The 144,179-nt window shown below is 45.6% G+C and overlaps 1 protein-coding gene across 1 annotated transcript; it reads left to right on the top strand.

The window, feature by feature from the left end:
- Positions 1 to 113,895: 113,895 nt before the first annotated feature.
- LOC123049105 (uncharacterized) lies at positions 113,896 to 115,674 on the top strand. Its single transcript, XM_044472096.1, has 2 exons — positions 113,896 to 114,283; positions 114,382 to 115,674. The coding sequence occupies exon 2, from the start codon at positions 114,593 to 114,595 to the stop codon at positions 115,442 to 115,444; it is 852 nt and encodes a 283-aa protein (XP_044328031.1). The 5' UTR covers positions 113,896 to 114,283; positions 114,382 to 114,592; the 3' UTR covers positions 115,445 to 115,674.
- The last annotated feature ends 28,505 nt before the right edge of the window (positions 115,675 to 144,179 follow it).

Here is a 144,179-nt window from a genome sequence, read left to right as displayed (position 1 = left end):
AACACCGGCACGTTTTCTCGGCCGTGGTGTGGCATATGCCATGGTACTAGTTCTTTTTCTACTGCTGTGTACGTGCAAAAACTGGCACCGTCGGATACATATCTTACGCTTGGCGTTCGACAGGAATAGCCTCGTGGCGAGCTATAGACTAGTCTTTTTTTCAGACGCATTACACCTATCTCTCGGGACTTCTCGCACGCACCATCACTGCTCCCTAGATTGATGCCACCCACATACACTTGTACTCTGAGAAGAGGTGCACGCACGCACTCGTCCTCTCTCACACACGCATCTGTAGCTACGAATTGTAGTGTTCTCAACCATCCAATTGGCTCTATCATAGGTTTCACGTTGCTCCTTGGCCTTGAGATTGAGAAGTTTAAAACGCGGTGGCTAAGATGGAGGCGCGAGGTTTTGGTTAATGTGCGGGCCGCACACGGCACCAACACGACACGAGCTTCGTCTGCCTGGTGCGCATGCAGTCGGGTGAGTTATCCAAGTATAGACACAACCAGGCCCTTGTTGGTATCCGCGCCTCGACTTTGGCTGGTCATAGTGGAGAGTAACATAGACTAGTTACTAGTCTATGTTACTAGTACCTTCATAGCGGGTAGTGTCATATAGTATATGCATAATTTGGTGACGAGCGCTCTCTATATGTACCACCTTTTTTCTTTAATTTCATCTTGTTAGTTTTGCTCCATGGCGCAATCCATCGATACTACTACTGTACAAATGTATACATTTTTTAAAACGCTAGAGGGCGGGGCAGTCTAGCTTGGTCCTTTTCACGAGAGGCGAGGGCCTTTGTGATTTGACGGCTCATTACTGCTGGAAGGTGGGGCCTTGTGATTTGACTGCTCGTATAAATGTACCGATGACCTGAGGAGGAGCAAAGAACTATGCGATATACTCAAGTTTTCCACTGGAGTAGTACTACGACAGAGGAGCACGAAACACAGCAGCCCAGTGCCATGTGGCGATAAAAAATGATCTAATTTGCTAGTCATCTCATTGTTAGAATTGTTCTATTCAAGCCTCGCAGAGAACGTGACACGTGCGGCGAAACACCTGAAGCAAAAGAAGAAACACATGAGCAAAAGAAGAAGGAAGATTATCACCCCAAATGATCTAATTCGCCGCAGTGTCGTAACTGCTTCTTCATCGCCTCCACGACCTCCATCTCCTTACGCGTCTCCTCCGCCATCTTCTTCATTCTGTCCATGATGCGGGATTTCTCGACGCGAGCCTTCATCATCTGTTCCACGGCCGCATTACGTACCTTGACAGCAGCGGGGTGCTCGATTTGGAGCTTCGCCAACTCATCCTTCTGTTCCATGACGAGGGCCTGCAGCATCTTCATCAAGGAACTACTACTCTCATGCAGCTTCTTCCAGCCGGTGTTCTTCTCCTTCAGCAGGTCGAGCTCGTGACAGAGCTTCGCCTTGTCCTCCTGAAGTTGCAGGATTTTGCCGGTCGCCTTCTTCTTCGAGGCAATGCTCTTCTTTAGCAGCATCACCAAGCCGGCGGTCAACTCCCCCTGCTTATTGAGCTCAGCGGGCATGTCGTCGAGGCTCTTCTTCAGCAGCTCCACCAAGTCATGGATGAACTCCTTCTGCTTATTGAGGTGCTTATTGAGCTGATCGGGCATGCCGTCGAGGGACAACGACTCCAGCGCCGCCAGCTTAGAATGTTCGCCTCCGCGGCTAGGGCGCTCCTGGGAGCCATTGCCAGCCCGTGAGAGATCTTTCGAGGTCTCTACGTGGCAGCGAGCCCTCTCTCTTTTTCCGTAGCCTTGGTTGCCGCTCCCTTGTTACGAGTAGTTCTCGACCTAGAGCTCTGCGCACCGGACATGGCAAGGACGGACGAAGAAGAAGCACTTATGAGGAGGAAAGGTAGAGTAATTTTTGGTTAGGTAGTTCCCCTTTCTATAACCTAAGTACTAGCACTAGTACTAATACCTGCATAGTGGGAACCCTTTCAGGTTTGGTACGTACTAGTAGGTGTGAGAAGGTTTGCACTTAATTGTAGCACTAGTACTTTCGAATGTGATGGGAACAAGGTAAAGATAAATTGATGGGTTTTGGTTTCGAGGCCCGAAACGGCTCCCGATGAGTTTAGTGGAACATAAATTTCAAGTAGACTACACTGCTCAGATGCGTAAATATTATGTTACTGTGAAAAATTGGCACAAAATACGAAGGAGACCAATGGAAGTACTACTAGCAACCCATGATTTAACTACTCGCATGCGCGCAGTGGAGTAGTAATGTCTTTCTTCCGCCCTCACGTCCACTCAATTTGCATGCGCTGTATTAATTGACCATCAATGAAGTGAAGGACTTTACACGCGTCAAATTATCACATGGGGTGGATCTTGGTACAAAATTGCGTCCGCCCGTGTACCCGCGTGTGCGTGCGAGGGAATGAGTGCGTGCGTGGCATGTGTGCACATCTTCGCTTCATGCATGTACCGCCAGTGTGGCTCAGGGAGGACGAGTACATTCTTCTGGAACCAGCAGCACGTCTCTGTGATCAATCCACACAAGGATGTCGCGACAACGCCTCCACATGTGCCACGTGGCTTCATGAACTGTAAGAGAGACACTGTGTAGGGTGCCATTGTGTTTTGCACATACTCGAAGTACTAGTAAGGTACACGTGCATTGCACGCGTCAGATTTTGCAACCAAATTATGAATAAATACCACACTATAGGATGTAAGCTCTGAGTCATATATGCCTGTTGTAGACCTTCGTTTAATTCTTATAGTTCATCTCATTCAAAATCAATTAGTTTTTATAAAAAGACCTAGGGCCTCTTTGATTCATAGAAAGAACATGGGATTAGAGTGGAATGTTGTCTTGAATCCTACAGGATTGTACGAGTGTTTGATTGTGCATAGAAAAAACGCAGAATGCTTTCAAAGAGGTTTGAGTGGATGGGATGTTTCCTATGAAATCTAGTGCAAATGAATCATATGGAAAAATTCCTATGGTTTACAATCCTATGAATCAAACAACCAAGATAGGAAAAATTCCTAAGGATTAGAATCCTCCAAAATTCCTTTGAGAATCCTTTGAATCAAAGAAGCCCTTAATCTATTTTATGATTCATGGAATTGTGCGTTGTAAAGCATAAAGTAAAAACAAATAATGGCAATTCAACTAGAAAAAAAGTTTGGGCAGTTATGATACGGAAGATTCTAGAACAAAGCAGAACCACTGTTGTTCTGAGATTTGTGCATTATGCTTAAGTTCAACGATGGAGTCTCCTAGATTGTACATGTGGCAAAATCTGGTGGGGGCTAGAAGATGGTGCGAGGGGCCGAGTGGAGGGAGACTATGAAGGAGTGCACAACTGCGAGATCGATAGTTAGAGAGAGGGGGCGAGAACGTGCGCTGTTGCGCGCAGTGGCGGAGCCATGAAAAATGTCCCATGAGCTAGGGGGCAAGCATTGCTAATCCTTTACAAGGAGGGACAATTCGTCAACTTAAACCATTTTTACCAGCAATTGTCTAATGATCACATTCATATTAGCCTCGATATATAGTGATGTTATGGGGGGCAGGGCCCTTGCTGCCCCCGTCTTTGCCATTGTGCGCGCGTCTGAGAGATGAAGCGGAAGGCATGGATGATGAGAGGGGGGCGTTGGATATATAATTAATGTGGGTGTATTAGCTATATATGTAATCCTATATAGAGAGGTATAGATTGATCGATGTGGACGTGGGAAAGAGGGTGAGACCTCACAAGATATATAGATTGATCGGTTTATGGGGAAAACTATGAAAGACCTAGCTATACACACACACACATAGAGGAACATCGATCGTTGCGCATGCACGTGAGAGATAAAGAATGCTCGATATGATGGAGAGGGGGATGTGCGTGTGTGTGTGCCTTCATGGGAGACCGACCTGGAGAAAAAGATTGCATGTGTGCGATGGATAATGCCGACTGGTAGTGTGTGTGCATGCATGCACGAGAGAAAGTTAGTGGTACAATTATAGAGAAGACCAATGTGTGGGTGTAAAAGACTAGGTGAGGTCATAATCAATGTAAAGTTGAATTCAAATATTTGAATAAGAGATCATGATGTTTGAAACCCATGCATGCATGAATATAACGGAGATCTGCGTGGTGTGGTTTGGAAACGAGCATGTTGTAATGTATACACATTGAACAAGGTCAGACTGGTTTGAATTTGAGATACCGATGGCAGACATCGTTTGGCCACATTGCATCCATGCATGGACTCACTATTCTAATTGGAGATGATGGGTGGCTTTCGCATCACATATCTATATCTATACCCCTATATATATTATATTTTTTATATAGTGTGCGGATAACTTTAACTTTGAAAGACGGTCGTTGGATGAGGCCAATCTGATGGTGCAGAGCTGGCAAATTTGAGCACTACTGGCCGTTGGATATCATCTAGATTCCACCAGATTTTGCAACATGTACAATCTAGAAGACTCTATGGTTGAACTTAAGCATAATGCACAAACCTCAAAACACAAGCACTTCTTCGTTGTTCTAGAATCTTCCGTATCAGAATTGCCCAAATGTTTTTATACATGATTTGTTTTTACTTTATGCCTTACAACGCACAATTCCATGAATCTTAAAATAGATTAGCTTTCTTATAAAAACTAGATGATTTTGAATGAAATGAACTATAAGAATTAAACGAACATCTACATCATGCATATATGACTCAAAGCTTACATGCTATAATGTGGTATTTATTCATAATTTGGTTGCCAAATCTCATGCGTGCAATGCACGTGTACCTTACTAGTCTAAATGGTGTCTGTGTGTGTGTTGTGCGTGTTAAACACATTGTACGTAGTATATCATACTAGTCTAAATTGTCTTTTTTCTGGGTACACGTTAAGCTTGTTCTCCCGAAATTTCAAGTCGCGCCTTGTTATGCCGAAATTTCAAGCTAGCGTCTTTGTCTATCATGCAGCGAAACTCCCGCCTCTTCAGCCCGCGCCTTGTTACCCCGAAATATTTAAGATAAATCTTTGTCTCGTTGTGCTCCGACAACTCCCTCCATCTCATCCCGCGCCTTGCTATTCCAAAATTACAACGCGCGCGAAAACTCCCACCTCCTGTGAAATCCGGACACGCGAAATGCCCGTGATACCCCTGAACCGAAAGAACCGCCTCAAATTGGTGGGGTTACTTTCGTAACTTACCCTACATTTCGGACAAGCGCGTCCATAAGCCATGGTTCCCCACTCCCATCCCATACGCCCACCCATTCGTACACTGAGGCCGGGAAAACCCACGAAGCCCCACACCCTCCTCCGTCTGCCACCTAGCCGGAGCCTCTTCCCCGACGACGTCGTCCACAGCAACACCTCGACGTCCCTCATCCACCATACCAGATGAGGATCCTTCGTTGATCAGGTCGTCCCGCCGGTTCAGCCACCCCGCCCTCCACCTCCAAGGGCTGCCCCGACGTTCCCCTCGTCTTTCGCGCCACCTCCATTCCCACACCGCCGTCTTCACCTGCACCACTGGAAGAGCATCATCATCACCGTTTCCTCGGATGAAGTTGCGGCCTAATCGGCGCCACCAAAGAGGTTGTACACTAACCGTCGCATTTTCTTCTTGATTCGATCTCACAGTGCTGCCGGCGCTCGGTCCCGAGCCGACACGGCGCGGCTCCATCCACGGCGGCATCGCCGGCCACTTCCTCCACGGCGTCGCTCCCTCGGCGGCGACGTCCACATCAGTAGGAGTTGTTGCTGCTTTAGCTCTCGCTCGCGCTGCTGCTCTGCTCTTGCTCTCGGTCCCTGCCTTGTCTGCTCTTGCTCTTTCTCGCGCTCGCGCTGCTGCTCTCGCTCTTGCTCTTGCTTGCGATGCTGCTCTGATTTAGCTACACTTCAGTCGACTGAATTGACTTTTGGGTCAGCCGATTTTCAGGGGTGGGGGGCTCACCGGAGTTAAGGAAGAACCAGCCGCAGCGGGGAGGGGGGCTCGCCGGAGAGGTACCCCACTATCTATCTTAGGGTTCAAGGTGGGGGCGGTGATCGCCGACGGTGGTGGGGCGGTGGCGTGGGGATCGCCGGAGAAAAAGCTCGGAATGGGGGGCCTAGAGGGATGGCCGGGGCGGCGGCGGACCGGCGATGGGGACTGTTTTCGGGGCGGGCGGGGCGGCGCACCGCCGGCCGCAGGCGGCTGTTTGGCCGGTGGTGGCTGGCGGCTTAGGGGGTGGAGGTTGACGATGAACTGCAGGCCCTTGACTTCGTATCCAACGGCTGCAAAATCGACTGACCAGAGATGAAAAAGTCAGTCAACTGACGTGTAGCCTCACCTCTAGTGCGTTCAGTTTCGACAGTAAAATTCAGTTTCGACAGCAAAATTCAGTTTCGACAGTCAAGTTCAGTTTCGACAGTTAAATTCAGTTTTGACAGTTAAGTTCAGAGATGAGCGGCTGATGTATTTTACATCTAACACTTTGTGGTGGTTATGTATTTTATGTCATATATTGGAGATGCTATTAGAATTCCACTCAGGTTAATGTTGTCTCTCTTATCCTGCTTCAGCCTCGGTGTCGTACAACTCATCGGAGCTGCTCCAACGACGAAACCCTCCATCACAGCGGAGCAGTACCTCGGGCTCCATCTCCAGACGCCTAAGATCTTCTTCCCCTCCTCCAACAGCTAAGTCAGCCGGAGCATCCTCATCGGCCAACCCAATCACGCTGAGATCGACATGGCTTCGCCAAAGAGGTTGTACACTTGTTGCATATCTTTTTTACTCTACATGTTATATATATTGTCCACTGAGCACACGGAGTAACGGGAAATATGTTTATTTTATCCTACTATATGACAAGCAGTGAGGTACCAGGCAACTTAGCTATCCGTGATGGACTCTCTTGAACGCCATCATTATTCATCTCTGCGCGTTTGAGCTGTGCATTTGTCGATGGCCCTGGGAGTTGAGCTAGTAGGGCAGTGGCCTGGGTCCAAAGTAATAGAAGTAGCACAAAAACATTTTTTTAGTTTAGGCTTTTCCTTGCTCAAGCCTGCCTACTAGAATCGCCAGTGCTTGAAAGGAAAAATGAATGAAAAACATCGGAATTGGAAAGTTTCCTATGGTACTACTTTTCATGAATTTGGTGCAAAGGAATGGAGCAAAGGAAAACTGTAGGATTTGTTCCTTTAGTGTCTCCTTGAAAGAAAAAACGTAGGAATTTTAATTTCCACTTTTCCTCCTTTTCAAATTCCTACTCATGAAGCACAAGACTAAGAGATAGTAGCATAATAACATTATAACCGTACATTTTCTTGTGGTTTGACTTAATCTCACCATGCTTCTTTGCATCCTGTGATCTTCCAATTCTTGTGAACCAAACACCCAGATTGGCAGAAATCCTGTGTTTTTAAATTCTCTGTTTTTCACGTGCATTCCTATACTATTCCTGTCTATTTCCTATCCCTGCATTATTAGAATCCTCAAATTCAAACAAGTCCTTACACAATTACTATTGTTACAGATATGTGTCAAAGAAAACCATGTGTGGTTTGTCCTGCTCCTGCGGTGTTGTGTTCCACCCCAGCTCAGCTGCTCGAATGACGGAAGGGTTCACCATAGCAGGGATCCGCTCTCCAGACTGTCTTTCGCCACCTCAGATCTTCTTCCCCGCCACCGGCAGCCACGACAACTGCATTACCATCATCAACTGAGCAGATGACCTTGAGGACTACATGGGTCTGCAAGAGAGGTCGCACTCTTCCGTGTCTGCTTACGTTATGCATCGCTTAATATGATGACATGCTACTTTATCATCGTGTTCACCTATTAGACTCCGAGTCAGGTCCAAACATATGCTGAAACTTGAGTTTTTAAATGGTTGTGGGGTACATATTGGGGCAGCAATCAGTACTATCTGTCTACTATCTGGTTAATCTCGGGTGTCTACTATGAGTTTCACGTTGGGTGCAAACAAACATTAAAGGAGCCATTATCTGTATTTTTTAACTAAAGCTATTATCTGCCTGCTATCATTGGTTTTGGGTCTATCCACAGTTTGCTACCATCACTCTGGATTTGTGCATGCACTCCTTACATAATCTCACTATGTTTTATTCCTATGCATCACTACAAAAAAAAGACACATCCGTGACATTTTGGGCCGAACGAATTTTTTCTGTCATACTTATGACACTTCTGTGACGATAATTGTGACAAAACCCAGTATCATCATAGATGTCGTGGGCTCCTACTTCTATGACAAAAAATCATGACAGAAAATGGGCTTTTCGTCCTGGGCGGGCCGGAGACGTAGCTGCATGACATTCCTTGGGCCGTCCATGACGGAAAAAACCGTGGTAGAAGCGAGGGCGAGGAAAATATCAGGGTGTTCCCGGTTACGGTGGGTGGTCGGGGCCAAGCGATGCGCGTTTCTCTCGTACACGCACGCGCGTGGGTGAGGCGTTGGGCTCTAACTGAACCCGAGCGATTGCACTGCAGTCTACGCATTACTGAACCCGAGCGATCGATCGATGACTGTTAACTGAACCTGATCGAGTGATTCCTTCGCTACTGCTGCTAACTGAAGCCGATCGATGCTGCCTCTGGATGAACAGTAAGCGTTGCTGGGGGGTTTGGATGAACAGTTCCCGGTGGGGGTGGATGAACAGGACCCCGTGGTGTTGCCTCTTGATGAACAGCACCCCGATCAATCGAGCCGGTTGGGGCTGGATGAACAGGACCCCGTGGAGGGCTGGATTAGGGATGGCAATGGGGACAATCCCCTATGTGGATACCTACAACATCCCCATCCCCATCTATTCCCTATCATCCCATCCCCATCCCCGTTTACATGACTGGGGATGAAATTTCCCCATACCCATGCCCCACTGGGGAACGGGGGCCCATTAGGGTCCCCATCCCCATAAACAAATACTCATATACATAATATGACACCTTATAATCGACATACATAAATGGTGTTGTCATTGTCCTGCTAATGCCTATCTAGGTCGTACTTACTTCTTGGTCATGGTGGCAGCTGAGGTGAGGACGTGAGATAGGTGTAAGGTTTTTTTTTCCAGAGCTTTTTTTGTTTTCACAAGTTTGTTTGTGAATATTTTAAGGTTGACCGCTCTGTCACAGTTACTAACCGAGTCCCCGATGGGTATTGGGTCTGGGGAATAGGATATCGTCCCCATCCCCGTTGTACCCTATGGGAAATAAATTAGTTATGTAAATATCCCCATGGGGATCTTTTTCTTCCATCCCCACCCCCTAATAGATGAAATCCCCATGGGTTTGGCTGGTATGGGGCCCCATTGCCATCCCTAGGCTGGATGAATAGGACCAACCCGTGGAGGGCTGGAGGTACAGTAGACGGTGGAGGGCTGGATGAACAGTAGCCCGTGGAGGGGTGGTTGAACAGGAGCCCGTGGAGAGGGTGGTTGAACAGTAGCCGGTGGAGTAGCGCGCGGTGGAGGCTACATGAACAGGAGCCCATGATGAACAGTCGTAGGTGGAGGCTGGAGGAGGTCGACGGTGATGAACAGTAGCCCGTGGAGGCTGGAGGGGGTTGACGGTGGAGATGAACAGTATCCCGTGGAGTCCCGTTTTGCGGTACGCCACACCCCTCCCGATGAATAGGACCCCCGTTTCGACCGTAGCGCTCCAACACAAGTCTGTTTCCTCCGTTTTGCGGTACGCCACACCCCTCCCGATCAACAGGACCCCTGTTTCGACCGTAGGAGGTCCGTTTCCTCCGTTTTGCGGTAAGCCTGACCCCTCCAGATGAACAGGATCCCGTTTCGAACATGGTCGGTCAAACACAAGGCCGTTTCCTCTGTTCTGTGGTACGCCAGGCCTCATTTCCATCGGCTGTTCCGTCCAAGCCGGTTGGCTCCCACGCGTTACGTTGCCTCCCGATGAACACGACGCATTCCGTTGCCTCCCCATGAACACGACGACAACGCAGTTTCTCTGTTCCGACCTAGCCATGTCCACGAGCCCTGGCCGTAGGTACGCGTGACTAGGCGTTCGAGACCCCGCCCGTATGTATGTCTGTGGCCGTATTTACTTTCTTGCACCCTGGCCGTTGTACATACGTGTACATGCTACGTGTGCGCCTCTAGTACGACACGTGCGCGCCTCTACATCGACCAGTATGTACGTACAAGTTCGCGACCAAAATGACAACGCTACGTATGCTTCGACCAGGTGGGTCCCGAGTGTCAGGCACTTCATTCCATGCGAAGATGTAGCTAGTGGGTCCCAGCAGTCAGGGGGCAAATCGTTTTTTTTTGCCCGGACGCACTTCCTTGCGTGCGAAGATGTAGCTGGTGGGCCCCAACAGTCAGGGGGGAAAGATTTTTTTCGCGAAATACGGTGGCCCGTCCGGTGGGTCCCTGCTGTCAGGTGGAGGAATAATTATTTTGCGCGTAATAAGGAGGCACTTCCTTGCGGCCGCCGTGGACCCAGCTGTCAGCCTCTCTACGTACAGTACTCTTCCGATGGAAGTCGTTCCTTGACCACGTTGACCACGCCGCGCCGAGAGCACCAGGGCGGTGGACGACGGCGAGGCGTAGGAAGGGGACAACACGGAGCCGGGGAAGATGCGGCAGTGGAAGCCCGCGCGGAGAGGAGTACGAGGGTTCACTGGTTCGGCTGTGGTGTGAGGCTGCCGTCGCCACAGAATAATAGGGGGTGTGGGTGAGTAGAGGGATGGCCTGGCCAGCGGTGGGAGTAGTAGGGGGTGGTGAGGCCTCTGCGGCATCATAGCCGGCCACGGGAGGCAGGAGCATGCGGCACGACCGGCGCTGGTTTGGGCAGCTGGAGCAAGAAGACCAGAGGTTGAAGAAGCACTACGGCCGTTGGATGGACATCGTACAGTCACTGGAGCTAGAATCGTTCATATTGACTAAGTTGACAAAGCCCTCCGTCCCTGTCAACTTAGTAGGCCCACAAGTCAGCCTCCCACCAAGGTGGGTCCCAGCTAGCAGGGGGAGTATTCATTTTTTCTGCGTAATAAGGAGGCACTTCCGGTGGGTCTGAGCTGACAGCGGGGGGAACGTTTTTTTCGCGAAATACGGTGGCCCGTCCGGTGGGTCCCAGCAGTCAGGGGGAAAGGTTTTTTCGCAAAATACGGTGGCCCGTCCGGTGGGTCCCTGCTGTTAGGTGGAGGAATCATTATTTTCCGCGTAATAAGGAGGCACTTCCTTGCTGCGGCTGTGGACTCAGCTGTCAGCCTCTCCACGTACAGTACACGTCCGATGGAAGTCATTCCTTGACCACGTTGACCACGCCGCGTTCCGTTGCATGCATGTGTCCATGGGCGTGGTGCGTCCCCACTATCAGCCTCTCATGTACAGTCATCTTCCGATGAATCTCGGTTGTTGACCACGTTGACCACACCGTGCCGAGTGCACCAAGGCCGGTGGACGACGGCGAGGCCCCAGACTAGAACGGCCCGGAGATGGGAAAGACGGGGCAGTGGAGTCACAGATGGAGAGGAGTGGGAAACTTGACTAGTTCGGGTGCGCGGCAGCACAGCCGCGGTGCCGCCCACGGGAGACAGGAGCAAGAACAGAGGTTGAAGAAGGAGCACGGCTGTTGGATTAACATCCAACGGTCCAGCTGCTAGAATCATTTGTTGATTAAGTTGACAAAGCCCTGCGTACACGTCCGCTTAGTAGGCCCACAAGTCAGCCACCAAACCTGATGAGTCTCAGCTGTCAACGGGAGGAATAATTTTTTTCGCATAACAAGGAGGCACTTCCTTCCGTGCGAAGATACAGCCGGTGGGTCCCAACTGTCAGGTGCAGGAATTTTTTTTCAGCTTAATAAGGAGAAACTTTCCTTGCGTGCGACCATGGAGCTCGTGGGTCGAGCCGTCAGGCTCTCCACGTACAGTCCACTTCCGATGACACTTGTTTGTTGACCACGCCGCACCGAGCGCAGCGAGGCGATGGATGATGCTACCTCTTGAGCACTCGGTTGGTTTTTCCCTTGAAGAGGAAATGGTGATGCAGTAAAGTAGCATAAGTATTTCCCTCAGTTTTGAGAACCAAGGTATCAATCCAGTAGGAGACCACGCTCAAGTCCCTCGCACCTACACAAACAAATAAGAACCTCGCAACCAACGCGATAAAGGGGTTGTCAATCCCTTCACGGTCACTTACGAGAGTGAGATCTGGTAGATATGATAAGATAATATTTTTGGTATTTTTATGATAAAGAGAAATAAAGATGCAAAGTAAAATAAAAGGCAATGGAAATAGCTAAGTGTTGGAAGATTAATATGATGGAGAATAGACCCGGGGGCCATAGGTTTCACTAGTGGCTTCTCTCAAGAGCATAAGTATTATGGTGGGTGAACAAATTACTGTCGAGCAATTGATAGAATTGACCATAGTTATGAGAATATCTAGGTACGATCATGTATATAGGCATCACGTCCGTGACAAGTAGACCGACTCCTGCCTGCATCTACTACTATTACTCCACACATCGACCGCTATCCAGCATGCATCTAGAGTATTAAGTTCATAAGAATAGAGTAACGCTTTAAGCAAGATGACATGATGTAGAGGGATAAACTCATGCAATATGATATAAACCCCATCTTGTTATCCTCGATGGCAACAATACAATACGTGTCGTTTCCCTTACTGTCACTGGGATCGAGCACCGCAAGATTGAACCCAAAGCTAAGCACTTCTCCATTGCAAGAAAGATCAATCTAGTAGGCCAAAACAAACTGATAATTCGAAGAGACTTGCAAAGATAACCAATCATACATAAAAGAATTCAGAGAAGATTCAAATATTGTTCATAGATAAACTTGATCATAAACCCACAATTCATCGGTCCCGACAAACACACCGCAAAATAAGATTACATCGAATAGATCTCCACGAGAATCATGGAGAACTTTGTATTGAGATCCAAAGAGAGAGAAGAAGCCATCTAGCTAATAACTATGGACCCAAAGGTCTGAGGTAAACTACTCACACATCATCGGAGAGCTATGGTGTTGATGTAGAAGCCCTCCGTAATCAATGCCCCCTCCGGCAGGATGTCGGAAAAGGCCCCAAGATGGGATCTCACGGGTACAGAAGGTTGCGGCGGTGGAATTAGGTTTTCGTGGATGCCTCTGATGGTTTGGGGGTACGTAGGTATATATAGGAGGAAGAAGTACGTCGGTGGAGCAACGTGGGCGCCACGAGGGTGGAGGGCGCGCCTGGGGGGGCTAGGCGCGCCCCCTGCCTCGTGCTCTCCTCGTTGTTTTCTTGATGTAGACTCCAAGTCCTCTGGATCATGTTTGTTCCGAAAATCACGTTCCCGAAGGTTTCATTCCGTTTGGACTCCGTTTGATATTCTTTTTCTGCGAAACACTGAAATTGGCAAAAAACAGCAATTTGGTTTGGGCCTCCGGTTAATAGGTTAGTCCCAAAAATAATATAAAAGTGTATAATAAAGCCCATTAAACATCCAAAACAGAATATAATATAGCATGGAACAATAAAAAATTATAGATACGTTGGAGACGTATCAAGCATCCCCAAGCTTAATTCCTGCTCCTCCTTGAGTAAGTAAATGATAAAAATAGAATTTTTGATGTGGAATGCTACTTGGCATAATTTTCAATGTAATTCTCTTAATTGTGGTATGAATGTTCAGATCCGAAAGATTCAAGACAAAAGTTTAATATTGACATAATAATACTTCAAGCATACTAACTAAGCAATTATGTCTTCTCAAAATAACATGGCCAAAGAAAGTTATCCCTACAAAATCATATAGTCTGGCTATGCTCTATCTTCATCACATAAAGTATTTAATCATGCACAACCCCGATGACAAGCCAAGCAATTGTTTCATACTTTTTGTGTTCTCAAAATTTTTCAATCTTCACGCAATACATGAGCGTGAGCCATGGACATAGCACTATATGTGGAATAGAATGGTGGTTGTGGAGAAGACAAAAAGGGAGAAGATAGTCTCACATCAACTAGGCGTATCAATGGGCTATGGAGATGCCCATCAATAGATATCAATGTGAGTGAGTAGGGATTGCCATGCAACGGATGCACTAGAGCTATAAGTATATGAAAGCTCAACAAAAGAAACTAAGTGGGTGTGCATCCAACTCGCTTGCTCACGAAGACCTAGGGCATTTTGAGGAAGCCCATCATTGGAATATACAAGCAAAGTTCTATAATGAAAATTTCCCACTAGTATATGAAAGTGACAACATAAGAGACTCTCTATCATGAAGATCATGGTGCTACTTTGAAGCACAAGTGTGGTAAAAGGATATTAGCATTGTCCCTTCTCTCTTTTTCTCTCATTTTTTTTTCTTTGGCCTTTCTCCCTTTTTATGGCCTTTCTCCCCTTTTTTTATTTAGTCCGGAGTCTCATCCCGACGTATGGGGGAATCATAGTCTCCATCATCCTTTCCTCACTTGGGACAATGCTCTAATAATGATGATCATCACACTTTTATTTTCTTACAACTCAATACTTAGAACAACAATATGACTCTATGTGAATGCCTCCGGCGGAATACCGGGATATGCAATGAATCAAGAGTGACATGTATGAAAGAATTATGAACGGTGGCTTTGCCACAAATACAATGTCAACTACATGATCATGCAAAGCAATATGACAATGATGGAGCGTGCCATAGCAAACGGAACGGTGGTAAGTTGCATGGAAATATATCTCGAAATGGCTATGGAAATACCATGATAGGTAGGTATGGTGGATGTTTTGAGGAAGGTATATGGTGGGTTTATGATACCGGCGAAAAGTGCGTGGTATTAGAGAGGCTAGCAATGGTGGAAGGATAAGAGTGCGTATATTCCATGGACTCAACATTAGTCATAAAGAACTCATATACTTGTTGCAAAAATCTATTAGTTATTGAAACAAAGTATTACGTGCATGCTCCTAGGTGGATAGATTGGTAGGAAAAGACCATCACTCTTCCCCGACCGCCACTCATAAGGAAGACAATCAATAAATAAATCATGCTCCGACTTCATCACATAACGGTTCACCATACGTGCATGCTACGGGAATCACAAACTTTAACACAAGTATTTCTCAAATTCAAAACTACTCAACTAGCATGACTCTAATATTACCATCTTCATATCTCAAAACAATTATCAAGTATCAAACTTCTCATAGTATTCAACACACTCATAAGAAATTTTTTACTAACCTTGAATGCCTATCACAATTAAAGCAAATTACCACGCTGTTTTGTAGGAGTCTCAAAATAATATTAGTGAAGCATGAGAGAACAATAGTTTCTATAAAACAAATCCACCACCGTGCTCTAAAAGATATAAGTGAAGCACTAGAGCAAAAACTATATAGCTCAAAAGATATAAGTGAAGCACATAGAGTATTCTAACAAATTCTGAATCAAGTGTGTCTCTCAAAAGGTGTGTACAGCAAGGATGATTGTGGCAAACTAACAAATAAAGACTCAAATCATACAAGACGCTCCAAGCAAAACACATATGATGTGGTGAATAAAAATATAGCTCCAACTAAATTTACCGATGGATGAGGACGAAAGAGGGGATGCCTTCCGGGGCATCCCCAAGCTTTGGCTTTTAGGTGTCCTTAGATTATCTTGGGGTTCCATGGGCATCCCCAAGCTTAGGCTCTTGCCACTACTTGTTCCATACTCCATCAAATCTTTACCCAAAACTTGAAAACTTCACAACACAAAACTTAACAGAAAATCTCGTGAGCTCTGTTAGCGAAAGAAAAGAAAACACCACTTCAAGGTACTGTAATAAACTCATTCTTTATTTATATTGGTGTTAAACCTACTGTATTCCAACTTCTCTATGGTTTGTAAACTATTTTACTAGCCATAGATTCATCAAAATGAGCAAACAACACACAAAAAACAGAATCTGTCAAAAACAGAACAGTCTGTAGTAATCTGTAACTAACGCAAACTTCTGGAACTCAAAAACTTATACCAAAATAGGACGACCTAGAAAATTTGTTTATTGATCTGCTGCAATTGGAATCAATATTTTATCACGTTCTGGTTATTTTTAACAATTGTTTTTGTGAACAGAAAGTTTCTGGAATTTTAAGCAAGATCAAATAACTATCATCCAAGAAGATCCTATAGGTTTAACTTGGCACAAACACTAATTAAACATAAAAAAATCTAACCAGAGGCTAGATCAAATATTTATTCCTAAACAGAAGCAAAAAGCAAAAAACTAAAAATAAAATTGGGTTGCCTCCCAACAAGCGCTATCGTTTAACGCCCCTAGCTGGGCATAAAAGCAAGGATAGATCTAGGTATTGCCATCTTTGGTAGGCAATTCTTCAATAAGACACCTATAACCCTTAGGAGTTTCTTTCTTTCTATTAATTATCAAACTTCTAGGCACGAAATCGAAAAAATCATTTGTAGCAAATGGTTCCTTAATGATAGCAAAAAGATTGGGATGAACACTTATTGATTTGAGATCCGCAGTTTCCTTATTAGAGGATTCACCTTTATTTTTAGGAACATACATAAGCTTGGCAATTTTGGTAGGAGGATTTGAAGTGTTCTTAATGGAAGAAAAGGCGGTCCCCAAGTTGGTAATGATACCCTCAAGTTTATCGATTATAGTAGAGTCTTGATTTATTCTTTCATTAACCATGGGTTCCTTTTCTTTAAAAAAATTCAAAGTGGCTCCTACCTTAGATACATATTGGGTAATTTGGTTGTGGATCTTTTTAACCAAATTTTCGATTAACTCTACGGTAGCAACTTTATTTTCAATAATTTCAAGTCTTTGCATCACATGCTCCAAAGTTAACATAGTTCCATTAACCAAAAGAGGTGGTGGGCCAAACAAATCTATCATAGCATTATAAGAATCAAAAGTAAGACTACCCAAGAAATTTCCTCCGGTAATGGTATCAAGAATGTATCTATTCCAAGGAGTGATGCCTACATAAAAATTGCAAAGAAGAACGGAAGTAGATTGCTTCCAAGTAGATCTATTTTGCGCATTGCAAATTCTGTACCAAGCATCTTTTACATTTTCTCCCTCCCTTTGTTTAAAATTAAGAACTTCATTCTTGGGAGATAAGGGAGTAGATAAAGGACTAGCCATAACGACGAAGCAAACGAAAAAGAGGCAAACGGAAAAGAGAGGGCGAATAAAACGGCAAGGATGAAGTGGGGGAGAGGAAAACGAGAGGCAAATGGCAAATAATGTAATGCGAGGGATAAGGGTTTGTGATGGGTACTTGGTATGTTGAATTTTGCGTAGACTCCCCGGCAACGACGCCAGAAATCCTTCTTGCTACCTCTTGAGCACTGCGTTGGTTTTTCCCTTGAAGAGGAAAGGCTGATGCCGTAAAGTAGCGTAAGTATTTCCCCCCCAGTTTTGAGAACCAAGGTATCAATCCAGTAGGAGACCACGCTCAAGTCCCTCGCACCTACACAAACAAATAAGAACCTCGCAACCAATGCGATAAAGGGGTTGTCAATCCCTTCACAGTCACTTACGAGAGTGAGATCTGATAGATATGATAAGATAATATTTTTCGTATTTTTGTGATAAAGAGAAATAAAGATGCAAAGTGAAATAAAAGGCAATGGAAATAGCTAAGTGTTGGAAGATTAATATGATGGAGAATAGAACCGGGGGCCATAGGTTTCACTAGTGGCTTCTCTCAAGAGCATAAGTATTACGGTGGGTGAACAAATTACTGTCGAGCAATTGATAGAATTGAGCATAGTTATGAGAATATCTAGGTATGATCATGTATATAGGCATCACGTCCGTGACAAGTAGACCGACTCCTGCCTGCATCTACTACTATTACTCCACACATCGACCGCTATCCAGCATGCATCTAGAGTATTAAGTTCATAAGAACAGAGTAATGCTTTAAGCAAGATGACATGATGTAGAGGGATAAACTCATGCAATATGATATAAACCCCATCTTGTTATCCTCGATGGCAACAATACAATACGTGTCGTTTCCCTTACTGTCACTGGGATCGAGCACCGCAAGATTGAACCCAAAGCTAAGCACTTCTCCCATTGCAAGAAAGATCAATCTAGTAGGCCAAACCAAACTGATAATTCGAAGAGACTTGCAAAGATAACCTATCATACATAAAAGAATTCAGAGAAGATTCAAGTATTGTTCATAGATAAACTTGATCATAAACCCACAATTCATCGGTCCCGACAAACACACCGCAAAATAAGATTACATCGAATAGATCTCCACGAGAATAGTGGAGAACTTTGTATTGAGATCCAAAGAGAGAGAAGAAGCCATCTAGCTAATAACTATGGACCCGAAGGTCTGAGGTAAACTACTCACACATCATCGGAGAGGCTATGGTATTGATGTAGAAGCCCTCCGTGATCAATGCCCCCTCCGGCAGGACGCCGGAAAAGGCCCCAAGATGGGATCTCACGGGTATAGAAGGTTGCGGCGGTGGAATTAGGTTTTCGTGGATGCCTCTGATGGTTTGGGGGTACGTAGGTATATATAGGAGGAAGAAGTACGTCGGTGGAGCAACATGGGCCCCACGAGGGTGGAGGGCGCGCCTGGGGGGAGGCACGCCCCCTTGCCTCGTGCTCTTCTCGTTGCTTTCTTGACGTAGACTCCAAGTCCTCTGGATCACATTTGTTCCGAAAATCACGTTCCCGAAGGTTTCATTCCGTTTGGACTCCGTTTGATATTCTTTTTCTGCGAAACACTGAAATAGGCAAAAAACAGCAATTTGGGCTGGGCCTCCGGTTAATAGGTTAGTCCCAAAAATAATATAAAAGTGTATAATAAAGCCCATTAAAAATCCAAAACAGAATATAATATAGCATGGAACAATCAAAAAATATAGATACGTTGTAGACGTATCAGACGACGGCGAGGCCCCGGACGGGAACGACTCGGAGATGGGAAGACGCGGGAGTGGAGTCGCAGATTGAGTGGAGGAGAAGGGTTATAACTAGTTCTGGTGCGGCGTGGGGCTGCAGTCAGTGGAGAATAACATGAGGTGTGGAGGGGTGGAGGGATAGCTTGGCCGGCGGTGGGGTAGCGCTACGCAGCGATGCGTGCTAAGCAGAGCCGCTAGCCGCTGGAGGCCGGACCAGGCTGTCCCGGCGACGCTGGAGGAAGAATACGAGAGATTGAAGGTGCATGCCGACCAAGTTAACAATGCCCTGTGTAGGCTTCGACCTATTGGCCCACATGTCAACCTGCAAAAATGTGGCAGATATTTAACCCATGTTTTCTAGAATGTACAGTCCATTTGTTGGGCTGCGCGAACAAATAATTTCGCGTCAACGCGGCCCATTTATATTATCTAAGAAATCCCAGCCCATTTGCACTTCCTTCAAATACACGAATTAGCTGGGCTCGTTATATATATAATGTTATGTTAGAAGGAGCAATTAATATCAAAAAATAAACCGGAGAGGCACATTTTTTATATACATAATTAACAAATTAACGAGTTATTGCTCAAAATAAAAATGAGCGCGTTATTATTACATTGGTCCTTAAAATCTTCGCAAGCTTTTGTACGCAATCACCAGGATTTTCCTTGCCTGTGAGTCAAAAACAACCAGGATTTTCCTTGCCAACTTCTATTAAACATTTACTTTTATAAGTTAATAACACGTGGGATGTTTTTATAATGTATATATAAGACTCTATAAAATATACGATAATAGTAATAATATAAATATATATAATGTGGTTAAAAAATACATTGGGTTGCCGATCTTTAAGAAAAAGCCCATAGGCCGGTATGGACCTCAAAAAATAAGTTGAAACCACTGTCACCGTATGTCGTGGGCTACGCATGTTAAAATACAAAACCTAGGCCTAGCTGATACTTGTTCGCCCTCTGGAAAAAATGATACCAGATCCCCGAGCGAACTGGATTAAAGAGGGGGCCGGCGGCATGACTGAAGAAGCACATCAGGAGCGATTTTTTTTCTTCAGTGGATGGCTCTCGATGGCGTTTTTTTACTTGCCTCTGCACCATACAACTTGTATTTTTAGCCTCCCAGTCCGTGGTGGACCAGTAGCCCATTTGCTGGGCGGGCCAACCTACAGAAACCAGCACTCGATTTTTCATCAAGCCCCAAAAACAACGCAGTACTATGTTTGTTTTGAGGACGAAAACATTACGGAAGTGGTTGAGCGGGGGAGGGGGCAAAACATAGCAAAAAGATTAAAAAGAGCTGATGCGTCGTTGCTACCCTAACAAAGCAGGTGCAATTCTTCTCGGAAGAAGGTGTGCCGTTGACACCCACACGTCACATACCCCACAGTAGGAATACTAACAAGTTCACACACAAGCACAACAGAAAAGGTAAACATTCGTATCAAACTCAGGTTCAAAGGGCATGTTCATATTCATAGCCAACATTCACTATCAACAACTCAAAAGATTCATATATACACAAATTCAGCATGTCTATGGATCCAAATGATTGATAGATCACACAACAATATTCATAGATAATTCACAAAAAGTTTCCGATATACACATGTTCAGTATGTTTATGCATCCAAATGATTGAGATCACAGCCAATATGATCCATGGGCGAACTTCAATTACCTAGGGTACAGACTGGTAAATGGTGTTCAGTCGGAGGTACTTCTTGCTAAAATTAATGCTTGTACGAGTAAACTTTCGAGTACATAAGAGGCAGCACAGACAATCTGAACTTTGCTTGTAGGTTTATCCTCAAATAGTGGCCTCGTGCCGAGGGTGGTTTGAGCAACTTGGCCACTACTTTCATCCAACTAGTTTACTGGCTCATCTTGGTCCTATAGCTCGCCAAAATTCTACATTGCGGACGAGAAAGGAGGCGGTTGAGAAAATGAACCACCCAAATTTTTTGTGCAGTTCAACTGAAATGGAGCATCCCTGGCGTGCAGACTGATTAAGTGCCAGATGAATATACGCGTCAACCAACTTGTCTGGAATCTTTAGACTCCATGCCATACAGTTCGCTACCATATGTGCCGGTAACCAAAAGGCACAAGTTGGGACCAAAGACTGGACTACGTTTTTCTGGGCTATGCACCAAGCAATATTTTTGGCGTTCACTCTCCTAATACTTGGAGTTTGACAATTGGTTGACGCCGGTTGATACTCGAATGAATATAGGCACTTCTTCTTATCAACATTGATGCTTGTCTGAGTGAACTTTGGAGTACATAGCAGCAGCATAAGTACCTGTCCATCTGATCTTTTTGTGCAGTTCTACTGAAATGACCCAATGTAATGATTTGCCTGCGAGTTCAGGCTCCAAGTTACTCCTTTATGAAATCGGCAAACAGTAGCACAATACCAAATTCCAATACATATGAAAAGAACAATAATCGGGATAAAGACCAGTACCAACCTGTGTGAGGTAGCATATCAATTACTATTTCCTTTGACTGGAAGCCGAGATAAGCCAAGCGACTGACAGCAAAGGAAGAATGCAAGCCGAGATTAGCGACTAACAGGAAAGGAAGGAAGCCATCGAGGCAATGAAGCACCCAAAGTTTTTGTGCAGTTCCACCAAAATCAAGCATCCCTGCTGGCACATATATTGAGAGAGTGAGATTACTGTAATAGTGGGACTAGTTGATGAAACATACACTAACAAATAGAAGGACCCTCATTATCTTAATGGGTAAAGTTAGCATTCCCTCCCTGCTCCACCACATGATTCACCTCCATAGACAAACATACACACGTACATGATTCAGCATAGGGTGCTACTAAAGATTTGTTTAACTCCGACAGGAAAATTAGGCAGCAATAAATTAGTGGTACTTAAGTACTCCTAATTAATTAAGTGAGACAGCGGAAGTGGAAGGGCTCCCTGGAGGATCGTCTCACATGTAAGGTAGTCGTTGTCGGAGCCCTTGAATGGCCTCGACTGAGGCCTCTGGCTTCAGCAAGATCGCCTTGGCACTGTTTACTCTTCTTCTTCTCCTCTTCATGCTCTGTTTCTCATTCTCCTCACCAGTTGGTGAAACCAAGTACATGATTGGCCTTCTATTTTCAGATTGGTTTTGTCAGTGAGGGAGTACAAGTGTACTAGTAAAAAATAGCATTATTTTCTCATGGCAGTCGCAAAATAGAGATGAACACATGCATTAAATATCATTCTTACCTAAAGGAAGGTTATGGTGCCAATATGGATGATGAGGATTGGAACACAGATCTCCCTTTGTGCAGTTCCACCGAAATGAACCAACTGTTCCATTCTGACATTCCAGTTAAACAGCACAAAAGTCACTTCTTTAAGAAGAGTTTTGTGCAGTGCACCAAAAGGTCACAACAGCAACCAGGTGAAATGGATATCCCTGTTTGCACAAAAAGCTACAGAGGAAACAGTCGGAGTCTCAAACAATTACAGGCAAAAACATCTGGCTAAAATTGTAATGGCTTATAATAGTGGCATGGCTTTATTTTTACCAGGGGCATTAGATTAAGAACATCTAAATATTTGGTATAAGGGCATGGGACAGTGGGTGCACCAGCAGTCCAGCACCATGTACCTAAACAGGGGCATAAAGTGGTGATTCATAGTTTGTTGCCCCGAGAAACAAACATCCAAGAAACATATCTGGGTTGGTCCCATTTTTGTTCACTCTAGCCACCTACTCCTATGTGTGGATAGCAAATCTAGTCCTGGTCATACCACTGTGTACAACGTTACCCTATATTTCCCTTTTCGACCAAGAGACCGGTTGGATGACCAGTCTGTACGACTTTCACCCCCTTTCCTTCCTGTTTGTACCAAGTCGATGTACTACATACTAAATTCCCCCACCCCCACTTTATTTCTTGTTTGAACCAAGTACAAGATTCGACTCCATGAAGTAGCTTTACCTCTAACAATAGAAGAAAAAAAAGGTGACGTTGACCATCCGATCGAGAGGGGCTGAGAGGTAGAAAATGATGCACATGCAGCGACGTAGCAAGCTGGGGAAGTAGAGCTAAGGCGGTTTCGAAGGAAGATATACCTGAAGGTCGTCGGGATGTGGATAGGTGGGCGGCGGGAGGCCGGATCCGCCCACACTAGGGCAACGACGAAGGGTCGGAGGACCTCCCGCGCCGGTGCTCGGCCAGAGATAACGGTGCGGCCGGCAGTGGGTCTCCTCCCTCGCTGTCGACGACGGCCTAAACGCTGCCCCCTCCCCCTTCACCGGCGGAGGGGGATATGTCCGGATCTGTAACCAGCGGTGAGGATAGAAAGACAGTGTTTTTTGAAGGGAGAAAGACAGTGTTACCACCCCTATCTTGTTAGATCTGGAGAGGATGAGAGTGTGTGAATAGAGCAACCCTAGCAAGCAAGCGCGGAGGCTCGGCCTATATATACGTAGTGGGGTAGTTTTCCTTTTTCACTCCATCAAAACAATCGTTTAAAATTGTGTACTACGTGCCAGGTCGCCGTTTTTTAGTTGTTGATTGTTTTTTTGAGATAGCTACCCGCTTGTTCCAAGTGGTGTTACGGTGTGCCAGGTCGCACTTTGTATCGTTCAAGTCTGGTACAAGTCCCTCCATTAAATGAACAACCACCCCCTCGTAAAAATTGTGAACAAGCCCACGGCTAAAATTATCGAAACGTGGGTTGCCCCAACATGCATTATTATTTATATTTTCTACTCCTCCGTTCCTAAATATAAGTCTTTTTTATTAGCCACACCTAAGACAAGAATTTTTTTATTAGCAGTGAACCCCACATGTCATAGACACAAAAAGTGTGGCAAGATTCCCTTAGGCAAGCCAAAGTGTGTCTAACAATTTGAGCAACTCAAGTTAGGCAAGTGTGGCAAGGGGAAAAATAATGTGGCAACATAAGACAAACATAGTCACAATCCAAACAGCCCCGTAATTTTTTGTGACATGCATGAAAATTTGGTTAGTTAAATTTATAGTCAAAATTTGGCAAGGTGCATCAAATCAACACATGCAAGTATCAAAAGGGAAGTCACGGCATGCATGCATGCGTTGTACTCCCTCCGTTTCCAAATATAAGTCTTTTTAGAGATTGCAACAAGTGACTACATACGAAGCAAAATATGTCTACATACATCCGTATGTAGTAGTCCATTTGAAATGTGTCAAAAGACTTATATCGAGTGCAGTGCTTTGATGTGTCGCGTCAACTCGTACAAGACCGAGAAGTTTGATTACTACAACGCCCTCTCCCTCGCGGACTGAGCTCCGGTGCCTTAACTGCACCTGCCTTTGGCTGCATGACAGGTGGGCCAACCACCTGTTGGGCCCACCTATCATAGACGCAAAGGCAGGAGCAGTAAGTCAATGAAGCTGCGTCCCTCCCTCGCGCATGAGCGTGGTGGCTGGCAGGACTAGTAGGAGCTTTCGCTACACGCTTCTTGACGGCGGCGAACTTGCGGATGGAGTTGACCATCATGTCGTCCATGCGAGAGGCGAAGCCGGCGTCGGCGAGGGCTACGACGCCGGCGGTCGCCAGCACCGTCTGGAAACGCTGCGCGGTGCGGGGCCGCAGGCCGGCGCCTTGGATGATTTGGCACAGCCGACTGCCGCTCGCGACCATCGCCTCCATAGGTGCTTCTGGCTTCTGGTCACTTGGTCTTGGATTGGAGTGAGTAGTGTTGCGCAGAGACTAAGGAGTAGATGGATTGGAGTGGTGGGGCGCCTTTATATGAGAATCCAAACTCTGTTGCATTCACATCGTGCTGGCTCTATTCTGCTTCTCCAATTAATTCCCTCTGCATGTAATTTGAGGATGCATCATTGACCGTTCAACGTCTCGGGAACCGCTACCCTCTCCCTCCTTGGCATTCAAGCACCTATGGAGGCGACTGCCGCTCGCGTCTATCGCGTGTCAGGAGACGTTCCCGTCGACGACGAGGTGCCTATGGTGACTTCGTAAATTTCAAGATGATAGTACTAGTATACTCAATATTGTGCACCGCGACCAAGGCCGAGAGGAAAACGAGAGAACTACGTATTTATTTACGGTGTAGATTCACTCATTTTGCTCCATATGTACTCCGTCTCGGTGTAGTCTAGTCACTTGTTGAAATCTCTAGAAAGGCAAATACTCCTTTCTGGTTTACAGGGCTATACTAGCAAGTACTACAATAGTGGGCTCACATAGCAATTTTGTCTCATGCAAGAGCCTGGCTATATGCGTGCTCCAAGGTTCGCAACTGCCACGTTCGGGTTGCACTTGGCTCTTCGCCTCTTCGAGAAGACGAACAATGATGTTACTACTACTGCTTCTACAGTATCGAATCCACTGCTGCATGTCCGTCCACCGCGAGCGGGAGGGATAGCTTGTTGTAGTACTATAAGCAAAAGCCTGTCCTCGTCTGCGAGCCACCGCGCGCATGGGCGAGGGAGAAGGCGTGTAGTAGTAAAATCAAGCTTCTCCTCGTTGTACGAGTTGAAGCGACACATCATAGCACTGGCCCCACATGGTTTTCTCTAAACTTGGCTGAAAGACCCACAGTGTACAATACTCCATTTGCTGCAACCTCTAACATTTACCCCACCACAAATTAAAATATATATTCCTGTCTTGACCAGATGAGCGTGCAAACTAGAATCACCAGGATGACAGGTAGGGCCAGAAGATTATTTTAATCAAAAAAATATAGCATGGAGCCGACCCTAACGGTTTTAAGCTTACAGGCACGGTACACGCTATCTTAGACTACTCTACATATGAAACCGCCACACGAGCGTCCGGGCTGCGCTTGGCTCTTCGCCTCTTCGGGAAGTCGAACAATGATGGAGTACTACTGCAGTGGAGGAGTACTACAGTATGCTTCTGGCCATCTGACACCGATTGAACTGCTGCATGTCCACCGCGTGCGGGAGGGAGAGCGTGTAGCGAACGAAAGCTTCTCCTAGTCCTGCCAGCCACCACGCTCATGGGCGAGGGAGGGACGCAGCTTCATTGACTTACTGCTCCTGCCTTTGCGTCTATGACAGGTGGGCCCAACAGGTCGGTGGCCCACCTGTCATGCAGCCAAAGGCAGGTGCGGTTAAGGCGAGAGGGCGTTGTAGTAATCAAACTTCTCGGTCATGTACGAGTTGACGCGACACATCAAAGCACTGCACTCGATATATTTCAATAATTTGCGTTTACCAATGCATTAATTACAACGCATGCATGCATGCCGTGACTCTCCTTTTGATACTTGCATGTGTTGATTTAATGCACCTTGAAGTAGTATGAATATGTGACGGTAAAGCTTTGTAATGCCCGGCCCTAATAAAGCGAGAGATGGTTGTGCACGAGGAGGGCGAGATCATGCAGACGGAACAGGACCCGACGATGGAGCTCTCTATGGTCTCGATGGACCTCACCTTGCTCCACTGCCCCTTGTGCCTCCGCCCCTTGAAGCCTCCAGTGTATGAGGTTCGAATACACCTCGTCCGTTCGGCTGATCGAGCAAGGTGCAGGTTTCTTGATTGATGTGTTGTTCGATTGATTTGTGCAGTGCAAGGGAGGGCACCTGGCTTGCGCGGACTGCCGCGTCGAGCGCCCCGGGAACCAGCGGCAGTGCCAGAAGTGCGAGCGCGCGGTGGCTTCGACGTGCGGAACACGGCGGTGGACGCCGTCCTCTCCTCGGTGAGGGTGGAGTGCCCGCACGAAGGCTGTGGGCTCTACGTCACTTACCACAAGCTCGCCGATCACCAGAGCGTGTGTCCGCTCGCGCCCTGCAAATGCCCGTGCCCGTCTGCGGCTACGAAGGCCCGCCGCCGGTGCTCTCCCACCACATCAGCACCGTGCATCCCATGCCCGTGCACAGGATCCAGTACGGCAAGGCGCTCCAGCTGCAAGTGCCACTGTCGGAGCCACGGCTCTTGCTGTTCGCGGAGGAGGACGGCCGCGCGTTTTTCTTGGTCGGCGGCGTGCTCGACATCGGCGCGCCTATCGCCGTGTCGGTCGTCTGCATCAGAGCGGGGGCGTCCCCACTGCCGCACTACGTGGCCAAGCTGTGGGCGAACGGCCCGCCGGGAGAGCCCAAAGGCAGGACCGACGCCGTCAAGGTGGAAATGGAGGTGACAAGCAGCAGGGATCCCGGCGACGTCGCCGTGCAGGAGCTGACCTTCTTCACAGTTCCGCCCAAGCTGCTGGCCGGGGCTAAGCTGGTGTCCCTCCACATTCAGATTGACAAGCTCACGTCCTAAATGATTCTACAGTGCCTTCTGTTTATCTTAGTAATATGCTAATATAGGGGTTAGCTCGGTCTACTTTAGCTTAAGAGATGGTGGGTTTTGGTGGCGATGCAGCAATTACCTCGACATCAGATCAGCAGTGAAAGTAATTTCGAACAGTCGAATGGATATTTTGTGTCTGTTGGATATAAAGATCCTTTGGGTAAGAAGTAACAGCTTATATGCTTTTTTTTTCAAAACGGAACACCGAAGTAATATTTTTTTTGACATGCACTAATATTTTCAAAACGGACGTCGGGCTGTAGCTAGAAGGGCGGTTGGGATGCGGCATCGGCCCATACCGCGGTGACCCCCGATTGGGACGCACCGACTGTGGATTTTCTCCCTCGCCGATGTCGACCGCGTCTACGCAGAACATTGTTCCCTTCCCCCAGCTGCGGGATCAGGCCGGATATGTGACCAGCGGTGTGGCCACCGTCGTTCTATGCTTGTGAAGAGAGCAACCCAAGCAAGCAGGCTTGTAGCTTAGGCTCCTGCTAGTGTATATATAGTGGTTTCTTTTTCTCTCCATATCAACCATTTTATATTGCGTACGTGTCATTGAAGAGTGAAATGATGGTTGCTTCTTCCGACTAACTTACTGTGTGATTTGACTGCTCCTTTAGTGGCCCCTACACGTACTCCCCCTACGTGTATGCAACAGTCACACGTACACATGGACGCAAAAACGCACGCGACGCCCTAATGCATGCATGTCCGAGCACACGACGGAACACACACGGTCACGCTCAAGTGCTCAACCTACACGTGCATGCACACACATACTCAGCCAGGGTGAGCTAGTGACCGTATAAACACCGGAAAATGTATATATTGAGCGCAATGAGCGTATTATGAAGTCCACTGACCGTATTTTTACAAATATACAGTGACAGACAGTGTATTTATCTCGTTTGAAATTAAGCCATATTAACCGGAGAGGAGGCAGTATGGACTAGCATTACTTTGCTGTGTCCCGTCAACTTGCCGAACGAGGAGAAGCTTGCAGGACGGGAGAAGCTTGCGCGCGGTGGCTCGCAGGACAAGGAGAAACTTTTGACTAATGCAAGCTCTCCCTCGCTCAGGCGGTGGACGTGCAACAGTTAATTCGGTGTCAGATTGCCAGAAGCATACACTATACTAGTACTATTATTGTTCGACTTCCCGAAGAGGCGAACAGCCAAGCGCAAAGTTTACTAGTACTAGTACTACTACTATAGTCTATAGAGGTATGTACTATACTAGTACTAGGAACCGGATGGAGGAGCGTCTGCACTCTTATTATATTTTTAAAATGTGATAAAGCAATCTTCAACACATTTGGTTCTCTTCGAGGGTTCTCGCATGTGATAATGGAAGTTGATTGCATGGAACACTCGCCACAATTCTCGCTTAATTCTGGCTCATATCCTGTTACAAATAGGAGCGCTCGGTAATATTTCCTCTTTTTTGTTATTCAGCATGTAAACAGGTCAGCAAACCTTGCGGCGCATCTTTGTGCGAACCGTGCTTGCTGCACTTTGAATGTGGCCGAGAGCTGGCTTGATGAAACACCTCGCTTCCTACTTCTTTTTTGCGGGGTACCTCGCTTCCTAGTGACCAGTGTCTTGGCTGATCGTCCTAAGAATGCTTATATATGAATAAAGCTCTCTCATTTACCCGCAAAAAAGATTAAGCCATATTAACCGGAAAGGAGGGAGTATGGACTAGCACTACTTTTTGGTGTGTCCCGTCAACTCGCAAAACGAGGAGAAGCTTGCAGGACAAGGTGAAGCTCGCTTACGCCTTTTGACTAATGCAACGTACCCTAGCCCAGGCGGTGGACATGCATCAGTTCATTCGGTGTCAGATTGCCAGAGGCATACACTGTAGTACCGAACATGCGGAGTACCATCATTGTTCGACTTCACGAAGAGGCGAAGAGCCAAGCGCAAGGTTTAGTAGTACGAGTAGTACTACTACTAGAACCGCATGGTGGAGCCTCTGTACTCTTATTTTTTTAATCTCTGATAAAGTACACATTTATTCCGGAGAAGGGCGGAAAACGGCAGCCCAACATGTAATGATGATATCGATCAACCATGCTCGAATATATCTTGGCCTCCGTGCGAGCCCGTCTGTGTGTTCTCGCTCCTCGTCTCTCTCAAGGAACGGCGGGTTGGCCATTTTGCCGTCAATTGAGATCGGTTTGCTCACACTCCGGTCCCACATGTCAGTGATATGCCAAGAGGAGGTGCGTTGACCGACTGGCCATACGCGTACTTGGTTTTGCACCTTCATACTACTCCTCCCTCCGTCACAGTTTACAGGGCGCGCTTCATTATGATGCATTTCTCTCAATGCATTTCCACCACCAGAGAGACTTTAGACGCGTTTGGTTTAATGCTCAATTAATTAGGGCTGGTAACCGCAATCAAGTCCACAATTTTCTCTCGATGTACTACGGAGTGGAGTAAGTGCATGCATGTGTGTACCCGGGGTGGAAGCACTGCATGCATGTGTGTACGCATTATTTCCTCTAGTAATAGACGCCGTGCTATAACTACCAATGCTATTTTTCAGGCCGATCGCTAGTCGCCTTGGTCCCAGAGATTTTTTCTTTTTCTGAAGCGCGCTCTATAAACAGTGACGGATGGAGTAGTATGAGCGGATTCAAAGAAGAGCGTATTGATGGTTGCTTCTTCCGAGCAACTTACAGTGGGAAAGGTGGGGCTTATGATTTGACTGCTCATTACTCACTATTAATGCGGCGCAACGACCGGGCTGAGTCTCCCATGCGGCTGTGCACTACCCCCTCGGTTCTTAAATATACTCCGGAGTATTTGTCTTTCTAGAGATTTCAACGAGTGACTACTCAAATATTTGTCTTTTTAGAGATTCAAATGGACTACTACATACGGATGTATATAGACATATTTTAGAGTGTAGATTCACTCATTTTGCTCCGTATGTAGTCACTTGTTGAAATCTCTAGAAAGACAAATATTTAGGAACGGAGGGAGTACACATACGAAGCAAAATGAGTGAATCTACACTCTAAAATATGCCCATTTGAAATTTGTAAAAAGACAAATATTTAGGAACGAAGGAGTATAATTTTGTGCATGGCACATGGACCCGGATGCCGAAGAGGCTTCTGGCAATGCTATCAAGCTTCCAGCATTTGTTTACATAATTGACGTACTATACAAATAATTTTCCAGCGACATGAAATTGTACAATGGTGTGAGCTTTCAGCTTTTGTTTCGTGTGTCTTGCCATCGATGCTCTTTCGGAAACAATAAAAAACTAACTTCCTTGCTAATGCATCTCAATTATTAGCAGATCAGAGCTAATATTTACATCACAACTGAAGACAAAGTTGTGAGAAGGTGTTAAATTAAAATTGATCCATGCTTTCATTGGCAGCAACGTCCCCCAGCTCTGTCTAAATCAACAAGGCATGTTGGGAAAAAAGTAGCTGTCTGGAGCATGCAACATTCCGATCATTTTGTGCAGTTCCACTAAAATAGAGCTGAGCGTCCCTGTTCCAAAGATATTAAGTGTGATTACGATAATAGAGGACTGCTGATGAAACAATAAACACACAAATAGAAGCCGGTCACCTTTGCAGTCTCTCTTAAGACTAACTAGTTGGAGAAGATTAGGCTCGGAGTTGGATGAGGAGGATAGAGCAAAACCAATCTCCCTTTGTGCAGTCGCACTGAAATGTAGAGACGTTGCCCGTGTGACATTTTGGTAGAACTGCACAAAACACTCTTAAGAAAAAAGTGATTTGTGCAGTTCACCAAAAGGTCGCAACAGCAACGAGGTGAAATGGATAGCCCTGTTTGCAAAAAAGAGGTAGAAAGGAAACAATTACTGGCCAATAACAGTTGATGACACATGCGACGACAAAAAAGAAGCACATTCCTTATCCTAAGGGAAGATAACAACACGGTTGTGTTTGTCTAAAACGGTGTGAGGACGAGATTGCAATATGGAAAGTACGTCGGACGAGCTACGTTTTGGGCAAAGAACTATGGAAGATCCGTACATAGAATACTCAGCTAGGGCTGCTCCCGTATAAGCGTTATCGAGGACCTCGTTTAAAAAAAAATACGCCGTCTGGGAGCTTTAACAGGACTCACTAGAAAAACACCTAAATCCGGCCACATGCAGCGATGTGGGAAGACGAGCAGTGGAGCAAGGCCGGAGGGGATACCTGGAGGTCGTCGGGATGCAACTAGGTGAGCGGCGGCGGGCGGAATCTGCCCATACTGCAGCAGCGAGCAGGTGGCGTAGGCCCTACCGCGCCGGAGCTTGGTTAGAGAGAACGGCGTGTACCGCAGATCGGGACGTGCTGCCTCAGTGCCGTCGAACGGAGAAACGATGCAAGTCCTCCCTTTCCGCCGGTGGACGGGATGCGGCCGGATCAGTGACCGACGGTGAGAGAGAGAGGCCACCGCAGCCTTGTGTGAGATACTCTGAAGAGAGACAAACCAGGCAGGCAGGCTCCATTGTATATAGTGGAGCGGACTACCTTTTTCTCCATAAAAATTGTTTTATATTCTGTGTACATGCCATTGAGCGATATAACTTTATTTAAAAATAACGCGCCAACGGATCAAGTCAAACTTTGCTTCGTGCACGCGTGGTACACGACCTCCGTAGGTAAACAACCGCTACACGCGTTCAAATTATCACGTGGGCTGCCATTTCATACAGAAATGAGCTCCACCGTGTACCCGCGCGAGTGTGGCTGGGCACGAAGCGTGAGTACGTGCACGGTGCACCTATTCTCTTCTTGTATATGTACACCACCTACGTGGGGTTGTGTGAGAGAGATACAAACGTAGAGAGATATAGTGTGTGGGTTCGTGAGAGTTTTTTGGGGGGGGGGGTCAATCAAAAACGTAACATATGCAATGTGTGTGAAATAGAGTCCTGGATATATCATATATATAGAGGGGGCGATCCACGAGAAGAGAGTGGAGGTATCATCGTCTTGAGGTGTCCATAGAATCGAAGAGAGGGATGATGTGTGTGTGTGCGCGCGCGATCGATAAAGAGTGCCATCGAATTTGTGTGTGCCCACGTCAAAGATATAGAGTGGCTGGCCTACTGGAACGTGAGAGGGGACAGGTGCAGTTTGTCTCTGTGGCATGGATACCTACCTACAGCGCTCGACTATCGGTGTGTGGTGGGGGGGAGGGAGGCCTAATTAACTATAGAGGTACAATGGCTGGTATATGTGTGGAGGAGGAGAGAGGCCTACCTCATGTATTAAGGGAGATCGATCTACCTCATGTATTAAGGGAGATCGATCGGCATCCATGCATATGTGTAGGAGAGGAATAAGGTTGGGAGAGAGACAGAGCTAGAGTGTTGGAGGGGGTGGTAGTGGAGTTGCTTCTAACAAATGGTGGGATAGGCTTGCTAGACAACCGGAGGGCACGCCTGCAATATCAATAAGAGAGGGGATGGCTGCCTATCTGTGCACGTGTGTGTGAGAGACGGGTCTGGAGGCATGCACGAATGATGAGGGGGGACGATATGGCTGTGGTAAGCAGACATAACTACATAGGAAGATCAATCGTCCTTTGTCAGAGAAAGAGAGAGATAACTTGTGAGGTACGTCGATCGATGGGGGGGAATAGTTAAAGTCGACCTAGGTATATGTTGGGAGATCGATCGGTATACATGCATGTGTGTGTTAGAAGCAAATGAGGCACGGGGAGAAGGATAGAGAGAGAGGGATGCATCTAGGAGGTGGTACGAGTCATACTATAGCGAGGGGGAAGGAGTGTGCGAGTACGAGATCGATGAAAAGAGTGGTGGGAGTGAGGCATGGACGGTGATAAGAGAAGAGGGGAAGCTTGTGTTTGTGCTAGGCACACCTGGCTAGAGAGGCATATCGATCGATGTGTGCCGTAAAGAAGGAGCTGGGGGGCCTACACACACCATGGGTGAACGACCTAAAGTGAAAAGACGAATTTGCACGATGGAGCTAGAGAATGCTGAGGGAGGGTGAGAGGGATGCGGGCGTGTGCATGCACGAGAGAAAGTTAGCGCTAGCTACAAAGATAAGAGGATTGTGTGGGTGTAAAAGACGAATAGAGATCATACTTCATTATAAAAAGCGAATTCGGATATTTGAAGAATTTATCATAGTGTTTTAAACCGACGCATGTGTGAATATATATAACGGTGATACACATGGTGTGGTTATGAACATGTTATACTACATATAATATATTTTATCTCTACTCTTATAAAAAACGGAGTTGTTGATGATGGTGTGCCTGCCATCCTGCAATATAGGCCGTCCGATTTATATCTGACGGATAGGAAGGAAACTATGGCAATTTTGAAAAAAGATACCCACACCCCTCTCCATATTTGCAAATTAGGCCTCCCCTTGATCATGTTGATGTTCTGTGGAACGCATGGGCATCTTGCTAGTACTACGTATAATATATAGAACATTGATCATAATTTGGGCTAATGTGTGGCTTTTGCAGCTCAGGTCTAAATACTTGTCATAATGTAGGGGGCGGGGCACTATACTATGTGTGATAAACACGGTGTACGTATGGAACATGGTTTAGATTATGAATATATAGTTAGTACATCAAATGTACTATTATTTGGAATCAACATCAAGTGTATTCAAAAAATAGAATTCGAGTTCATGTAGTACACATAGTTCATATCTATCTCTATAGTAATCATGTGGTGTGTTATTAAGGTAATACACGAATGATGGTTGAAGTTGGCAACAATCATGATTGTAGATTCTTATTGAAATAGAGAAACGAATTCAAATTCAGTTCGAATTGCAGCGGTAGTATAGACATTTGGAATGCACTAAAATGTTGGTATGAGTAGGTTACATGCATTATACAGCAAGCGAAAAAATTTAATTGACATAACATGGATTCATACTCCCTCCTTCCATCTATATAGGGCGTAATGCGTTTTTTAAGACCGCCTTTGACTATTGACAAGATTAATAGTACATGACATGCACAATGTGAAAATTATATCATTGAAAGAACCTTTCACAGACGAATTTAACTGTGTGCTTTGTGTAAGTTGCATGTCATATATTATTGCTCTAATATTTGGTCAAAGTTAGCATCGAAAAACGCATTAGGCCCTATATAGATGGAAGGAGGGAGTAGCTTTGATTAGCATTTTTATAGTAAAACGGGGCAAGACTCTCTCTTTGTGTGGTGCGAATAGTTTTATTTTTTTCGTTTTCTTTTTGGTTGAGGGAAGTGCGAATTGATTTGGTACGTACAAGTACAATATTACACGTTAGGCTTGTCCCTAAAATTCAACCCGCGCCTTGTTATATCCCGAAAATTCAGATATCGTGCTCCCAAAACTGGCGCCTTCACAACGCGCGCCTTGCTATCCCGAAATTACAACGCGCGCGAAAACTCCCTCCAGCTGCCAAATCCCGACACGCGAAATCCCCCTTCTATCCCTGAGCCGGAAGGGCCGCTAGTTCAAATCGGTGGGGGGTACTTTTGCAACACACCCTACATTTTGGACAAGCGCGTCCCTAAGTCATGGTTCACCCCCTCCCATCGCCTCCTTTTTGCTATTCGAAATCCCAGGCCGCCATAACCTCTCCGCTCCAGCTGCGAAACCCCACCCTCCTCCATCCACCACCTCACCGCTGCCCAGCCAGAGCCTCTTCCCCAACGACGTCGTCCACCGCAACAGCTCGACGTCCCTCGTCCACCTCCCCGGATGAGGATCCGTCGTCCATCTCGTCGTCCCGCCGGTTCAGCTGCCCCGTCCTCCACCTCCAAGGAGTTGCTCCGATGATTGCCTCGTCTATCGCGGATGCTCCATCCCCACAGCGCCGCCTTAACCTGCTCCACCGAACCGTAGCATCCTCACCGACTCCTCGGACGAAGCCGAGGCCTACTCGGTGCCACCAAAGAGGTCGTACACTCATCACATCGCACCTTCTCCTTAACTCGACCTCCCGGCGCCGACGGTGCTCCATCCCGCACCCCCATGGAGCGGCTACCTTCAAGCCGGTGTGGCGGGCGACATCTCCATGGCGGCTCTCCCCCAGTGCGAGGCCCCTTCGGCAGCGGCGTCCATACCAGCCGGAGCTACTGCTGCTGCTCCGGCTCTTGCTCGCTCGCTCGCGCTGCTGCTGCTGCTCCGGCTCTCGCTCGATCACTCGCTCGCCCAACTGTTGCTGCTCCGGCTCTCGCTCGCTCGCTCGCGCTGCTGCTGCTGCTCTCCCCCTCGCTCGTGCTGCTGCTCTGCTTCGATTTAGCTACACTTCAGTCGACTAAATCGACTTTTGGGTCAGTCGATTTTCAGGGGGGGCTCGCCGGAGTTAAGGAAGAACCACACGCAGCTGGGACGGGGGCTCGCCGAAGAGGTACCTCACTATCTATCTTAGGGTTCAGGGTGGGGGCGGGGGGCCTAGAGGGCTGGCCGGGGCAGCGGCGGACCGGCGGTGGGGAGTTGTTTCGGGGCGGCGAGGCGGCGCTGGGGCCGGCGGTTCGGCCGGTGGTGGCTGGCGGCTCAGGGGGGTGCAGGTTGAAGACGAACTGCAGACCCTCCCTAAACTACATGTCAAGTGCCTCTCTGCTACCATTGCGTTCAGTTTCGACAGTAACATTCAGATTCCACAGTAAATTTCAGTTTCGACAGTTAAGTTCAGAGTCAACAGTTTTTACCTCATCTGTTGTAGTCAGGTCATTTTTGGTGATGTAAATTTTACATCTATTTTACATCATCTATTGGAGATGCTATTAGAATCCCACTTGAGATTGACGATGTCTGTCTTGTGCTGCTTCAGCCTTGACGTCTTACGGCTCACCGGAGCTGCTCCAACGACAGAACGATCCATCACAACAGAGCAGTGCCCTGGACGCCGTCTACAGATTCCTCAGATCTTCCTCCACACCTCCGACAGCCACCTCTGCCTCAACTGCTTCAGCGACCAACCCAATGATGCTGAGGTCGACACGGCTACGGCAAAGAGGTTGTACACTTGTTGCATCACTTATTACTATACATTCATGTCGATCCATTAGGGCTATTTTGGTTCAACGGAAAAACATAGCAATAGGGAATTTTCCAATGGCACTCTACTATTCAATTATTCATGCATTTTGTTGAAAGGAATGAAGCAAAACATCCACCTGGACCTACTTTTCAAAATCCTATGCATGAAAACAAGACCAAGTGCATTAGTGGCAGAATAACATTCTAACTGTACACGCTTTCATATGGTTTCACTTTATTTTGGCCATGTTTCTTTGCATTCCTCTGCTCTTCCAATTCCTGTAAACCAAACACCCAAGTTGACAGAAATCCTGTGTTTACAAATGCTCTGTTTACCATGTGCATTCCTATCCTATTCCGGTGTTTTTCCTATCCCTGCGTTTTTAGAATCATGCAAGCCAAATGAGCCCTTACAGAATTACTTCAGTTACAGGTAGGTGTCGAAGGGAACTTTGTGTGGTTTGTCCTGCTCCTGCCGCGACGTCGTCCACCTCACCTGAGCTGCTCCATCGACAGAAACATCCACCAAACCAGACATCACGACTCCTGACCGTCTTTCGCCGCCTCAGATCTCCTTCCCTGCCGCCGGCACCCACCGCAACGGTATCACCATCATCGACTCAGCAGATGAACCTGAGGAGTACACGGGTCCACAAGAGAGGTCGCACTCTTTTGTTTCTGCTTATGTTATGCATTGCTTAAAATTACCTGCTACTTTATCGTCCTGTTCACCTCTTGGACTCCAAGTCAGGTCCAAATTAATGTTCAAACTTGAGTTCTAAATTAGTTGTGGGCACATATCGAGGAAGCAATGAATAGTATCTCTGTCTAATATCTGGTTCACCTAGGGTATGCCTATGTTGTTCATCTTGGGTGGGAAACAAATAGTAAAGCAATCATCATCTGTCTTTTTATTAAATTAAAGCAATCATCAGCCTGCTATCATTATTTTTGGATCCATCCACTGGTTGTTACCATCACTCTAAATTTCTGCATGCTCTCCTTACATAATCTCACCATATTTTTTTCGTATGCATTTCAGATATTGTACACAGTCATGCTGAACATGTAGAGAAAAAGAGAAGAGTTTTGCGCGGCAATACAATGTCATGCAGACATTGCTCCATGGTGGGTTCAATGGCAAACCCTCCCCACCCCTCTCCAGATTGTAATCCAGAGGAAGATATCTGTTCTGAGGCGGATTCAGACGCCGCTGACCACTCCTATTTACCCCCCAAGGTGTTTGCTCTACCTTGGCATGATGATGTTAGTCATATCATGCATATGTTGCCTTGCAGTGCCTACTTTTGACATCATATATGTCATCTGCTTAGTTTAGACATGTTCTGTAATGCCACCTATTTAGTTTCTATATCATATATGGGAATTATGCAGTCTCATGTCTTTTAGCCAGCCATAATATATGTGAAATGTGCAATGCCATCCTGTTTAACCAGGCATCATATATTTGAATGATATCTTGCCCATCCTTTTCTTCATTACATTTCCATTTGTCGACAATGTTTGTACATTAAACTACTCTTCTTGTGAATCAGCCATTTGGGTGGAAGATTGAAAAATCTGGAGTGAAAACAAGGCCTTCAGAGCAGACAGTGCTACATGTTGAAGCAGATCTCTTGTTGGGTCCCGATAGCTCCTCAGAGATGGATTCAGAGACAGATGACCAGTCCTATTCCCCCACCGAGGTGTATGCTCTAACTTGGCATGGTTATACTGCTCATATCATGCATATGGTGTCTTGCATTGCATAGTTTAGACATCATATACACAATATTCAACACCATGTTCTTAGTTCAGACATCATATCTAATGCCCTATGTTTAGCATATAAATCACATATGTGAATTAAATGATGCGATCCTGATTACTTAGATAACATGTAGGTGAATTATGTCATGCGATCCTGTTTAGTTATTCATCATATCTTTGAATTATGTTATGTTATGCTATCCAGTTTAGATAGACATCATATATGTGAAATTATGTCATGCTATCCGTTTTAGTTAAACAATATACATGTCAACTATTTCATGTCCTCTTTTTTCCACACTATCTATTGCATCTATCTCTCATACAATGTCTGTACATTCAACTATGTTTCCTGTTTATCAGCCATTTGAATTGGAGCGGGTGATGCCAGTATCTAGCGGACTAAAAACACAGTCTTCAAGTAAAAAGTGCTACCTCTTGGTGGAGATAGCACCCCGGTTGTACATACACGAGAACCAGCCCTACCACACATAACCCAAACTCTCGCAGATTGTACCCCTACTACGATGGACAGAGAACCAGCTTCACCCAATCTAACCCCAACCCCAGCAGATAGTAACCCAGTTCCTGTTGACACAGCACCATCTCCACCACAGAGCTCCCAAACAAGAGCAGTTAGTAAGGCAGCTCTAGTGCCCAAAGGGCCAGTACTACCACGGAGAACCCCAACTCCACCGGTTAGTACGCCTATTCCTGTGGAGGAAGCACAACCAGCCAGTCGTAGTTTAGCATCTATCGCATTTGATGTTGTTAAATCGTATGTGCGTATCTTCCCATCTTGGAAATATTATACTGAAGATGAAGGAAAATGCCAGTTGCAGGTGTTTGTCCAGGAGTTATGTGTAAGTAATGTTATTTGGCAATTACTTTGCTTTGTCCCATACATTCTACCTCCATGATGGTTATAATACAGCAAATTTTCCCATTTTTCTCTATAGAGAAGGACCGATTTGGAAACTCAGGATGAGGCAACCTGTGCTAATACCTCTACTATCTTCAAGAATGCTTGGTGGCAGTATCGGAATTACCTGAAGAAAACGTACTTCACCGGCAAAGAAACTCATCAAATTCCCTTACATTCTCCTGAGACACATTTACTGGACGATGACTGGGAACACCTTATTCTGTATTGGTCCCGAACCAAGAATGTGGTAAGGTCTATGAGCTCATTTTCTATTTTTAAGTACTATATTCTTGCGTCTTACTATACTCTGTTCATGTAGAACAAGTGCCTAAACCTGAAGAACAACTATTCTAATTTAAGATTCCATTGCTATCATAGTTCAAAAAAGCGCTAGGCGTTAATTGTGCGTTTTGCCACCGCCTTGCGCTTTACTGACCAAAGTGCATGCTTATGCGCAGTTATGCACAGATTAAGCGTAGTTATGCGCAATGCGTTTCGCCAACGCCTAGAGCCTAGGCGCGCTTAAGCGCTCGCTTAGGCGCGCTTTTTTTAACTATGATTGCTATCGTGCATACTGCTTTGCTCTTGTATCACTGTATTTACTCATACAAACTTATTTTTAAATTGAAGGATCCAATCGAAACTCCAATGGCACAGCAGGTATGTTCACGCATGTTTCTTTAACAGGCTTGCTCTTATCAATAGCTCTGTTGATTTCAATTTCAATTGTGTATACAGTTGACTTCTCATATCATGCACATTACTAGCATCACAATAGAGCCAATAGTGTTGTTGTACATGTAGACCCATGGTACCCATCTGAAATCTTGTTGTGCCGTGTAGTTTCCCACGCTTTGTATCTTTCACTGCTGCTTTGTCTTGAACTAATATGATTTGAACCGTGTCTCTATTTTGATTTGGCAAGACAATGCAGTGACCATAGGACATAGATATATGTTTCTTTGATGCTTTTATTATGTACTAGTACTTGGCAATAGAAGACTTGGTAGTTTAATCATGTACACCTTACTAATGAACCGGTTCACCGAAATGATTTTCATATACTAGTGCATGCTAAACCTGTTATGTGTCTGCTTGTTTCTTCTTTTAGAATGCTGACAGGATATTGGGGAAGAGTGCCTTATGAAGCAATGGTAAAGGAAGTAATGCAGATAAGATTCAGGATAGTGACACATCCTTGTTGGTTTCCAACAAAGCTGATGAAACAGCTAAGGAAGACTATCTCGAAGACAGTGAGACAAACCCAAAGTCATGTCTTAGTTTAGTGTTCGAGTTACTGGACACTACCGTTTGCACAAGCTATTCAAACTCATTGTCTGAATCAGTTCGGTTTCTTGAGTCTCAACTACAAGCTGAAAGACATCGATCAGCTGTGCTGCGACAAGAAGCGAAAGGACTGCGGAAGTCCCTGGAGCATTTAGATGCATACTTTCTGGTGCAACAGCAAGCGTTGGAGGATTTTAGCGCCAAACAGGACAAAGCTAATAAGCTTGCTAAGCTTATTGCCAGCATGGTGGATACCCAGGATAACGTTTCTTGAGCTCTTCTGAAGTTGTTTCAGTTATGCTCTTGTTTTGCTGCCGCATTTATTTGCACTGGTGGCCAATTTTGACGGCCAGTGTATGTAATATGCTGCTTTGTTCCCTATATTTGCACTGGTGGCGAACTTTGATGCCCAGTGGATGTAATATGTGTAATAGCGGTAATAGGCTAGCGTTAATTGCTTGCTTATTTATTTCCTTATTGTCTTGTTTAGTTGTTTGCTTGTAGTCACTACATTTCTTTTTCTGTGTTTTTCTAGTGGCCACAATAACCTTTTTGGAAACTAGGCCAAAATAATCATGGCAACACACGGACTGTTGTAACCATGGGCCTCCTGCGGGCCGTATGATCCATGGGCCTTCTACGGGCCGTAGGATCCATTGGCCTTCAATACGGGTCGTAGGATCCATGGACCTTCTACGGGCCGTACGATCCATGGGCCTTTTACGGGCCGTAGGATCCATGGGCCTTCTACGGGGTGTATCATCATTTCGCCAATCATGGTCTGTACTATTCCTGGACAATAACGGGCCGTTAATAGGCCGTATTTGATAACTCTATGAAAATAGCCCAACGGGTTTTTTTGACATGAAAACGGCCCAATGTATTAACGAGCCACAAACGGGCCGACTGTAACCACGGGCTGAATTTGGCCCACAAGCAGAAAATGATAGTAACGGGCCGTAAGTAAACGAATGATGGAAATGAGCCCAAGAATAAATAGGCCCTGAGAAGGCCGAAAGATAACATGGGCTGGAAATGGCCCAACGGAATAATGGGTCGTTAATGGGTATAAAGTGATACACTGTTCATTACGGGCCAGTTTTACTACGGGCCGTTAAGGGGCCGAGGGTTACTAAGGGCCTCATATGGGCCGAAAGACGTCATGGGCCATACATGGGCCGGAAGTTAAAACGGGCTGGAATTATATTGGACAGCCCAGATGACGCTACTGGGCCTAATTCAGATAGGCCATAAACGGGCCCTAGGTTAGCGGGCTATAAATGGGCTATATGCGAACAGGCCGTTAACAGGCTTGCCGTGGGCCGGCCCGCCACCTTTTAACCAAGTCAAACGGGCCGGCCTTTTCACAGGAATGGCCTCTGTTGGGCCGTGCCACGTGTCGACGTATCATAGGCGCTTTGGCTCCAATGAGTGGATGACGTCTGTCCCAACGATGAGCCGACACGTGTTTCCTCCAGCCAACGATGATTTTACAAGTGGAAAATCCCCATTGGTCGGGGCTGTTAATGGGTTATCGGATCCAAAACCGGACCCGATAGCTTAACAGCGTTCCGTTACGGTGGATGCCACATGTCGGTCACCCTTGATGAAAGCACTTCTGTGACGCGTGATTTATCGTCATGGAAGTGGACACTTCCGTGATGATAATTTTGGTAATGTCATGGAACACTTCTACGACAGCACAGGTATGACTATCTTGATTCTGTCATAAATTTGTCATGGATGTACATGCATGGTAGAAAACTTGACCTATTGTGACAAACACGTATCATCACAGAAGTGTCTTTTTTTGTAGTGCATGTCAAATATTGTACACAATGGAACTGAACATGTAGAGCAAAAGAGACGAGCCTTGCGTGGCAATAAAATTTCATGCAGACATCGCTCCATGGTGGGCGCAAAGGCAGCCCCCCCTCCACCCATTTTGGATCGTAATCAAGAGGAAGATAACTGTTCTGAGGGGGATTCAGAAGCAGAAGACCACTCCTATTTACTCCGTGAGGTCTTCGCTCTAACTTGGCATGCTGATGTTGGTAATATCATGCATATGGTGCCTTGCATTGCTTACTGTATACATCAAAGATGTCATTTGCTTAGTTTAGACATGCTTTGTGTCAATGCCATCTGTTTAGTTTCTTTATCGTATATGTGAATCATGCAATGCCATCTTGTTTAGCCAGCCATCATATCTGTGAATTTTGCAATGCCACCCTGGTTAGCCAGTCATCTTATATGTGAATTATATCATGACATCATTTTTTATTACGTCTTAAATTTGTCAACAATTTTAGTACATTCAATTACTCTTCCTGTGCATCAGCCATTCGACAAGGTCATGGAAAAATCTGGAGTGGAAACAAGGTCTTCAGAGCAGACAATGCTATCTGACGAAGCGCATGTCTTGCTGGTTACAGATAGCTCCTCAGATGAGGATTCAGAGACAGATGACCAGTCCTACCCCCCCCCCCCCCCCCGAGGTGCATGCTCTAACTTGGCAGGGTTATGTTGCTCATATCGTGCGTATGGTATCTTGCATTGCTATGTCATTTGCTTAGTTTAGACATGCTTTGTGTGAATGCCACTTGTTTAGTGTCTAATTACCATATATGTGAATTATGCAATGCCATCTTGTTGCAAGACATTATATATGTGAATTATGCAATGCTATCTTGTTGCAAGGCATTGTATATGTGAATTATGCAATGCCATGCTGTTTACCCAAGCGTCATATATCTGAATTATATCATGCGTCCTTTTTTGTATTTCTCATTGCTTTTGCCAACAATGTTTGTATATTCAACTGCTCTTCCTGTGCATCAGCCATTTGAATTGGTGATGGAGAAATCTAGAGTGAAAACAAGGTCTTCAGAGCAGACAATGCTACCTGCTGAAGCAGATATCTTGCTGGTTATAGATAGCTCTTCAGAGGAGGATTCAGAGGCAGATGACCAGTCCTATTATCCCCCTGAGGTGTATGCTCAAACTTGGCAGGGTTATATTACTCATATCATGCATATGTTGTATTACAATGCTTAGTTTTTACATCATATACACGATATTGAATGCCATCTCCTTAGTTGACACATCATATATGCGATTGCCCTCTGCTCACTTCCTTAGTATATAAATTATATATTTGAATTATATCATGCCATGATGTTTACATAGACAGCATGTATCTGAATTATGGCATGCCAACCCATTTTCTAAAGACATAATATATTTATATCATCTCATCATGTTCACATAGTCATCATATTTTGAATTATGTCATTCTATCCGTGAATAATATCATGCCATCATGTTTCCATCGACGGCATGTTTGTGATTTATGGCATGCCAACCACTTTAATAGACACATCGTATAGTTATATCATGTCATCCTGTTTACATAGTCATCATGTTTTGAAGTATGTCATTCTATCCTGTTTAGTTAGCCATCATACATGTGAAATTGTGTCATGCTATCCTGTTTAATTAGCCATCATATATGTGAAATTATGTCATGCTATTATGTTTGGTTAGACAACATAAATGTGAATTATTTCATGCCCTGTTTTCTTCCCTACTATCCATTGCACCTGTCTATCTTACAATGTCTGTGCATTCAATTACTTTTCTTGTTTATCAGCCATTTCAATTGGAGGGGGTGATGGCAGTATCTGTGGGAGTAAAAACACGGTCTTCAGAACATATCGTGCTACCTGTTGATGGAGATAGAACCACGGTTGTACTTGCCCAAGAACCAGCCCCACCACACATAACCCAGACTCACGCAGATTGTAACCCTACCCAGTTGGACAGAGAACTAGCTACACCCCTTCTAACCCCAACCCCAGCAGATAGTAACCCAGTTCCCGTTGACACAGCACCGTCTCCACCATAGAGCACCCAAACACGAGCAGCTAGTAAGGCAACTGAGTGCCCAAAGCACGAGGACCACCACTCCGAACCCCAAGTCAACTCTTAAAGGAGAAGAAGAATTGTTCTTAGGTCAGGTTTCGTAGCTATGGTTCATACTACTTTGCTCTTGCATCACTGTATTTACTCATACCAACTAATTTCAATTTGAAGGATGCAATTGAAACTCCAATGGCGCAACAGGTATGTTTTAAACCTGTTTCTTTAACGTGTTTGCTGTTGTAACATGCTCTATGTTGATTTCAGTTTTAATTGAATAAACAGTTATGTTCTCATGCCATGCACATTACAAGTGTTGTTATTGCTGTGTAGTTTCCCACACTTATATTCTGTCTATGCAGCTTTGTCATAAATAGATATGACTCGACCTGTATCTATCTTGATTTGGCAACATAAACTAGAATGATATAGACCATACAGTGACCATACTACATAGATATATGTTTGTTTCATGCTGTTATCCTGTCCACCTTACTACTGAACTGGTTTACCAAAATGAGTTTCATATACGACATTGTAAACCTGTGATGTGTTTGTTTGTTTCTCTTTTAGAACGCGGATAAAATATTGGAGAAGAGTACCCCGGTATGCAATGGTAAAGGAAGTAATGCAGATAAGGTTCAAGATAGTGAGACATCCCTGTTGGTCTCCAAGAAAGCTGATAAAAATTATATTGAAGACACTGAGACAACCCCAAAGTCCTGTCTTGATGTAGTGTTCGAGTTACTGGCTACTACTGCTGGCACCAGCTCTTCAAACTCGCTGCCTGAATCAGTTCGGCTTCTTGAGTCTCAAGTTCTAGTTGAAAGACATCGATCAGATGTTATGCGACAGGAAGCCGAAGGACTGAGGAAGTCCCTGCAGAATTCAGATGCATACTTTCTGGTGCAACAGCAAGTGCTGGAGGATTTAAGCGCCAAACAAGAGAAAGTTAATAAGCTTGCTAAGAATCTTGCCAGCATTATGGGTACCCAGGATATTGTTTCTTGATCTCTTCTGAAGTGGTTTCAATTCTAGACTTGTTTTGCTGCAGCGTTTATATGCTGCTTTGTTCCCTATATTTGCACTGGTGGCGAACTTTGATGCCCAGTGGATGTAATATGTGTAATAGCCGTGATAGCCTAGCGTAAGTTGCTTGCTTAATTATTTCCTTATTGTCTTGTTTATTTGTTTTCTTGTAGTCAGTGTAGTTCTTTTTCCGTGGTTTGCTAGTGGCTGCAATAACCTATTTTTAAAACTAGGCCGCATTAACCATGGGCTACATATTTACTGTAGTTAACATGGGCCTCCTACGGGCCGTAGAAACAATGGGCCTTCTAAGGGCCGTAGAAACAATGGACCTTCTATGGGGCGTAGAAACAATGGGCCTTATACGGGCCATAGACCAATGGGCCTTCTACGGGTCGTATCATCAATGGGCCTTCTACGGGCCATATGATCGGTTGGGCCTCATTAGGGCCGTAAACGGGCTAGAGTTGAAATTGTCCATTCATGGGCTGACCATAATGGGCCGTCGTTAATCGGCCGTATTTGATGACGCTATGAAAACGGCCCAACATATTAACAGGCCACAAACGGGCCGACTGTAACCACGGGCTGAATTTGGCCCACAAGCAGAAAATGACAGTAACGGGCCGAAAGTAAACGAATGCTGGAAATGAGCCCAAGAATAAAGGGCCCTGAGAAGGCCGAAAGATAACATGGGCTGGAAATGGCACAACGGAATAATGGGCCATTAATGGGTATAAAGTGATACACTGTTCATTACGGGCCAGTTTTACCATGGGCCGTTCATGGGCCGAGGGTTACTAAGGGCCTCATATGGGCCGAAAGACGTCATGGGCCATACATGGGTCAAAAGTTAAAACAGGCTGGAATTATATTGGACGGCCCAGATGACTCTACTGGGCCTAATTCGCATAGGTCGTAAACGGGCCCTGGGTTAGCGGGCTGTAAATGGGCTATATGCGAACCAGACGTTAACAGGCTTGCCGTGGGCCGGCCCGCCACCTTTTGACCAAGTCAAACGGGCCGGCCTTTTCACAGGAATGGGCCTCTGTTGGGCCGTGCCACGTGTCGACGTATCATAGGCGCTTTGGGTCCAATGAGTGGATGACATCTGTCCCAACGGTGAGCTGACACGTGTTTCCTCCAGCCAATGATGATTTTACCCGTGGAAAATCCCCATTGGTCGGGGCTGTTAACGGGTTATCGGATCCAAAACCAGACCCGACAGCTTAACGGCATCCCGTTACGGTGGATGCCACGTGTCGGTCACCCTTGACGACAGCACTTCTGTGACACGCGATTTATCGTCATGGAAGTGGACACATCCGTGATGATAACTTTGGTAATGTCATGTAACACTTCTACGACAGCACATGTATGACTATCTTGATTCTGTCATAAAATTGTCATGGATGTACATGCATGACAGAAAATGTGACCTGGTGTGACAAACACGTATCATCACTGAAGTGTATTTTTTTTGTAGTGATGCTTGCGGGAGGGTTAATCATTAGTAGGAGGTTTGTTCAAGTAAGAACAGCACCTAAGCACCGGTCCACCCACATATCAAATTATCAAAGTAGCGAACACAAATCAAGCCAACATGATGAAAGTGACTAGATGAAATTCCCGTGTACCCTCAAGAACGCTTTGCTTATTATAAGAGACCGTTTCGGCCTGTCATTTGCCTCAAAAGGATTGGGCTACCTTGCTGCATACTTGCTACAATTATCGTTACTTGCTCGTTACAAATCATCTTGCTATCAAACTACCCGCTACTTACAATTTCAGCACTTGCAGACAATACCTTACTAAAAACTACTTGTCATTTCCTTCTGCTCCTCGTTGGGTTCGACACTCTTACTTATCGAAAAGAGCTACAACTGATCCCCTATACTTGTGGGTCATCAAGGCTATTTTCTGGCACCGTTGCCGGGGAGTGAAGCGCCTTTGGGTAAGTGTAATTTGGTAAGTAAACATTTATATAGTGTGCTGAAATTTAGTCACTTGCTACTATGGAAAACAATCATTTGAGGGGTTTGTTCGGGGTATCTTCACCTCGTCCGGAACCACAATTAATTGCCCCTCAACCTACTGCACCTACTGAAAATATTGAATATGAAATTCCTTCGGGTACGATAGAACAACTGCTAGCTAATCCTTATGCAGGAGATGGAACCGTACATCCTGACTTGCACTTGATACATGTAGAACAAATTTGTGGATTGTTTAAGCTTGCAGGTTTACCCAGGGATGAAGTTATGAAAAAGGTTTTCCCTTTATCTTTGAAGGGAAAAGCATTGGAATGGTATAGGCTATGCGATGATATTGGATCATGGAATTGGAATCGTTTAAAACTGGAGTTTCACCAAAAAAATATCCTATGCATCTAGTTCATTGTGATCGGAATTATATATATAATTTTTGGCCTCGTGAAGGAGAAAGTATTGCTCTAGCTTGGGGGAGGCTTAAGTCAATGTTATATTCGTGCCCCAATCATGAGCTCTCAAGAGAAATTATTATTCAGAACTTTTATGCTCGGCTTTCTCGTAATGATCAAACCATGCTGGATAATTCTTGTGTTGGTTCTTCTATGAAGAAAACTATTGAATTCCGGTGGGATCTTCTGGAAAGAATTAAGTGCAACTCTGAGATTGGGAACTCGACGAAGGTAAGGAGTCAGGTATAAAGCTTAAGTATGATTGTGTTAAATCTTTTATGGATACCGATGCTTTTCAAAAGTTTAGCACTAAATATAGACTTGACTCTGAGATAGTAGCCTCCTTTTGTGAATCATTTGCTACTCATGTTGAACTCCCTAAAGAGGAATGGCTTAAATATCACCCACCTATTAAAGAAGAAACTAAAGAACTGGTACCAGTTAAAGAAGATACAATCTATACCTACTAATAAAAGGGCTACCTCTTCTTACCATCGTAATTTCGTCTGTTTTTCGTCTGTCCACCTTTTCCTTATTTATTTTTGTTCTACGAGGTGGTACTAATCCATATGTCGCTCCTACGTCAAAACGCTACATTTCAACCGGTACGTCAAAGACTTGGGCCTTCTAGCTGGTAGGAAATGTCAAACACTTGGGCCTTCTGGCTGTCCGTTGGCGGCCCAGCTTCAGTGCAATGCGGGGAGGAAAAAAGGAAGTCCGTTGGCGGCCCAACTACAATGCGACGCGGGGAGGGGAAAAAATAAGCTTGCGATAGGATTTGAACTCCCAACCTTCCAGCCAATTCCTTTAGCACCAGCCAACTGAACTAGGTCGGCCTATGTTGCTTTAATACGCTTTGTTTCAGTTAAAAAAATAGTACCACCTCGCCCTTTTACAAGGACAACCATCAATTTATATACATGTTCAAGTGATCTGTCATCAATCATCCTAATAAGGCGGCTCCGAAATTGATAATCAGAGGATGATGAGGGTGCCCAAAAGTGGAAGTATTGAAGGAAGGATTCTCGGAAAATAAGGAAGGAACAACATGGTGGGCAATTAAACGGGGCAGGGAAGGAATCAGTACTATGTGGAATAATAAAAAAGGGATTCCTAATAGTATGCATGATTGAGAAATATGGTGGGTAATTAAGAGATATTCCTTCCCAAGATACGCTTGAATGCTTGCTGCATAATATAATGCTTGTGAATTATGGTGGACAAATAATAAAGGTGTGTCCCATGTGGGAAAATTAAGAATGGGATTCATGCATACCTGCATTGCATGTCAAAAAAAAGATGGGTGCCCTTTACAACAAGGAACTTGCTTAATATGTGGGCTAAGGGAATAGGATTCAGGCTAATTAAGTGGCGGGCAGATTTTTTGTGCTAGCCGATTACAATTATTACTTCAATGAATGTCTTCTATTTGATGTTAATAAAACATACTCTCAATCTCTTTGTCCACACCATCTTATGCATGCAATGACCACAACAGCTATGTGCTCTCCTCTATCCCATCTGAGCATGCAACTTACACGATGAAAAATCACATTCCAATGAAAGGCTGCATTAATGAATGCGAAGAAGGTCGCTGCCTGGGGTATACATTATCGTACACTAGAGGCGGGAAGGAGGACAATGGAGCTTAGGAGATGTTGATAACAGACTGGGACAAGAAGACGAGGACGGATGGAAACAAGTCACAGGCATTTTATTTTTTATAGACAGGTATAAGAACGTCTCACGTAGCAATGCACGGGCATTTGTGCTTGTTCTCTATAATGTTGATCTAGTTGTTCTACTGCTTATATTGAGAAACCGCCTTTTCCTGTTAGGATAAAGGAACATGCTAAAGTTGCAACTGTGGTTAACAAAAGCTCTGTTAGAACACCTAAACCAGATGAACAAGTTAGAATTGAACCTAATATTGCTATGGTTAAAGATCTCTTAGAAGAAGATGTGTGTGGGCATGTAATTTACTTCTGCAAAGAAGCTGCTAGAATTGCTAAACCTGATGAAAAAGATAAACATAGACCAGTTTTTGGTGTGCCTGTTATTTCAGTTAAAATAGGAGATCACTGTTATCATGGTTTATGTGACATGGGTGCTAGTATGAGTGCTATTCCTTACAAGTTATATCAAGAGATTAGAGAAGACATAGCACCTACAGAGTTAGAAGACATATATGTTACTATTATACTTGCTAATAGAGACACCATATCACCTTGTGGGATTATTAGAGATGTTGAAGTCTTGTGTGGGAAAATAAAATATCCTACTGATTTTCCCCGCAAGATGACTTGTGTCCCATTATCTTTGGTAGACCTTTCCTGAACACAGTTTTTTTTAGAAAAGGAGGATGACCCCCGGCCTCTGCATCTGGGAGATGCATACGGCCACTTTATTAATTATTCTCGAGGACCTTACAAAGTATTACAAACAATATACCTGAAACTACCATCTTGGCAACATATGCCGCTCCTCTTATCCATATGATGTAGGGATGCTAGCTGGGCCACTACCCAAACCACTCACCTAAACCTAACATCAAAAGCCGGAAGCCCCAGCCGAGCCACATACCAGGTCTGGGGCACAATCCGGTCAGACGCACTCTTGTGTCGTCGCCGCCATCTTCCACAGGTCCGTCTTCAGATTATATTGAATCTTCTACCTTGTGAAGGCCACTACTGCCATCGACGTCACCATGACGCCAGGCATCTACCTCCTCCTGCGCGAGTCCATCTCCGCGCATCGGACGCCGAGCCTCTACGGCGCCATGCCGCCGATCTCCGCCGCCATCAATGAGTGAGAAGAAGTACCGCTCCACCACGGCAAGTACAAGGTGAGGAAGGGCGAGGTCGCCATCGGAGACACGACCAGAAAATAAGCACCGCAGCCACGAGAACAGCCCGGAGCTGCGACGCGGTAGATCAGATGGGCCGCCACCAGGAACCAGACAAGCTCGCCATGCACACCCAACATCCCCATGCCCAAGTCGGCGCCTTCAAGAAGGTAACGACGCTGTGGCGCCGCCGCCGCTTAGCCACCGGGGCTAGGGTTTTCACCCGGGCACAGGGGGAGGGGGGAGGCAGGGGAGGTTTAGCCTCTGCGCCGCCACCAAGGAGGGAATGGCGTCCGGGACGCCATCGACGCCGTGACCGCCACCGGCGGCCAAGGGTTTCCCCCGGCCAAGCACCCTGCCGCCACCTCCGAACCAGCCACAACATCAGCAGGCGCGTGCACGCCGGAGATCCAGGCCGGCCGGAGGTCATGCATCACAAGCGGACCAGATCACCTCCGATCCGACGAGGGGAGCCCGGGACCTCCCCGCGCCATGACCAGCGCCCACCGGGACCTCGCTGCCCACGCAGCCGAGGGGATCCGGCCTACCTCACCGACGAGCACTCCCTGCCGCCAGAGGAGCGCCGTCCGCACCAGCGAGGCCGCCGCCTCAGATCCGACGCGCCGGTCGCCGCGCTGCCGCACCCGAGGAAGCCCCCCGCGGCCCCTGATCCAGGCGAAGGACCAGGCCCGAGGTGGATCCTTGGCCCCCGTGATGCGCCGCCATGACCAGCCCCGCTGGCTGCCGGACAGAGCTGACCCTGGACGCCGCCGGCACCAAGCCGTCCCCAACCACGCCGTTGGAGGCCGCCGGCCGACGCCCGGTCCAACACCCCCGCAACAAACAGATCTGGACAGGGGAACTCCAGATCCGCCGCCACCGGAAGCCACGGCCGGCCACCCACGTTGCCCATGCAGCCGTGGTTGCACAGCCCCGCCAAGAACCCCTGGGGCCGCCGCCCCAGCATCGGAACTCCGCCGCCCCGCATGGCGCCCAGGGGCACTGCTGCGCGCCAGCCAGAGGCCCCCTCGAGGAGAAAAGGAGGCGAGCCCGCCACCGCCGTCCGCCGGACGAGCTTCGCTCGCCGGCTTCCTCCGGCGGCGGCGGGGGAAGCAGGTGGATGGGGGGTCGGGGGCGGCGGCTAGGGTTCGCCCGAGCCGCCCCCCTGGAGGTAGCGAGAGACCTTTCCTGAACACAGTTAATGCTAGGATAGATTGACAAAAACAAACTGTGGGTGTTAGCTTTGGTGATGAGTCTCATGAGTTTAATTTTTCCAAGTTTAGTAGAAACCATCATGAAAAAGAATTGCCTAGTAAGGATGAATTAATTGGTCTTGCTTCTATTGCTGTGCCACCTACTGATCCTTTAGAACAATACTTGCTAGACCATGAAAATGATTTACATATGCATGAAAGAAATGGAATAGATAATATTTTCTTTGAACAACGCCCACTGCTTAAACACAATTTGCCCATTGAAACTCTTGGAGGTCCTCCTCCACCTAAAGGTGATCCTGTGTTTGAATTAAAACAATTGCCAGACACTTTGAAATATGCTTATCTTGATGAAAAGAAGATATATCCTGTTATTATTAGTGCTAACCTTTCAGAACACGAAGAAGAAAGATTATTGAAAGTTCTAAGGAAGCACCGAGCTGCTATTGGATATACTCTTGATGATTTAAAGGGCATTAGTCCCACTCTATGCTAGCATAAAATTAATATGGAACCTGATGCTAAGCCAGTTGTTGATCACCAACGTCGGTTAAATCCGAAGATGAAAGAGGTGGTAAGAACAGAAATATTAAAACTTCTGGAAGCAGGTATAATCTATCCTATAGCTGATAGTAGATGGGTAAGCCCTGTTCATTGTGTCCCTAAGAAAGGAGGTATTACTGTTGTTCCTAATGATAAGAATGAACTCATTCCACGGAGAATTGTTACAGGCTATAGAATGGTAATTGATTTCAGAAAATTAAATAAAGCTACTAGAAAAGATCATTACCCTTTGCCTTTTATTGATCAAATGCTTGAAAGATTATCTAAGCACACACACTTTTGCTTCCTTCATGGATACTCTGGCTTTTCACAAATACCCGTTTCTCAACCTGATCAAGAAAATACTACTTTTACTTGTCCTTTTGGAACCTATGCTTATAGACGTATGCCTTTTGGTTTATGTAATGCACCTGCTACCTTTCAAAGATGCATGATGGCTATATTCTCTGACTTCGGTGAAAAGATTGTTGAGGTTTTCATGGATGACTTCTCTGTTTATGGGAAGTCTTTTGATGATTGCTTAAGCAATCTTGATCGAGTTTTGCAGAGATGTGAACAAACAAATCTTGTCTTGAATTGGGAGAAGTGCCACTTTATGGTTAATGAAGGCATTGTCTTGGGTCATAAAATTCCTTTAAAAGGTATTGAAGTGGACCAAGATAAAGTTGATGCAATTGAGAAAATGCCATGTCCCAAGGACATCAAAGGTATTCATAGTTTCTTAGGTCATACTGGTTTCTATAGGAGATTTATCAAAGACTTTTCTAAAATTTCTAGGCCTCTTACTAATCTTTTGCAAAAGGATATTCCTTTTGGCTTTGATGATGACTGTCTTGAAGCCTTTGAAACACTCAAGAAAGCTTTAATCACTGCAACCATAGTTCAACCACCTGATTGGAACTTGCCTTTTCAAATTATGTGTGATGCTAGTGATTATGTTGTTGGTGCTGTTCTAGGACAAAGAGTTGATAAGAAATTGAATGTTATTCATTATGCTAGTAAAACTCTAGACAATGCTCAAAGAAATTATGCTACTACTGAAAAATAATTCTTAGCAGTGGTGTTTGCTTGTGACAAGTTGAGACCTTATATTGTTGATTCAAAAGTAACTGTTCACACACCATGCTCCTATTAAATATCTTATGGAAACGAAAGATGCTAAACCTAGACTTATTCGTTGGGTTATCTTGTTACAAGAATTTAATTTGCATATTATTGATAGAAAAGGAGCTGAGAACCCCGTAGCTGATAACTTGTCTAGGCTTGAAAATGTGCTTGATGACCCACTTCCTATTGATGATAGTTTTCCTGATGAGCAGTTAGCTGCAATAAATGTAGCTAATAGTACTCCATGGTATGCTGACTATGCTAATTACATTGTTGCTAAATACTTACCACCTAGCTTTACCTATCAACAAAAGAAGAAATTCTTCTATGATTTAAGAGATTACTTTTGGGATGACCCACATCTTTATAAAGAAGGAGTAAATGGTATTATTAGATGTTGTGTACCTAAGCATGAACAGGGACAAATCCTACATAAATGTCACTCTGAACCGTATGGAGGGCATCATGCTGGAGATAGAACTATTCACAAGGTATTGCAATCTGGATTTTGTTGGCCTACTCTCTTCAAGGATGCTCGTAAGTATGTCTCATTTTGTGATGAATGCCAAAGAATAGGTAATACTGGTAAGCGTCCAGAAATGTCTATGAATTATTCTCTTGTTGTTGAACCATTTGATGTTTGGGGATTTGATTACATGGGACCTTTTTCTTCCTCTAATGGGTATACACATATTTTGGTTGCTGTTGATTATGTTACTAAATGGGTAGAAGCTATTCCAAATAGTAGTGATGATCACAACACCTCTATTAAAATGCTTAAGGAAGTTATTTTCCCAAGGTTTTGAGTCCCTAGATATTTAATGACTGATGGTGGTTCACACTTTATTCATGGTGCTTTCCGTAAGATGCTTGCTAAGTATGATGTTAACCATAGAATTGCATCACCCTATCATCCTCAGTCTAGTGGTCAAGTTGAGCTTAGCAATAGAGAGATAAAATTAATTTTGCAAAAGACTGTTAATAGGTCCAGGAAGAATTGGTCTAAGAAATTAGATGATGCACTTTGGGCTTATAGAACTGCATATAAAAATCCTATGCGTATGTCTCCTTATAAAATGGTTTATGGAAAAGCTTGTCATTTACCTCTTGAGTTAGAACATAAAGCATATTGGGCAGTTAAAGAACTCAACTATGACTTCAAACTTGCTGGTGAAAAGAGGTTATTTGATATAAGCTCATTAGATGAATGGAGAACCCAAGCTTATGAAAATGCAAAGTTATTCAAAGAAAAAGTTAAATATGGCATGACAAAAGAATCCGAAAGCGTGAGTTTAAAGTCGGAGAATATGTTCTTTTGTACAACTCTCGTTTCAGATTCTTTGCAGGGAAACTCCTCTTGAAATGGGAAGGCCCATATGTCATCGAGGAGGTTTACCGGTCCGGTGCCATCAAAATAAATAATTCCAAAGCCACTAACCCGAAGGTTGTCAATGGACAACGAATAAAGCATTATATCTTAGGTACGCCTATTAATGTTGAAAGCAATATTATCCAAACTTTGACACCGGAAGAGTACATAAAAGAATCCTTTCGGAACACTCCAGAATCGTCAAAATAAGGAGGTACGTGATACGGTAAGTAAACGGACTCCGAAAAATCTGCAAAAATATTTTTTATCAGTTTTGGAATATTTCAAAATTTTGGAAATAAAGAAACGCCCAGGTGGGCTGTGCCCACCTGGGACACCTCCATATGCTTGTCCTGCAAAATAAAATTTCTATATAAACTTCCTGAACCTGTTAACCACCGTATCTCGGAGAAAATCCTCTGTTCTCTTTTCTTGTTGTTTCAGGTCAGATTTATCAAGCTAAGCATCATGTCTTCCTGCTCCTCCAACCACATGGAAGAAGATGCTTGGCTGATTAAGATCGAAACGAAGCTGAAGGAAGCAAAGGGCAAATTACCTTCTTCATCACCATCACCATCTTCTTCACCACCAAAGGAGAACTGAGTGTTGGGTATGGGCACTCCCCTTGGCTCCCGCCAAGCTTGGGGGAGGTGCCCCGGTATCGTATCATCCAACTATCTTTCTACTTTTACTTATCTTAGTTCAATCTTTTGCTTAGATGAATAAAGTTTAGTTTGGTCTTTTCTTCTTTTAGAAGTTTGCTTAGTAATCTCTCATTATAATCATGTGCAAGTTATATAATAAAGTTAGTTTGAGTTTGTACTTTCTTTACTTTCATGTTGCAAATAAAGAAAAGAAATAAGAAAGAAAGGAAAAGAGAAAGGAAGCAAATAAAAGAAAGGAAGTAAATCAATAAGATCATATACTAATCCTATGGTAGGTGATAGCACTACATAAGGAAAAGTATAAGTAAGAAAATTTTATTAGAGATTGACAAACATAGCATTAGTCAATGATGCAACTCATGAAAGAATTAATAAGGGAAGGGAAGATTCACATATAAATATACTATCCTAGAAATCTTTTGTGATTGTGAGCCCTCATCAAAATATTATATGCCAAAATTGTTGACGTTGGACAAGGAAGACAACGTAATGGTTTATGTATGTTTATATTCACATAGAAGTCATATTGTCATAGATCCTTTAACATGTGATGCTTGCCCCTATCTTTCCTAGACAAAAAATCCGCACTAAGTAGAGATACTACTTGTGCATCCAAAAACCCTTAAACCCAAACCTTTTTCAAGTGTCCACCATACCTACCTATGGATTGAACAAGATCCTTCAAGTAAGTTGTCATCGGTGCAAAAAGGCAATAAAAATTGCTTCTAAATATGTAAGATCATTTAGTGTAAGAGAAAATTGAGCGTTGTACGAACTTTGACAAAGAATAAAAGCGACAGATTGCATAATAAAGGTTGTCATCTTAAGGGGTAATACAACGTGACGTTCTTTTGCACTAAGGGATTGAGCATGCAAACAAATAAGCGCATGGCAACCTCTGCTTCCCTCTGCGAAGGGCCTATCTTTTACTTTTAAGTATTTACTTTTATGCAAAGAGTCAAAGTTTTCCTTCTATTCCTTTTTATTTATTCTTTTGGCAAGCATCATGTGGTGAGGAAAGATCTAGGCACATATGTCTAGTTGAATATAGATAGCATGAGTTATTATTGTTGACATCACCCTTGAGGTGAGTAAGTTGGGAGGCGAAACTATAAGCCCCTATCTTTCTATGTGTCCGGTTGAAATGTTTTGCTCACGGGTACAAGGTGAGTGTTAGCAATTATAAAAGACTATATGATGGTTGAGTATGTGGACTTGCTTAAGAGCTCCGATACATGACCCTTCCAGAAAAGACGATGAATTGTAGTTGCAAAGTTGACTGAGAACATAGTATGTTGGTTTCTAATAGGGTTTTTGCTTTATACTTCGATTGTGTGATGAACTATTACTTATTCATGGGAAGTATATGATGCAAGTTCCATGATAAAAGTCCTATGTTTAAATTTGTGGCTGTAATAATAATCAAGAAGATGCTTCTATGTCCGTATTTTGTTTTTATCGACACCTCTATCTCAAAGCATGTGGACATGTTTCTCGATTTCGGTTTTCGCTTGAGGACAAGCAAGGTCTAAGCTTGGGGGAGGTTATACGTTCATTTTGCATCATGTTTTCTTACTGTTATTTATAATGTTTTTATCCATAATAATGCTTTTTGGAGTAATTCTGATGCATTTACTCTCATGATTTGCAAGGTACACACCAAGAGGGAGAATTCCGGCAGCTGGAAATCTGGACCTGAAAAAGCTACGTCAGGCCACCTATTCTGCACAACTCCAAATGGGCTGAAACTTCACGGAGAATTTTTATGGAATATATAAGAAATATTGGAGCCAATAAGTACCAGAGGGGAGCCACCAGGTGGGCACAACCCACCTGGGTGCGCCAGGCCCCCCTGGCGCGCCCTGGTGGGTTGTGGCCTCCTCGGCCCACCTCCGGTGCCCATCTTCTGGTATATAAGTGATTTTTACCTACAAAAAATAAGAAGAATACTTTCCGGATGGAGCGCCGCCGTCTCGAGGCGGAACTTGGACATGAGCAGTTTTGCCCTCCGGCAGAGCGATTCTGCCGGGGGAACTTCCCTCCCGGAGGGGGAAATCATCATCATCACCAACAACTCTCCCATCTTGGGGAGGGCAATCTCCATCAACATCTTCACCAGCACCATCTCATCTCAAACCTAGTTCATCTCTGGTATTCAATCTTGTTACCGGAACTATAGATTGGTGCTAGGAGTGACTAGTAGTGTTGATTACATCTTGTAGTTGATTACTATATGGTTTATTTGGTGGAAGATTATATGTTCAGATCCATTATGCATATTAATACCCCTCTGATCATGAGCATGTTTGTTGTTTGTGAGTAGTTACTTTTGTTCTTGAGGTCACGGGAGAAATCATGTTGCAACTAATCATGTGAACTTGATATGTGTTTGATATTTTGATAGTATGTATGTTGTGATTCCCTTAGTGGTGTCATGTGAACGTCGACTACATGACACTTCACCATATTTGGGCCTAAGGAATGCATTGTGGAGTAGTAAATAGATGGTGGGTTGCGAGAGTGACAAAAACTTAAACCCCAGTTTATGCACTATTCCATAAGGGGCCGATTGGATCCTAGAGTTTAATGATATGGTTAGAATTTATTCTTAATACTTTCCCATAGTTGCAGATGCTTGCGGGAGGGTTAATCATAAGTAGGAGGTTTGTTCAAGTAAGAACAGCACCTAATCACCGGTCCACCCACATATCAAATTATCAAAGTAGCGAACACAAATCAAGCCAACATGATGAAAGTGACTAGATGAAATTCCCGTGTACCCTCAAGAACGCTTTGCTTATTATAAGTGACCGTTTTGGGCTGTCCTTTGCCTCAAAAGTATTGGGCTACCTTGCTGCATACTTGCTACAATTATCGTTACTTGCTCGTTACAAAGTATCTTGCTATCAAACTACCCGCTACTTACAATTTCAGCACTTGCAGACAATACCTTACTGAAAACTACTTGTCATTTCCTTTTGCTCCTCGTTGGGTTCGACACTCTTACTTATCGAAAAGAGCTAAAATTGATCCCCTATACTTGTGGGTCATCATCCATCACATCATTCTCTAATGATGTGATCTCGTTCATCAAATGACAACACATGTCTATGGCTAGGAAACTTAACCATCTTTGATTAACGAGCTAGTCAAGTAGAGGCATACTAGGGACACTCTGTTTGTCAATGTATTCACACATGTACTAAGTTTCCGGTTAATACAATTGTAGCATGAATAATAAACATTTATCATGATATAAGGAAATATAATAAACAACTTTATTATTGCCTAGGGCATATTTCCTTCACATTTGTCCCATGTGGACTCGGGAGCGGCGACGCTCTGCACTGTTTTCCCTCTTGGGGATGTTGTCGTGCAGCTTAGGTGTGCTCGGTCGGAGCGTGGGGGTGTTTAGTTCCTCCGGTGCTCGTTGCTGGTAGCGTAGTCGTTCGTTTTATGTGTGCCGGATGTCTTAGGATCGGCTTTGTAAGAGGGCAAGCTCACCATCTTGTATCGTTTGACAGTGTACTTCTTTGGTTGTTTTATTTATAAAGTGGGGGAAAGCCTATTTCAATATAATCACTCAAATCAAGGAGATTGATCCATCAATTCATGAAAAAAAATCACCGGCCGGTCTCCACGCTCGAAAAAGTTCCTCGTCCTTTTATTTATAGTTGGCCAAATGGGCCGTTTTTTCGGGCCGGCCCGTGAGCAAGCCGGCACGGCCCGTGTCGGGCCAGGCACGGCACGGGCTAAATGGGCCGGGCCCGGCATGCGGCACGCCCTGGGCCGTGCCTGGGCCAGGAGGCTGGGCACACGGGCCGGCACGGCACGGCCCGATTACGTTTTTTTATTTTTTTATACATCTATATATGGCCCAACATGTAAAAATAGGCTAAAAAACGCTCAGTGCGTCAAATAACACGCTGAAAATATGCGGCCCACCATGCTAAACGGGCCAACGTGTCGGCCCGTTTACTAACTGGGTCGTGCCTGGGCCTGGGGGCGCAGCACGCGGACCGGCACGGCACGGCCCGTATAGTAATCGTGCCCTGGCGGGCCGTGTCGGGCCAGGCACGATTACGATGGGCCGGGCCGTGCCGGGCCGGGCCGGCCCGTTTGGCCAGGTATGCTTTTATTATTGAACATAGTACAGACGCAAGAGCTCATACATACGCGCCTACAATCACCCCTATGACGCGCACACGCACACCCTACCTCTATGAGCACCCTTGAGAGCCTGAGCCGGCATATCATCTTGAGATTTATGAAGTCACCGTGGGTGTCTCGTCGTCGACAAGAACGTCCCGTCCCACTGAAAACACATTGTCGGAAATCCTGAAATGAATCCAGAAATAATACGAGCACCAGAACTCTTTTTTTGCGGGCAAACATGGAGAGCTTTTATTCAACAAAAATAGCCCTGGGACAAACAGCCATGAGGCTACTGATCAGAAAACTGGGAGTAGCATGTAGCCAGCTCTCGGACACATCCAGCGTGCAAGCAAACTTCGCACATAGGTGAGCCGGGAGGTTAGCATTACGAATTACATGTTGAAAGGAAAAAGAAATAAACTAAGGTATAAACTCTCCTATTTCATCTAGAAGAGGCGCTACCACCGAGCGTGACAGTCGCCTAGTGTGTCAGAGATTAACGAGCTCCAGGCAATCCGACTCCATGATCACATGAGTGAAACCGTGGATGCTTGCTAGACGAACGCCATCACGAAAGGATAAGGTTTCCATGATTAGCGGGTCATTAACATTCTGGTAAGGCTTGCTCCAAGTAGCAATGAACGAGGAAGCAGAACGATCAACGCCGCCCACTCCTCCCTTCCGTAGATCAGAACAGATGGCACCATGTGTATTGATTTTGATAATTCCATCATCAGGCGGACGCCACCCAAAACTAGGACTCTTTTTTTGCGGGGGATATTCGAGAGCTTTATTAGATAAAAGCGTTCACATCACAGTCAGCCAACAGACTGCTGATCAGGAAGCTAGGGGTACTGTCCAGCCAGCTCTCAGTCACGTCAATTGTGCAAGCATGCTTGGCACAAAGGTGAGCAGGACCGTTGTCGGTGTCAAAACCGGCGGATCTTGGGTAGGGGGTCCCGAACTGTGCGTCTAAGGCGGATGGTAACAGGAGGCGGGGGACACGATGTTTACCCAGGTTCAGGCCCTCTCGATGGAGGTAATACCCTACTTCCTGCTTGGTTGATCTTGATGATATGAGTATTACAAGAGTTGATCTACCACGAGATCGTAGAGGCTAAACCCTAGAAGCTAGCCTATGGTATGATTGTTGTTGTCCTACGGACTAACCCCTCCAGTTTATATAGACAATGGAGGGGACTAGGGTTACGGAGAGTCGGTTACAAGGGAGGAGATCTACATATCCGAATCGCCAAGCTTGCCTCCCACGCCAAGGAGAGTCCCATCCGGACACGGGACGAAGTCTTCAATCTTGTATCTTCATAGTCCAAAAGTCCAGCCAAAGGATATAGTACGGCTGTCCAAGGACCCCCTAATCCAGGACTCCCTCAGTAGCCCCTGAACCAGGCTTCAATGACGATGAGTCCAGCGCGCAGATTGTCTTCGGCATTGCAAGGCGGGTTCCTCCTCCGAATACTCCATAAAAGATTTTGAACACGAGGATAGTGTCCGGCTCTGCAAAACAAATTCCACATACCACCGTACACTGTAGAGAGAATAATATTTCCACAAATCTAATCTGCTGACAGCTTTTCATAACGTGACGTTCTGCCGTGGTCTGGTCATGACGAACCGTTTTTCTGAGCCTGCCACTGCACGTGTTGCGAGGCAGTTTTATTGGCACGTCCTGTCGAAGCAGAGATCGTGTCCCTCTTTTCACGGGATTCTCATCAATACGGGTGTGGGTAACCCAATCGTGCCTGCTGGTATGACTCCTCGATTTTAGGCAAGTTCCAAACGGCCACGCGGAGGACGCTTGATATTCACCCTCTTTATAAAGGGGCCAAGGCCTGTCCTTTTCTTCTCGCGCTCGATCCTTCCCATCCCCCCACCTTTAATTCCAACACTCAAGGCTCAGGCTAAGCGCTTCGGACCTTCAATCATGTCCGGATCCAACCTTCAAGGCCGGTGGATGGCCTCCTCTGTCACAGAGGAGGACATCAAGAAGCTAAGAGAAGCCAGGTATCTGACCGCCGAAATCTCGCACAGGCTGCCTGCTCAAGGGCAGGTCATCCCCACTCCCGAACCCAACGAGAGTGTCGTATTTATTTCCCACTTCCTCCGAGGGCTAGGCTTTAGTCTTGATCCCTTTGTTAGAGGGCTTATGTTCTACTACGGGCTCGATTTCCATGATCTGGCTCCGGATTCCATCCTTCACATCTCGTCGTTCATCGTCGTGTGTGAAGCCTTCCTCCGCATCACCCCACACTTCGGCTTATGGCTCAAGACCTTCAATGTGAAGCCGAAGATGATTGAGGGGCGACACGCAGAGTGCGGAGGTGCCATAATAAACAAAGGCGCCGATGCTCCATGGCCAAAGGGTTCCTTCCCGGAGACATCCAAGTTATGGCAGCGGGAGTGGTTTTACATCACCGCTCCCTGAAGCGCTAAGTGGGTAGCTGCCCCCGCCTTCCGTCCGGGCCCTCCGCCACAATTGGCGTCATGGGTCAACAAAGGGCTGGACTGGGGGCCAGCTAATGATGTGCCGACATTGCAGAGCCGCATCCGAGATCTCTTCAAGGGAGATGTCAGCCTTGTCAAGGTAATGCAAGTCATGCTAGTTCGTCGGGTCCTGCCATGCCAACGTCGATCTCTCCGTATGTGGGAGTTCAACCCGGAAGGACCGCGAACTATTCAGCAATTCTTCGGCGCGACGCTCGAAGAGATGTATGGATTGTTCTTCGGATCACGAATAAAGTGTCCTGACACCACCGAGGATGCGGGTCTGAACTGCAATCGTCCAGACACCCAAGTAAGTAATTCCACGGCCGAACACGTTGTCTTTTAATTTATCACAACATCATTCTGAAAAGTCGCCTTTTGACCAGGACTGGATAAAAAAGGCGAAGATGATCAGGTGTTCGGCCCCCCTTCCCGAAGGCTCACCGGATCCTGTACTAGCCAGGATGCTTGAGCTTGCGCCTTATCAAGCGCCATCAGGGGAAGATAAAGGGAGGAGTAAAGAAGCCGAAAGCGGGCCTCACTCACTATTCATCCAAACCGGGGGAATTAGTGCCTTCGCGAAGGAGTATAACCGGGGAGAAGAATCTAAAATTCCCTCTCCCCAAGGAAGGAAGAGGACCGCCTCTGAAGACTTGGAAACGATGGTTTCCAAACGAGGGAAGAAATCTTCGCCAGGGGGCCCTGCCTCGGAGGGCGTCCTTACCACACAGTGTCCGCAAGGGTCTCAGCCCTCCACCGAGCCGTAAGTAAAGAAAAGTACTTTATAGTAAATATACCCTGCTTCATTTCGAGAACAATAACCGAGACGTATGTCTTGTAGTTCGGATCGTAGCCCTTCTCGACAGAGTTCGTCTTCAGGGGATCTTCTTCCGGAGATGATGGAGAGCGAAACGCCTCCCCGTGCCTCCCCGCCTCGTGAGGCGGACGACCCTGAGGTGTCGTCACGGAGGATTTCTCTTGATCCGCCAAGGCCAGAAGGTAACCCTTCGGCCACCCGAAGTCCAGAGTATTCGGCTCCTAAGGACAGCCACAAAAAGAGTCCGGGACTGTCCGGCGTACGACCGGACGCACTGATGAGTCTTCTGGAGCAAGCGGCTATCTCAGAGGCGCATCATACTCTAATGGGTATGGTGTTTGAGAGAATTTCATCCGCCGAAAGTGGGTTGCATGAAGCCTTTATGAGCCTGCTAAGAGGCTTTGAGGTACGCAAAGTAATATATATTTTTTGACGGTACCGCACACGCTAGGTGTGCCCTATGCAGATAGTAGCCCCTGAGACTCTGGTTGCTGTTGAAAGGCGGCAAATAGAGATCATAGTCCCGGGTAATGATCATGTTGCTTTCATGTGTAGGCGGCTGAGGGTTCGGTGGCTAGCTGGACTAGTGAGTTTGCCGATCTAAAGCGGCAACTTGATGCGGCACATGCCAACATCGTGCTTGTAAACAAGTGGCTTGACGAGGCACAGGGTATGTATTCTCCGTTCGTCAACATATATTAAGAGGAGCATGATGCTAGTATCTGTAATATGCTGTGACTGCAGATGGAGCTGCCGCCGTGGAGACCCTTCGGGCGGAACTTGCCCGAGCCAAGGAGCAAGCAAGGAAGAGTGATGCGGCCGCCCTAAAGGCGGTTGAAGAGCTAAGAGCCGAACAGGCTGCGCATTGCCAGAGCAAAGAGAAAATAGCCAAGATGGCTGTTGAGTTGAAAGATGCCGCCGACCGTTATGAGCTTCTTGAAAAGGAAAGCCAAACGAAGACGGCGGACCTGGAGAAAGCCATGGTAGCAGCCAAGGAAGCCCGCTCTAAAATCAGAGCGGCGAAGGAGGAGCTACGTCAACCCGGAGATATCGCGGCTGGGAAGCCCTTTTTGTTGCGGACGAAGTTCAGAGATCCTAAGTATGCCCTTCTGGATCAATTATGGAGTTCTGCAGACGCGTACTTGGACTTGGCAGCGAGTGCTGCTGATGTGACCGAGTTTGTCAAAGATCAAAAAGATCACGACGTGGAAAAGTTGTTCTGGTCGTAGTTCAATGTTCCATTGCGTCCGCTGCTGTTAAATGAGCAAATGGCCGAGTGGGCCGAGCTCCATAGGTTGTCCGGGCTTGCCATGAGGTCTGTTGTGGATCATCTTTGGCCGGAAGGACCAAGGCCCAGTAGTTATTTTGGCTTAGTGCAACGATTCCTTGGTGCTGTGCCGCATATCGACGCTGTGAAGAGGTCAGCGTGCATAGAGGGTGCGCGGATGGCTCTTGCCTGTGTGAAGACATACTGGGCAGAGATGGAGGCCACCGCTATTGCAACCAAGAGTTCGGCCGTAGGCCGAGTATCGGCCGAGAACTATTTTGAAGAAGTCCTAGAAGGCGCTCGTTTAATAGAGGCTCAGTGCTCGAAGAGTATCATGTTCTAGTGACATGTATCCCAATTGTAAAAACAATGCTATTATGATTATAAAGGCTGTGTTTATACTTTTGCTTGAAAGTAGTATGATGCCTCCTGTGCGGTCGTTTATGTATGTATATATAACCTGAAAGTTTGCAGTCGTCGGCTTCAGCCCCCACGCACATAATGCGGGGGTGTTCGAAAAAGCGCATATTCACACTTGATCCAACGTCTTGGTCCATTAAGGAGGTGATAGCGCGGCGAACAAGGCAATCGGACTATATTGCTTTAACACTTTCACTTAGCCATAGGAGTTTGACGGTGGGGCTACTATATAGCCCTTGGTACTCCCGCGTCTATCCGAATATGGTGCGCGTACATACATGACCGGGAAACCGGTCCTTCATTAATGCGGAGGAATCGCGAAGATTCCGATGAGCCATCGAGTGGTTGACCAGTCTCGCGCTTTATCATGACAGTCAGTTTTCGGCTTTCTCTATTGAGGTGCTCGTCCAGATGAACCAGGGCACAATCACAGTAGTTCTCCCGGTGCCACCTTAGCCGATAGAGCGGAACGTAAAGTAGCAAAACACGGGAGCCGGGCAAACCCAACATTTGACCAAAGACATGATTCGGAGCTGATGCATATAAGGCCAAACTCGCGACGCCGAACACTCCCTAAGGTATTCGGTCTTTACAACATATACCGGACTGAGTAACGCCCTTGAACCCTGAATTTCCAGCTACGGGCATTAGTCTGACGTGGCGAAATGCCAATAACGCCAGCGTCCCTCTCGGTTGTGTTGAGTATCCGGAGGGTGTGAAGCAACAAGAGACAGTAAGAATGGTTTACACAGGGTCTTAATCTAAAAAGAAACCTTTGAGCGGGGCCCTGCTGCACGTCTGCGCCTATGTCTCCGTTGTGCCGTATCCTGGAAGGGTGTAGCACGATTATCATCTGTTAAAGAGAGAAGAACTTGGATGAAATTTGTCGTGCGAAAAATTGGTTATTCTTAATAAACCATTAAAATTCAAAATAAGGTCGAGCTGAACTGTAGACTTTTTTTTACATGCTGGAAGCCCCTAGCACCGTCTACGGGGGTATATTCATCAACCCAATCTCAGGTTTATCTGAGCTGTTACAGCTAGTGGTGCGCCGGACTCGTCTAGCCGTGTCCGCGGTCTTGACGACCGATCGTTTATGCTAGTTGGAGAGGCCATTTAGTGTTCGGCTGCTAAAGCCACCGCACATTCTTCCGCGCGTAGGGAACGCTTAGTGTTTCTTCTAACTATGATGATGCCGCGTGGACCGGGCATCTTGAGCTTAAGATAAGCATAATGCGGTACTGCATTAAATGGAGCGAAGGTCGTTCTTCCGAGTAGTGCTTGATAGCCGCTTCGGAATGGAGCGGTGTCGAAGGTTAACTTTTCACTTCGGAAGTTGTCGGGAGAACCGAATACAACCTCTAGTACGAGAGAGCCCGTGCAGCGGGCCTCTAGGCCTGGTATTACTCGTTTAAAGGTAGTATTGCTTTGGCTAATTCTCGTGTTCACAGTTTTGCGGACTGTGTCTTGATATATCAGATTAAGACTACTGCCGCCATCCATGAGGACTCGGGTGAGATGGTATCCGTTGATTACTGGGTCTAGCACCAAGGCAGCCGATCCTCCGTGTCGGACATTGGTCGGGCTATCCCTGCGATCGAAAGTGATCGGGCAGGTCGACCAAGGGTTGAACTTGGGGGTGACGGGCTCTACGGCGCATATGTCTTGGAGTGCATGTTTGCTCCTCCTCTTCGTCACGTGAATCGTGTTCACTGTTTTGACCTCTGGTGGGAACTTTTTCTGTCCCCCAGTATTTTGCTGGCGAGGCTCATCCTCATCTTCACTTGGTGTCTCCCTCCCTTTGTGTTCGGCGTTTAGCTTACCGGCCTGCTTGAAAACCCAGCATTCTCTGTTGGTGTGATTCGCAGGTTTGTCGGAGGTGCCATGAATCTGACATAATCTGTCTAGAATCTTGTTTAGGCTGGACGGTCCGTCTCTGCTGCCTTTAAATGGCTTTTTCCGTTGACCGGGTTGTGAGCCCCTGAATCCGGCGTTCACCGTCGTGTTGTCTGGGATGTCTTCATTGTTTCGACGCTTACTTTTATTGCGTCGTGGTTTTCCATTACCATCCCTAACCTCGGATGTGCTTGGGTCGCTGGTGCCGCTACGGGCCAGCCAACTATCTTCGCCCGCGCAAAAGCGGGTCATAAGGCTTGTCAGGGCTGCCATTCTCCTCGGTTTTTCTTGGCCGAGGTGTCTGGCGAGCCATTCGTCCCGGGCACTGTGCTTAAAAGCTGCTAAAGCTTCGGCGTCCGGGCAATCGACGATTTGATTCTTCTTAGTGAGGAATCTATTCCAAAGCTTCCGGCCTGACTCTCCGGGCTGTTGAATTATATGACTTAAATCGTCTGCATCCGGAGGTCGGACATAGGTCCCTTGGAAATTAGCCCTAAAAGCATCCTCAAGCTCTTCCCAACTTCCAATTGAGTTTTCGGGGAGGCTTTTCAGCCAATGCCGAGCTGGTCCTTTCAACTTGAGGGGCAAGTATTTGATGGCGTGGAGATCATCTCCGCGAGCCATATGGATATGAAGTATAAAGTCCTCAATCCAGACCCCAGGGTCTATCGTTCCGTCGTATGCCTCTGTGTTCACGGGTTTGAATCCCTCTGGGAATTCGTGATCCAGCACCTCATCGGTGAAGCACAGGGGGTGCACAGCACCCGTGTACTTGGACGTGTCATGACGTTCTGACGGTTGTAGTGTTTTGTTTTGATTCTGTGCCGGAGCGCGCTTCCTAGATCTGTAGATGGACCTGGTCATACCGACATCGTTAGCCGCCCTATCGCGGCCACGGGGTGGTCGATCCGGCTGATTGGCCGCTTTATTTTTTGGCTGTGTGGGCTCTAAAGCCTCATCATCGAATTCAGGCAGCAGCTTGCGCTTTGGATAGCTCTTTGTGTGGCGACTGCCACCGTATTTTTCTGCCGTGTCGAGCACTTTGTTCCATCTACTGTTGAGTGTATTTTGCGCGGCCTTGAGCCTTTGCTTCTGCTTCTTTAGACTCCTCACAGTGGCAAGAAGCCTTCTATGGAGGTTCTCTTGCTCCAAGTGCCTTTCCGGGATGATGTGTGCGTCGTCGTCCGGACTGTTCTCCTCTCCGGAGACAGGTTGACTAGCTTTATCCTCGGCGTCGCCGTGATCGGACAGCGGCTCCGTGCTATGTTCGCCGTCTACTGGCTCGTCCTGCTCTATCGCTGGGTCCATGTGGTCGTCGTTTCCTATGGAGTCGACCGGTGTATTATTTTTTCTTGCGCTGTTATCGCTGTTTTTGCCGAGGCGGGATTTGGAGCGGCGCCTACGCCGTCGCTTTGGTTGCTTCTCGAGGGAGCTATCCTTCGCTGCATCCTTCCGTTCCTCATCATTGTTCTCTTTGGGTGTATCCACCATATATATATCGTGTGATGAAGTGGCTGTCCAGCGCCCTGTGGGCGGTGGTTCCTGTTCCTCTCCTGCATCGTCTTCCATACCGTCGATGTCTTCGGAGTCGAAATCGAGCATGTCGGTTAAATCGCCAACAGTGGCTATTAAGTGGGTGGTGGGTGGGGAACGAATTTCTTCGTCGTCCGCTTCCCGTTCGAGCCGGACATAGTTCGGCCAAGGGCCTCCTGACAAGGAGAGAGACCTTAATGAATTTAGCACATCGCCCAAGGGCGAGTGCTGAAAGATATCCGTGGAGGTAAACTCCATGATCGGCGCCCAATCAAATTCGATAGGCATGGACGCAGGCGGTTCGGAGCCTGTGGCCGGGGACGAATCCAAGTGATCCGGCAACACAGGTCTCATAGGAGGTGAAGTCAGTATTCGGCTCTATCGCCGCTGAGTGTGCGGCCTCCGTGGCGGGGTCCATCCACCCGTCCTCGGACGGCGCAATCTGTTCCGGATTGAAAGCCGGAGTAACTGCAGTTGGGATCTCCCGAACACTGTCCGTCGGCAGAGCTAAGTCATGCCCGTCGTGACTGTGCGGCGCACCTGACATGGGCTTGAATCCGTCGAAGATCAAGTCTCCACTGATATCGGCAGTATAGTTTAAGCTTCCAAACCTGACCTGACGGCCAGGGGCGTAGCTTTCGATCTGCTCCAGATGGCCAAGCGAGTTGGCCCGCAGTACGAAGCCGCCGAATACGAAGATCTGTCCGGGGAGGAAAACCTCACCCTGGATCGCATCGTTGCCGATGATCGAAGGAGCCATCAAGCCTTATGGTGACGGCACAGTGAAACTCTCAATGAAAGCACCAATATCGGTGTCAAAACCGGCGGATCTCGGGTAGGGGGTCCCGAACTGTGTGTCCAAGGCGGATGGTCACAGGAGGCGGGGGACACGATGTTTACCCAGGTTCGGGCCCTCTCGATGGAGGTAATACCCTACTTCCTGCTTGATTGATCTTGATGATATGAGTATTATAAGAGTTGATCTACCACGAGATCGTAGAGGCTAAACCCTAGAAGCTAAACTATGGTATGATTGTTGTTGTCCTACGGACTAACCCGTCCGGTTTATATAGACACCGGAGGGGACTAGGGTTACAAAGAGTCGGTTACAAGGGAGGAGATCTACATATCCGAATCGCCAAGCTTGTCTCCCACGCCAAGGAGAGTCCCATCCGAACATGGGACGAAGTCTTCAATCTTGTATTTTCATAGTCCAACAGTCCGGCCAAAGGATATAGTCTGGCTGTCCGAGGACCCCCTAATCCAGGACTCCCTCAACCGTTCGCTGACCTGGATACATGTTCAATTACAAAAGAGATAAAAGTGCTAGCTAGCTCTCCAATTTCTACTAAGATTGGTGCCACAACTGCGCGCGAGTCGTGGCGATTGGTCCAGAGGTTTACAACCTCCAAACAATCCGTCTCGAGGACGACGCTCGTAAAGCCCCTCAGCTTGGCGAAGATAACACCGTCTCGTACTGTCATCGCCTCCGCAATGAGAGGATCCGTCACACCTGGGTATGGTTTGCTCCAAGCTCCAAGGAAGGAACTTGGCCTCCTCCGCCTTTCCCGTCCTCGCGCCGAACAGCAGCATCAATGTTGATCTTCACGAGGTCGGCCTCGGGGGGGCGCCAACCATGTCCTGGTAACACAAAAACTTGGCGCCGGGGAACATCTAGAAGTGCAAGTGTCTCCCTGGTCCTCCGGACTGAAGTAACCGGATCCAGTTTATCTTCCCCAAAACTAGAACTCTGATCGGCTGGAGATACCACTGTCTTTTTATCCAATAACCGTATGTACCGTACCTATGTGCACGTGTCGTCTTCGACCGGCCAGGCACTAGTTAGTACACGTAGCCTTTTTTTAGAGCCTTTTTCTTTTTCTTTTTCTTTTGATTGATTGACGATAAGAACGAATGACCTGAGGCGACGGGAAACAGACTGAAGATTGTTTAAGGTATATCGGATCACAGACTGGCTGGGACGATGTTTACAAAAATAGAAAGAACCGTGATTTTAGCGATCCGTTTAGGGCCTGATCCTTTTTTTGGCATGGTTTGGCCTGATCCTGGCGGTGCTAAATTGTTAGCATCTGACTAGAGATTGTAAGGAATATCGAACCGTATCACATAAATACAAAGAGCAGTCGGGGATATCATTGCAAAAAGAGAAAGAACCATGATTTTAGCGATCTTTGCCCCTGTACCTCATGTTTTTTGTGGGTTATATAAATAGGAACACCCAAAGGATGATACCTACCTGTCATTGTTTCTAAAAAAACCACTCTGCTATAGACGAGGACCAAATAAGCTCACCTAGCAAATTCTCCATGGACAAGTATAGGAACCGTTTCCTTGCACCAATCATACTGTCGGTGCTTCTTCTCACGTGCTTCGCGACCCATGTGCAGTGTAAGTTGATTTCAATTTACTGACAAGTGTTTATGTCTTTTCGGAGTAATTGTATATTTGTTTGTTTGTTCCATGAACTACTTTTAATAGTTTATTTATAAACATAGAATAGTATGAATCTTAATTGATTTTTTGTTCCATAGCCAGAACATTGCAAAACGTGGAAAGCGTAAGAATCAATTTGCCATATGGACTGTGTGTTCCTGCTCCCGATTGTACGGACCCATCACCGACTTGCGCCTACTGTTGTTTTGACCACTGCTATATATCAGGTGACGAGTGCAAGGCTGGCTGTCACAAGATTTCTCCCCTAGACCCAGCGGCGGCGATGAATCTTGCACCATCCCCTCATATCTAATTTGATTATATAGCTTTCCAAGTAAAATGGATGATGTGCAGATGAATAATTACGATAATAATAAACGGAAAAGCTAATTTCCTGCCGGCAGGAATTTTACAACAGGTCCGCACGACATGGATTCCGTTTATTCTGGATCGAACGGTAGCTGATAGTTCGCGAGCGAACCGCGCGTTTTTTCTTAACCTCGCGTTTTTCTCTCGCCGATATTTTCTCTCGATCCCGTATTTCTCTCGCAGTTCTCTTCCCCGTCCCGTTTTTCTCTCGCACAACCGTTTTCTTTCAAAGAAGAAGAAAAAAAATGCATTCCTAGGATTTGAACCCAAGCCATCATCAAAGATAAGCCATTGCCCTTCTACCAACTGAGCTAGGCCAGCTTCTACGGAAATAATAAGAAAGACCGTTTTTTAAGATGGAGTTTCTGCTCCTAGGTGCCAAAACGAACAGTAGAATCAAATTCAAACACTTTTTGCCAACCAAGTGATTCGAACCGTGCATGATGTAGTAGTTAATTTAACTAAGCAACCATCTCACTGATTTCTTTTTTTCCTGAAGAACTAAAAGGCAATGTGCTTTTCATATCTACATGAAATTTGACTCAGATTTTTTTTACTAAAACGTGGTAATTTCTTTGTAAATAGTATGATTATTTAAGCACCATATACCTGATAACTTAGGTATAAGCACCGCGGTAACTTTGACTACATGAAAAAAATATTTAAAACATATACCCCATAACTTATCTGTAAATATCTTGATAATGTACACATCCAAATCTCATAATTTAAATGCAATCACCGTGGTAACCTCGACCAAATGATTTTTTGTTGTTAAAACATACCCCCGATAAATTCTGTGTAAATAACATGATCATTCAAGCACCGTAGACCTGATACCTTAGGTACAAACACCGCGATCAATTCGACCAGGTAAAAATTATTGAAAACATTGTTGACACCAGATTTTGGCACGGCCAAGAACTTAATTAAGATGGCCTTAAATGGAGAAGTGCTCAAAGTGAGAAAGTTCCGTATCGTCAAAAGGAAAAACTTTGATATTTGGGCCATAGTCATCCGGTCTCATCTCTAAGACCGAAGTTGTGTTCGAAGTACTCAGATTTTGTATTCAGAACACTATTCAGATGTTTACGCCCCCAAGATGGCCTCATATGGGAAACGTTTCTACACGGATTGTCTTTGCCTCGTCGAAACGGTCGATTTTGATATAAAGAACGTCTAAATCGGAGTTTGTATGCAAAAGGTAGAGACAAAACTATGTGCTGCATAAGTCTGCCCCGGAAGTTCCGGGCAAAACATCCGGGGAGGTTCCGGGCTAAACAGAAACTTTGCACGCGGTGCGCCCCAAAAACTGGAATTTTAACATTATTTGCATATTTGCGGGGCCGATTTCGACATCAAGATGACCTCGGATGAAACAGTGATCAACTAAGGAATTTTTCTCCATTGCAAGATCTACAACTTTGCTTTTGGGACCATCGCGATCCGAATCCATATGCGACTTGCAGGAGCTGTGCAAGAGGGCTACTTGATGTAATTTTAGCCCGGAAGTTCCGGCCCTCGTGGTCCGAGTTAGGTTATCTTTTGATGTTTTGCACGGGATTTAAGTCTTTTTCTTGTACGGAAAGTCCAGCCGCCTCATATATATGTAAGAGGTCACGGCCGATTGAATAACAACACACAATCGACATATCAATCTATCATCTTTTACCTTTACCTTTATCTCTCTTCCTCGTTCTTCTTCTTCCTCCTTCCTCGTTCGTTCTTCATTGCAGGGCGGCGAACCTCGAGGCCCTAGGGGCGATCAGGTCAACCTAGGGCGGCCCATAGCCGCCGCGCGCCCTGACGGGGTCCCTCCCGGGCGTGTGGGGTTTCGGGTCCTCAAAAGCGCCCGCCGGATTGTCTTGCCTACCGCGCTTCCGGCGGGTCTCCTTCGACGTGAGCTGCGGTGCATCACCCCCGGCGTCGAGGGTACACGGTGACGTGTTCGTGTGCGAACACACTTTTTGGCGACTCCGCTGGGGAAGAAGCTTTGAATGGTCTCCGGCCCGTTCTTGCTACGAAGAGATCGTCATCTAGGGTTTGCAATCTACAAAGGTAATATGAATGCCCAATTCAAATATGTAGATTCAAATAATGCATATGTTGTTGCTAGCTCATCTAATGAGCATAATGTATCAGCTAGCCCTAGCTTTATCAATCATGCATCTAATTATGTGCAAGAGCCGATGCAACAAAGTCTTCATGCTTCTACCTCATATAATTTTAGCAACATGCAACATATGTATCCCAACTCCCATGCATCGGCAACCCCACAAATTCATATGCCGATGAACAACATGATGAGTTTGGTTAATCAAGTTGAAACACCCCATGTAGGAACTTTCAATGGCATGCAACAAAGTGTTTCACCTTTTTATTCATCGGCAACTAGGTTGCAATATGTTAATCAAAACATGCCGGTGGATACGGGAATTGGCCATGCTACTACTAGTTATCCGGCCAATTACCCTCAATCATCATATGCTACACCTCATGCTACAAATTGTTTGGCACCATATGCAACTATGGGTATTCATAATTCGGCTTCGCACCTTCACGCTAATAGCCGAATAAGTGAAAATTCTATAGGATCACATGTGTCTTCACCTAGTATCGTAGCATACAATGTTTTCCGTGCAAAATTACAGAATTTTGGTGAAATATCGTTACCAAAAGAGTCTAAAACTGCCGGGGGGCAATTCTATCCAGATTGGGTCATTAAGAAAAATCTTACGTCTTTTGGGACGAATGCAATGTTGTTCTACCTGAATTAATAAAAGAGGGGAAGCCTATTAATTCTGCTGCAATTCAAGCTAAATTATGTCAAAAAGAGAAAGCATTGGGTGTGGATAGAATTATCAAAAAAGATGGTGATTCGGATAACAAAGTTAATTCGGCTATTGAAAAGACCGAATCAAATATTACGTATGCGGAATCTATTCTAGAAAATCAGGATGACAAGGTGTTGGGGAGCTATTCGAAAGAGGAACAACCTATCGTTCAAGTAACGCAACCATCATGCTCTCCCAACGTGTTTGAAAAGGTATGTCTAGCAAGTGATTTACCTATCTTCCGATTTGGTCGCAACTTTATTATTGATGCTTCTATAAGAGAAATTCTCATAAGTAATTTTGAAAGACCAATGACGAAGGGAAATTTACTTGTTAGCAATAAAATTGTTATAGAACATATCGGTCAATCTATTGTGCCATTTATAAAGACCGATAGTGACCTATTATTGCAGCCAAAGTTTTCCCCATTGCTTTATCAAAATTTCATATCTAATTGGGTAGCTTTGCTTGTTTCTTACTTGGCTTGCACTTGGTCTCAATTGAGACATGTGTATTCTAACTATTTTCGTTTCAGAAATTTAAAGCCAAGGTCAAATTCTTTTGAGAAATCCGATGCTAATATAATATCTTATCCAAATACATTGGAGATAGGGTGTAAAACACAATGCATAGCCGAATGGGGAGATTCTAAATCTGAACCATTTGTTTGCTTACTTCCAAAGCCGTTCGCACACCAAGATCGGCTAAAAACAAAACGTATACCTTCGATTCAAACATGTGCGATCAAATCTTTGATTGTTGCTGAAAAATAATTACATTAGAGTTCTTGATCACCATGTGAAGCCATCAATCCAAGGACGAATGTTTTGCAAGTTGCATGATTCGTCCAAGCATGATTTTGAGGATTGCAACATGTTTCGTCAAATAGTTAAATCGGCCATTGATAAAGGACGATTAAAATTTGTTGAAACGCCAAGGGATGACCAGTCTATTCCGATTGGTCCTAATGAAAAAAGGTTTTTGAATCGGCTGCTTCCAGACGATTCCTTTAAAGATGAGAAGGTAAAAACTACAGGTGATGGGATCAAGCTTTCAAGTAAAAAAGTTGTTCAAGAGCACAATGAAAATATTCTTGAAGGCATGAGTTCTATCGAAGATACAATGAAGACACCAAGGACTGGGGGGCAGCAAGAAAATCCAAAGATCGATGCAAGTCAAGACAAAGGGGATAAAGGCCGCAATAAGCACAAGTGCAAGAAATCGAAGGTCACTTTTGCACAATTATTAGATAAATATCAAAAGAAGAGTCAAGAGAAAAGTGCTTATCGGCCAACTAATGGAAAAGCATCAAGATCACCCCCTAGGCGCAAACCCGAGGATCGGTATTGGCAAAATGAGAATTCTAATGCGGTATATTCATATCCATATTTTATGCCGCCAATGCCAATGCCATGGATACCTTCCTATGATCATGTAAATCCATATCCATCGTGGGACAAGTATGATACAAGGGCGCATTCTTCATCTTATTTTAGACCATCTCACAAACATTATGCAGCTCCAAAAAGATCAACATTTGAACAATCACATGTCAAAGACCGTTTCAATCATAAGGAATCGGTCCGGAGCTCAAGGAACAAGAAAGAGGTGGTCAAAAAAATTTATCGTGTTAAAAAAGATGGCTGTAAGAGTGCTACTTCAGATTTGATCTCAAATGAGAAGGAGCCAATTGAAGTATTGACATTGGCTACTAATGGCGATGAGGCAAGTCAATCAAGTGCCAAATCTGAAGAGAAGAAGTTGAGAGTGCACATGGTAAAACAAGAATTGCCATTGCTTCAAACAAAATCACAGCCAGGGTGCCCACTCGGCTTATCATATTGGCAAAAGAAGAAATTACAAAAACTTAGTGCACAAGAACTTGAAGAAAGGAATATGGCATGGGTTCCCAAAGGAAGTACTCAAAATAAGAATTATGTGCAAGCTTCCATTACCAGCAGATCGGCAAAGGTGAAGAAGGAAAAGAGTGAAAACTATGAAGGACCAAGCCAAAAGTTTCAACATTTTCGGTCCACACATTATCCATATTCTTCAACTATGCCATTAATGCCTATGCCATGGAATTCATCATCAGGTATGATTTGTTACCCTCAGTGGGCTTATTTAAATCCATGGATGCAGTATAATTTTTTACATCATGAAAGGGTATTATCAAATCATCATACGTTCGATTAGCTTAACTTTTGTTGCTAATCAAAGTGGCCGATATATAACTATCGCCCTAAGCATAAACATGGCCGATATAGAAATTATCGCCCTAAGCACATAAAATGGTTGATGGAGTGTTGACATCGTCCTTAGGAAAAGCATCGTGCAAGTTATTTTTCGGCACACAAGTTTGCCGAAAAACAGGGGGGCATGTGTTGACACCAGATTTTGGCACGGCCAAGAACTTAATTAAGATGGCCTCAAATGGAGAAGTGCTCAAAGTGACAAAGTTCCGTATCGTCAAAAGGAAAAACTTTGATATATGGGCCATAGTCATCCGGTCTCATCTCTAAGACCGAAGTTGTGTTCGAAGTACTCAGATTTTATATTCAGAACACTATTCAGATGTTTACGCCCCCAAGATGGCCTCATATGGGAAACGTTTCTACACGGATTGTCTTTGCCTCATCGAAGCGGTCGATTTTGATATAAAGAACATCTAAATCGGAGTTCGTATGCAAAAGTTAGAGTCAAAACTATGTGCTGCATAAGTCTGCCCCGGAAGTTCCGGGCAAAACTTCCGGGAGGTTCCGGGCTAAACAGAAACTTTGCACGCGGTGCGCCCCGAAAACTGGAATTTTAACATTATTTGCAGATTTGCGGGGCCGATTTCGACATCAAGATGACCTCGGATGAAAAAGTGATCAACTAAGGAATTTTTCTCCATTGCAAGATCTACAACTTTGCTTTTAGGACCTGCAGAAGCTGTGCAAGAGGGCTACTTGATGTCATTTTAGCCCGGAAGTTCCGGGCTGACCGGAAGTTCCGGCCCTCGTGGTTCGACTTAGGTTATCTTTTGATGTTTTGGACGGGATTTGAGTCCTTTTCTTGTACGGAAAGTCCAGCCGCCTCATATATATGTAAGAGGTCACGGCCGATTGAATAACAACACACAATCGACATATCAATCTATCATCTTTTACCTTTACCTTTATCTCTCTTCCTCGTTCTTCTTCTTCCTCGTTCTTCGTTCGTTCTTCATTGCAGGGCGGCGAACCTCGAGGCCCTAGGGGCGATCAGGTCGACCTAGGGCAGCCCATAGCCGCCGCGCCCTGACGGGGTCCCTCCCGGGCGTGTGGGGTTTCGAGTCCTCAAAAGCGCCCGCCGGATTGTCTTGCGTACCACGCTTCCGGCGGGTCTCCTTCAACGTGAGCTGCGGTGCATCACCCCCGGCGTCGAGGGTACACGGTGACGTGTTCGTGTGCGAACACACTTTTTGGCGACTCCGCTGGGGAAGAAGCTTTGAACGGTCTCCGGCCCGTTCTTGCTACGAAGAGATCGTCATCGAGGGTTTGCAATCTACAAAGGTAATATGAATGCCCAATTCACATATGTAGATTCAAATAATGCATATGTTGTTGCTAGATCATCTAATGAGCATAATGTATCGGCTAGCCCTAGCTTTATCAATCATGCATCTAATTATGTGCAAGAGCCGATGCAACAAAGTCTTCATGCTTCTACCTCATATAATTTTAGCAACATGCAACATATGTATCCCAACTCCCATGCATCGGCAACCCCACAAATTCATATGCCGATGAACAACATGATGAGTTTGGTTAATCAAGTTGAAACACCCCATGTAGGAACTTTCAATGGCATGCAACAAAGTGTTTCACCTTTTTATTCATCGGCAACTAGCTTGCAATATGTTAATCAAAACATGCCGGTGGATACGGAAATTGGCCATGCTACTACTAGTTATCCGGCCAATTACCCTCAATCATCATATGCTACACCTCATGCTACAAATTGTTTGGCACCATATGCAACTATGGGTATTCATAATTCGGCTTCGCACCTTCACGCTAATAGCCGAATAACTGAAAATTCTATAGGATCACATGTGTCTTCACCTAGTATCGTAGCATACAATGTTTCCCCTGCAAAATTACAGAATTTTGGTGAAATCTCGTTACCAAAATAGTCTAAAAGTGTCGGGGGCAATTCTATCCAGATTGGGTCATTAAGAAAAATCTTACGTCTTTTTGGGACGAATGCAATGTTGTTCTACCTGAATTAATAAAAGAGGGAAAGCCTATTAATTCTGCTGCAATTCAAGCTAGATTATGTCAAAAAGAGAAAGCATTGGGTGTGGATAGAATTATCAAAAAAGATGGTGATTCGGATAACAAAGTTAATTCTGCTATTGAAAAGACCGAATCAAATATTACGTATGCGGAATCTATTCTAGAAAATCAGGATGACAAGGTGTTGGGGAGCTATTCGAAAGAGGAACAACCTATCGTTCAAGTAACGCAACCATCATGCTCTCCCAACGTGTTTGAAAAGGTATGTCTAGCAAGTGATTTACCTATCTTCCGATTTGGTCGCAACTTTATTATTGATGCTTCTATAAGAGAAATTCTCATAAGTAATTTTGAAAGACCAATGACGAAGGGAAATTTACTTGTTAGCAATAAAACTGTTATAGAACATATCAGTCAATCTATTGTGCCATTTATAAAGACCGATAGTGACCTATTATTGCAGCCAAAGTTTTCCCCATTGCTTTATCAAAATTTCATATCTAATTGGGTAGCTTTGCTTGTTTCTTACTTGGCTTGCACTTGGTCTCAATTGAGACATGTGTATTCTAACTATTTTCGTTTCAGAAATTTAAAGCCAAGGTCAAATTCTTTTGAGAAATCCGATGCTAATATAATATCTTATCCAAATATATCGGAGATAGGGTGTAAAACACAATGCATAGCCAAATGGGGAGATTCTAAATCGGAACCATTCGTTTGCTTACTTCCAAAGCCGTTCGCACACCAAGATCGGCTAAAAAACAAAACGTATACCTTCGATTCAAACATGTGCGATCAAATCTTTGATTTGTTGCTGAAAAATAATTACATTAGAGTTCTTGATCACCATGTGAAGCCATCAATCCAAGGACGAATGTTTTGCAAGTTGCATGATTCGTCCAAGCATGATTTTGAGGATTGCAACATGTTTCGTCAAATAGTTAAATCGGCCATTGATAAAGGACGATTAAAATTTGTTGAAACACCAAGGGATGACCAGTCTATTCCGATTGGTCCTAATGGAAAAAGGTTTTTGAATCGGCTGCTTCAAGACAATTCCTTTAAAGATGAGAAGGTAAAAACTACAGGTGATGGGATCAATCTTTCAAGTAAAAAAAGTTGTTCAAGAGCACAATGAAAATATTCTTGAAGGCATGAGTTCTATCGAAGATACAATGAAGACGCCAAGGACTGGGGGGCAACAAGAAAATCCAAAGATCGATGCAAGTCAAGACAAAGGAGATGAAGGCCGCAATAAGCACAAGTGCAAGAAATCCAAGGTCACTTTTGCACAATTATTAGATAAATGTCAAAAGAAGAGTGAAGAGAAAAGTGCTTATCGGCCAACTAATGGAAAAGCATCAAGATCACCCCCTAGGCGCAAACCCGAGGATCGGTATTGGCAAAATTAGAATTCTAATGCGGTATATTCGTATCCATAGTTTGTGCCGCCAATGCCAATGCCATGGATACCTTCAAATCCATATCCATCGTGGGACAAGTATCCCTACTAGGAAAAGGCCTACTAGTGGCGCACCAGTTTTGCCTACTAATGGCGCACTACTGGTGCGCCACTAGTACCACGCCACTAGTATTTTTTACTAATGGCGCATCACTGGTGCGCCATTAGTATCTGGTATACTAATGGCGCACCACGCAGTGCGCCATTAGTATAGGCCACGGTGCGCCATTAGTATGCCTCCCAGGGGGCCATATTTACCCATGTGCTTTGCCATACTAATGGCGCACTGCGGGGTGATGCGCCATTAGTATCCTTTGGCATACTAATGGCGCACGTTGGGGTGATGCGCCATTAGTATCCTTTGGCATACTAATGGCGCACGTTGGGGTGATGCGCCATTAGTATGTATATTAGGGATTTTTTTTCTTTTCCGATATTTGCACAGATTACAAAATATATTATTGGACAGAATATAAACAGCACCACACAGCAACAGCAGATTCATCGAATACAATAGAAGATTAGTCTCCGAATACAATTCATCATATTAGTCTCCGAATTCAAAAGACCGAACAAAGATAGAACATTACAAGTCTCGAGACCGCGAGTAGCGAGTTTGTCTTCACATTACAAGTCGATATCGATCATCTAAACTACCATCACATAGAATAGAGCTGCGGTCATCACGATGAGCATCATCGCGATGAAACTGGTCTTCATCCGGTTCCTCCAACACTCCCTCCTCTCTCCCGCTAGATAGCGCGCGTATCTAGATTGCGCCTCCGCCCTAGTGGTGTACCCTTTGTAACTGTTACCGCTGAAATGGTGAACCTGTCTCAAACACTCCTCCCAGTCGTCGTAGACTCCGGGAACCTTACCCTTGTACACGACATACGACGGCATCTCTATGCACTAGCCAAACAACAGAAAATACATAAGCAATATATAAGTATGCAACAAAAGGATCGGAAGAGAAAAGCAAGACATTAATAGCACGATTCATAGTCCTACTAATAAATAGCATCGATTACATCTAAGTTAAACGACTGTCCAAACCATAGAGACATACAAGTTCATTAAAGTATAATTACAACATGAGCTAACCAATGTTTCAGAACTACACATAGCATCACTACTTTTGACTCGACTCATGGGACCGGAGCGTGGATGAAACTGCCGTCTGTCGTGATGGTCATGAAGTCGCGGGCGTTGTCAGCCTGCATTTGTAGCGTTGTGTCTATCTCACTGTTGGACGGTTGAAATTTGAGGTAGAACTGCCCCGAGGTACGAAGGACATCTTGATGGATGATTTCTGCAAACTCCGACTGGATGCGAAAGAATTCTTGTCGGATGTCCGCGTCCTGGATTGCCGCCAAGGTTGCGGCCCAATCTTTGAGATTATTTGGTAGCAGAAGGTGATTATGGTCCCGTACGATCGCCCGCATGTGATGGAGGGCGTAGTAGGCATCCTTCTGACCGCCAGGCGGCTGCTTGACGCAGGGGAACGTCGTATTGTGGGTGAACACGTGCCTGCCGTACCTACGAGCTGGCCTCTTAAAGGTGCCTCCAGATGCGGCGTAGCCGGGGAGAGCATCATCAAGAACTTTCTTGATATTTGTGTAGTCTATCTTGGAGTCACGGTCCGGGTCGAAATACGTGGCCATGGAATATTTCGGGCTTAAGAGGATGAGTGTGCAATGTGTGTCACTGCACAGAACACGGAATGTTAGAAAAAAAGAACGATCGAAATCTAAGAAATCATATGTTACGGGGCGGTTAGGAGATGACTTACTCGGGAAAGTAAGGCACGAGGAAGTTATCCTTATCTGGGTTTGCCAGAATGACGCCTTCGAGGTGTGAACTCGCGACTTGCCGGTCCCTAGCGCTGCCCAAGATCTTGGCACGCATGTAGAAGGGGTCGACTATCACAATGTCCGGGGTCTTGTCTCTAATGATCCGCATCTCCATACTCAGCGAAAACAGCCGAACGAAGGTGTAGTGCAGCGGATGAAGGTTAAACATAGCAAAGATGTCATCAAACCACAGGACGATCGTACCCCCGACGGCGCTATCCACAAAGCCCTTGCCCTCTGGCACCTTGGCCACGAAAACCGGGTATGCCACATCATTCTCTTTGAGACGCCGCTTCTCCAAAGAAAGAACATTGTCATGCAGACTCCGCATAGCACCGGTTGCAGCATTCAGCATATTTGTCGGTAGCATCGCCCTACCCGCCACATGCACCCTCCTCGAGATATCCTTAGGTGAAGGTGGCCCGTCCTGAGCACGGATCATACTCGGTGCCGGCTGGCTCGCACCGGGGCCCTTGTTAGTCTTTCGTTTCCGTCCCTTCTTCCTGATCTGCTGTAATGGGATCGAGTTCTGCTCACAGACTGCCTTCTTGAGCGTGTTGGGGCTGATAATATTTCGCACCTCAGCTATCTGAGGCTCGGTGAAGGCAACAGCTGGAGGCGTCTCCTGAGAACTGAACGCCAGACGACGCCTGTTGCAATTGGGTTTCTCCGCCGTACCAGCTAGACCGCGGTCGTCTTTTTCAGGGTTGGGTTCTTGAGAAGGAGGCCCGCAGAACTCGTCACCGTACCCATGTTCGGCAAAGTACTTATCGACGTTGGAAAATGTACCGCTGTCGTTATCGTCGTCGTCCGGATCCTGTGCCATATGCATGTCCCGATCCTGTGCCATAGGGATGTCCGGCATTCCGGTAGCGTTGCGGTGTTCTTGCCATGGCTTGGCGCTGGCACGACTGGCGGTCTTGTCTGTGGGGTGGTGTCCCCCGCCCCCAAACGAATCTGGCTCTTCGGCCAAAGCAGGGGCCAGCTTACGCAGGCGCTGAGGGTCATCACATCATCTTTGTCGGCCCCAGCGGGTTGAATCGGAGGTAACAACTCGTCGCATCCTGGCAGCACCTGAACCAGTTCAACCCTATAAAAGCTGGGTGGCATCGGATTACCGTGGAACACGCGGTTGCCCGGTTGAATGATTCTGCCCTTGGCGACATTGACCAACTCGCCACCCAGAAAGTGCAGGAGAGTGCAAGGAACATCGGCGGCGCCCTGCGAAAACATGTAGGGCGTCAGGGATGCCCAGTCAAAGGCAAGGAGATGAAGTCATCGGCCAAGAGGCTTAGTTACCGTGATGCCGTCGAGCTCGGCTAATGTCGAGGCACCGCCAACGGCGGGCGTGCAACTGATGGAGGGGCCGCTTGCTGGCGAGGTGCCGGTCGGCGTACACCCGGGTGCATTAAGCTCCAATGCCCGTGCCGGCGCCGGAGACACGAATACCGCCTCCGCCGGAGACACCAATGGCGCCGCCTGCGCGTTGCGCGAGTTGCTGGCCGTGAAGCTGAGAACCGGGGGAGGCCCCTGTTGGCCACCCGCAATCCACGTTGTCAGCCCCTGAATCAAGGTAGGCACTATGGCGGTGAGCGTCGTTCCCAGTTGTTGTTGCACTTGCTCTTGGACAATCTCTGGAATCCGCGCCACTTGTGCCTTGAGTTCTTGAACCTCGCGCGACTGGCTTTCCGAGCTGGTCTTTTTCTCCTTTCGCCCACCAGCGGTATAGTATGACGACCATTTTGTGGACAAGCCTTTGCCGACCACACGACCAGCTGACGACGGCTTACTGAGCTTATCCTTGTTTTTCATTACGTTCAACGCCCTATTTAAAGGGGTGTCAAAAGGGGAGCTCTGAGACGACCCCGCGCTAGTGCTTTCAGCCTCCTGCGGAAGGAATGTGAACCATTTAGAAATTTGGCTTCATTAATTAGAATGCAACCATATGGAGCTCATTACGCGGGGGTGTATTCCTTACCAAAACAAGCTCAAGCGCCCTGGTCTTCGGATCCGTGGTAAGCTCCTTTGTTACCGGGTCCTCCTTGTATCGGGCCCTGACAAAGTTCCTGGTCTGCTTGTCACGTAATTTCTCGAAGCGGGGCGGCAGGCCTTGCTCGGCACGCTCCGCGTCCTCCTTGTCCCATATAGGCTCCGCCACTCTGTAACCGCCGGGACCGAGTTGGTGGACCCCTAAGTTCAACTCCCGCATTTCTTTCCCCCACTGACTTGATTCGGAGGTTGCGCTGCTCTCGCACTTGATCTTGAACTCCTTGTAGTCATCTTCGCTCATCAAAGGATATTTCGCCTTGATCTTCTCATAACTATCACCTTTTTCAATCATTGCCTTCACCGTGCTTCTCCATGTAGACAGGGCCGTGCTCATCCTCGTGAGGGCGGCACTGTTCACTTTATTCCCTGAGAGGCGTGTGTTTGCAAACTCAGCGGGGAACTTGTATCGTTCGTGCAGCTTCGTGAAGAGGAGGCTGCGCAGATTCCCTCGGTCCTTATGCCTTAGGTTCTCGGTGTTGATCGAGACGATGCTTCGGAGAATGCACCCGAGCTGAACCGAGTACCCCTTGACTAATTGTTTGGGCACCGTTGGATGCCCGTCGGAGTTCACTTCAGTAAATTCCTCCTTGACGGTGCCGAGCACGCTCGGGCGCCGGTCCTTCCGTTGCCTCTTCGGTTGGCTGCCATCTGTGCGTGCGCTGCCATCATCAGTGGTGGCATCCTCGGCGGCACCATCAGTGGTGTCATCCCCGACGCCACTAGGGGTTGTGTAGTCAGGATCGGTGTCTTCCACGGCGTCCTCATAGCGGTGAGGTTCTTCCTCCAGCTCCTGGGACAGCTCCCAGAATTGCTTGCCGCCCGAACCGCCGGCCTCATCGTTGTGGGCCATGTTTCACTCTAAATAGGAAAAAAAGTTTGGTCAAAAAGTTGGTTATTGTCAAGGAACAAGATCATGGTCTCATCATTTGGGGTTTGTCGACACCGAGAGGCATCCTAAAAGCTAAGCTTTTATCATTTAGGGTTTGTCGACGCCAAGGCACCCTAAAAGCCTAAGCTTTCATCATTTGGGCCTAATCACTTGGCTCTATTGCCACCTATGGTTTAATGCAGAAAGAATAAAGGGGCAATTGATCCTACTTAATTAAGTACTAAGATACCCTGGCCCATGCATTAGTCGCAAGTACCCCATATGTCCTATTTTTAGCAAAGTCATGCTAAAATTCACGGAAAATTTCAGCATGGCCTTTGCTGAAAATAGGACATATGGAGTACCCGAATTTGCCGGAACGGAAGTTAATCGACATTCCGGCAAACTCAAAGGCCTCTCGGGGTACCTGCAAAATCATCATGACACGATGGTCGGAGACAAAACCCAGCAAACTAGCACCACAATGTGCCTCTACTTTCATATGGATGAAAAGGCCACAATGTGCCTCTACTAGCACCACAATCTTAGTTAACTTCTGGGGACATCAGAAAGTTAACATCCGCCTGATTATTATGAGGACTTCACTGCCACTGTTTACTCAAACTTAAGTTAGTAATTAAAAATATAAAATAGGATAACCCAGTGACAGGACTGTTGGTTGATGTCACAAAAAAGTTGCTAGTCTCAACATGTTCTACAGTTGTTAAAATTATCTTACTGTATTTAGAACAAACTAACACCACAGAGTCTACTAATTCAGGTAGAAGCCATCATTCATTACAAATTTGAATATATGATATTCCAGAAAATAATCTGTCTACAAAATGAGATACATCCCGTTTGAACTACCAAAACTGTAACCAACGTTATTACCTAATTATGAAAAAAGTGCAGTGCATATAAATTATTTCATCACTAAGAGGAGATAACCAAAAGTTTCCAAGCAATATGATTAAGAAAATGGGATTTAGGCATCCAAATGCCACAAAAGACCAAATCACATTTTTAAACCAAGTTACACAAAGAAAATGCACCTAAGCACCAAGAGGAACTGTTACAACTCCATAAGGTATATCCAAGTCACTGCTGCTCATATTCAAAAAACCTAACTCCAATATAACCAGAAAGATTTTAAAACATTATATCTCCCTGCTGGAAAGCGTAACAAAAATACCATCTTCTTTTGTTGATGCGTTGGTGTTTCAGAGGAGAGGTAAGAAAACCGGAGACCATACATGTAGTTTCTAACATATGCAAGATTACTTAAAAATTGGAGAGCCATGTCGTTTCTACTGGACCTAAATAGAGCTAGCTGCTGGTGTTGAACAATAAACAGCCACACCACACACTAAGACAAGTAACTGAAATGACTCTCTTTGTATTGTAGTAGAAGAAGAAACAAGAGAGAGATGCAAGATAGTAGTATATATAGGTGAGTCAACCTATTATTCTAGGCAGCTGCCTTGCTGGTGATTCGGTGTCGTCGCAACTGGATCCCTCCCACTCGACCTGCGATCTTCTACAAGGAAAAAGTAGCAGCTCAGTCAACCCCCATATAATTATACAAGGAAAAAATGTTACTTGGCACAAGTGTAAACGAGAAGCTTGAGGTAGCAGCAGATTGAAGTGATAAAGTGCAAAGGAGAAGCTTGAGCTAGTAAACAATTTCTGAATGTTATAAAGTGGGGAAAGTAAAATAAAATTCATGACTAGTCATGGCAGTAGAAAAGAGATGAGATTTCACAAAACCAGAGCCAAGCATAGTCCAGAATGTCAAATTTTTAGTTAGTTAATTATTACAGTCCTTTGCTAAAAGAGATGATCCATCCAAGAAATTTAATACTAGATGCATGCAGTCTGTTGAGGATCTTTTAGTGAATGACTAACAACAAGTAGCCGAGCTTGCCCAAGAAAGATTAGATTCAGAAGTGCTGGCTGCTGCTAGTGAATGGAGCTGACAGTTATACAGTGTCAATTGACAGTAAGTAGAGTGACATAATCAAATGTTTGTGCTAAATAGCAGTGGCAGTGTAATGTTAATTAAATACAGTTGGCAGTGTATAGAGTGTTAATTGACAGTGGCTTGTCCTGCATATAACTCATTTTCTAGGTTTACCTTGGGTAGATAGCCCATGAATGCGGAACAGATACTTACATTCATGCCGTGAGATAAACTTATTTTCAGGTATAAACCATGGACAATTACCCGATGATACAGTGCATTTTTCTTTAGTGTATGTCCAGTGCATTTTTCTTCTTCTTTCGTTGAGTAGCATAAATTAGACCTATCATTGTGTAAGATGCAGGAGTACTTCTTATACTCTGTGGCATTGCCATACTTAGCCAAGAGTCCCCATTTCTTATATTCTGTGAGATGCAGTCATCTTTTACTCCAGTTCTTATAGTATTTTGGAGTACATTGCCTGTTATGCTGCTTGCAAGGTTAGCATAGGTTCAGAAATGGGGACTAAAAAACAGTGATTTAATTCTCCAATTCAATTTTCATTTTCAAGTTTAAATTTGAATTTCAACAGTAGTGATTTTACACCCAGTTCAACAGTGATTTTACCTCGATTTCAATGGTAATTTCAACAGCAGAGTCGGGGGCGGGGACTAAAAAATTCTTAACCCTAACAGCATAGTGGAGCGCATGGAAGACGAGGTGGGGCGGCGGGTAGACGGGCACCTTGGCGTGCAAGCGCTCGAGGGCGACGAACTGGCGCTCGAGGGCGGCAGGTAGACGGGCACCTCCCTGGAGAGCACCTCCAGCCACGTCTCCTCCACGAGCAGCTCCGGACACGGCGAGGCGGAGGTTGCGGCACGCGCGGGCAAGGGCGAGGTTGGTGTCGGCCCTGCGGCGCTGCTCCGGCGAGAGTGGGGTGGGGTCGGAGGGGAGGAAGGGGAGGATGGGGAGAGGGAGGCGGCGGGGGCGCGGATTGGGAGCGGACGGAGAGGAACTGGCGCGAGGGAGAGGGACAAAGGGGAACTGGCGAGGGAGAGGGAGGAATTAGCTATAGGGGGGAACTTACTAATGGCGCACCCCGAAGCGGTGCGCCATTAGAATGTTTTTTTTATATAGCAATGGCGCACCCACGATCGGTGCGCCATTAGTAAACTTTTTTTTATATAACAATGGCGCACCAGCCAGAGGTGCGCCATTAGTAATCTTTTTATTATTATTATTTTTTGTTGCATCTAATAATTTTTTAGAAAATGAATATGAATATGAAACAGTAATAATTTTTTATAAAAACAGTAATAATTTTTTAAAAATGTAATCAAATTTGTTATTTGAAAATATTTATGAATATGAAAAAATCATCAAATTTATTATTTGAAAATATAATCAATTTTTTTTTGCAATTTTAGTTGCATTCATTTGTGACGGTGGAGCGGGCCGGGGAGGGTGCGGGGGGTCGTCGGCGGCGGTGGATCGGGCCGGGGAGGGTGCGGTGGGTCGTCGGCGGCGGTAGAGCAGGGGAGGATGCGGTGGGTCGTCGGCGGCGGTGGAGCGGGGGAGGGTGCGGGGGGTCGGCGACGGCGGCCGGTGGAGCGGGGTAGAGGGTGCGGGGGGTGCTCGGCGGCGAGGGGGACCGGATCTGGCGAGGTGGGATAGCGATCGAGATGGAGGGGGATCGAGATCGAGTGTCCATGAAATTTAAAAATATTCATGAGTTCAAAAAGTGCCCATGAAATACAATCGAGAAATGAAGGCTACAATTTAAATACAATCGATCTTAGCTAGCTATCTGTTCACAATCTTCTTGCCCTTATTTTTCGTAAATGGAGTTCTTCTCTTGAACGGACGTCCTTTAGGTAGGGTGGTCCTGCTTCTTCTTGTGGTGTACGCTGATACTTCATCGTCGTCGTCATGTTCCATCTTCGGGTCGCCGTACTTGTCGAAGTCTTGCTCATTGGCGAGTCCATCCATTCCGATGATCTTCCTTTTGCCTCTCCTCACGACAACACGACTGGGCTTTGACGGGTCGGTAATGAAGAAGCATTGGTCCACTTGGGAAGCCAGTACCCATGGCTCATTTTTCGCGGTGACGTTCGCGCCTGCGGTCTTGGATTTGGCTTCGGGTATAACCATGGTGGTGAAATACCGGTCTTCTTTTATGACGCTCTTGGCCCATCTGACATGGAACATCGGGACCTTCTCTCCATTGATTTCAAGTCTGCCCTTGCTTTCGGCCCATCTTTGGTCCTCTCTGGCATGTTGAGTAGGGTACCAAGCAGACTCTCGCACACGTTCTTTGTGATATGCATGACATCAAGGCTGTGAGGCACACGGTGGATCTTCCAGTACGGCAAGTCCCAGAAAACAGACCTCGTTTTCCATACCTTCAGCAGCGGCTCTGGCGCCTTTCGCTTCTTTCCCGGCTCTGGCGCCTTTTGCTTCTTTCCCGGCAGTGGGCAATCTTTCCAATTTTTCAACGGCTCGTCTATTTCCTCGCCGCTCCTCGTACGCGGGCGTCTTCAGGGTTCGGTTTCACCATCGAACAGATCCTTGCATTTCCTCCATGGGTAATCGTCGTGAAGCCACCTTCGATGTCCCATGAACACGGTTTTCGAAGACCCGGGATCTCTATCTAGCTGGCGATACCTTGTGACATCCATGCACCTGACGCATCCAGAAAATCCGTGGACCACCTGCCCCGCGAGATATCCGTAACCGAGATAGTCGTGCACCGTCGTGAGCAGTGCGGCTCTCATAGGGAAATATTCTTTCTCTGCGGTGTCCCACGTATTGGCTGGCGTTTTCCACAGCGTGTCTAGCTCCTCTTTCAGTAGCCCCAGATACAGATTGATGTCGTTCTCTGGTTGTTTCGGCCCTTCAATTAGCATACTCATGTGAATGTACTTCCTCTTCATGCACAACCAGGGGGGAAGGTTGTACGTCCACACAAACACAGGCCAGGTGCTATGTGTGCTTCTCTGGCTACCAAACGGATTGACTCCATCGGTGCTCGCACCCAGCACGATGTTCCTTGGATCCTTCCCAAATTCTCGGTGTTCGAAGTTCAACGCTTGCCACTGGCTCCCATCCTTAGGGTGACTCAGCATCTTGTCTTTTTTATTTATCTCCGGATCATTTGCGTCATCTTCTCGCTTCTTCTCCTCCCTATCCACATGCCAACGCAGGAGCTTTGCTACCTTAGGGTCTGCGAAATACCGCTGCAGACGAGGAGTGATCGGAAAGTACCACACCACTTTTCGAGGAGCTTTCTTCCTCTTCTTGTATCGAGTGACGCCGCACACCGGACATATGGTAGACTCCGCGTGCTCGTCCTGATAAATGATGCAATTGTTCATGCACACATGGTATTTCACGTGCGGTAAATCCAGAGGACACATGATTTTCTTCGCCTCCTCGAAACTGGTCGGGCACTTGTTCCCCTTGGGAAGACGTTCGTGCCAGAATGACATGTTCTCGTCGAAGCATGCGTCGGTCATTTTGTGTTTTACCTTCATCTCCAGAGCCATGAGCGTTACTTTCAGGCGGGTATCCTCGGGCCTGCATCCTTCATACAATGGAGTAACCGCGTCTATCTCCAGTTGATCCAGCTTGGCTTTCTCTCGGGCGGCAGCTCTTGCGTTATCCGTCTGCTTGAGAAGCAGCTCTTGAATATGAGGGTCCTGCACCCAGCCCATCGATGGTCCATCGTCGTCTGCTCCACCGGCATCTTCATCTTCATGATCATGCCCTTCGTCTTCTCCCGCATCTTCCTCATCATCATGTCCGGCATCTTCTACATGATGACTGTGTACAGCATCACCGTCGTGATCATGTCCTGGAGATTCTTCGTCTTCTCGCCCGCCCGAGACGAGGTGGTTGTCTTGCTGCCCTTCCTCATTTCTTGCCCGGCCCCCATGGACGACTTCATAGTCATCTTCATCACCTTGCCACCGATAGCCATCCATGAAACCACGCAAGAGCAGGTGGTCCCGCACCTGCCCGGAATCCGGGTCCGCAATAAGGCTCTTCAGCTTGCATCTTCGACACGGACATCTTATCTCCGTCTCGTTCTTTTCAAGCATCTCGGCCTTCGCGGAGCTCAAAAACCTATTCACGATGCCTTCGGTCATCGTGCGGACCATGGTCGCCTGCGGGGTAGAGCAAAACGATATTTTAGAACCAAGAAAAATTTGGCATGACTTTCCCTAAAAATAGGACCAAAAAGAATGCATAGTGCCAAAATTCTCGCCGAAACGGAAATGAATCAACATTCCGGCAAAATATTGGCAACTATCGCATTTCAAATACCGGTACCTACAAACACAAACATATATGCAACACCACAAACATATGCAACACCACAAACATACATAGGTCTAGCTAGGCCATAAAAAGTGCATGTGCACGTTGTTGGAGGGAGAACAACATAAAGATAGCTTCCCCCTTACTTACCTATCAAAAAAGGTAATTTAACCACTTAATTTGGATGAATTTATGGTGCAAACGAGGTGAGGAGGAGGAGGCAGCCGAGACAAGCTTGGAGGAGGAGGTGGAGAGAATGAAGTGGGGAAAGTGAGTGGGTAGGTGTGGCTGTCCAAAATATCTAGCTCGTCCCAGGTTACTAATGGCGCACCACCAACAAATGCGCCATTAGTAACCCTGGTTACTAGGCGCACCTGCTGGTGGTGCGCCATTAGTAGTTTTGCAAAAAAAACACTAATGGCGCACCAGGGAACAGTGCGCCATTACTAGTTTAAACTAGTAATGGCGCACTGTTCCCTCGTGCGCCATTAGTACTTTTGCATAAAAATAAAAAATAAAAAAAATATAGTAGTGGCGCACTATGTGGCTGGCGCGCCATTACTAGTTAGAACTAGTAATGGCGCACTGTGCCCTGATGCGCCATTAGTATGTTTGGGAAAATAAAAAAAAGTTGTTACTAGTGGCGCACCGTGTGTCTGGTGCGCCATTAGTGTCTTTCACACTAATGGCACACCAGCACATGGTGCGCCACTGCTATATAGTAGTGGCGCACCACATGTCTGGTGCGCCATTAGTGTGTTGGAAATATGCCCTAGAGGCAATAATAAATGGTTATTATTATATTTCTTTGTTCATGATAATTGTCTATTGTTCATGCTATAATTGTGTTATCCGGAAATCGTAATACATGTGTGAATATATAGACCACAACGTGTCCCTAGTAAGCATCTAGTTGACTAGCTCGTTGATCAACAGATAGTCATGGTTTCCTGACTATGGACATTGGATGTCATTGATAACGGGATCACATCATTAGGAGGATGATGTGATGGACAAGACCCAATCCTAAGCATAGCATAAAAGATCGTGTAGTTCGTTTGCTAGAGCTTTTCCAATGTCAAGTATCTTTTCCTTAGACCATGAGATCGTGTAACTCCCGGATGCCGTAGGAGTGCTTTGGGTGTACCCAACGTCACAACGTAACTGGGTGACTATAAAGGTACACTACGGGTATCTCTGAAAGTGTCTGTTGGGTTGACACGGATCGAGACTGGGATTTGTCACTCCGTATGACGGAGAGGTATCTCTGGGCCCACTCGGTAATGCATCATCATAATGAGCTCAATGTGACTAAGGAGTTAGTCACGGGATCATGCATTATGGTACGAGTAAAGTGACTTGCCGGTAACGAGATTGAACAAGGTATTGGGATACCGACGATCGAATCTCGGGCAAGTAACGTACCGATTGACAAAGGGAATTTTATACGGGATTGATTGAATCCTCGACATCGTGGTTCATCCGATGAGATCATCATGGAACATGTAGGAGCCAACATGGGTATCCAGATCCCGCTGTTGGTTATTAACCGGAGAGGCGTTTCGGTCATGTCAGCATGTCTCCCGAACCCGTAGGGTCTACACACTTAAGGTTCGGTGACGCTAGGGTTGTAGAGATATTAGTATGCGGAAACCCGAAAGTTGTTCGGAGTCCCGGATGAGATCCCGGACGTCACGAGGAGTTCCGGAATGGTCCGGAGGTGAAGAATTATATATAGGAAGTCCAGTTTCGGCCACCGGGAAAGTTTCGGGGGTTATCGGTATTGTACCGGGACCACCGGAAGGGTCCCGGGGGTCCACCGGGTGGGGCCACCTATCCTGGAGGGCCCCATGGGCTGAAGTGGGAAGGGAACCAGCCCTTAGTGGGCTGGGGCACCTCCCATGGGCCTCCCCCTGCGCCTAGGGTTGGAAACCCTAGGGGTGGGGGCGCCCCACTTGGCTTGGGGGGGAAGCCACCCCCTTCCCCCCTGGCCGCTGCCCCCCCTTGGAGATCTGATCTCCCAGGGCCGGCGCCCCCCCTAGGGGTCCCTATATATAGTGGGGGGACGGAGGGCAACAGCAACACAGCCCCTGGCGCCTCCCTCTCCCCCTGCAACACCTCTCCCTCTCGCAGTAGCTTGGCGAAGCCCTGCCAAGATCCCCGCTACTTCCACCACCACGCCGTCGTGCTGCTGGATCTCCATCAACCTCTCCTTCCCCCTTGCTGGATCAAGAAGGAGGAGACGTCGCTGCTCCGTACGTGTGTTGAACGCGGAGGTGCCGTCCGTTCGGCACTCGGTCATCGGTGATTTGGATCACGGCGAGTACGACTCCATCAACCCCATTCATTGGAACGCTTCCGCTCGCGATCTAAAAGGGTATGTAGATGCACTCCTTTCCCCTCGTTGCTAGTATACTCCATAGATGGATCTTGGTGATGCGTAGGAAATTTTAAAATTCTGCTACGATCCCCGACAGTGGCATCATGAGCCAGGCCTATGCGTAGTTACTATGCATGAGTAGAACACAAAGCAGTTGTGGGCGTAGATGTTGCCAATTCTTCTTGCCGCCACTAGTCTTATCTTGTTTCAGCGGTATTGTGGGATGAAGCGGCCCGGACCGACCTTACACGTACGCTTACGTGAGACAGGTTCCACCGACTGACATGCACTAGTTGCATAAGGTGGCTAGCGGGTGTCTGTCTCTCCCTCTTTAGTCAGAACGGATTCGATGAAAAGGGTCCTTATGAAGGGTAAATAGAAATTGGCATATCACGTTGTGGTTTTACGTAGGTAAGAAACGTTCTTGCTAGAAACCTATCCAAGCCACGTAAAAAACTTGCAACAACAATTAGAGGACGTCTAACTTGTTTTTGCAGCATGTGCTATGTGATGTGATATGGCCAGAAGATGTGATGAATGATATATGTGATGTATGAGATTGATCATATTATTGTAATAGGAATCACGACTTGCATGTCGATGAGTATGACAACCGGCAGGAGCCATAGGAGTTGTCTTTATTTTTTGTATGACCTGCGTGTCATTGAATAATGCCATGTAAATTACTTTACTTTGTTGCTAAACGCGTTAGCCATAGAAGTAGAAGTAATCGTTGGCGTGACAACTTCATGAAGACACAATGATGGAGATCATGGTGTCATGCCGGTGACGAAGATGATCATGGTGCCCCGAAGATGGAGATCAAAGGAGCAAAATGATATTGGCCATATCATGTCACTATTTGATTGCATGTGATGTTTATCATGTTTTGCATCTTATTTGCTTAGAACGACGGTAGTAAGTAAGATGATCCCTTATAATAATTTCAAGAAAGTGTTCCCCCTAACTGTGCACCGTTGCGAAGGTTCGTTGTTTCGAAGCACCACGTGATGATCGGGTGTGATAGATTCTAACGTTCGCATACAACGGGTGTTGACGAGCCTAGCATGTACAGATATGGCCTCGGAACACACGCAATACACTTAGGTTGACTTGACGAGCCTAGCATGTACAGACATGGCCTCGGAACACGGAGGACCGAAAGGTCGAGCATGAGTCGTATAGAAGATACGATCAACATGGAGATGTTCACCGATCTTGACTAGTCCGTCTCACGTGATGATCGGACACGGCCTAGTTAACTCGGATCATGTTTCACTTAGATGACTAGAGGGATGTCTGTCTGAGTGGGAGTTCATTGAATAATTTGATTATATGAACTTAATTATCATGAATTAGTCTAAAAATCTTTACAATATGTCTTGTAGATCAAATGGCCCACGTTGTCCTCAACTTCAACGCGTTCCTAGAGAAAACCAAGCTGAAAGATGATGGCGGCAACTATACGGACTGGGTCCGGAACCTGAGGATCATCCTCATAGCTGCCAAGAAAGTTTATGTCCTAGAAGCACCGCTAGGTGAAGCACCAATCCCAGAGAACCAAGACGTTATGAACGCTTGGCAATCACGTGCTGATGATTACTCCCTCGTTCAGTGCGGCATGCTTTACAGCTTAGAACCGGGTCTCCAAAAGCGTTTTGAGAAACATGGAGCATATGAGATGTTCGAAGAGCTGAAAATGGTTTTCCAGGCTCATGCCTGGGTCGAGAGATATGAAGTCTCCGACAAGTTCTTCAGCTGTAAAATGGAGGAAAATAGTTCTGTTAGTGAGCACATACTCAGAATGTCTGGGTTACACAACCGCTTGTCTCAGCTGGGAGTTAATCTCCCGGATGACACGGTCATTGACAGAATCCTTCAGTCACTTCCACCGAGCTACAAGAGCTTTGTGATGAACTTCAATATGCAGGGGATGGAAAAGACCATTCCTGAGGTATATTCGATGCTGAAATCAGCGGAGGTGGAGATCAGAAAGGAACATCAAGTGTTGATGGTGAATAAAACCACTAAGTTCAAGAAAGGCAAGGGCAAGAAGAACTTCAAGAAGGACGGCAAGGGAGTTGCCGCGCCCGGTAAGCCAGTTACTGGGAAGAAGTCAAGGAATGGACCCAAGCCTGAGACTGAGTGCTTTTATTGCAAGGGAAGTGGTCACTGGAAGCGGAACTGCCCCAAATACTTAGCGGACAAGAAGGCCGGCAACACCAAAGGTATATGTGATATACATGTAATTGATGTGTACCTTACCAGTACTCGTAGTAGCTCCTGGGTATTTGATACCAGTGCGGTTGCTCATATTTGTAACTCAAAACAGGAACTGCGGAATAAGCGGAGACTGGCGAAGGACGAGGTGACGATGCGCGTCGGGAATGGTTCCAAGGTCGATGTGATCGCCGTCGGCACGCTACCTCTACATTTACCTACGGGATTAGTTTTAAACCTCAATAATTGTTATTTAGTGCCAGCTTTGAGCATGAACATTGTATATGGATCTCGTTTAATTCGAGATGGCTACTCATTTAAATCCGAGAATAATGGTTGTTCTATTTATATGAGAGATATGTTTTATGGTCATGCCCCGCTGGTCAATGGTTTATTCTTGATGAATCTCGAACGTGATGTTACACATATTCATAGTGTGAATACCAAAAGATGTAAAGTTGATAACGATAGTCCCACATACTTGTGGCACTGCCGCCTTGGTCACATTGGTGTCAAGCGCATGAAGAAGCTCCATGCAGATGGACTTTTGGAGTCTCTTGATTACGAATCATTTGACACGTGCGAACCATGCCTCATGGGTAAGATGACCAAGACTCCGTTCTCCGGAACAATGGAGCGAGCAACCAACTTATTGGAAATCATACATACCGATGTGTGCGGTCCAATGAGTGTTGAGGCTCGCGGAGGATATCGTTATGTTCTCACTCTCACTGATGAGTTAAGTAGATATGGGTATGTCTACCTAATGAAACACAAGTCTGAAACCTTTGAAAAGTTCAAGGAATTTCAGAGTGAGGTTGAGAATCAACGTGACAGGAAAATAAAGTTCTTACGATCAGATCGTGGTGGAGAATATTTAAGTCACGAATTTGGTACGCACTTAAAGAAATGTGGAATCGTTTCACAACTCACGCCGCCTGGAACACCTCAGAGAAACGGTGTGTCCGAACGTCGTAATCGCACTCTATTGGATATGGTGCAATCTATGATGTCTCTTACTGATCTACCGCTCTCATTTTGGGGCTATGCTTTAGAGACTGCCGCATTCACTTTAAATAGGGCTCCTTCGAAATCCGTTGAGACGACACCGTATGAATTATGGTTTGGGAAGAAACCTAAGCTGTCGTTTCTAAAAGTTTGGGGATGCGATGCTTATGTCAAGAAACTTCAACATGAAAAGTTCGAACCCAAGTCAGAAAAATGCGTCTTCATAGGATACCCTAAGGAAACCATTGGGTATACCTTCTACCTCAGATCCGAAGGCAAGATCTTTGTTGCCAAGAACGGGTCCTTTCTGGAGAAAGAGTTTCTCTCAAAAGAATTAAGTGGGAGGAAAGTGGAACTTGATGAGGTGATAGTCACCCCTTCCGAACCGGAAAGTAGCGCAGCGCGGGAAGATGTTCCTGTGGTGCCTACACCGACTGGGGAGGAAGTTAATGATGATGATCATGAAGCTTCGGATCAAGTTACTGCTGAACTTCGTAGGTCCACAAGGACACGTTCCGCACCAGAGTGGTACGGCAACCCTGTCCTGGAAATCATGTTGTTAGACAACGGTGAACCTTCGAACTATGAAGAAGCGATGGCGGGCCCGGATTCCGACAAATGGCTAGAAGCCATGAAATCCGAGATAGGATCCATGTATGAAAACGAAGTATGGACTTTGACTGACTTGCCCGATTCGGCGAGCCATAGAAAATAAATGGATCTTCAAGAAGAAGACAGACGCGGATGGTAATGTGACCATCTATAAGGCTCGACTTGTCGCTAAGGGTTATCGACAAGTTCAAGGGGTTGACTACGATGAGACTTTCTCACCCGTAGCAAAGCTGAAGTCCGTCCGAATCATGTTAGCAATTGCCGCATTCTATGATTATGAGATATGGCAAATGGACATCAAAACGGCATTCCTTAACGGCTTCCTTAAGGAAGAATTGTATATGATGCAGCCGGAAGGTTTTGTCGATCCTAAGAAGGCTAACAAAGTATGCAAGCTCCAGCGCTCCATCTATGGACTGGTGCAAGCATCTCGGAGTTGGAACATTCGTTTTGATGAGATGATCAAAGCGTTTGGGTTTACACAGACTTATGGAGAAGCCTGTGTTTACAAGAAAGTGAGTGGGAGCTCTGTAGCATTTCTCTTATTATATGTGGATGACATACTATTGATGGGAAATGATATAGAATTCTTGGAAAGTATAAAGGCCTATTTGAATAAGTGTTTTTCAATGAAGGACCTTGGAGAAGCTGCTTATATATTAGGCATCAAGATTTATAGAGATAGATCAAGACGCCTCATTGGTCTTTCACAGAGTACGTACCTTGACAAGATATTGAAGAAGCTCAATATGGATCAGTCCAAGAAGGGGTTCTTGCCTGTATTGCAAGGTGTGCAATTGAGCACGGCTCAATGCCCGACCACGGCAGAAGATAGAGAAAAGATGAGTGTCATCCCCTATGCCTCGGCCATAGGGTCTATTATGTATGCCATGCTGTGTACCAGACCTGATGTAAACCTTGCCGTAAGTTTGGTAGGAAGGTACCAAAGTAATCCCGGCATGGAACACTGGACAGCGGTCAAGAATATCCTGAAGTACCTGAAGAGGACTAAGGATATGTTTCTCGTTTATGGAGGTGACGAAGAGCTCGTCGTAAAGGGTTACGTCGACGCTAGCTTCGACACAGATCTGGATGACTCGAAGTCACAAACCGGATACGTGTATATTTTGAATGGAGGGGCAGTAAGCTGGTGCAGTTGCAAGCAAAGCGTCGTGGCGGGATCTACATGTGAAGCGGAGTACATGGCAGCCTCAGAGGCAGCGCAAGAAGCAATCTGGATGAAGGAGTTCATTACCGACCTAGGGGTGATTCCCAATGCGTCGGGCCCGATGACTCTCTTCTGTGACAACACTGGAGCTATTGCCCTTGCCAAGGAGCCCAGGTTTCACAGGAAGACCAGGCATATCAAGCGTCGCTTCAACTCCATTCGTGAAAGTGTTCAAAATGGAGACATAGATATTTGTAAAGTACATACGGACCTGAATGTAGCAGATCCGTTGACTAAACCTCTCCCTAGAGCAAAACATGATCAACACCAGAACGCTATGGGTGTTCGATTCATCACAATGTAACTAGATTATTGACTCTAGTGCAAGTGGGAGACTGTTGGAAATATGCCCTAGAGGCAATAATAAATGGTTATTATTATATTTCTTTGTTCATGATAATTGTCTATTGTTCATGCTATAATTGTGTTATCCGGAAATCGTAATACATGTGTGAATACATAGACCACAACGTGTCCCTAGTAAGCTTCTAGTTGACTAGCTCGTTGATCAACAGATAGTCATGGTTTCCTGACTATGGACATTGGATGTCATTGATAACGGGATCACATCATTAGGAGGATGATGTGATGGACAAGACCCAATCCTAAGCATAGCATAAAAGATCGTGTAGTTCGTTTGCTAGAGCTTTTCCAATGTCAAGTATCTTTTCCTTAGACCATGAGATCGTGTAACTCCCGGATGCCGTAGGAGTGCTTTGGGTGTACCCAACGTCACAACGTAACTGGGTGACTATAAAGGTACACTACGGGTATCTCTGAAAGTGTCTGTTGGGTTGACACAGATCGAGACTGGCATTTGTCACTCCGTATGACGGAGAGGTATCTCTGGGCCCACTCGGTAACGCATCATCATAATGAGCTCAATGTGACTAAGGAGTTAGTCACGGGATCATGCATTACGGTACGAGTAAAGTGACTTGCCGGTAACGACATTGAACAAGGTATTGGGATACCGACGATCGAATCTCGGGCAAGTAACGTACCGATTGACAAAGGAAATTGTATACGGGATTGATTAAATCCTCGACATCGTGGTTCATCCGATGAGATCATCATGGAACATGTAGGAGCCAACATGGGTATCCAGATCCCGCTGTTGGTTATTGACCGGAGAGGCGTCTCGGTCATGTCTGCATGTCTCCCGAACCCGTAGGGTCTACACACTTAAGGTTCGGTGACGCTAGGGTTGTAGAGATATTAGTATGTGGAAACCTGAAAGTTGTTCGGAGTCCCGGATGAGATCCCGGACGTCACGAGGAGTTCCGGAATGGTCCGGAGGTGAAGAATTATATATAGGAAGTCCAGTTTCGGCCACCGGGAAAGTTTCGGGGGTTATCGGTATTGTACCGGGACCACCGGAAGGGTCCCGGGGGTCCACCGGGTGGGGCCACCTATCCCGGAGGGCCCCATGGGCTGAAGTGGGAAGGGAACCAGCCCTTCCTGGGCTGGGGCGCCCCCCATGGGCCTCCCTCTGCGCCTTGGGTTGGAAGCCCTAGGGGTGGGGGGCGCCCCACTTGGCTTGGGGGGGGGGGGGGGAAGCCACCCCCCCTTCCCCCTTGGCCGCCGCCCCTTGTAACATCCCAAATTTTCAATTTGGAATGTTATACATAGATCATCATTGCATATCATGTTTTGTTGCATTTTGACAAATCCTCGATAAATCCTAAGCAACTCAAGGACCCTCGGAGAGAGTTGGGGATTTTCTCGAATTTTCATATTTGATTTTCATCAAATAATAAGACGAGGATTTTATTTTAATTATTTTCTCTCCGGAAAATATTTCAATTTTAAAAATAAACGAGAGGAGAAAATATGACTTCTCCAAAACAATTGAAATACTGGAGGAAAAATATTAAAATCATTTATTGGCATTTATTTGGATTTTATTTGCAATTTTTATTGCATTAAAAATATTGCATGTTTTCAAAATATTTAGTTTGGTTTAAAAAAAATGTTCACCCTATTCTAGATTTTCTAACTAGACGGGGAAAATTTATTTCATATTTTTCTGATTTTTACTTATTTTTTTACGTATTATTTTCCGCGGAATGTTTTAAAAAAAAAGACCCGCCCGCGCGCCGACTCGGCCAAAGGCCCAGCCGACGGCCCAGCCCCGCTGCCCGTCGTCTCCGTCCCGGAGACGGGATCGCCGCCGAGTCCCGGCCGGCTACGCCGCTGCCCGGTGCCCCCTTCCCCAAGCTCGGACCCCCCTCCTATATATATAGCCCCCCTCTCTTTCCTCACCACCGCCGCCGCCGGAGCCCCTCATCGCCGCCGCCGTAGCCTCGCCGGAGCCGCCGTGTTCGCCCGCCGGAGCCGCCGCACCCCCCCCCCCGAGCCCCGCACCCCGTCGCCGAGCCCGGAGCCCGCCGGAGCCCGTCCCCGTGGTACTGCCGCCGCCCGTTCTTTGCCGGTTTTCGTTTTAAAAAACCCTTCGTTTTAAAAAAAAAACCTAGATCAGTTTTTTTTCGGTTTTATTATTTTATGAGCGTTCACTGAACCGTTCGTTTTAACGAACGCGTTCGTCGGTTTTTCTCTGTTAACGAACGTCCGTTATTTAACCGTTCGTCCGTTTTTCTTTTTCGTCGGATTTTCTCGTTATTTTCTCAGATTCGATTTCTGATCGAATCTTCGATTCTGTTTAACTTCTCGCTCGTTTATCGGAATCAGGCGATTCAAGCGCCTAGAGTTTCGTCTCGAAATTCTCTTTCCGTTTAACCTACTCAAACAAGTTTTTGCTACAGTAAAATTTGACCTAGATCCAGATTAGCAAACGAAGTTTCTTTCTTTCGCCGTTTGACTTTCGTTGCTTCTTTCGAGTTGATTCTTTTTGCAAACCGGAGTTCTTAAGTTGAACTTTCTGGTTGGATCTTTCATTCGAGTTTTACCTGTGCATTAGATGAGTACTGATTGTATGCTTGTTTGTTTGCGATAGAGTACCCGGAGTGTGCCGCTTGTTACTTCGACTCGCTAGGTTTTGCGGATCATCAGCAAGGCAAGTAACACTTTGATCATATTCCGTTCATACCCAGTTTTTATTGCATTAGATCAGTTTTCCTCACACATTGCATGATTAGGATCTAATTAAATTGTGGGTATTGGGAAGTAGTTGAGGTAGTACCTATTACCTGTTTTACTTTATCAAACCCTTGGGAGTTACTTCTACGTTGCTTTTATTATTGCCATGCTATGCCCGTAGACGTGGATTGGGTTTGAGAGATATTCATGACAGATGTGAGATTGTTAATAATGGTTCAACTTAAGGTGGCAACTAAAACTCACATCTGGGTGGATTGAGGCACCTGGAGAACCCAGTGTTGTCTGTATGTATAAGGTCCGCCACCCAGGCTCAAAGGGATCATAAGATTATTCATGCTAGAAACTTCCGTGTGCAGCCACAAGCTATTATGGGCTCTAGCATAGCTGAGTAGGTTACAGGATCTCTTGAAGAGGTGGACTAGCAGATGTAGGGGAAAGTAGGTGTACCGGTCCATCCAGAGTAAAGAGTGATTGTTTCTGAAAGACTGTGTCTCGGTCATCCGTTTCTCCAACATCATGCAGTGCGAGAATCAAGCGGAGGCGATCGAGTCTTGTGGGGAAAAGTGCACAAACCTCTGCAGAGTGTACAAACTAATCATGGTTAGCCGTGTCCCCGGTTATGGACAACTTGAGTATCTAGTACCTGGATTATCATTTGAATCTCATCACCGTGATACTTATAATTAATTTTGTTGGGGTAATGATGATACTTAATTGGGATTGAGTTGGAGGTACCTTCTCAATGTTTCAACCACCATGATAGTTAAATAAAATTTATTCCTTTTGAAGTAGGATAAAATTGGCTTTTCGCAAAAACATTATAACCATAGAGCTTTTCCACTAGCCATATATGCATATAGTATAGCATTATTATTGTTCATTGCTCTCTATGTGTTACATTGCCAGCATATTCTATGTGCTGACCCGTTTTCGGGCTGCAACGTTTCATGTTGCAGACTTTTCAGACGACGAGTAAGGTGCCTTAGGTCGTGGTCTTATACTCAGTGATGCCGCTGGAGTTGATGGACTCACTTATCTTCCAAGTCTTTCGCTGTTATCGTTGTTAGATGGCCTTCAGCCATGTTTATCATACTTAATCTCTTCAGAGATATTCGATGTAATAAGTGTGTGATTGCCACTCTGTTATAAATCCTCCATTTGTACTGTGCGTGTCAGCATTACTGATCCAGGGATGACACTGGTGCACAGCAGCACAGGCCATTTGAGGTCTGGTCGCTACACCCCTCCTTGGAGATCTGATCTCCCAGGGCCGGCGCCCCCCAGGGGTCCCTATATATAGTGGGGGGAGGGAGGGCAGCAGCAACACAGCCCCTGGCACCTCCCTCTCCCCCTGCAACACCTCTCCCTCTCCCCCTGCAACACCTCTCCCTCTCGCAGTAGCTTGGCGAAGCCCTGCCGAGATCCCCGCTACTTCCACCACCACGCCGTCGTGCTGCTGGATCTCCATCAACCTCTCCTTCCCCCTTGCTGGATCAGGAAGGAGGAGACGTCGCTGCTCCGTACGTGTGTTGAACGCGGAGGTGCCGTCCGTTCGGCACTCGGTCATCAGTGATTTGGATCACGGCGAGTACGACTCCATCAACCCCGTTCATTGGAACGCTTCCGCTCGCGATCTACAAGGGTATGTAGATGCACTCCTTTCCCCTCGTTGCTAGTATACTCCATAGATGGATCTTGGTGATGCGTAGGAAATTTTAAAATTCTGCTACGATCCCCAACATAGTGGCCATTCCATCTATAGCCCTTTTCCTAGTAGTGTATGATACAAGGGCGCATTCTTCATCTTATTTTAGACCATCTCACAAACATTATGCAGCTCCAAAAAGATCAACATTTGAACAATCACATGTCAAAGACCGTTTCAATCATAAGGAATCGGTCCGGAGCTCAAGGAACAAGAAAGAGGTGGTCAAACAAATTTATCGTGTTAAAAAAGATGGCCGTAAGAGTGCTACTTCAGATTTGATCTCAAATGAGAAGGAGCCAATTAAAGTATTGACATTGGCTAGTAATGGCGATGAGGCAAGTCAATCAGGTGCCAAATCTGAAGAGAAGAAGTTGAGAGTGCACATGGTAAAACAAGAATTGCCATTGCTTCAAACAAAATCACAGCCAGGGTGCCCACTCGGCTTATCATATTGGCAAAAGAAGAAAATACAAAAACTTAGTGCACAAGAACTTGAAGAAAGGAATATGGCATGGGTTCCCAAAGGAAGTACTCAAAATAAGAATTATGTGCAAGCTTCCATTACCAGAAGAGCGGCAAAGGTGAAGAAGGAAAAGAGTGAAAACTATGAAGGACCAAGCCAAAAGTTTCAACATTTTCGGTCCACACATTATCCATATTCTTCAACTATGCCATTAATGCCTATGCCATGGAATTCATCATCAGGTATGATTTGTTACCCTCAGTGGGCTTATTTTAATCCATGGATGCAGTATAATTTTTTACATCATGAAAGGGTATTATCAAATCATCATACGTTCGATTAGCTTAACTTTTGTTGCTAATCAAAGTGGCCGATATATAACTATCGCCTTAAGCATAAACATGGCCGATATAGAAATTATCGCCCTAAGCACATAAAATGGTTGATGGAGTGTTGACATCGTCCTTAGGAAAAGCATCGTGCAAGTTATTTTTCGGCACACAAGTTTGCCGAAAAACAGGGGGGCATGTGTTGACACCAGATTTTGGCACGGCCAAGAACTTAATTAAGATGGCCTCAAATGGAGAAGTGCTCAAAGTGAGAAAGTTCTGTATCGTCAAAAGGAAAAACTTTGATATTTGGGCCATAGTCATCCGGTCTCATCTCTAAGACCGAAGTTGTGTTCGAAGTACTCAGATTTTGTATTCAGAACACTATTCGGATGTTTATGCCCCCAGGATGGCCTCATATGGGAAACGTTTCTACACGGATTGTCTTTGCCTCATCGAAACGGTCGATTTTGATATAAAGAACGTCTAAATCGGAGTTCGTATGCAAAAGTTAGAGCCAAAACTATGTGCTGCATAAGTCTGCCCCGGAAGTTCTGGGCAAAACTTCCGGAGAGGTTCCGGGCTAAACAGAAACTTTGCACGCGGTGCGCCCCGAAAACTGGAATTTTAATTATTTGCAGATTTGCGAGGCCTATTTCCTCATCAAGATGACCTCGGATGAAAAAGTGATCAACTAAGGAATTTTTCTCCATTGCAAGATCTACAACTTTGCTATTGCGACCATCGCGATCTGAAGCCATATGCGACCTGCAGGAGCTGTGCAAGAGGGCTACTTGATGTAATTTTAGCCCGGAAGTTCCGGGCTGACCGAAAGTTCCGGCCCTCGTGGTCCGAGTTAGGTTATCTTTTGATGTTTTGGACGGGATTTGAGTCCTTTCTTGTACGGAAAGTCCAGCCGCCTCATATATATATGTAAGAGGTGACGGCCGATTGAATAACAACACACAATCGATATATCAATCTATCATCTTTTACCTTTACCTTTATCTCTCTCTCTTGTTCTTCTTCTTCCTCGTTCTTCGTTCGTTCTTCATTGCAGGGCGGCGAACCTCGAGGCCCTAGGGGCGATCAGGTCGACCTAGGGCAGCTCATAGCCGCCGCGCGCCCTGACGGGGTCCCTCCCGGGCGTGTAGGGTTTCGGGTCCTCAAGAGCGCCCGCCGGATTGTCTTGCGTACCGCGCTTCCGGCGGGTCTCCTTCGACGTGAGCTGCGGTGCATCACCCCCGGCATCGAGGGTACACGGTGACATGTTCGTGTGCGAACAAACATACACCCGATAACTTATGTGAAAATATCATGATAATATATGCATCCACACATAATAACTTAAATACAAACACCGTGCTAACCTTACCCGCCGTTTTTTTGTTATTGAAACCATCCCGATAACTTCCGTGTAAATAACATGATTATTTAAGCATTGTAGACCTGATAACAGGTACAAATACCAAGGTAACTTTGAACCAGGTGAAAAAATTATTGAAAACATACACCGATAATTTTTATGTAAATAACATGATAATATACACATCCACATATGATAACTTACATACAAACACCCCGTTAACCTTGACCAGACGCTTTTTGTTGTTGAAAATATACCTCGGTAATTTCTGTATAGATAACATGATCATTTAAGCACTATAGATCTGATAACTTAGGTACGAACACCACAATAAATTTTGAACCAGGTGAAAAAATTGTTGAAAACATACGCCCGATAATTTATGTCTAAATAACATGATAATATACGCATCCACACCTGATAATTTACATACAAACACCGCGGTAACCTCGACCAGACGATTTTTTGTTGTTGAAAATATACCCCGGTAACCAAAATGCATAACTTGTGTGCCAAAACAGTGGTATTTTTCGTAGCTAATAATGTAGACTCAAACACCATAGTAAATTTTCACCAGGGGAAAAGTTGTTGAAATATATCCCGATAATCTTCGTGTAAAGTTTGCATGTTGCCCATGCTAAACTTAGCATGCTTCTCACGCTTATCAGCATTATAATGATAGAGTTGTCAACCTTTGTCATGTTATTTGTTATCAGGGCGTTATGTTGAAGTTACCATGATGGTCATGTCATAGTTATCACGCTGCTTATTCCAAGTTATCAAGACTCTTTTTTTGCTAATATGATAGAAAGAAGAAGGGTTCAAATACCCCTGTTTATGTATTGTGGACAATAAAAAAAGACGGGTGAGTTGGTTAGTGGCTGTAGTAGCTAGTTGGGAGACCAAATTTCAAGTCCCCTTTTAAGTACTTTATTTCTTTTTCTCCGCTATTCTAGACTAATCAATATAAAACCAGACGAGTAAAAAAAGTCTGTGAACCAAGTTGAGATAAAATTCGGTGGGAAGAAAATCTAGAAGAAAGAAAATCGGGGAAGCGGGAGGATCGAAGGAACGACGCAGCGGGACGAGCGGGAGGATCGATCGAAGGTTATCCGGATCTGTCCAATAATAAATGTCTTGATAGTTTCAAAAAAAATGTCTTGATTAGTTCTCCTTTGTTCGATGCAACGTCTTGGGGTGTAGTATTTGGGATGTGTATTTTGCCACGATTTTAGCAACGGATATTTACAAATTCTCCTGTGCCACCTCATTCGTCCCTTCAACAGGGCAGGCAAATGTCTCCGCTTCTTGGCGCCACGAATACAAATTTTTCTTTCCGTTTACTGGGGTCATTAGTACACTGCATGCATGCAAGACAACTGAGTGGAGAAAGTAGCTAAGTATCATTATGACTGCATGCAAGCATTAAACAAGTTGCTAGTACGAGAAAACATCATTAATTTTGCCTCGATTAATGTTGGTGGCCTTGTATAGATGCAAAATGTATATTTTATAGTGGCCTTGTATAAGTAAATGTTGGGAGTATTACTGTTCATAAGTGATTACTAGAGGGGAAAAGCTTACCTTCACCCAGCGGATCGCAGCGGCAGCGTCTGCCACCTCCCCTGCATGATACGCGTCCAGTGAGGGCATATCGCCAAACGCGCTTCTGCAACAGAGGCTATGTTTCTGAAACATATGCGGTGTTCCAATGGTCTATGGTGAGTCATGTATTACAACAAAACATCTTCCATGGAAATTTTCTGCAACCAGACCTCAGTTGCAAAAAAAATAGAACAAAACCTCAGTTGCAAATTTTCTTTGCGACAAAATAGTTGTTGCTAAAAATTTCTGCAACAAGACCTATGTTTCAGAAATAATTCTGCAACAAGCGCCATGTTGCAGTGGTGAAGACACGCTTGCTCGCTAGATATGGCAAATCCGACGGCTCGCGACGTGGCTGATCTTTTAAAAAGATCAGCTGGCGGACGCGTAGCATTGCCCGAGGCAAACGATTGCCCTCAGCCGGCTGATAATCACGGTGCGTCTGCCGCCTCCGTTGCATGCCACGCGTCCTTGGCATAAAGGCAAGTGCAAACACCTATTTCAACAACAACTGTCTCGTTGCAAATTTTGGCTGCACGACTATTGTGATGCAACACGGCTTCCTTTTGTAGAAATAATCCTGCAAAAAGTCTTCTATTGCAAAAAAAATCCGCAACAAGACGGTTGCTGCAGAAAAATTCTAAAAAAAATCAGCAACAAGATGTGTATGTTGCAGAAAAAATTTGCAACAAGATGTCTGTTGCAAGAAATTTTCACAACAAGGCATATGTTGCAATGATGGATGGTAACACTCGGTCGCTCAATGTGTCAAATCTGACGGCTCGTGCCCAGTCAATCTTTTAAAAAGAAGGGCCAAAACTAGAAAGTAGATGAAGAATATCCCGCCACCGACGAAGAAGAGGAGCAACCACAACTAGGAGACTACACCACCTATGCGGACCTGAGCAGCCTCTAGGGCTCTATTGATGATATGAGCAACCTCGCTGCATTCCTTCGAGGCACGTCCGCCTACATGAACATGGACTTCTCCAACTGGAGCCAGGAGTGGCCTATTGACCAACCACCGCAATGACCCCGCCGGTTTTGGCTTGCAAAAACCTAAGCTTGGGGGAGGTCATCACCACTTCTACATCAAGATGGCGGTATTGAATAAATTGTAATGAGGTTGTACTCAAGCTCGCAAAGTTTCAAAACACTCTTGTTGGTTTGTTCCAACACTTTGCTTTTATTTGCTTTTGCTTTTTATTTATTCTTTTTCTTTGCGATTTTTCGACTGAAAGTTAGTGTTCAAAAACCTAAAAAACAAAAAATATAATAAGTTTTGCTTTGGTCTTGTCCTTTGTTTAGCCCCTTGGAGTTTGTTTGCATTTTTCTTTCAGAGGAGCTGATCTACGCCGACAACGTGAAATTAAAGAGTAAGGAGAAGTATGTGAATTCGTAACCGTGAAGGTATGTCCTACGACCCCCGTCTTTTGCCCTCGAAATACTTAGAGTAGATGTAGTAGTAGTATGTGTGATATGTGCAGATGGGAGTAAGTCTTGATAATTAAGACAAAGATTTTTTTCCTAGTAGTTGAAGTAATTTTGTAGACTTTTTTCTGTTTAGTTTAGACAACCAAGACTTGTTGTGAGACTGTTTTTAAATGAAATAATGTTAACCAAGAATAACTATGCACAAGAGAAAGTATTTCAAGACTTGGAGTTGAGAAAAATTGTAGCAGAAGTGCTGATTGAAATGCTCAACCCCATGTTGTTAATTTTAATAGACTTGATTAGACTTACGGATTAAATTGTCTAGAGGAACTTAGTTGAAGGGTGAATGAAATTATGCCAAAAAAATCCGTGTTGTATCTCTTACATGGTGCTTCAGCTTCTTGCTGGTGCCATTGCCCCGCTACTCTATGCACGTGTACGTGTGTAAATATGACTTAGTCACCTTCCTTGATGTTATGTTGAGGAATCCGCTAGCCAATGAATGATCCACCAAGAGCGATAGTCGGTTTTCAGCTATGAGCTTGTTACCGTACGTAGTGGCAACACTACAAACGCATATTCTTCGGCTTTCTCTTGAATGGGTGTATATGTGCAAAATAAAGAGGACTGATTAAAAGACCTCAAAAGAGACATATTGCTAAGGTCCATAGTTCCCAAACATCAAGCCATGACGAAAACCTATGCATGATCACTTAGTTGGCATAATCCATTCACGTGATAATCAAAGTTCCAACAAACAATGATTGAAATAAAGTGATTGAGAGTCTTGAGGAGGAAATAGTTGTGGCTGTGCTTATGAGCACTTGAGCTTCATATTTTACTACATGCTTTTCACTCCCTAACTTGTATTTTTACGGCTCTAGCAAAAGAAAAACTCTTCTGTGCATTCCCGGCATGTAAGTGTTGTCTAGAATAAATAGAATAAAGTGTTGCAAAGTTGTTTTATCTAGTAGATCAAGAACTTTGTGTTAATTATCTTTGCTTCACTAAAACTTGCACTATAACCATGCCACCACGGCTATGGTAAGTTTTCAAGTCAAGAAGCGAAGGGCTATCTAGGCGCATCGATCATAAGTGAACCAAAACCTTCTCATTATTTTGGTTTAAACAACTCAGATCCTTATGATTCAGATTTGTCTTTATGTTGCTCGAGGGCGATCAAGTTTAAGCTTGGGGGGATTGATGAGTGATATTTTTACACTCATTTCACCTTTGTTTAAACAGAGATATTTTATTTAAAAAGAGATATTCGCTCTGATATTTCAACTAATGACTAATGAATGCAAAGAATTTCACAAATCCTCTCTTTGATGTGTTTTCGCAGGAAATTGGCTAAAAAGAAAAGAAATCACGTGTGGGATTGGAATGGAAGGAAAATGGAGGAAGAAAGAATCAACAGGAAGCGGGTGCGCGAAGATAGAGCAAAAGACGACGTTCCATAAGGGCGCATGCGCCCGTATGAGCGCCCGTTTGCCATGGATTTCGAGGCAGATCATCCACCTGTACACCTTTTATTAAAGGGACCCCATCGAAATATCAACAGAACGACGAGCACAGAAGTCAGAACCTCTTCATCATGATATTCATCCACAAACCCTAGTTGCCGCCATTTCCATCTTCATATATATCCATCTCAACCACCATAGTGCTCTTGCATCTAGTTTATACTTGTAATCGTGCATCACACAAGGCATCCATTGTAAGACATATTGCAATCAATCAATCTCAAGATGTGTTCTTCAATGCTTTCATCTTCCGATCTGATCTCCATGTGTGAGTCATTTGGTAAGGTATGGGTTGAGGCATGAGCCTTACAACCGAAGGTATTCGTTGAGGGGGTCAATGGAAGACTCTGACATAATGCACCGTATGTGTGAAATAAAATTGTTTCATGAAGATGTCTCTTGTCTTGTCTGTGATCTTCATCCCTGTAGGTACCCAGGATCATGAAGATCGAGCACCGGTGAAGCTAGGAGTAAGGAGACCGTGAAGTGTTATACCGAACACCGGTGGTAGTAAGGTTCATTAGGGTACATGTATCATATCCTTGGGGATAAATGAGGTGTAGTCATTAAATGCCCAAAGCTATTATCTAATTTCATTATCTTAATTATCAAGGCAACCCCGTGTGATGGATAGGGCCTGCGGTAGGACAATTAATTCTTGATGCAGAACTCGTGCCGGTTAAGATGCTATTTGGACACATCCCCACTTCGATCCGTAACAAGCACATCTCGATGAGTGACTTCCAGCGCACAAATTAATATCCTATTTTATCCCAGCGCAAATACAAGGTTGTAAGCAGTAAGATCTCATACTCGTACATCTTATTATTAGAAGTGTTTGAATCACTAGTTGCTTGCTGATCCGGTCAAAAGATGGATTTGACACTTTGACAAAATCTTGCTAGAGACCATCGCTTCAAGAGAATCTTTCTCCCGTGGGTTCTATAACCCAGGGTCACCTCCGGGGAAATAGGTGAGGGATACTATTTTTCTTTTCCAATACCAGATCAATAAAAGGAGGTATCACCAAACACCCAAGAGTAACAAGATCTGCTAGGGATTAGTGGAGGGAATTAAATATCTCTTGGTGGAAGTGTAGATCGAGGCCCTCTCAAGCAAACCCTAGAAAATGAACAAGAGTTTATGGCCAGGGAGAAAGATTGGGAGAAAATAAGCTTTAGGGTGCAACAATGGAGCAAGAGGATAAGTTGTCTTCTTGGGGAAGATCCCTATATATAGTGGGGGGGTCCAACTGTTATCTACCTCAAAGTCGCGCTCAAGCGGTACTACATCTCGGGTGAGCGGTACTACCCCTAGAGGCGGTAGTTCCAGCTGGAGCCTGTAAATGAGTGAAAGCGGGAGCGGTAGTCCCGCCGGAGTGGTACTACCGTCCACACCAGCGATACTATGGCTTAGTGTCATAGAGCCCGGTGGAACAACGGTGCAAGAGGTGGGTAGAACGGCAATGCCTCCGAAAGCGGTACTACCGCTCAACTTCCACGGAGAGGAAAACGAGTACAGAGGGCTAAATATAAGCGGATGTGAGTGTGGTAGTAAGATGCGGAAGTACCACACAAGCGGTACTACCGCCCTACTACCGCTTAACACTTTGGGCTACAGAGCAAATGGCGGTAGTGGGGTAGTATTGGGGCCGTAGTACCGCATGAGTGGTACTACCGCTGGAGCAAAAAAGAGTCCAGTAGCCCAAAAATAAGCGGTAGTGCCCGCAGCACTGGACTGCGGAAGTACCGCGCAAGCGGTACTACCGCTGACCAGGGCGTTACTACTGCTAAGTAGCCTCAAGCACTCCTACAACAAAAAATAGTGGAAACTCCAAAGATGCGGCGAAGGGTATGTGGGTGCATATGGGAATGTGTACGTGTTAATTCCACACAAACCTTTCCGAAGCGAACCCCCTCTTAATAGTATGGTTTTCCTACGACTCAAATCCATTGAAAAAGAAATGCCGGAAAGAAACGTCTTCTCGCTATAACACCGAGGGGAATAAATTGTCTTGTGCCATGCGATGGAATGTCTGAAATGCTCAATGCATACGATTAGTCCGTAAATAGCATTGTCATCAATCACCGAAACCATTAGGGAGAAATGAAGGAAATATGCCCTAGAGGCAATAATAAAGTTGTTATTTATATTTCCTAATATCATGATAAATGTCTATTATTCGTGCTAGAATTGTATTAACCGGAAACTTAGTACATGTGTGAATACATAGACAAACAGAGTGTCCCTAGTATGCCTCTACTTGACTAGCTCGTTAATCAAAAGATGGTTAAGTTTTCTAACCATAGACATGTGTTGTCATTTGATGAACGAGATCACATCATTAGAGAATGATGTGATGGACAAGACCCATCCGTTAGCTTAGCATTAATGATCGTTTAGTTTTATTGCTATTGCTATTGCTTTCTTCATGATTTATACATGTTCCTTTGACTATGAGATTATGCAACTCCCGAATACCGGAGGAACACCTTGTGTGCTATCAAACGTCACAACATAACTGGGTGATTATAAAGATGCTCTACAGGTGTCTCCGATGGTGTTTGTTGAGTTGGCATTGATCGAGATTAGGATTTGTCACTCCGTATATAGGAGAGGTATCTCTGGGCCCTCTCGGTAATGCACATCACTATAAGCCTTGCAAGCAATGTGACTAATGAGTTAGTTGGGGATGATGCATTACGGAACGAGTAAAGAGACTTGCCGGTAACGAGGTTGAACTAGGTATGATGATACCGACGATCGAATCTCAGGCAAGTAACATACCGATGACAAAGGTAACAACGTATGTTGTTATGCGGTTTGACCGATAAAGATCTTCGTAGAATATGTAGGAACCAATATGAGCATCCAGGTTCCGTTATTGGTTATTGACCGGAAGTGAGTCTCGGTCATGTCTACATAGTTCTTAAACCCGTAGGGTCCGCACGCTTAACGTTCGATGACGATCGGTATTATGAGTTTATGTGTTTTGATGTACCGAAGGTAGTTCGGAGTCCCAGATGAGATCACGAACATGACGAGGAGTCTCGAAATGGTCGAGACATAAAAATTGATATATTGGATGACTATATTCGCACACCGGAATGGTTCCGAGGTGTATCAGATATTTACCGGAGTACCGGGGGGTTACCGGAACCCCCGGGGGGTTAATGGGCCTTCATAGGCCTTAGTGGAAGAGAGGAGGAGGCGGCCAAGTGGTGGGGCGCCCCCGCCCAAGCCCAATCCGAATTGGGGAGGGCCCCCCCCGCCCTTTCCTTTCTCTCTCTCTCTCTTCCCTTCCTTCCCCCTCCTAGTTGGACTAGGAAAGGGGGGAAACCTACTCCTAGTAGGAGTAGGAATCCCCCCTTGGGGCACGCCCTACGAGGCCGGCCCTCCCCCTCCTCTACTCCTTTATATACGGGGAGGGGCACCCCATAGACACACAAGTTGATTCTTAGCCGTGTGCGGTGCCCCCTCCACATATTTCCACCTCGGTCATATTGTCGTAGTGCTTAAGCGAAGCCCTGCGTCGGTAACTTCATCATCACCGCCAACACGCCGTCGTACTGACGAAACTCTCCCTCGACCTCAGCTGGATCTAGAAGTTCGAGGGACGTCACCGAGCTGAACGTGTGCGGATCGCGGAGGTGTCGTGCGTTCGGTACTTGATCGGTTCGATCGCGAAGACGTCGACTACATCAACCGCGTTACTTAACGCTTCCGCTTTCGGTCTACGAGGGTACGTGGACACACTCTCCCCGCTCGTTGCTATGCTTCTCCTTGATAGATCTTGCGTGATCGTAGGAATTTTTTTAAAATACTACGTTCCCCAACAAGAAATATGCCCTAACTGCTATAGAACAACCCGCAAGCAATTGTCGAAACCTCCATCTTCATCGGCAATCCTAGCCACCGTGATTTCCCATCTCCATAGCCGTCACCATCTCCACCATCCTTGCACTCAACCAACTAGCCATACTTTGTAATTGTGTATCACATCCGGCAACTATTGCAAAACATATTATCAATCAATAAAATCTTCATGATGTGTTCTTCGATAATTTCTTCTTGTGCTCTGATCTTCATGTGTGAGTAGTTCGGTGATAAGCAATTCAAACTAATCCAGAAGAAAAACCGAAATAGGATTTCATGTGCCCGTTGTCCTCGCTGATGTTCTAGGCGCTCCAGCTTGTACTCCTATTCCGGAAGAAAAACCTCAGTATACATGTTCTCTATTCACCGCTTCTGGCATAGAGTTGCTCTTACCATGCGAGATTAATATGTATACGCCCAAGCAAACAAAACAATTTCCACATCATACGGGGCCATCATCGTGTGCGCCCGCCCAGCGGCGGAAGACCCGGATCAGGTGGAGCTCACGTGTCCGCGGAGAGGGACGACCTTCCGCTGTGCTGTGATTGGACAGTGCAACCGCGGCAGCATCTCAGGCTCTCCCCAGCCCGAGACCTGTCTGTATGGTCTCGGCAGCTTGTAGCTGCCCGCGCGCGCCTCCCCGTCTTTTGCGCTGCCCACATTCCCCAAGGCCACCCTACCCTAGTGGTGCCCGCGGTCGCCCTCCCATGCTTGTCCTCTTCTCTCCGCCCGCTTGCTTTTGGTCACTCCAACACGGCCAGCTTAGCTTCCGCTTGAGCCCAAGCAAAAGGGAAAGAAAGGAAGGATGAAATGGCAGACACACTGCCTACTGCCAGTATTTTACTGCACCTGAGTACTACTACTACTACCTGACTCCTGAGTGAAGGGGGCACCTGCACTTCGTTGTGGAGCGGCCGAGTTCTTGTTCAGGGTGAGCGAGCGTAGTGGATTTGTCTGCCTGCTGTTTCTCAGCGTTCTTCTTCGCTGCTGCGATTGAGCTGGTGGCATCTTCTTCTTCATCTCGCTGAGAGAGGTTTGCTATTTCCTTTTTTCCCATTCCGTTGGTTGGTCTCGAAGGTTGCGGCTTTTCCGTTCGACTGGCCTTCATTTGCCATTGTTCGTGTGTTGCAGATTCCAGGTCGACGAACAGGGGTTACATCTTGTGCTGCGGAGGGCAAAGATGCGGTTCTGACGGATCACCTCGACCACTTTTCAGACCTCAAAGGATGAAGATGTTCTGCGCGTGACCGGGCGTCAACCAAACAGGGCGGTTGCGCTCGCTGCACACCCAGTGTTCGTGGAAAAGCCGCAAAGGCGCGGGCTGCAGCTCGCAACCGCCGCCATGAGAGATCTCGCGTCCTGCCTCAGCCAAACCGGCGTTCAAGTCGCCCACCCCTCCTCCTCAAGTGCCCAGAGCATGGTGCAGTGCGCCTACCTCGCCCGCCTGCGCGGCAAATCCTGCAGGGTCACCGTCACCTGGAGCAAGGCGGCCATGGGGCAGGCTCTGGCCATCGCCGTCCACGATTCCTCGGGCCGTTGCCTCTGCAAGACAGAGATAAAGCCATGGCTCTTCTCCAAGAGGAAAGGCTCCAAGGCCGTGGAGGTGGACGGCGGCGCCCTGGACATCCTCTGGGACCTGTCCTCGGCCAAATTCGCTGCTGGGCCGGAGCCGCTCCAAGGATACTATGTTGCTCTCATCTTTGATCTCGAGGCTGTCCTTGTGCTCGGGGACATGCCCAGGGTGGGGGGTCACAAGGCGTCTTCAGATGCTTTACCTTGTGATGCAGCCATGATAGCCAGGAAGGAGCACACGTACGGGAAGAAGGTGTACTGCACAAAGGCTCGGTTTTCGGACATTGGTCAGCATCATCATATCACCATAGAATGTGACACGTCAGGGACGAAGGATCCAAGCCTGGAGATCAGGATTGGGAAGAAGAGAGTGCTTCAGGTAAAGAGGCTTGCATGGAAGTTCAGAGGAAATCAGACGTTCTATGTTGATGGCCTACCCGTGGAGGTGCTCTGGGATGTGCACGATTGGCTATTTGGTTCGTCGAATGGATGCGCTGTGTTCTTGTTTCAGTCAGGCCGATCCATGGAGAAATTTTTGTCAAGGCCATCCTCACAGGATGAAAAGGAGCGTCAAGTGCATCGGTTTGGTTTTACTTTGATACTTCATGCATGGAAGGTTTAGTAGCAAAAGCAGCGCGATGGCAGATTTCTTCGGTTACTCCACATCGGATGAACGAATCCTAACAGTAGAATACAGGATCTAGCAAGCCTAACAAAACCTTTTGCGAGTTTTCATGTTTCTTAGTTGTTTGTTCTAGTTCTAGTGGTGGTTAGCAAGTTGAGTTTTGATCTATCCATATGATTTGGCAATGTCAATGAGTGGTGGAATGTTCAGCTGATTCTAGTACTCCATTTGTCTTTCCATTCCACCTTGCGCATTGTGAACAGAAATCTAAGAAAGTTTTTCAAAAAGTTGTTTCCTGCTACTCTGCACTCTTTGCAATTCTTATACTATGGATATGTATATTTTCAGTGAGGCTATGTAGAGTGACTACTGACTTCGAAAAAACTGCCGCAGTCTGGCAAAGATAATGATGATAATCAGCAGGTTTCATTTCTTAACCATCGCAGAACTCTGAGCATGCTGCACTGCCCCTCCCAGTGTGCAGTGTGCTTCACCACTGGATATATATGTTGATGATTGATCCTCCTGTCCTGTTAACTACAGAAGTTGCCCAAATGTGGAAGTTTTCTTTTTCTCGCGAGAGGGAAAAGTGGAAGTCAAAATGTCCAAAACCAAGAAGTCAGATTATACTAGTTAAAAGGTGAAAGTTGAGCCTGTATTTTTTGTTAAATGTCCTATCTTTTCCACAACTAAGTTTACAGGATGATCCCTTCTCAAAGTAATGAATCTAGTTACTGAACATCCTCCCTCTGTATCAAAAATAAGTTTCTTAACTTTAGTATAACTTCGTACAAAAGTTGGTATAAAATTGAGACACTAATTTTAGGACGGAATGAGTACTTTTTTGTTGTTGATGCCCCCTTGGCCCCTGAGCACCACAATACTGGTATATCAGCGCAGATTATTTATTCTAATTGTCTTTATACTCGCTGCTAGTTCCTTTAGCAGAATATCATGCACCAAGAGGTGCAAAGTTGCATCGTACACCTATCTTTTTGTCAAATGTCCAATCTTTTTGAGCCTGTATTTTTGTCAAGTGTGGTGAGGTGAGGTGAGCGAAGTTGAGCCTGTATTTTTGTCAAGTGTCCTATCCTTTTCTCAACTACTCCTAAAGTTTACAGGACGATCTCCAAATATCCTCAAAGTAATGAGACTGGTTACTGAACATCTTTCTTGTGGGTGTTGATGAACCCCCTGAGCTCCACGTTAAGGATATACTAGTCCAAACTATTTGATCTAGCTGTTTTTATACTCACTGCCAGTATCTTTAGCAGAATATCACGCACTGAGAGGTGCAAAGCTGCATTGCACACCCACCAGAGCAACCTAGATAATGTTAAACTTCACTTATCATGACCACAAACACATGCGCGTAATACAGTTACCGACACCATCATGACTACCACATTCGGCTCAGCATTTTTTTTAGCTAAAGACATTTGGCTCAGCATACACAAATACTACACAGTTGTAGTTGTTTCTAGTCCCCATCTTTCCTAGTTGCATGTGTTGTATAGTACTCCCTCCGTTTTAAAATAGATAACTCAACTTTGTACTAACTTCATAGGAACGGAGGGAGTATGTTTGTAAATTGTGAAACCCTAACATGTGCAGATGTGCTATGTTTAAAGCACAGTTAACAGTTGTATCATTTTCTTTCACGCACACTGCATGCGCCTTTGCACCAACCCATTCTCTAGAAGCACTCGTCGGTTGGCCTAGCACGTAGAGCGGGGGGGGATCGTCTGCTCAAGCAAAGAAGTACGCTGATGATACAATCATCTTTATGAAGCATGACCTAGCCAAGGCGAGAAATATGAAGCTGGTGTTATGCCTGTTCGAACAATTGACCGGGTTAAAGATTAACTTTCATAAGAGCGAGCTGTTCTGCTTTGATAGAGCCAAAGACGAACAGGAGGCTTATCGGCAATTGTTTGGGTGCGACTTGGGGGTTTTACCTTTCTCGTATCTAGGTATTCCAATCCACCATAGAAAGCTGACCAATAGAGAATGGAAATGCATCGAAGACCGGTTTGAGAAGAAACTGAGTTGCTGGAAGGGCAAACTCATGTCATATGGAGGCCGGTTAATTCTGATTAATTCGGTGCTCACGAGTATGCCTATGTTTCTCTTATCGTTCTTTCAAGTCCCAGTTGGTGTTAGGAAAAGACTGGACTTTTATCGATCGCGTTTCTTTTGGCAAGGTGATGATCTCAAAAGAAAATACAGACTTGCAAAATGGGATATCATCTGTCGACCGAAAGACCAAGGGGGTCTTGGTATTGAGAATCTTGAAGTTAAGAACAGATGCCTTCTTAGCAAGTGGCTGTGGAAGCTTTCTTTTGAGACTGATGCCATGTGGGCCCAGATCCTTCGCGGCAAGTACCTACAGACAAAGTCCTTGTCCCAGGTCACAGTCAGGCCAACTGACTCGCCTTTCTGAAAAGGCCTGATGAAAGTCAAACAATCTCTGTTTAATAGGACAAAGGTTGTTATTGGCAACGGCGCTACTACGCGCTTCTGGGAGGATACTTGGCTCGGCGAGACACCCTTAGCCATTCAATATCCATCTTTATATCGCATTGTTCAACGACGTGAGGTGTTCATTGCTACGGTGTTTCAATCCATCCCCCTTAATATTCAGTTCAGACGGTCGTTAATAGGCAATCGTTGGGAAGATTGGCTTCGTTTAGTTCGGCGACTAATGGATGTCCAGCTTTCTCAACACCCCGATGAATTACGCTGGAAACTGACTAAGTCTGGAGTATTCACGGTTAAATCAATGTATATTGATGTAATTAATTCGAGCTCCATTCCTACCTCCAAGCATGTTTGGGCTGTCAAAGTTCCTTTGAAAATAAAAGTGTTTATGTGGTTTGTCCATAAACAGGTTATTTTAACCAAGGATAATTTGATTAAGCGTAATTGGACAGGACCTACGAGGTATAGCTTCTGTGATCGGGACGAGACGATCAAACATCTCTTTTTTGATTGCCCATTGGCCAGAGTACTTTGGCGGACGGTTCACATTGCTTTTAATTACTCCACCGATTTCTGTCACTTCGTTATTTGGGACATGGCTCACTGGGATTGAGCCTGAATTAGCGAGACATATTCGTGTTGGAGTTTGCGCTTTGTTGTGGACTATCTGGACTTGCAGGAATGATTTGGTTTTTAACAGAATATCACGTGTTCACTTTTTGCAGGTTATTTTCCGAGCTACGGCCGTGATCCGTTCATGGTCGCTACTCACTCCGATGGAGGCCAGGGAGCGTTCGGTTACTGGATCTATCCGCTGGGAGATGGTAGCTCGGGATATCTTCAACCGGTTTGGATGGCGGTCATGTAATAGGATAGGCAATTAGTTTCCCTATTTATTTTTAGCCAGCCGGTTGTGGCGTATTTATCTTGGCTAGTTTGTGTGTTTAGCCTCTTTTAGCTCTGTGTGAGCTGTCTTTTTATTACTTTTTCAGTCCGAGACTTTGAAACCTTATTGGAACCTTTTATTTTGGTAATAAGATGGCCGTATGCATCATTCTGATGCAGAGGCCGGGGAGATCCCCTTTTCGAAAAAAAAAGCAAAGAATATCCCGAGCGAGGTGTGCAAAGCACGGACGGAAAAACATTGACTTGGCGCTCCACTGATTCCATTCCGTGGGTGGATCCCATGAGATCCGCAAGTCGCTGCGCGGTACGGCGAAAGAAGGAAGGAAAAGCTTCCCCGCACGGGAGAAAGCGAGGAGGCAACCACTGAATGAATGAATGAATGAACGAGTGAATACTCTCTCTCCGCTCGATTTGACGATTTCTTCCCCTCTCGTGAGTCGTGATCGGTCGAGATACTTAAACCGTCGCACTCTCCTTCTTCTTCTTCTTTCTGACTATTCATGTTGGCCCGTGGGGCAATGGCGATGCCCCAACTGACGCCCTGCTCATCTTCGGACGGACACCTGGACGACGGGCGCGCAGCAGGCCATGTAGGCGCCAACTTGTGGGTCATGGCTGACCAGTGCCACGCCCTGTTCAGTGCTCACCGACGGTGGCTGTTGTGTCACTGAGACGTGCAAAAATGCATAGCAGTAGCAGGAGCTGCTCGTCATACAGATACAGGCGCAGGAGAGGGCGCCACGCCGACGGCCTGGCGAATGATTTGCCACGTTCGGAACGATGAAATCCTGCTGAAATGCCAATGTTCCAAGCGTGGTTTCTGTCTCTCCACAAAGCAGTGGAGCCATGGACGAATGGACTCGTGGCTCGTTTTGCCGACAGCGTAGGCCACGGCGGCCATAAAGCTTAAATAAGACCTGACCTGACAGGGCCGAGGGGACACCCTTCCGTTTTCTCCTCGACTAATAATAAGATGAGAAAACTGAAAAATTGGCGCGACCGAACGAGCGCAACGCTCCTGCGCCAATTCGATCGTTTGTTTATTAATTATTCATTCGTAGGGGGGGGGGGGGGGGGGGGGGGGATATGGATGGATGGCGACGCGGCACCAAGAGTGTTAAAGCCTATGATTAGGATACAAGGGAAGCCCGGCAACGTGATGTTATGAATAGTGGCCGAGCCGAGCAGCGGCAGAGACTTACTTCACAGGGCCTCAAAGCGACTCCATCTCTTCCCCCTCACGTCTCCTCCTCGTCCCTTCTACAAGATAGCTTGGCGTTGCTATTTCATCTCGTCTCCCGGCTGATCAGTGCACGCACGAGCAGGGCGGCCGGGGGAGAGAGCTCAGCTTAGGGTCTCGTTCATGGGGTGGCTGCGGTCGCTCATGGCGCCCATCAAGAAGCTCTGGATTCGCGTGCATTCCGCGCAGAAGAAGAGTATGTTCGCTCGTCTCTCTCTCTCTCTCTCTCTCTCTCTCTGCTTTGTTCTGATCGTCTATTCTTTCAAACTGCTCTGGTTTGCGAAACTCAGATTCTGATTCTGCGTGGTGCTGATCGTTGCTTTTGGTTGTGTGGTGGTAACAGAGAGAGGGATCTACATCCTGTACGAGGACGTCAAGTCGTGCCCGTGCGAGGACGTGCAGATCCTCTGGTCCATCCTCGTCGAGTCCCACCCGCCGCCGCCGCTGCGGCTGAAGCAGTGATCGACCGGACGGCCGGTCCCCTGCCGCCGTCCGTCGATCGAGCACGGCGCTCCGACGTACCGATGGCCTCCCGGCGGCAGCCTACCGACCCCGGCATGCTTCGACAGGCTGTCGGTGGCTCGGTGTAGTGTGCATAAAGATGATGGAGCGAGCAGCAGTTCCGTGTCGCCATGATAGTAGAAAAGTAGGTGTTCCCTCGGCCTCTCCCTTGTGAGCCACGGAAATGGCGTGCGTGCGTGCATGGCCGGTGAGCTCCCCTCTCGCTCGCATCGCATGTGTCCTTCACCGACACTGCGGTTCTGTGAAGCAAGGTTTTTTTTTCTTTTCTCTTCTTTCTTCTTTTCCTTTTTGGAAAAAAAGGGGAAGGCACGTGTAAGGCTCGGTTGGTGGCCCGGGTCAATGGCCGCGCGTGCCTGTATTATCATCTTGTAAATACGAGAGAGATACGAGTGAGAAGGCTGTAAGCACCAGACACGAGCGATGATGGTGTTGAGGGAAAAGAATTGTGAGTGTGGCATTGATAGATGGCCTGATTGATCCTGTGCTCCCTGTGGCTCGCGTGCAAGGGAGGTGGGCGTGGTTTGACCTGACCACCGCGCCACACGTAGTGCGTGTGTGTGGGGGATGGGTGAGCGCGCGCACGGGTGGCGTGGTTAATGCCGTGGCCGGACCGGGGATTGTTTTCGTCGGCCCGTGCGGTTGCAGGTTCATTGGTCGACGTCGGGGTGGTTGGTTGCTTCCGAGGGTCCGTCTGCCGCCGCTTCGTCGTCATCATCGGGATGGGTTCGCCGTGTCCGCTGCTTCCAGCTGAGACGGGGAGGAGCACGAAGTAAAGGATATATGTGACCACAAGTGGAGACGATGAAGACGAGGATGTGTTTCCGAAGTTCCCTCCTTTGAGGAGGTATGTCTCTATTGAAGGGATGAATGCACAATGCTCCCTAAGTTTCCCAAGGACTTGCTCTATTCTCCTGACGTCCACGCACGATGCAAGGCGCTATGAATCCACTAGTGCTACCGTTGAAGGCGGTAACCGGAACCTTTACAAATAAGGTTGGGACAATCTTCACAATTTAATTGGAGGCTCCCGACAAGTTTGATTGGCTAGAGAAGGAGATCGGGCAAATTGGAACTTAGGACATTAATGAAGGAGAGAGGGAAGCAAGAGGTAAGTGGGAGGAGGAAGAACCCCCTCCTTAAATTGTCCCACAAAAAAACCTAACCGTTATGCAGGAAAAAGCAGTGGAGCAGTACAACCGCTCAGCGAGCAGTGCAAAATCGCTCCAGGCAGCAAAACTTGGCTGCAATGACCAGAGCGGTACAACCGTCTTGACCACTGGCTGTATCGGTTATTATGAAATAGTTGGAACAACCGTTCTACTTCCGCTCGAGTATCGTGCCCAACACCAAGGGAAATCACCCCTGAGCGATGGTTGGGGCAGTACTAGAGCCGGTTTAACGGCCCTAGACGTGACTAGTGGTGGCCGCAGGGTCCTGGGTAGTATAATTGTTTGGGACACCAATTATACCGGATATTAAATATTCGAAATAACCGGCCAACCATCGCATGAGTACCGCCGCCAGACCCAAGGGGATCACTCCTAGGGCGGTGGTTGGACCAGTGCTATGGCCGGTAGTAACGCTCACATAAGGAGATGTACAACCGCCTATGCCGTGTCTGTTGGGTAACGTAGTAATTTCAAAAAATTTCCTACGCACACGCAAGATCATGGTGATGCATAGCAACGAGGGGAGAGTGTAGTCCACGTACCCTCGTAGACCGAAAGCGGAAGCGTTAACACAACGCGGTTGATGTAGTCGTATGTCTTCACGATCCGACCGATCAAGTACCGAACGCACGTCACCTCCGAGTTCAGCACACGTTCAGCTCGATGACGTCCCTCGAACTCCGATCCAGCCGAGTGTTGAGGGAGAGTTTCGTCAGCACGACGGCGTGGTGACGATGATGATGTTCTACCGACGCAAGGCTTCACCTAAGCACCGCTACGATATTATCGAGGTGTAACATGGTGGAGGGGGGCACCGCACACGGCTAAAAGATCTCAAGGATCAATTGTTGTGTCTCTGGGGTGCCCCCCTGCCCCCGTATATAAAGGAGCAAGGGGAAGGCAGCCGGCCAAGGGGAGAGGCGCACCAAAGGGGGGAGTCCTACTCCCGGTGGGAGTAGGACTCCTCCTTTCCTTGTGGGAGTAGGAGAAGGGAAGGGGGAAGGAGAAAGAAGGAAGGGGGCGCCCCCCTCCCTAGTCCAATTCGGACTAGCCCATGGGGAGGGGTGCGGCCACCCTTTGAGGTCTTTCCCTCCTTTCCCATATGGCCCATTAAGGCCCAATACGAATTCACGTAACTCTCCGGTACTCCGAAAAACACCCGAATCACTCGGAACCTTTCCGAAGTCCGAATATAGTCGTCCAATATATCGATCTTTACGTCTCGGCCATTTCGAGACTCCTCGTCATGTCCCCGATCTCATCCGGGACTCCGAACTCCTTAGGTACATCAAAAACTCAATAAAACTGTCATCGTAACGTTAAGCGTGCGGACCCTTCGGGTTCGAGAACTATGTAGACATGACCGAGACACCTCTCCGGTCAATAACCAATAGCGGGACCTGGATGCCCATATTGGCTCCCACATATTCTACGAAGATCGTTATCGGTCAGACCGCATAACAACATACGTTGTTCCCTTTGTCATCGGTATGTTACTTGCCCGAGATTCGATCGTCGGTATCTCGATACCTAGTTCAATCTCGTTACTGGCAAGTCTCTTTACTCGTTCCGTAATACATCATCCCGCAACTAACTCATTAGTCACAATGCTTGCAAGGCTTATAGTGATGTGCATTACCGAGTGGGCCCAGAGATACCTCTCCGACAATCGGAGTGACAAATCCTAATCTCGAAATACGCCAACCCAACAAGTACCTTTGGAGACACCTGTAGAGCACCTTTATAATCACCCATTTACGTTGTGACGTTTGGTAGCACACAAAGTGTTCCTCCGGTAAACGGGAGTTGCATAATCTCATAGTCATAGGAACATGTATAAGTCATGAAGAAAGCAATAGCAACATACTAAACGATCGGGTGCTAAGCTAACGGAATGGGTCAAGTCAATCACGTCATTCTCCTAATGAGGTGATCCCGTTAATCAAATGACAACTCATGTCTATGGCTAGGAAACATAACCATCTTTGATTAACGAGCTAGTCAAGTAGAGGCATACTAGTGACACTCTGTTTGTCTATGTATTCACACATGTATTATGTTTCCGGTTAATACAATTCTAGCATGAATAATAAACATTTATCATGATATAAGGAAATATATAATACTTTATTATTGCCTCTAGGGCATATTTCCTTCAGTCTCCCACTTGCACTAGAGTCAATAATCTAGTTCACATCGCCATGTGATTTAACATCAATAATTCACATCACCATGTGATTAACACCCATAGTTCACATGTCTATGTGACCAACACTCAAAGGGTTTACTAGAGTCAATAATCTAGTTCACATCGCTATCTGATTAACACCCAAAGAGTACTAAGGTGTGATCATGTTTTGATTGTGAGATAATTTTAGTCAACGGGTCTGTCACATTCAGATCCGTAAGTATTTTGCAAATTTCTATGTCTACAATGCTCTGCACGGAGCTACTCTAGCTAATTGCTCCCACTTTCAATATGTATCTAGACCGAGACTTAGAGTCATCTAGATTTAGTGTCAAAACTTGCATCGACGTAACCCTTTACGACGAACCTTTTGTCACTTCCATAATCGAGAAACATATCCTTATTCCACTAAGGATAATTTTGACCGCTGTCCAGTGATCTACTCCTAGATCACTATTGTACTCCCTTGCCAAAATCAGTGTAGGGTATACAATAGATCTGGTACACAGCATGGCATACTTTATAGAACCTATGGCCAAGGCATAGGGAATGACTTTCATTCTCTTTCTATCTTCTGCCGTGGTCGGGCTTTGAGTCTTACTCAATTTCACACCTTGTAACACAGGCAAGAACTCTTTCTTTGACTGTTCTATTTTGAACTACTTCAAAATCTTGTTAAGGTATGTACTCATTGAAAAACTTATCAAGCGTCTTGATCTATCTCTATAGATCTTGATGCTCAATATGTAAGCAGCTTCACCGAGGTCTTTCTTTGAAAAACTCTTTCAAACACTCCTTTATGCTTTGCAGAATAATTCTACATTATTTCCGATCAACAATATGTCATTCACATATACTTATCAGAAATGCTGTAGTGCTCCCACTCACTTTCTTGTAAATACAGGCTTCACCGCAAGTCTGTATAAAACTATATCCTTTGATCAACTTATCAAAGCGTATATTCCAACTCCGAGATGCTTGCACCAGTCCATAGATGGATCGCTGGAGCTTGCATATTTTGTTAGCACTTTTAGGATTGACAAAACCTCCTGGTTGCATCATATACAACTCTTCTTTAATAAATCCATTAAGGAATGCAGTTTTGTTTATCCATTTGCCATATTTCATAAAATGCGGCAATTGCTAACATGATTCAGACAGACTTAAGCATAGATACGAGTGAGAAACTCTCATCGTAGTCAACACCTTGAACTTGTCGAAAACCTTTTGCGACAATTCTAGCTTTGTAGATAGTAACACTACTATCAGCGTCCGTCTTCCTCTTGAAGATCCATTTAATCTCAATGGCTCGCCGATCATTGGGCAAGTCAATCAAAGTCCATACTTTGTTCTCATACATGGATCTCATCTCAGATTTCATGGCCTCAAGCCATTTTGCGGAATCTGGGCTCACCATCGCTTCTTCATAGTTCGTAGGTTCGTCATGGTCAAATAACATGACCTCCAGAACAGGATTACCGTACCACTCTGGTGTGGATCTCACTCTGGTTTACCTACGAGGTTTGGTAGTAACTTGATCTGAAGTTACATGATCATCATCATTAACTTCCTCACTAATTGGTGTAGGAGTCACAGGAACAGATTTCTGTGATGAACTACTTTCCAATAAGGGAGCAGGTACAGTTACCTCATCAAGTTCTACTTTCCTCCCACTCACTTCTTTCGAGAGAAACTCCTTCTCTAGAAAGGATCCATTCTTAGCAACGAATGTCTTGCCTTCGGATCTGTGATAGAAGGTGTACCCAACTGTCTCCTTTGGGTATCCTATGAAGACACATTTCTCCGATTTGGGTTTGAGCTTATCAGGATGAAACCTTTTCACATAAGCATCGCAACCCCAAACTTTAAGAAACGACAACTTTGGTTTCTTGCCAAACCACAGTTCATAAGATGTCGTCTCAACGGATTTAGATGGTACCCTATTTAACGTGAATGCAGCTGTCTCTAATGCATAACCCCAAAACGATAGTGGTAGATCGGTAAGAGACATCATATATCGCACCATATCTAATAAAGTACGGTTACGATGTTCGGACACACCATTACACCGTGGTGTTCCAGGTGGCGTGAGTAGTGAAACTATTTCACATTGTTTTAACTGAAGGCCAAACTCGTAACTCAAATACTCTTCTCCACGATCAGATCGTAGAAACTTTATTTTCTTGTTACGATGATTTTCCACTTCACTCTGAAATTATATGAACTTTTCAAATGTTTCAGACTTCTGTTTCATTAAGTAGATATACCCATATCTGCTCAAATCATCTGTGAAGGTCAGAAAATAATGATACCTGCTACGAGCCTCAATATTCATCGGACCACATACATCTGTATGTATGATTTCCAACAAATCTGTTGCTCTCTCCATAGTTCCGGAGAACGGCGTTTTAGTCATCTTGCCCATGAGGCACGGTTCGCAAGCATCAAGTGATTCATAATCAAGTGATTCCAAAATCCCATCAGTATGGAGTTTCTTCATGCGCTTTACACCAATATGACCTAAACGGCAGTGCCACAAATAAGTTGCACTATCATTATTAACTTTGCATCTTTTGGCTTCATTATTATGAATATGTGTATCACTACGATCGAGATCCAAGAAACCATTTTATTGGGTGTATGACCATAGAAGGTTTTCTTCATGTAAAAAGAACAACAATTGTTCTCTAACTTAAATGAATAACCGTATTGCAAAAAACATGATCAAATCATATTCATGCTCAACGCAAACACCAAATAACACTTATTTAGTTTCAACACTAATCCGAAAGTATAGGGAGTGTGTGATGATGATCATATCAATCTTGGAACTACTTCCAACACACATCGTCACCTCTCCTTTTACTAGTCTCTGTTTATTCTGCAACTCCCGTTTCGAGTTACTACTCTTAGCAACTGAACCAGTATCAAATACCGAGGGGTTGCTATAAACACTAGTAAAGTACACATCAATAACATGTATATCCAATATACCTTTGTTCACTTTGCCATCCTTCTTATCCACCAAATACTTGGGGTAGTTCCGCTTCCAGTGACCAGTCCCTTTGCAGTAGAAGCACTTAGTCTCAGGCTTAGGACCAGACTTAGGCTTCTTCACTTGAGCAGCAACTTGCTTGCCGTTCTTCTTGAAGTTCCCCTTCTTCCCTTTGCCCTTTTCTTGAAACTAGTGGTCTCGTCAACCATCAACACTTGATGTTTTTCTTGATTTCTACCTTCGTCGATTTCAGCATCACGAAGAGCTCGGGAATTACTTTCGTCATCCCTTGCATACTATAGTTCATCACGAAGTTCTACTAACTTGGTGATGGTGACTAGAGAATTCTGTCAATCACTATTTTATCTGGAAGATTAACTCCCACTTGATTCAAGCGATTGTAGTACCCAGACAATCTGAGCACATGCTCACTGCTTGAGCTATTCTCCTCCATCTTTTAGCTATAGAACTTGTTGGAGACTTCATATCTCTCAACTCGGGTATTTGCTTGAAATATTAACTTCAACTCCTGGAACATCTCATATGGTCCATGACGTTCAAAACGTCTTTGAAGTCCCGATTCTAAGCCGTTAAGCATGGTGCACTAAACTATCAAGTAGTCATCATATTGAGCTAGCCAAACGTTCATAACGTCTGCATCTGCTCCTGCAATAGGTCTGTCACCTAGCGGTGCATCAAGGACATAATTTTTCTGTGCAGCAATGAGGATAATCCTCAGATCACGGATCCAATCCGCATCTTTGCTACTAACATCTTTCAACATAATTTTTCTCTAGGAACATATCAAAAATAAACACAGGGAAGCAACAACGCGAGCTATTGATCTACAACATAATTTGCAAAATACTATCAGGACTAAGTTCATGATAAATTTAAGTTCAATTAATCATATTACTTAAGAACTCCCACTTAGATAGACATCCCTCTAATCATCTAAGTGATTACGTGATCCAAATCAACTAAACCATGTCCGATTAACACGTGAGATGGAGTAGTTTCAATGGTGAACATCACTATGTTGATCATATCTACTATATGATTCACGCTCGACCTTTCGGTCTCTGTGTTCCGAGGCCATATCTGTATATGCTAGGCTCGTCAAGTTTAACCTGAGTATTCCGCGTGTGCAACTGTTTTGCACCCGTTGTATTTGAACGTAGAGCCTATCACACCCGATTAACACGTGGTGTCTCAGCACGAAGAACTTTCGCAACGGTGCATACTCAGGGAGAACACTTTATCTTGAAATTTTAGTGAGAGATCATCTTATAATGCTACCGTCAATCAAAGCAAGATAAGATGCATAAAGGATTAACATCACATGCAATCAATATAAGTGATATGATATGGCCATCATCATCTTGTGCTTGTGATCTCCATCTCCGAAGCACCGTGCTTGTGATCTCCATCTCCGAAGCACCGTCATGATCACCATTGTCACCGGCGCGACACCTTGATCTCCATCGTAGTATCGTTGTCGTCTCGCCAAATAATTGCTTTTACGACTATCGCTACCGCTTAGTGATAAAGTAAAACTATTACATGGCGATTGCATTTCATACAATAAAGCGACAACCATATGGCTCCTGCCAGTTGCCGATAACTCGGTTACAAAACATGATCATCTCATACAACAAATTATATCACATCATGTCTTGACCATATCACATCACAACATGCCCTGCAAAAACAAGTTAGACGTCCTCTACTTTGTTGTTGCATGTTTTACGTGGCTGCTATGGGCTTAGCAAGAACCGTTCTTACCTACGCATCAAAACCACAACGATAATTTGTCAAGTTGGTGCTGTTTTAACCTTCGCAAGGACCGGGCGTAGCCACACTCGGTTCAACTAAAGTGAGAGAGACAGACACCCGCCAATCACCTTTAAGCAACGAGTGCTCCGAACGGTGAAACCAGTCTCGCGTAAGCGTACGCGTAATGTCGGTCCGGGCCGCTTCATCTCACAATACCGCTGAACCAAAGTATGACATGCTGGTAAGCAGTATGACTTATATCGCCCACAACTCACTTGTGTTCTACTCGTGCATAGCATCAACGCATAAAACCAGGCTCGGATGCCACTGTTGGGTAACGTAGTAATTTCAAAAAAATTCCTACGCACACGCAAGATCATGGTGATGCATAGCAACGAGAGGGGAGAGTGTAGTCCACGTACCCTCGTAGACCGAAAGCGGAAGCGTTAACACAACGCGGTTGATGTAGTCGTACGTCTTCACGATCCGACCGATCAAGTACCGAACGCACATCACCTCCAAGTTCAGCACACGTTCAGCTCGATGACGTCCCTCGAACTCCGATCCAGCCGAGTGTTGAGGGAGAGTTTTGTCAGCACGACGGCGTGGTGACGATGATGATGTTCTACCGACGCAGGGCTTCACCTAAGCACCGCTACGATATTATCGAGGTGTAATATGGTGGAGGGGGGCTCCGCACATGGCTAAAAGATCTCAAGGATCAATTGTTGTGTCTCTGGGGTGCCCCCTGCCCCTGTATATAAAGGAGCAAGGGGAAGGCAGCCGGCCAAGGGGAGAGGCGCGCCAAAGTGGGGAGTCCTACTCCCACCGGGAGTAGGACTCCTCCTTTCCTTGTGGGAGTAGGAGAAGGGAAGGGGGAAGGAGAAAGAAGGAAGGGGGCGCCTGTTGGGGAACGTAGTAATTTCAAAAAAATTCCTACGCACACGCAAGATCATGGTGATGCATAGCAACGAGAGGGGAGAGTGTTGTCCACGTACCCTCGTAGACCGACAGCGGAAGCGTTATCACAACGCGGTTGATGTAGTCGTACGTCTTCATGATCAAGTACCGAACGTACGGCACCTCCGAGTTCTACACACGTTCAGCTCGATGACGTCCCTCGAACTCCGATCCAGCCGAGTGTTGAGGGAGAGTTTCGTCAGCACGACAGCGTGGTGACGATGATGATGTTCCACCGACGCAGGGCTTCGCCTAAGCTCCGCAACGGTATTATCGAGGTGTAATATGGTGGAGCGGGCACCGCACACGGCTAAGAGATCTCAAGGATCAATTGTTGTGTCTCTGGGGTGCCCCCCTGCCCCCGTATATAAAGGAGCAAGGGGGAGGCAGCCGGCCAAGGGGAGAGGCGCGCCATAGGGGAAGGGAAGGGGGAAGGAGAAAGAAGAAAGGGTGCGCCCCCCTTCCCTACTCCAATTCGGACCAGACCATGGGGAGGGGTGCGGCCACCTTTTGAGGCCTTTCTCTCCTTTCCCGTATGGCCCATTAAGGCCCAATACGAATTCCCGTAACTCTCCGGTACTCCGAAAAATACCCGAATCACTCGGAACCTTTCCAAAGTCCGAATATAGTCGTCCAATATATCGATCTTTACATCTCGACCATTTCGAGACTCCTCGTCATATCCCCGATCTCATCCGGGACTCCGAACTCCTTCGGTACATCAAAACTCAATAAAACTGTCATCGTAACGTTAAGCGTGTGGACCCTACGGGTTCGAGAACTATGTAGACATGACTGAGACACGTCTCCGGTCAATAACCAATAGCGGGACCTAGATGCCCATATTGGCTCCCACATATTATACGAAGATCTTTATCGGTCAGACCGCATAGCAACATACGTTGTTCCCTTTGTCACCGGTATGTTACTTGCCCGAGATTTGATCGTCGGTATCTCGATACCTAGTTCAATCTCGTTACTGGCAAGTCTCTTTACTCGTTTCGTAATACATCATCCCGCAACTAACTAATTAGTCACAATGCTTGCAAGGCTTATAGTGATGTGTATTACCGAGTGGGCCCAGAGATACCTCTCCGACAATCGGAGTGACAAATCCTAATCTCAAAATACGCCAACCCAACAAGTACCTTTGGAGACACCTGTAGAGCACCTTTATAATCACCCATTTACGTTGTGACATTTGGTAGCACACAAAGTGTTCCTCCGGTAAACGGGAGTTGCATAATCTCATAGTCATAGGAACATGTATAAGTCATGAAGAAAGCAATAGCAACATACTAAACGATCGAGTGCTAAGCTAACGGAATGGGTCAAGTCAATCACGTCATTCCCCTAATGAGGTGATCCCGTTAATCAAATGACAACTCATGTCTATGGCTAGGAAACATAACCATCTTTGATTAACGAGCTAGTCAAGTAGAGGCGTACTAGTGACACTCTGTTTGTCTATGTATTCACACATGTATTATGTTTCCGGTTAATACAATTCTAGCATGAATAATAAACATTTATCATGATATAAGGAAATAAATAATACTTTATTATTGCCTCTAGGGCATATTTCCTTCAGTCTCCCACTTGCACTAGAGTCAATAATCTAGTTCACATCGCCATGTGATTTAACATCAATAATTCACATCACCATGTGATTAACACCCATAGTTCACATGTCTATGTGACCAACACTCAAAGGGTTTACTAGAGTCAATAATCTAGTTCACATTGCTATGTGATTAACACCCAAAGAGTACTAAGGTGTGATCATGTTTTGATTGTGAGATAATTTTAGTCAATGGTCTGTCACATTCAGATCCGTAAGTATTTTGCAAATTTCTATGTCTACAATGCTCTGCACGGAGCTACTCTAGCTAATTGCTCCCACTTTCAGTATGTATCTACACCGAGACTTAGAGTCATCTAGATTTAGTGTCAAAACTTGCATCGACGTAACCCTTTACGACGAACCTTTTTGTCACTTCCATAATCGAGAAACATATCCTTATTCCACTAAGGATAATTTTGACCGCTGTCCAGTGATCTACTCCTAGATCACTATTGTACTCCCTTGCCAAAATCAGTGTAGGGTATACAATAGATCTGGTACACAGCATGGCATACTTTATAGAACCTATGGCCAAGGCATAGGGAATGACTTTCATTCTCTTTCTATCTTCTGCCGTGGTCGGGCTTTGAGTCTTACTCAATTTCACACCTTGTAACACAGGCAAGAAACTCTTTCTTTGACTGTTCTATTTTGAACTACTTCAAAATCTTGTTAAGGTATGTACTCATTGAAAAAACTTATCAAGCGTCTTGATCTATCTCTATAGATCTTGATGCTCAATATGTAAGCAGCTTCACCGAGGTCTTTCTTTGAAAAACTCCTTTCAAACACTCCTTTATGCTTTGCAGAATAATTCTACATTATTTCCGATCAACAATATGTCATTCACATATACTTATCAGAAATGCTGTAGTGCTCCCACTCACTTTCTTGTAAATACAGGCTTCACCGCAAGTCTGTATAACACTATATCCTTTGATCAACTTATCAAAGTGTATATTCCAACTCCGAGATGCTTGCACCAGTCCATAGATGGATCGCTGGAGCTTGCATATTTTGTTAGCACCTTTAGGATTGACAAAACCTTCTGGTTGCATCATATACAACTCTTCTTTAATAAATCCATTAAGGAATGCAGTTTTGTTTATCCATTTGCCATATTTCATAAAATGCGGCAATTGCTAACATGATTCGGACAGACTTAAGCATAGATACGAGTGAGAAACTCTCATCGTAGTCAACACCTTGAACTTGTCGAAAACCTTTTTGCGACAATTCTAGCTTTGTAGATAGTAACACTACTATCAGCGTCCGTCTTCCTCTTGAAGATCCATTTATTCTCAATTGCTTGCCGATCATCGGGCAAGTCAACCAAAGTCCACACTTTGTTCTCATACATGGATCTCATCTCAGATTTCATGGTCTCAAGCCATTTTGCGGAATCTGGGCTCACCATCGCTTCTTCATAGTTCGTAGGTTCGTCATGGTCTAGTAACATAACCTCCAGAATAGGATTACCGTACCATTCTGGTGCGGATCTTACTCTGGTTTACCTACGAGATTTGGTAGTAACTTGATCTGAAGTTACATGATCATCATCATTAACTTCCTCACTAATTGGTGTAGGAGTCAGAGGAACAGATTTCTGTGATGAACTACTTTCCAATAAGGGAGCAGGTACAGTTACCTCATTAAGTTATACTTTCCTCTCACTCACTTCTTTCGAGAGAAACTCCTTCTCTAGAAAGGATCCATACTAAGCAACGAATGTCTTGCCTTCGGATCTGTGATAGAAGGTGTACCCAACTGTCTCCTTTGGGTATCCTATGAAGACACATTTCTCCGATTTGGGTTTTGAGCTTATTAGGATGAAACTTTTTCACATAAGCATCGCAACCCCAAACTTTAAGAAACGATAACTTTGGTTTCTTGCTAAACCTCGGTTCATAAGGCGTCGTCTCAACGGATTTTGATGGTGCCCTATTTAACGTGAATGCAGCTGTCTCTAATGCATAACCCCAAAACGATAGTGGTAGATCGGTAAGATACATCATACATCGCACCATATCTAATAAAGTACGGTTACGACGTTCGGACACACCATTATGCTGTGGTGTTCCAGGTGGCACGAATTTGTGAAACTATTCCACATTGTTTTAATTGAAGACCAAACTCGTAACTCAAATATTTGTCTCCGCGATCAGATCGTAGAAACTTTATTTTCTTGTTACGATGATTTTCCACTTCACTCTAAAATTATATGAACTTTTCAAATGTTTCATACTTCTGTTTCATTAAGTAGATATACCCATATCTGCTCAAATCATCTGTGAAGGTCAGAAAATAATGATACCTGCTACGAGCCTCAATATTCATCGGGCCACATACATCTGTATGTATGATTTCCAACAAATCTGTTGCTCTCTCCATAGTTCCGGAGAACGGCGTTTTAGTCATCTTGCCCATGAGGCACGGTTCGCAAGCATCAAGTGATTCATAATCAAGTGATTCCAAAATCCCATCAGTATGGAGTTTCTTCATGCGCTTTACACCAATATGACCTAAACGGCAGTGCCACAAATAAGTTGCACTATCATTATTAACTTTGCATCTTTTGGCTTCATTATTATGAATATGTGTATCACTACGATCGAGATCCAACAAACTATTTTATTGGGTGTATGACCATAGAAGGTTTTATTCATGTAAAAAGAATAACAATTATTCTCTAATTTAAATGAATAACCGTATTGCAACAAACATGATCAAATCATATTCATGCTCAACGCAAACACCAAATAACACTTATTCAGTTTCAACGCTAATCCCGAAAGTATAGGGAGTGTGCGATGATGATCATATCAATCTTGGAACTACTTCCAACACACATCGTCACCTCGCCTTTTACTAGTCTCTGTTTATTCTGCAACTCTCGTTTCGAGTTACTACTCTTAGCAACTGAACCAGTATCAAATACCGAGGAGTTGCTATAAACACTAGTAAAGTACACATCAATAACATGTATATCCAATATACCTTTGTTCACTTTGCCATACTTCTTATCCACCAAATAGTTGGGGTAGTTCCGCTTCCATTTGACCAGCCCCTTTGTAGTAGAAGCACTTAGTCTCAGGCTTAGGTACAGACTTGGGCTTCTTCACTTGAGTAGCAACTTGCTTGCCGTTCTTTTTGAAGTTCCCCTTCTTCCCTTTACCCTTTTCTTGAAACTAGTGGTCTCGTCAACCATCAACACTTGATGTTTTTCTTGATTTCTACCTTCGTTGATTTCAGCATCACGAAGAGCTCGGGAATTACTTTCGTCATCCCTTGCATACTATAGTTCATCACGAAGTTCTACTAACTTGGTGATGGTGACTAGAGAATTCTGTCAATCACTATTTTATCTGGAAGATAAACTCCCACTTGATTCAAGCGATTGTAGTACCCAGACAATCTGAGCACATGCTCACTAGTTGAGCGATTCTCCTCCATCTTTTAGCTATAGAACTTGTTGGAGACTTCATATCTCTCAACTCGGGTATTTGCTTGAAATATTAACTTCAACTCCTGGAACATCTCATATGGTCCATGACGTTCAAAACGTCTTTGAAGTCCCGATTCTAAGCCGTTAAGCATGGTGCACTAAACTATCAAGTAGTCATCATATTGAGCTAGCCAAACGTTCATAACGTCTGCATCTGCTCCTGCAATAGGTCTGTCACCTAGCGGTGCATCAAGGACATAATTTTTCTGTGCAGCAATGAGGATAATCCTCAGATCACGGATCCAATCCGCATCTTTGCTACTAACATCTTTCAACATAATTTTTCTCTAGGAACATATCAAAAATAAACACAGGGAAGCAACAACGCGAGCTATTGATCTACAACATAATTTGCAAAATACTATCAGGACTAAGTTCATGATAAATTTAAGTTCAATTAATCATATTACTTAAGAACTCCCACTTAGATAGACATCCCTCTAATCCTCTAAGTGATCACGTGATCCATATCAACTAAACCATGTCCGATCATCACGTGAGATGGAGTAGTTTCAATGGTGAACATCACTATGTTGATCATATCTACTATATGATTCACGCTCGACCTTTCGGTCTCCGTGTTCCGAGGCCATATCTGTTATATGCTAGGCTCGTCAAGTTTAACCTGAGTATTCCGCGTGTGCAACTGTTTTGCACCCGTTGTATTTGAACGTAGAGCCTATCACACCCGATCATCACGTGGTGTCTCAGCACGAAAAACTTTCGCAACGGTGCATACTCAGGGAGAACACTTATACTTTGATAATTTAGTAAAGGATCATCTTATAATGCTACTGTCAAACAAAGCAAGATAAGATGCATAAAGGATTAACATCACATGCAATCAATATAAGTGATATGATATGGCCATCATCATCTTGTGCTTGTGATCTCCATCTCCGAAGCACCGTGCTTGTGATCTCCATCTCCGAAGCACCGTCATGATCACCATCGTCACCGGCGCGACACCTTGATCTCCATCGTAGCATCGTTGTCGTCTCGCCAACTTATTGCTTTTACGACTATCGCTACCGCTTAGTGATAAAGTAAAACTATTACATGGCGATTGCATCTCATACAATAAAGCGACAACCATATGGCTCCTGCTAGTTGCCGATAACTCGGTTACAAAACATGATCATCTCATACAACACATTATATCACATCATGTCTTGACCATATCACATCACAACATGCCCTGCAAAAACAAGTTAGACGTCCTCTACTTTGTTGTTGCATATTTTACATGGCTGCTACGGGCTTAGCAAGAACCGTTCTTACCTACGCATCAAAACCACAACGATAGTTTGTCAAGTTGGTGCTGTTTTAACCTTCACAAGGACCGGGCGTAGCCACACTCGGTTCAACTAAAGTGAGAGAGACAGACACCCGCCGGTCACCTTTAAGCAACGAGTGCTCGCAACGGTGAAACCAGTCTCGCGTAAGCGTACGCGTAATGTCGGTCCGGGCCGCTTCATCTCACAATACCGCTGAACCAAATTATGACATGCTGGTAAGCAGTATGACTTATATCGCCCACAACTCACTTGTGTTCTACTCATGCATAGCATCAACGCATAAAACCAGGCTCTGATACCACTGTTGGGGAACGTAGTAATTTCAAAAAAATTCCTACGCACACGCAAGATCATGGTGATGCATAGCAACGAGAGGGGAGAGTGTTGTCCACGTACCCTCGTAGACCGACAGCGGAAGCGTTATCACAACGCGGTTGATGTAGTCGTACGTCTTCACGATCCGACCGATCAAGTACCGAACGTACGGCACCTCCGAGTTTTACACACGTTCAGCTCGATGACGTCCCTCGAACTCCGATCCAGCCGAGTGTTGAGGGAGAGTTTCGTCAGCACGACGGCGTGGTGACGATGATGATGTTCCACCGACGCAGGGCTTCGCCTAAGCTCCGCAACGGTATTATCAAGGTGTAATATGGTGGTGGGGGGCACCGCACACGGTTAAGAGATCTCAAGTATCAATTGTTGTGTCTCTGGGGTGCCCCCCTGCCCCCGTATATAAAGGAGCAAGGGGGAGGCAGCCGGCCAAGGGGAGAGGCGCGCCATAGGGGGGAGTCCTACTCCCACCGGGAGTAGGACTCCTCCTTTCCTTGTGGGAGTAGGAGAAGGGAAGGGGGAAGGAGAAAGAAGGAAGGGTGCACCCCCCCTCCCTAGTCCAATTCGGACTAGCCCATGGGGAGGGGTGCGGCCACCCTTTGAGGTCTTTCCCTCCTTTCCCGTATGGCCCATTAAGGCCCAATACGAATTCCCGTAACTCTTTGGTACTCCGAAAAATACCCGAATCACTCGGAACCTTTCCGAAGTCCGAATATAGTCGTCCAATATATCGATCTTTACGTCTCGACCATTTCGAGACTCCTCGTCATGTCCCCGATCTCATCCGGGACTCCGAACTCCTTCAGTACATCAAAACTCAATAAAACTGTCATCGTAACGTTAAGCGTGCGGACCCTTCGGGTTCGAGAACTATGTAGACATGACCGAGACACCTCTCCGGTCAATAACCAATAGCGGGACCTGGATGCCCATATTGGCTCCCACATATTCTACGAAGATCTTTATCGGTCAGACCGCATAACAACATACGTTGTTACCTTTGTCATCGGTATGTTACTTGCCCGAGATTTGATCGTCGGTATCTCGATACCTAGTTCAATCTCGTTACTGGCAAGTCTCTTTACTCGTTTCGTAATACATCATCCCGCAACTAACTCATTAGTCACAATGCTTGCAAGGCTTATAGTGATGTGCATTACCGAGTGGGCCCAGAGATACCTCTCCGACAATCGGAGTGACAAATCCTAATCTCGAAATACGCCAACCCAAAAAGTACCTTTGGAGACACCTGTAGAGCACCTTTATAATCACCCATTTACGTTGTGACGTTTGGTAGCACACAAAGTGTTCCTCCGGTAAACGGGAGTTGCATAATCTCATAGTCAGAGGAACATGTATAAGTCATGAAGAAAGCAATAGCAACATACTAAACGATCGGGTGCTAAGCTAACGGAATGGGTCAAGTCAATCACGCCATTCTCCTAATGAGGTGATCTCGTTAATCAAATGACAACTCATGTCTATGGCTAGGAAACATAACCATCTTTGATTAACGAGCTAGTCAAGTAGAGGCATACTAGTGACACTCTGTTTGTCTGTATTCACACATGTATTATGTTTCCGGTTAATACAATTCTAGCATGAATAATAAACATTTATCATGATATAAGGAAATATATAATACTTTATTATTGTCTCTAGGGCATATTTCCTTCAGTGTCTGCTTTGCCCACTCCACGAGAGAGCGGTACAACCGCACACCAAGTGTACAACCGCTAAGTACCTTTCTCTGCATAGTTAGACTTGAGGTTCTCTCCTCAAAATGGAAAGGAAGATATAAGTGGGTGCAATATGTATTTGTGTATGTGATATGGTTCCACCCTTACCTTTCGATGAAGGCCCCTCTTAATAGTACAAATTTCCTACAACCAAAGAAAATAAAGACGTAGGAAATGTCGTCTACGCTCTTTTCCTCCCAGAGGGGTACCTAAACGTCTTGTGCCATATAAATATGCATGTGTAGCTCAAGCACACGGTTAGTCCGCAAACTGCATTGTCATCAACACCAAAACACATTAGATGGGAAATGTCCTTTGAGCCGCGACCCAGCGTACATGATAGACTCGCTGATCTGGGACGCGTGGTTCGCCACCGAGCACGAGGAGCGCCGTTGGTCATCCTTCGATCTTGTGTCCCGTGCACCCGCTCCACTGATACGTCTCCAACGTATCTATAATTTTTTATTGTTCCATGCTATTATATATTCTGTTTTGGATGTTTAATGGGCTTTATTATACACTTTTATATTATTTTTGGGACTAACCTATTAACCCAAGGCCCAGTGCAAATTGCTATTTTTTTGCCTATTTCAGTGTTTCACAGAAAAGGAATATCAAACGTAGTCCAAACGGAATGAAACCTTCGGGAGCGTGATTTTTGGAACAAACGTGATCCAGAGGACTTGGAATGGACGTCAAGCAATCAACGAGGAGGCCACGAGGCAGGGGGGTGCCTACCCCCCTGGGCGCGCCCTCCACCCTCGTGGGCCCCTCGAGGCTCCACCGACCTACTTCTTCCTCCTATATATACCTACGTACCCCGAAACCATCCAGGAGCACCACGAAACCCTATTTCCGTCGCCGCAACCTTCTGTACCCGTGAGATCCCATCTTGGGGCCTTTTCCGACGCTCCGCCGGAGGGGGAATCGATCACTGAGGGCTTCTACATCAACACCATAGTCTCTCCGATGATGTGTGAGTAGTTTACCACAGACCTTCGGGTCCATAGTTATTAGCTAGATGGCTTCTTCTCTCTCTTTGGATCTCAATACAAAGTTCTCCTCGATATTCTTGGAGTTCTATTCGATGTAACTCTTTTTGCGGTGTGTTTGTCGAGATCCGATGAATTGTGGGTTTATGATCAAGATTATCTATGAACAATATTTGAATCTTCTTTGAATTCTTTTATGTATGATTGGTTATCTTTGCAAGTCTCTTCGAATTATCAGTTTGGTTTGGCCTACTAGATTGATTTTTCTTGCAATGGGAGAAGTGCTTAGCTTTGGGTTCAATCATGCGGTGCTCGATCCCAGTGAGAGTAGGGGAAACGACATGTATTGTATTGTTGCCATCGAGGATAAAAAGATGGGGTTTATATCATATTGCTTGAGTTTATCCCTCTACATCATGTCATCTTGCCTAATGCGTTACTCCGTTCTTATGAACTTACTACTCTAGGTGCATGCTAGATAGCGGTCGATGTGTGGAGGAATAGTAGTAGATGCAGGCAGGAGTCGGTCTACTTGTCACGGATGTGATGCCTATATACATGATCATGCCTAGATATTATCATAACTATGCTCAATTCTATCAATTGCTCGAGAGTAATTTGTTCACCCACCGTAATACTTATGCTATCTTGAGAGAAGCCACTAGTGAAACCTATGGCCCCCGGGTCTATTTTCCATCATATAAGTTTACATTTATTTTACTTTGCGTTCTTTACTTTCACTCTTTATCATAAAAATAGCAAAAATATTATCTTATCGTCTCTATCAGATCTCACTTTTGCAAGTGGCCATGAAGGGATTGACAACCCCTTTATCGCGTTGGCTGCAAGGTTCTTATTTGTTTGTGCAGGTACAAGGCGACTTGCGTGTAACATCCTACTGGATTGATACCTTGGTTCTCAGAAACTGAGGGAAATACTTATGCTACTTTGGTGCATCACCCTTTCCTCTTCGAGGAAAACCAACGCATGCTCAAGAGGTAGCATCCACCACCGTCGTCGGTGGTTGTAAAGGAGGAGGATCACCAGGAGGAGGAGCCCTACATTGTGGCCCTCGAGTAGGCGGAGAAGAGGGCCATCAAGGAGTCTGAGCTCAAAGAGCTTGCCTGGTGGCCTGGCCTTGCGCAGGCACTAGCTGATTCGGTGGAAGGAATGCAGGCGAACACGCCCCCACCGCCACCGGTGATAGTGTCCTGGAGTAAAGGATGTGCACCTCATCGGCTAGCCATTCAGCTACTTGTGAGCTGCGTTGGGATTTACTCGAAGAGGAGAGTGTTGGGAAACGTTGCATGGAAAACAAAAAAAATTCTACGCACACGCAGGATCTATCCATGGAGATGCATAGCAACGAGGGGGAGAGAGTGCCTACGTACCCTCGTACACCGTAAGTGGAAGCATTTAACAACGCGGTTGATGTAGGAACTTCTTCGCTCTCCAACCGATCAAGTACCGAACGTATGGCACCTCCGCGTTCTGCACACGTTCAGCTCGGTGACGTCCTCTGCCTTCTTGATCCAGCAAGGCAGCGAGGTAGTAGATGAGTTTCGGCAGCATGACAGCGTGGTGACGGTGATGATGAAGTGATCTCTGCAGGGCTTCACCTAAGCACTACAAAAATATGACCGGGGGTGTAAACAGTGGAGGGGGGCGCCGCACACAGCTAGGCAATTGTCTGTTGTGTGCTAGGCGCCCCCCTCCCACATATATATAGGTGGGAGGGAGGGAGGAGCAGCCAAAGGAGGCGCCCAAGTAGGAGGAATCCTACTTGGGGTCCCTCCCAAGCCGCGCCCCCTCCTTTCCTTATTTGGAGTGCGGGGAAAGGCAGGGGAGGGTGGCGCGCCCCCTTTTCCTTTCTCCCATGAGAGGGAAAGGCAAGAGGGGCTAGCCCTCCCCCTTTTCCTTCCCTAGGGCTGGCCAAACAAGGGAGGGGGCACAACAGCCCCCTTGTGGGCTGGTCTGTCCCCTCCTTTGGCCCTTAAGGCCCATATCTTGCCACGGGGGTGCCCGGAACCCCTTCCGGTGACCCGATTCACTCCCGGTATGTCCCGAAACACTTCCGGTGTCCAAATACCAGCGTCCTATATATCAATATTTATCTCTCGACCATTTCGAGACTCCTCATCATGTCTGTGATCTCACCTGGAACTCTGAACAATATTCGGTCACCAAAACATATAACTCATATAACATTATATCGTCAATGAACGTTAAGTGTGCGGACCCTACGGGTTCGAGAACTATGTAGACATGACCGAGACACCTCTCCGGTCAATAACCAATAGTGGAACCTGGATGCCAATATTGGCTCCTACATATTCTACGAAGATCTTTATTGGTCAAACCGTTATCACAACATACGTAATTCCCTTTGTCCATCGGTATGTTACTTGCCCGAGATTCGATCGTCTGTGTCTTCATACCTAGTTCAATCTCGTTACCGGCAAGTCTCTTTACTCGTTATGTAATACATCACCTTGTGACTAACTCCTTAGTCATTTGTTTGCAAGCTTATGTTGTGTATTACCGAGAGGGCCCAGAGATACATCTCCAATACTCGGAGTGACAAATCCTAATCTCGATCTATGCCAACTCAACAAACACCTTCAGAGATGCCTGTAGAGTATTTTTGTGATCACCCAGTTACATTGTGACGTTTGATAGCACACAAGGTATTCCTCCGGTATCCGAGAGTTGCATAATCTCATAGTCGAAGGAATATGTATTTGACATGAAGAAAGCAATAGCAATAAACTGGACGATCATTATGCTAAGCTAACGGATGGGTCTAGTCCATCACATCATTCTTCTAATGATGTGATCCCATTATCAAATGACAACACATGTCTATGGTTAGGAAACCTTAACCATCTTTGATCAACGAGCTAGTCTAGTAGAGGCTTACGAGGGACACGGTATTTGTTTATGTATTCACACATGTATTTAAGTTTCCGATCAATACAATTCTAGCATGAATAATGAACCTTTATCATGAATAAGGAAATATAAAATAACAACTTTATTATTGCCTCTAGGGCATATTTCCTTCAGTCTCCCACTTGCAATAGAGTCAATAATCTAGTTCACATCACCATGTGATTTAACACCCATAGTTTACATCGCCATGTGACCAACACCCAAAGAGTTTACTAGAGTCAATAATCTAGTTCACATCGCCATGTGATTAACACCCAAAGAGTATTAAGGAGTGATCATGTTTTGCTTGTGAGAGAAGTTTAGTCAACGGGCCTGTCACATTCAGATCCCTATATTTTTTGCAAATTTCTATGTATCCAGATGGAGACTCAGAGTCTTCCGAATCGGCATCAAAGCTTGCATCAACGTAACCCTTTATGAGGAACTCTTTATTACCTCCATAATCGAGAAATATCTCCTTAGTCCTCTTAGGTAACTAAGGATAATTTTGACCGCTGTCCAGTGATCTACTCCTGGATCACTATTGTACCCTGATACGTCTCCAACATATCTATAATTTTTTATTGTTCCATGCTATTATATTGTCTGTTTTTGATGTTTTATATGCATTAATATGCTATTTTATATTATTTTTGGGACTAACCTATTAACCTAGAGCCTAGTGCCAGTTCCTGTTTTTGAGTTTCGCAGAAAAGGAATACCAAACGGAATAAAACCTTTGCGATGATTTTTCTTGGACCAGAAGACAATCAGGAGACTTGGAGATGAAGTCGGAGGAGCCATGAGGCGGCCACAAGGACAGAGGGCGTGCCCAGGGGGTAGGGAGCGCCCCCACCCTTGTGGGCCCCTCATGCACCTCCTGACCCAATTCTTTCGCCTATATATTCCCATATATCCCCAAACCACCAGAGGCATCCACGAAAACACTTTTCCACCGCCGCAACCTTCTGTACCCATGAGATCCCATCTAGGGACCTTTTCCGGCACCCTGCCGGAGGGGGATTCGGTCACGGAGGGCTTCTACATCAACCGTATTGCCCTTCCGATGAAGCGTGAGTAGTTTACCACAAACCTACGGGTCCATAGCTAGTAGCTAGACGACTTCTTCTCTCTCTTTATTTCTCAATACCATGTTCTCCTCGATGTTCTTGGAGATCTATTCGATGTAATAATTTTTTGCGGTGTGTTTGCCGAGATCTGATGAATTGTGGATTTATGATCAACTTATCTATGAATATTATTTGAATCTTTTCTGAATTCTTATATGCATTATTTGATATCTTTGTAATTCTCTTCGAACTATCAGTTTGATTTGGCCAACTAGATTGTTTTTTCTTGCAATGGGAGAAGTGCCTAGCTTTGGGTTCAATCTTGCGGTGTCCTTTCCGAGTGACAGTAGGGGCAGCAAGGCACGTATTGTATTGTTGCCATCGAGGATAAAAAGATGGGGTTTTCATCATATTGCTTGAGTTAATTCCTCTACATCATGTCATCTTGCTTAATGTTTTACTCCGCTCTTTATGAACTTAATACTCTAGATGCATGCTGGATAGCGGTCGATGTGTGGAGTAATAGTAGTAGATGCAGAATCATTTCGGTCTACTTGACACGGGCGTCATGCCTATATTCATGATCATTGCCTTAGACGTCGTCATAACTTTGCGGTTTTCTATTAATTGCTCGGCAGTAATTTGTTCACCCACCGTATTATTTGCTATCTTGAGAGAAGCCTCTAGTGAAACCTACGGCCCCCGGGGTCTATTTTCAATCATATAAGTTTCTATTTTCCATCATATTAGTTTCCGATCTACTATTTTGCAATCTTTTACTTTTCGATATATAAACCAAAAAATACCAAAAATATTGACTTTACCTTTTATCTATCTCTATCAGATCTCACTTTTGCAAGTAACCGTGAAGGGATTGACAACCCCTTTATCGCGTTGGCTGCAAATTGTTTGATTGTTTGTGCAGGTATTCGGTGACTTGTGTGTTATCTCCTACTGGATTGATACCTTGGTTCTCAAACTGAGTGAAATACTTATCTCTACT

This window comes from Triticum aestivum, chromosome 2D (assembly GCF_018294505.1).
Source record: "Triticum aestivum cultivar Chinese Spring chromosome 2D, IWGSC CS RefSeq v2.1, whole genome shotgun sequence".
NCBI classification, from domain to species: domain Eukaryota; kingdom Viridiplantae; phylum Streptophyta; class Magnoliopsida; order Poales; family Poaceae; genus Triticum; species Triticum aestivum.
The sequence above is the reverse complement of the archived record's forward strand: the minus strand, read 5'-3'. Positions and strand labels throughout refer to the sequence as shown.

What these genes read in the sequence shown, in the direction of transcription:
- LOC123049105 (XM_044472096.1), top strand. Translation starts at nt 114,593, where the DNA reads ATGAGAGATCTCGCGTCCTGCCTCAGCCAAACCGGCGTTCAAGTCGCC.